We start from the raw sequence: 144,179 nt of genomic DNA, 5'->3' as shown, positions 1-144,179 counted from the left end.
AGAAACCTTCCTAGATGATCACTGTAACAGACTCGGTGCCCTGTTTGAGGGTCAGAAACTCATGGGCCAAACGTTCCCTCTCCACCGGGGGAACGTACTCATCTCGAAACATAGTGGTGAACCTCTCCCAGGTCACCGCAGCGTGCTCTGCAGAAGTGAAGTGTGCTGTCACAAACTTCCACAAGTCCTTCGCTCCCAAGCGAAGCTGGTTCAAAGCGAACCGTACCCTCAGGTGCTCCGGACATGAACATGTGTAGATGCACCACTCAATGTCAGAGATCCACCTCATCGCAGCTATCGGATCCTCAGTCCCATCAAACTCTGGTGGCTTCGTGTTGCTGAACTCCCGGTACAGCGACGAGTCACCCTCCTGTGGCCTCGCAGCAGCGACGGCTGCGGTGGCCGCAGCAACAGCAGCATCAGTAAGAGCAGCATATCGCTCGTCAAATGTCTCGATCAGGGTGGTCTTGATAGACCCAAACATCTCTGGTATCTCGGCTCTGATGGCAGCAACCACCTCCTCGTGAATCAATCTGCGGATCTCCTCATCGCTAACACTACTGCTCCCAGAAGTGTGGCGTGTCCCAACCATGATGTCTCTCTGAAATACAACACAAAAATATCAGAGACTCGCTCGAGTGCACACACACTCGATATCCCACTCCTACTTGACCCCTGGTATCCTAAGGATTCTTACTTGGGCTGCGCACTGATCCGGTGCCTTCGGTAGTACGGGCCCAATACTACCGTCCACACCGCATCAATATTCACCCCAAGTCCTCCTCCTAGGATCCCAAGTCCCAACTGTTCTACTCTCTCTATACGTAATCTACCCTCTAGCAGATCTCTCATAAGCTCCTCGCTGCTATCTATTCACTCTCAAGCACCTCCTAGCAACAAGATCCCTAGGCTAAGGCATCACAATCAGGCCACTCTAGTCCTAATAAGAATACCAAGCCTACTCTAGCATGCATATCATATCATAACATATCTCATAACTCATAATGTAAGGATATTTTGGGAAATCACCGTTCGGGCGCTGGTTGATCGTACACACTGCTCTGCTCTGCTCTTTCAAAAACTTTTTACTCTTGAAAAAATTTTGTGAATTTTTATTTTGAAAACCTCTCAAATCCTCAGTTTGAGTCCAGATATGCCTGAAGGTGCACTTGAATCCCTCAAACCAAGGCTCTGATACCAACTTGTAACACCCAAATTTTCAAATAATTTTTCTTATTTTATAAAACACCTTTTCATCCAAAATTGTTATAAAAACACCATTGTATCACATAGTCAAATCATAACATCACATCCCAAGATCATAATATAAAAACTTCTCGTGTGTGTACTGATCAAGCCGGCGCCTTCCCGCGATACTCACTGGTACCTGAAACACATAACACAACACTGTAAGCATAAATGCTTAGTGAGTTCCCCAAAATACCACACACAACACATATTAGCCACTCGAGGCTATAACTCTTTTTGACGCTCTGGTCAATGTGTCTCAGTGGGACCCTCCAGTCCCATAGCTCTGGGGGCCCTCTGGCCCTAACTCTGTGGACCTTCCGGTCCTAACTCTGTAAACTCTGTAACATGCATAGCATACATCACATAGAAATCACATCATGCAAAAGCATACAAAATACTCTGTCACATAACTCTAATTACCATCCAGGTAAAGTATAGTGAGAAGACTCACCTCGGGTAATTCGGTAAAGCTCGAACTCTGTAAAATCGGGTCTAGCCTCCGCCTAATCATATAAAATAAACACTCTAAATCAATACGTCTCTCAAGGCTAGACTATTCCTCCTCTTAGTACTCTCAGAAGGGTCAAAGACCATTTTACCCCCTCCATGGCTCAAAGACCCTAAAGTTGACCAAACCTTAAAAGTCAACAAAAGTCAACCCTCCGGGTTACGCTGCGCGTACCAAACATGTACGCTGGGCGTACCCGACGTCCTCACAGAAACGGGGTGCGAGACCCCTTACGTTGCGCGTACTGGAATTACGCCCCGTGTAACTCCCAATTTCAGTCCTTCAGCTCTTGAGGTCTTAAACAGTTAAGACTCACGTCCAACTTCTAGATCTGACCATTTCTAAGCCTCTTAATCCATAAAGTCGATGACTTTAAGCCTTTGTATGGCTGAACAAGTCACTAACACCCGAAATATTCCATTTCTAGCCCTAGAAAGCTCAAAACTCTAGCATGTCCTCATATCAACGACCAAGATGGAAACTTTATGGATCTAAAACACAAATATCACTGACAGGGGACAGATCTCGGACCATGGAGCACCTTACACTCATAAAGTCTCCACCTTTGGGACTTTTAACCCTAGAAATGGCCCATGCAACAACAAACCAAAAGAAGGGGAAAGTTTTGAACTTTATACCTCTAAAAGCAGCTCCTTCCTCTGTAGATCTCAGATCTAAACTTGCACTTCAAGCTCTAGCCTCCACAAGCTCCTCTCCTTCCTCTTCAGTAAAACCCCAAGGCACTTTTAGTTCCAAAATCACACACACTCACTAAGGACGATGGAAAGTTCTCTCTTAGGGTTTTACTCACTGCTATGGAGGCTGAGAAATGAGCCTTAATATCCAATATATAGTGCACAAGTCAGAAATTAGGGTTTGCATCTGGACACATTACGCCCAGCGTAACCCTGGGTACGCCCAGCGTACTCAGGCGAGTCCGCGTCCAAAATAAGTGCATGAGTACGCGCAGCGTACTCTTGAGTACGCCCATCGTACTCATTTGCTACCAATTTCCCTTAAGGGCTAAACTTGACACTTTGAATAAAAAGAAGGGTTAAATAGTTGTACCTGAATTTCGGGATGTTACAATTCTCCCCCACTAGAACCAGACTTCGCCCTCGAAGTCTCATGCTGCAAACAACTCCGGGTACTGCTCTCGCATCTCTGACTCTAGCTCCCAAGTCAACTCGGACCCTCTCCGATGTTGCCACTGGACCTGAACCAGAGGCACCTCCTTGTTCCTCAGAACCTTGATCTTCCGATCCATAATCGCGATTTGCCTCTCAGCATAATTCAGGCTCGCATCCACCTGAATATCCTCCAATGGTACCACTGCCGACTCGTCGGCTATGCACTTCCTCAGCTGAGACACGTGGAAGGTATCATGAATCTGGCTCAACTCCGCAGGTAGCTCCAATCGATATGCTACCCTGCCCACCCTCGCAATAACCCTGAACGGTCCAATGTACCGGGGCCCCAACTTGCCCCTTTTCCTGAATCGGATCACTCCTTTCCAAGGAGACACTTTCAGGAGTACAAAATCTCCAACCTGGAACTCGAGCTCGGATCGACGCCTATCCACGTAACTCTTCTAGCGACTCTGGGCCGTCATCAATCTCTGTCTAACCTGTCGTATCTGCTCTGTCGTCCGAAGCACTATCTCAGTGCTGCCCATCACTCGCTGCCCTACCTCTCCCCAACAAATGGGAGTCCGACACCTCCTCCCATACAATAACTCAAAGGGAGGCATACCAATGCGAGAATGGTGGCTGTTGTTATAAGAAAACTCAGCCAAAGGCAGATACGTGTCCCAACTCCCTCCGAAGTCCAACACACATGCTCGAAGCATGTCCTCGAGCGTCTGAATCGTCCGCTCACTCTGCCCGTCCGTCTGTGGGTGGTAAGCGGTACTGAAATGCAACCTAGTACCCAACTCCTCATGGAACTTCTTCCAGAACCTGGAAGTGAAGCGCACATCTCGATCTGACACAATCGAGATTGGTACGCCATGCCGCGATACCACCTCCCTCACATACACCTCTGCCAGCCTCTCTGCGAAAGAGCTCTCACTGATAGCAAGAAAATGAGCGCTCTTCGTCAGCCGGTCAACGATCACCCAAATTGCATCGACGCCTCTCGCAGTCCTCGGCAATTTGGTGATAAAATCCATGGAAATCTGTTCCCACTTCCACTGGGGAACCTCAAGTGGCTGCAACTTGCCATGCGGACACTGGTGCTCAGCCTTAACCCTGCGACAGGTCAAGCACCTCTCTACAAACCAAGCCACATCCCTCTTCATATAGGGCCACCAATAATCTCTTTTCAGGTCCAAATACATCTTAGTGGCCTCGGGATGGATTGAAAACTTCGATTTGTGCGCCTCTTCCATCAAAATAGTATGTGCCCCACCCTCAAATGGCACCCAAATCCGACCTTGGAAGGTCATAAGCCCCCGGTTATCGGCAATGAACTCTGATATCTGCCCAATCACCCGCTCTCGCTTGCGGTTCTCCGGTCTCATGGCCCCCACCTGGGCCTCCCGAATGGTGTCCAACACCGGAGTCATCACTGTCAACCTCATACAAACTTCTCGCAAAGGGGCACTCTCTGCCCTGCGACTCAAGGCATCGGCTACCACGTTAGCTTTGCCCGGGTGGTACAGGATCTCACACTCATAATCTTTTACCACGTCCAACCATCTCCTCTGACGCATGTTCAGGTTGGGCTGATCCATCAGATACTTCAAGCTCTTATGGTCCGTGTATATGGTACACCGAACCCCATACAAATAGTGACGCCAGATCTTGAGGGCGAACACCACAGCCCCCAACTCTAGATCGCGCATAGGATACCTCGTCTTATGAGGCTTCAGCTGCCTCGATGCGTATGCTATCACATGCCCTCTCTGCATAAGTAATGTACCCAATCCTGATATCGACGCGTCACAGTACACCACAAAATCCTCCACCCCTTCCGGGAGGGCTAACACCGGGGCTTCGCATAATCTCTGGCGAAGTGTCTCGAACGAGGTCTGCTGCTCTGGACCCCACGAAAAAGCAACACCCTTTCGGGTCAATCTGGTAAGAGGCACAACGATCTTGGAGAAATCCATGATAAATCTCCGATAATAGCCAGCCAATCCTAGGAAACTCCTGATCTTGGTGGGGGTTCTCGGCACCTCCCAACTCATCACAGCCTCGATCTTGGCCGGATCGACCAATATCCCATTCTGATTAACAAGATGTCCCAAGAACTGGACCTCTCGCAACTAGAAATTACACTTGGAGAATTTGGCATACAACCTCTCCGATCTCAAAACCCCTAGGATCTCCCTCAAATGCTCCTCATGCTGCTCTCTGGATCTCGAATACACCAATATATCGTCAATGAAGACGATCACCGAACGATCCAACATCGGCCTGCACACCCTGTTCATGAGATCCATGAACGCCGCCGGTGCATTGGTGAGCCCGAAAGGCATCACCACGAACTCGTAATGCCCGTAACGAGTCCTGAACGCTGTCTTCTGGATATCCTCATCACGCACCCTCATCTGATGATATCCAGACCTCAAATCAATCTTGGAGAACCAAGACGCTCCCTGTAACTGATCGAACAAATCGTCGATCCTCGGTAAGGGGTAACGGTTCTTGACCGTCAGTTTGTTCAACTCCCGGTAATCAATTCACATCTGGTGTGAACCATCCTTTTTCTTGACAAAAAGGATCGGCTCTCCCCACGACGAGCTACTCGGCCGTATAAACCCCTTCCCCAGCAGCTCCTGAAGCTGCGAGGATAACTCTTGCATCTCTAGAGGTGCAAGGCGGTAGGGCGCCTTGGCGATAGGCGCTGCCCCCGGAACCAAATCGATGCGGAACTCCACCTGCCTCTCGGGAGGCATACCCGGCAAGTACTCGGGGAAAACATCCGGGAACTCACGCACTATCGGGACCTCATCAAACGACCTCGGTCTCTCTGCACCAACCCTCGTATCTACCACATAAGCCACAAACCCACTACAGCCCTACTGTAGACTCTGCCTCGCCCTCACGGCTGAACAAAATGCTGACCCAGAACGGGTACCCTCGCCATAAACCGTAAGAACTCCCCCACTTGGGTCTCGTATCCTCACCAACTGTCGCTAGCAGTCGATCACAGCTCCAAAACGACTTAACCAATCCATGCCCACTATGACACACACGTCCCCCATTGCAATCGGGACCAGATCTATTGGGAACTCGACACCGAAGATCTCGAGTACACATCCTCGAATCACATCAGTAGCATACACCGCTCGCTCGTCAGCTATGGAAACTCATAGTGGTCGACTCAACGCCTCACGCTGGGTACTGATGTGCTGACTAAACGCTAGTGACACAAAAGACCGACTCGCACCCGAGTCAAATAACACCAAGGCAGGTACAAAACACACAAGAAATGTACCTACGCATATCACAATATAAGCATAACACCACAAACTCAAAATAAACAGAGGAAAGAATACATACCAGCTACAACATCGGGTGCTGCGCGGACCTCCTCCGCTGTTAACTGGAAGGCTCTCCCGCGAGCCTTCGGCGCCTCGGCCTTCACTGGCCGACTCTCTGTAGCTCGAACAGCAGCAGGGACAGATCCCTGAGAAGCTCCCTGAGCTGATCCTCGTAACTGCGGACACTCGGCCTTCCGGTGTCCGGTCTGGTTGCAGTGAAAACAAACTGTAAATCCCTTGGGGCAATCCTTGGCCATATGCCCCTCCTTGCCACACTTGTAGCAAGACCCTGCTCTGCATACCCCCTCATGTCTCTTGCCGCACTTGCCACAAGTGCGTCCCTTCTGGTTCCCTGATCTCGAATCGGCGGGCTTAGCCCGCTTGGCAGCCGGCTGGGACTGTGTCGGTCGCCCATCCCTTCCCTGAGACTCCGACTCCTCCCTAGCCTGAGTCTCTAGCTCAATCTCCCTCTTTCGGGCATTTGTCTGAAGCTCGGCAAATATCCCGTATGTCGAGTTCGCCACGAACTCGCGGATGTCTCTCCTCAAAATACTCAAATACCGACTCATACGTGCCTGCTCGGAAGACACGTGCTCAGGGCAGAACATCGCCCTCTCATGAAACATCCTGGTGATCACTGTAACAGACTCGGTGCCCTGTTTGAGGGTCAGAAACTCCTGGGCCAAACGTTCCCTCTCCACCGGGGGAACGTACTCATCTCGAAACATAGTGGTGAACCTCTCCCAGGTCACCGCAGCGTGCTCTGCAGAAGTGAAGTGTGTTGTCACAAACTTCCACCAGTCCTTCGCTCCCAAGCGAAGCTGGTTCAAAGCGAACCGTACCCTCAGGTGCTCCGGACATAAATATGTGTAGAAGCACCCCTCAATGTCAGAGATCCACCTCATCGCAACTATCGGATCCTGAGTTCCATCAAACTCTGGTGGCTTCGTGTTGCTGAACTCTCGGTACAGCAACGAGCCACCCCCCTGTGGCCTCGCAGCAGCGACGACTGCGGTGGCCGTAGCAACAACAGCATCAGTAAGAGCAGCATAGCGCTCGTCAAATGTCTCGATCAGGGTGGTCTTGATAGACCCAAACATCTCTGGTATCTTGGCTCTAATGGCAGCAGCCACCTCCTCGTGAATCAATCTGCGGATCTCCTCGTCGCTAACACTACTGCTCCCAGAAGTGTAGCGTGTCCCAACCATGATGTCTCTCTGAAATACAACATAAAAATATCAGAGACTCGCTCGAGTGTACACACACTCGATATCCCACTCCTACTTGACCCCTGGTATCCTAAGGATTCTTACTTGGGCTGCGCACTGATCCGGTGCCTTCGGTAGTACGGGCCCAATACTACCGTCCACACCGCATCAATATTCACCCCAAGTCCTCCTCCTAGGATCCCAAGTCCCAACTGCTCTACTCTCTCTATACATAATCTACCCTCTAGCAGATCTCTCATAAGCTCCTCGCTGCTATCTATTCACTCTCAAGCGCCTCCTAGCAGCAAGATCCCTAGGCTAAGGCATCACAATCAGGCCACTCTAGTCCTAATAAGAATACGTAGCCTACTCTAGCATGCATATCATATCATAACATATCTCATAACTCATAATGTAAGGGTATTTTGGGAAATCACCGTTCGGGCGCTGGTTGATCGTACACACTGCTCTACTCTGCTCTTTCAAAAACTTTTTACTCTTGAGAAAATTTTGTGAATTTTATTTTGAAAACCTCTCAAATCCTCAGTTTGAGTCCAGATATGCCCGAAGGTGCACCTGAATCCCTCAAACCAAGGCTCTGATACCAACTTGTAACACCCAAATTTTCAAATAATTTTTCTTATTTTATAAAACACATTTTCATCCATAATTGTTATAAAAACACCATTGTATCACATAGTCAAATCATAACATCACATCCCAAGATCATAATATAAAAACTTCTCGTGTGTGTACTGATCAAGCTGGCGCCTTCCCGCGATCCTCACTGGTACCTGAAACACATAACACAACACTGTAAGCATAAATGCTTAATGAGTTCCCCAAAATACCACACACAACACATATTAGCCACTCGAGGCTATAACTCTGTTTGACCTTCTGGTCAATGTGTCTCAGTGGGACCCTCCAGTCCCATAACTCTGGGGGCCCTCTGGCCCCAACTCTGTGGACCTTCCAGTCCTAACTCTGTAAACTCTGTAACATGCATAGCATACATCACATAGAAATCACATCATGCAAAAGCATACAAAATACTCTGTCACATAACTCTAATTACCACTCTAGGTAAAGTATAGTGAGAAGACTCACCTCGGGTAATTCGGTAAAGCTCGAACTCTGTAAAATCGGGTCTAGCCTCCGCCTAATCATATAAAATAAACACTCTAAATCAATACGTCTCTCAAGGCTAGACTATTCCTCCTCTTAGTACTCTCAGAAGGGTAAAAAGACCATTTTACCCCCTCCATGGCTCAAAGACCCTAAAGTTGACCAAACCCTAAAAGTCAACAAAAGTCAACCCTCCGGGTTACGCTGCGCGTACCAAACATGTACGCTGGGCGTACCCGGCGTCCTCACAGAAACGGGGTGCGCGACCCCTTACGCTGCGCGTACTGGAATTACGCCCCGCGTAACTCCCAGTTTCAGTCCTTCAGCTCTTGAGGTCTTAAACAGTTAAGACTCACGTCCAACTTCTAGATCTGACCATTTCTAAGCCTCTTAATCCATAAAGTCGATGACTTTAAGCCTTTGCATGGCTGAACAAGTCACTAACACCCGAAATATTCCATTTCTAGCCCTAGAAAGCTCAAAACTCTAGCATGTCCTCATATCAACGACCAAGATGGAAACTTTATGGATCTAAAACACAAATATCACTGAAAGGGGACATATCTCGGACCATGGAGCACCTTACACCAATAAAGTCTCCACCTTTGGGACTTTTAACCCTAGAAATGGCCCATGCAACAACAAACCAAAAGAAGGGGAAAGTTTTGAACTTTATACCTCTAAAAGCAGCTCCTTCCTCTGTAGATCTCATATCTAAACTTGCACTTCAAGCTCTAGCCTCCACAAGCTCCTCTCCTTCCTCTTCAGTAAAACCCCAAGGCACTTTTAGTTCCAAAATCACACACACTCACTAAGGACGATGGAAAGTTCTCTCTTAGGGTTTTACTCACTGCTATGGAGGCTGAGAAATGAGCCTTAACATCCAATATATAGTGCACAAGTCAGAAATTAGGGTTTGCATCTGGACACATTACGCCCAGCGTAACCCTGGGTACGCCCAGCGTAACCCTGGGTACGCCCAGCGTACTCAGGCGAGTCCACGTCCAAAATAAGCGCATGAGTACGCCCAGCGTACTCTTGAGTACGTCAAACGTACTCATTTGCTACCAATTTCCCTTCAGGGCTAAACTTGACACTTTGAATAAAAAGAAGGGTTAAATAGTTTACCTGAATTTCGGGATGTTACAATAACGTGTATACACTTATCATAACTTGTTATATGCTAAGAACACTTGATGATATACTAGAAAAACTCGATTTTATCATCTTCATAAAGGGTGTGCGGCCGCACACACCCTTGTTAGGTCCAAAAATGGCAATAAACTCCATAAAAGGCTAAGGCATGAAGTAAGAAACCTTCCTAGATGAGTCCTAAAGCCTTAAAATACCTTTTGGCACATTTCATAGGGAGTGTGCGGCCGCACACACATCCTGGCCGCACACCCTGGCCGCACACACATAAATGTTGTGCATTTCGACCATACACTCCCTTGCATAGCCATATAACCCTTATATACAATCATATATGGTTGTAACACTTAATTCTAAGTGTTTTTATGTCCCTAAGGCGTGTCCCTAACACTTTTAGTGGTTATATACATGGAATGTATTTATATATGTGTAATTATATGTTAAATAGGATTCGTTTGTGCTCAAGACTCCAATTGACACCCAACAATCCTATATCGATCTTTCATTCGAGTTACTCACTACAGGTGAGTTCATACCCCTTAATCAATCCTTTTAAATGATTTTAAATGCTTTCATGGGGGGGGGGGAATACAAGTAGAAAACAGGAAGTTATAGAATCAATCGCATGTGATTTATAACGGTGTTTTCAACCAACTGATTTTCACATACTTCAAAATGTGTTAAATGCAATGGTTTTCAGTTATTTTATACTTTGTTATCAAATAAACTACTTTTGAATCGTTTTGTAAACCGACATCAAGTCATTATTATTTATTGTTCAAAACTCTTAAATGTATTACAAAACCTCTTTCAACTTATTGATAAAAACCATATCTATACTGTTCGGTTGTACTGTTCGGCGAGTTTCCACGCCGTGATTATCCTAAGGCAAAAGGATACGATTTCAATGATTATATAATTTTCCCTATTACTTTTATTTTGTGACACATTCACATAAACGATGAGGTAGACTATATTTTTATAATAATAGTTGTACATGGGAAAAACCTTCATTGATACAGAAATGCAAACCTTCAAAGCATTCGGGTCTTGGTAGAAGACTACCTTTTATACTAGTAGGAAATATGGGATTTTCTAGGGTTTTCACACTTATACTAAATGTTTCATTAAACATTTGCAAGTCTTTCATAACAGCTTTACAAATCAATGATACTAAAATACTTATGAATTCACCAGCTTTATGCTGATCTACGCTTTCAAAATAACTTGTATTCTCAGGTCACCAGTAGACAGGTACGATGACCAGGTTTTGAGAAGACGGAGCACAGACAAGACTCGTCTTTTATTTTGATTACATATTTTGGTGTCTTATTACTATGAAAGAACACTCAAAGTCAGATGACAAGTCAGAAAAAAATCATTGTCATTATTATAAGTTTTTTATTTTTAAATAAATATATATAATAAAAAAATAGGCCATGTGCAGGTCCTCATTTTGTCCCCCCTCATCGCCACCCATGATATATTTGTTTAGGTGATGTTTCTTGAAAAATTTGGTTGTACTTTGTGGATCAATAGCTATATGCATGTAAAATACCGTAGGATATATAGAAGTAAGATCGTTTCGTAAGGCTAAAACTATATTAGAACACATATACAAAAATATTCTAATTTATGTCTTATCATTAACACCCCCCCCCCCCCAAAAAAAAAGTGAAAGGCATGTACTAGTCTTATCAGAGAGGTAATCTTGGTTTTGGGATTCATTTGAGATTGTTGAATATCTTCTACCTTCTTATTAAATTGAATCCTTTTCATAATACTATTTTTACTCTAAATTAGTACTGGGACTTATGAGAAAGGTAATCTTGGTTCAAACTTGTCACATCAGCAGAAAATTCAACCAATTTTTTATCCTTTACATAAGTAGCATTCCATTCTGTGGGAGATACCAAGGTTGACAACATGCTTAAGCAGCCCATAAAATAGTAGTTTCTTATAGACATAATGGAAGCAACAGATCCCATTAAAATTCTGCCACCTGTCTTGGAATTCTACATGCCAAATAGCAATGTAGTTTGTTTGAATTATCACCACAACATGGTACTTCTAAGAATACCAAAAAATCAACCATATGTCTTGAGTTTTACACCGAAAGCCATGTACTTTTAGTGTATCAACATATGAATCTAGTGATTGACACACCAAAAAGCAATGTACTGTGTTCAAATTATCATAATATCATCGTACTTCTAAGAACACGAGAAATCAGCCATATATCTTAAATTTTGCAATTTAAGCCATGTACTTTGAATCTAGGTTGTTAAAATCGCGATTATAATTTTAGGATTGTACGATTCTACGATCTGACCTAGGTAAATTGAACCGGATCATACTAGGATCGTTTTTCGGTAAGATCAAGGTAGAATCGGATCACGTTACTATTTTTTGTAAAAAATATAATATTTTCTCTTAGACTAACTACGTATAATACCCTTTTTGTATTGTTTATCGTTTGATGACGTATTAAATATATATTTTTTATGTTTTAAACTATTTATTGTTAACTGGATCGTTAATAGATTGATAAAAATATATCTTTATGTTTTGAAATACTTTTGGTAGGATCTTATGATCAGATCTGATCTTACGATTATGATCTTACAAATCTGAAAACGGTCCTCAATAAGATGTCAAACTTAACAACATTATTTCGACTGTATCTCCCAGTTAGCAACCCTAATACAAGTGAGTCAATATAGGTATGTTAAAATCATTGTTCTAAGCGGCTTGAGCCAAGCTGTTGAAAAAAGCACTCAAGGGGCGAGACATCTAGTCCCCTATTTCAGACATACACTATTTAACTTCTTCAAAATTATTACATGTGAGAGATTTGTTGAGCTAATTCAAGTTTATACCTAACAATGACAAACTTCTGACCTTCTCATCTATAATCAGTGCTCTACACGTATCAACGAAAACTTCGAAATTAAACCCTATTGTACTCTTAGACTTCACATTTTAACTATATAGATGTTTTTGTTTAATTTTATAATTACCTATCACAAAAGTATAGTTTTCATTTATAGCAGTACATATTATCAAATAAAGCCATTAGTGAAGATAATTAATTGAATTTTGGAATGTCACTTAGGAAATAAAATTGAAAGATCTTCAGAGAAATCCTAAATATCGGTAAAAACTTACATTCTGGTTATTTTCTCCCGGTTCAGCCTGTAGCAAATTAATTTAAGACTATTTTGTAAACTGATCAAACATATTGAGGCTTTTCTGCACCTTTATTTTTATTTTTATTATTTTATATTAAACGAAAATAAATAGTTTTTTTTTAATTTCATTATTATTAATATTATTAAATAAATACATATATAAATACATATTTATACAGATAAAACGTCATCATATGTAAAAATAAGTATAAATATAATAGATAAAAAATGTTTAAATAAAAAAACATTAATCATGTTTTTTAAGGTATATATATATATATATATATATATATATATATATATATATATATATATATATATATATATATATATTTTCATATGTATTTACATATTTTTATACATTGAAAATATTTTTAACGTTTTTTTTTTTCGTTTATACATTTTTACACATTTATTTAACAATAGTTGTAAATACGTTTAAATAAAAAAGGAATTTTAAAAACATTTTTATGCATGTATTTAATAATACAATAGAGAAACATATTTATTGTGTTCATTATTTATTAACTTCAAGTATTGTAACCTTCACATTATCATTAATACAAGTTGTCTTCTTCACACTTATGTTGTTCATCATTCATTAACTTCAAGTCTTGCAATTAAGTTTGATTAAGATACAACAAAGTTGTTTATTACTTGCTATATATTTATGCTAAAATTGTTGTTCTTACAATTTTCGTTTAACTGTTCTTCCTTCTATATGTTATTTATTGTTGAGTAGGTAAAGATTAACTATTTAACTTTTATTCTGCATATGTTTTATCATCATTCAGTTCATTTCTCAACAACATAAAAATATATTTAAATGAAAAAAGAACTTTAAAATTTTTTTAAGGTATAAAAATATATAAATATGTTTTGCATATGTATTATTATATTTATATGTATTTTTTACGTATAATTACATTTTTAAATGTATAAATATAAATTTAAAATATATTTATATATGCATTTGTTTAATAATATTAATTTGGGCTGTAAACGAACTGAACGTTCAGCGAAGTGTTCGACGGGAAGTTCGTTTATGTTCGTTAATTTAATAAATGAACGAACATGAACACAAATTTTCGTTCGTTTAGTTAAACGAACGAACATGAACAATGGTTTCGTTCGTTCGATTATGTTCGTGAACGTTCGTTTATGTTGTTCGTTTACGTTTGTTTATGTTTGTTTATATAAGTTCCTTTTATGTTCATATATGCTTAATTGTGTTTGATTACATTAATATATTATATGTTCATTTATGTTCATATATAGGGCTGTAAACGAACTGAATGTTCAGCGAACTGTTCATGAACCGTTCGGCGGAAAGTTCGTTTATTTAATAAACGAACGAACATGAACACAAATTAGCGCTCGTTTAGTTAAACAAACGAACATGAACAATGGTCTCGTTTGTTCAATTATGTTCGTGAACATTCGTTTATGTTGTTCGTTTACGTTCGTTTATGTTCGTTCATATAAGTTCATTTTATTTTCACATATTCCTAATTGTGTTTGATTACATTAGTGTATTATTTGTTCATATATCTTCAATTATGTTTTTTTTATCTTTGTTCATTTATGTTCGTTTGTTTATGTTCGTTTAGCATGTTCACGAACATAAACGAACAAACATGAACAATGTAATTTGTTAAACGAAAGAACATGAACAAAAAAACTTGTTCGTTTATTTGTTCGGCTAACTTAAATGAACGAACATGACCAAACCCCGTTCGGTTCGTTTACAGCCCTAATATTAATAATAACATATTGAAAAAAATACTATATTTATTTGAGTTTTCAATAAAATAATAAAAATAAAAGTAAAAGTAAAGAATAAAAGTATTTGCAGAAAAGTTTCAATATTTTGGACCAGTTTACGAAATACTCTCAAATTAATCTGTTATCAGAACCAGGAAAAATGGTCTATAACATCCCAAAAATCGAGGATAAAAATTTCATTTTTATTGATAATCAAAACACTATTTTAACTTTGTCCAAACATTGAAAAAACATTTCAAACAAAACAATTATCAGAGTTCATTCCCAAAGATCACATATTGCGGAAAACACAGTGCGTATGTGCTGCGATCGTCCCGAACTCTTTCATTTGAAAACTCGAGTACCTGAAACATAAACTGAAAACCGTAAGTACAAAGCTTAGCGAGTTCCCTAAATACCACATACCATAGATATCAATGAGCCATACATGCTATACATAACCGTGAGCCATACCTATCATTCATATACAATAATCAATAAGAGTGCTATGTGCCAACCATAGTCTTGCCATTATGCCACGAGCTGCCTCACGGTCTTCCTTTCCAGGCCGGGGGCCAAAACCTTGGGTCTTACAGGCAAGTGTCAGGAGCCACCTACTGGTCTTCGATGCAAGCATCACAAAGACAACTAGCATATAATCTACACTACATAACTAATAATTTCCAAATTTCAGACTCTGGTCTTGCATAAAGTGTGCCAGGAGTCGCCTCCTGGTCTTTCATACATAATGCCAAGGGCTAATCCCCCGGGTCTTCCTACAATACATAAATCAAATGGCCGGAATTGGTGCCTTCGACCCATAGAACAATGAGGAGACTGACCTCGAATTCAGAAGCTTACTGAAAGAAATCCCTAGCTGCTGCCCCGCCAGCTCCCCGAGCTATCAATACCAACAACACACCTAATTCCAAAAGATCCACAAAGGCCCAATAATGGCCCAATTTTCCAAATTGGGCCCAACCCATATGCGTCTTATCCTAAGCCCATAGTTTTCTTGATTATAAATCTGATTACCTCAACTACTCCTTAAAATAACTTGGTCAAAGGCTAAAGTCAAAAGTCAAAGTCAACAACCTGAGTTGACCCAACTTGCCGAGTTTATCCTTCAACTTGTGGTGTTTATCTAACAATCCGCAAAATTGGGAAAAGTCGAGCCAACTCGCCGAGTTTATCCATAAACTCGCCGAGTTCGCCAAAAACTCACATCTTAATACATTAAATCGACATTATTGACTCCAAGGACTCCACAACTCAGATCTCAACCAAGATGAGATCTAGAAAGGTAAAGTTTCCAACTTTACCCCTAGGAACCACCTAAATGGGGGGGGGGTCCAAACCCAAAACCCTAGACTCAAAAGAGTGAGGGCTTAACCATTAAGCACTTAGTCATCAAAGACAATACCCCAAAATGCATATCCGACCCCATAAGGATAGATAGCCATGTAAAGTTTCCATCTTTATGCTTAAGCATGACTAGAAGGAGCTCAAAAGCTCAAAAAGGGCTAAATGAAAGACTTAATGGTTGCATGAAGCCCTTAAACCCATAAAGTTGGCACCTTTATGCCAAAAGAGGTCATGAAGATCATAGATCTGAAAGAATAAACACTTGGGACTTCTACTTCCCCATCAACCACCCATCCGTGGCTAAAAGCATACAATCTAACCCAAGAAGAGATCTAAGCAAATATTACGCAAGGTTAGAACTTTATACCCGAAATGTGCTGAAAATGGAGCAAAGAATCAAGATCTGAAAGCTCCTACTTGAACCACCACCTTGCACCAAGCTTCTCTTCATTCAATGAGCTTCAAGCACACCAAAACACACCCACAATGAGCTCACAACACTCAAGGATGCTCTAGGGTTTCGAGATTAGGGTTAGAGGCTATGGAGGGTGGGAATGAGGCCAACACCTGGGACTTAAGGTGTTTAAATAGGGTGCAAGACCTTAAAATTAGGGTTTCTCAATCAGGGTATAACTCGTCGAGTTTCCTTCACCAACTCGCCGAGTTGGTCCATAAAAATGTGTGGCCCAAAATCCTCCAACACGTCGAGTTGCCCACCATCAACTCGACGAGTTGGTCCTTAGAAAAGGGGATTTATTCCATAACTGATCTTCTAAATTCCGGGTGTTACATGGTCAAAATGCAACGTTTTACCAGTTTTTAGGACTTTCTTGTAAAAAAGTAATTTGGAACTATTTCGTAAACTTGCCCAAAATATTAGTACTTTTATAGAGATTTATCAATAAAATTTTAGTATACCAACAAAAATATACAAAACCTTAATGTTGTCTTTACAAGATTAGTATAAGCACTATGTCGAGGTTGAAGTCAAGCATACTGCTTCTTTCATCCATTCGACTAACCGTTTTTCGATTTAAGTCCCATGACATATTGATTTTAACGTAGCATACCCATGCTTTACATGGGGAGAGGATCTTTTGTGATTGCAACTGGCACTGTGAATAATCAAAAGATGACACAAACATTGCTTATAGTTAGACAAACATTCAAAAGAAGAGGCAAACATTGCGTACAATGAAATACAAAACATAGACACGACGTAATGGTAGGTGTTTATGTGTTCCACATTTACATAAATTTCATTCCGATATGTGGCCGCTTCCATTGGCTTGTGGGCCGAACGAGTGCTCATAATATACAAGAATGTGGATACTATATTGATAGAAAACTTGTATTCTATTTAGGAATCCTTCACCTTTGGTTTCAGCCCCAAGTTAGGAAGTGTGTTGCTTGTGGTAATATCTCTATGAACATAATGTGCCTTTGTATGATCTTGAAATCTCCATGACAGTGACTTCTGACCGGTCTATTTTACATAATCCACACTAAATGGTTATGTATGACACACCTTTACTAATAGAGTGAAGGACCAAATAAGTCAAATGAAACTAACGAAAAGTCATCGTAGATCAAACCCGTGTAGATGGAGAAAAGCCCAATATTATCTCCATAATGTCTCTATGCTTCTGTAACATTTAAACAATTTATTATTGTAAAAATACATAAAAAATGCAAGTGCATTTCCATAATAGCGATGAATTTAAATCATTTTACCTAATAGCAACGTCCTTTCGTTTTTTACCGATAATAGCAATATCCAAAACTTATGGTCAAAATATTGAACATAGGTAAAAAAATGTTTTCTGCGGTTTTCAAGGTAAGCTTTTAACTACTAACAAATTGTAAACATACATGCATGCATCTCATCCAGAGATGATATTTTTTGATGAATTTAATGAGTTACATGTCTTTATTAAGTGCTTAATAGGTTCGAAATGAAGTGGAGACAAAAGTGAGAAATCAACATGTTGTGAAGTATGTCCAATGTTTTGTAAAAATCTTTAAAAATAGCTCAAAAATGATTTAAGGGCTAGGTCAGGGGCTAGAGTTTGTATGTATGTCTAATCTCAATTACCAAAATTTCATAATCCAATTCCCACTCAATGAATGGGAAAGTTACAATCTTTCAAAAATGGTCTGCACAGTTCACTGCTTGCATCAATCCACTTTTAAAATTCATGATCAATTCAATCAGACCCCAAATGAGGTGAATCCAAAGCCTAAAGTTGTGTATGGATATCTAATATCATGAATAAAAATTTGACAATCAGATTCTATTCCTAAATATAAGAGAAAGTGAAATAAAATCTACTAACAGCCCGCTAATTTCATTGAATGAATTAAGAAAATTATCAATATACCTTGTCCTACCAATTGACACCATTACAAGATCTAGTCCTTCTTAAAACCTACAAAAATAGAATACCATAATCACTAATTGAGGTAAAAAAATTTTAGCAATTAAAACTTACCAAGATATCGTTTATAACGTCTAAGTGAACCTGCATAAATGCACTGTCTCATTAAACTTTATAATTTATAAAATTAACATGTATAATGGCTACTGCTTATTACACTTACTATATAACACATTATCCCAACATTATATTACTCAAAACAAAATTCCATTACCATTCTTTGCAATTTTCCCTTTCCATTTAGTCCAAATAGTTGATACTTAAATTTATATTGTTCAAGTTACACGTTAAAGATAACCACAACTCTTTGAAGCCATTGGTGGTAAGCTACGATTTCTGGTGATAATTTTGATTCCATTCTGCCTTCTCTAGCTTCCTCATTGTACATTTCTTTCACCATTGACTTCCATAGACATACTCTTGCAATTATAAGTTTGTTTCAAACCTATCCATTGCACTTTCTATTAGTATAACTCAATCATCCAAATAGAAATCAAATTGGTGGAATTATCTGTGAAGTTGCAAGGGTGTAATATGGTTGAATTACTAAAGAGATTTTGAGCTTACCAGAGTGTTGTGAGTGGTGAACTACTCAACAGTTTCCCTATTACAACCAAAATGGTGGTGCCCAAAGCGATCATTGTCTCTAAGCGCTAATAATAAACAAAAGAAAATAAATCAAATACAGTGGAGCAGTTGATGATTAAACAAAAAAAACACAGTACATGCATATTTTCAGCAGCAAAGAGCGACAAACAAATATAAATAAAGCAGATTATAGTAGAGTGTGTGCAGCAGATTAGATAAATATAGAAGGTTGTTTTTTTGTTTTTGTTTTTGTTTTTTTTGTAAAACACCCCTATACCAAAAACACCAAGCTATAAACCACCACCCATCTTCACAAAAAACAAATCAATACCCAAAATATACTTGTTGTATCACCGGCTTCATCTCAACCAGCTGAACACCTCCATTCCAGCCACCTGCCGGAACCTCCTGGAAAGCAACCTTCACCCTATTGTAGCCTGTCATCGTGAACCTCGACCCACTTCCGACATCACCTCTAGTTGTGGTCATCGTCTGAAACTTCCAGCTTCACTGAAACTATCTTTTCGTTGTTCTCCTCCATTGCTACCTATAACCTATTACAACCCACACCCATTCAGGGAAGCTAGCAAAAGTAGGTTACAATAAACATGAAAAACAAAAGTGTATTGATATTTCTTGCATTTGGCCCTTAGAAAAAAAAATACATGCCCATCTGAGTCTTAAACCCAAAACCAGTTCCAATTACCCAGTTACATGCACATTTTACCCGGTCCGATTACTCGAAACTGAACCAAAACTATTTCCTATATAAGGGTGCGTTCTTGAGTCTTATAATCCTTCAATTTATGTTTCCGTTTACATTCCGGTGGAGTTCGGACCCACTTTCATCCTTACATTCAAGTTCAAGACCACAAGAAACCATGGACAGTAAGAACTTCATTTCCTCCTGCACAAAATGGCAAAAAGAATTAATATTTGAACTTCACTTCCTCTATTTCTATGAATACACTTAAATTTTCGGAAAAATATGCCCTTGAAAATCAAACTTCTCCATAACCAAACCCAAAGTATTCAAACAAACAAATTGTTAATTTCCACATAAGGTTCATTTTGCTAATAATGATCTTACCCATCAAAACAACAATCATTATTTACTTGGTTTATGCAAATGTTGTTTAACACAAATACTCGGAGTTAGACCATTATGAGTGGACATTTACCAATCCAGATTCATTACTTCATTACCGGGATCCAATTTGACTGACAAAAAACCATTGTACATTATCTATAAATTTTCAAGGTAAACGTTTTTCTTGGTCGTTTCACTTTCATCACCCGTATGAGCTAAAAAACTTGATTTCATATAAAATCATTGTTCTAATGACAACTTGACTTATTACCTCCGTGTTTCACTTTCATCATCTATAGGAGTTGTCATTTCATTGAACTGTTGGTCGACAGCTGGCACCATCTTTAGATGTATCTACCAAGAGAGATGTTAATAGGCATGCCAATGATGACAACAACAACATAACTTAAATTTAATACTAAATACAAATTAAATGTATATGTTCTTTTTGAATGTTATAATATTGAACTCACTTGTAGAAAATATTGTTATTATGATTTCAACAGTTTAAATACTTAATTAAAAAAAACACAACAAAAAACATCAAACACGCTCAAATTAAAAGATTCCCGTAGGTAATATATTATATCCACTAAAACCACCATGAACCAAAATACTAAGAAGGGGGCATATAAACACTTAAAAATACAACTTTCAAGGCCTGAGTATCAATTATTTTAACAAAAACATATTTAGACATCCAACCACCATCAACTGGTGTTAGATTTCACCATCCTACAATTACCTTTCAATTGCACATGGATACATGTGACAACCCGAATTTTTTTTTATCTTGGAAAGTCAATTCAATCAACCAGAAGTCAGACTAAATTCCATTGCCTTCTAGCATTGTTTAGGGTCATTCTAAGGAGTTCTAAGACTAGCACACTTAAGGATTGAGTGTTAGGAAGTGTTAGCTCGAGATCAGAAGGCTGCACCCGAACCAAAAAGCCAACCACATGGGGTTTACGGCCGTAAACTCTATTCACGGCCGTAAACACCCTCCTAGCCGTGAACTCTTTCTATAAGGATGATAACCCTTCATTTTTCATCATTTCTTACCATTTTCAAGTCAAGAACTTCCATTCTCTCTCAAGTATCATCAAGGATAACCTCCTTGATCTTCAAAAGTGTAAGTTATTCTCCCGTTGTTTCTTGATATCCTTCTTAATCTTGTGAAACCCTTTGATTTCATCCGTTAATTTATCACTTTTGGTCTAGATCTTCAAGATCATCATCTTTCACCAAGAACACCAAGAACACACACTTGTTCTTGGTGTCCGTGAACTCCCTAAAGCCTTCCAAAGGTGAGTATTTCTTTCATAAACTTGTTAACCACTAGAAACACTCAAAGCCTCATGAAACAAACACCCTTTAAGCTTGAACCAAGATCCAATTTGCACCATTTTGGAGAGTTTACGGCCATGCAATCACCCTTGGCCGTAAACCCTCCTCAAGATCTTCATTGGCCATAAACTCCCATGGTCGTGAACAGCATGGCCGTAAACTACCATGGCCGTAAACACCTTGGCCATAAACACCAAGTCCGTGAACACACTTGTATGGCCGTAAAACCCTTTAGTACAATCACATGTGATTGTAACACTTCATTCCAAGTATTTCCTAGTCCTTAAGGCTGTTTCCTTGCATGTTAGTTGTTATAAACACTAATTACATGCCTATATATGCCATTATATATTATTTAGGACTCGTTTGTGTCTCGGGAATTCATTCGTGGAACTTCTCATCCTTACGCAAACCTTCAATTGAATCACCCACATAAGGTGAGTTCATACCCCTATAATTAATCTTTTAAATGTTTTAAATGCTTTTAAGGGCGGGGGGGGGGGGGGGGGGGGAATACAAGTTGAACACAATGATGATTGTGTAAATGTTATTTGTGATAATCTACTCTTTTCAAATCATTTCAAAAAATCTTTTAAAGTTATGTTGCTTTGTCGTTTATAAAACTCTGTTTTTAAAGTACAATCATAACTCAGTAGATAATCTACTCTTTTCTACAAATTAGAAACAATTCAAGTAAACATACTAGTAGAGTATAATAGGTATAGTTTAGGGGTTCAGTTCATACTATCACTAGTACAGGGAGGAACATACTACAATGAGAAACAAGGAGGAACATACTATATACTAGAACAAGGAGGAATATACTATACAAATACAAGAATACTATAACAATAATGTGAAACCACTACTTCACGACTTAGCAATATACTTGTTAGGTCGCGTTTTGTAACCAGAGTCTCCTGGAGGGAGAGCTTGAGTTTGTGTATAGATTTATTCGAGATTGACACCCACACCTTGCTGCTAGCTACAGTGGGACTTGCAAGTCTACGGGTGACAAATATCACATCAGTTTTGGCGCCATTAGGTCGTCGTGTTAAAACACGTGTCGTATCAGTATGGTTATAACCACATCACATTTTAACCTTAATTAACAAACTGGTTTTAAGGTAGTTAGTGCTTCAGTAGTCATTTTTTTCAACATTACTGAATACTTTCATTATTACAAAGGACAAACAGAATAGTCGAGTCTTAGTACATTCAGTTAGAAGGGGGCCTATAATGCTAACTTTATGATTCCTCGGTAGATACATCAGGGATGTATATTAATCGGGTCCGGTAGACAATAGAATGTGTGCTTTCCGCTTCATTTCCTGTTCCTTGTTTGGTTGTGGGCTTAGAGCAGATTCACCCAGTCTACTATCTAATCGACCTTAGCTATATATATATATATATATATATATATATATATATATATATATATATATATATATATATATATATATATATATATTCCATATACACCAAGGTAATCATAAGGAGTACCAGGTATGGGTCAGGTCATAGTATACAAATTCAATACACCGTTTCCTAGTACAAAACATACTTTTCAGATAGAACATTGAGTAAACTAAAGTAGAAACTTATCAGTGAAAGGTTTAATCCATTTTATTAAACCAGTATAACTTAAAGGACCTTAGGTGGTTAATTCTATAATACCTTAGTTTATACATCATGGTTATATATAATTAATACCCGATAGGTAGTTCGATGTGTGCTTTCCGCCTTACTTCCTGTTCCTTATTTGGTTGTGGGTTTAGGGCAGATTTGCACAATTAACTATCCGTCCGATATTAGATTATATATAGCTAGTATAAACTAAGTGATTATAGAAGGAACTATTGTGGTTACCATTTTTACTAAAGGAAATAAGGGTTTTTCTTAAAGAATGTTTTCATCAAATATTAAGGAACTATTACAGTTAACTCCTTGAGTACCAAATGAATACACCAGGGTTATATACAACAAAGATCTAACAAACAATGGGATGTCTGTCTTCCGCCTCATTTCCTGTTCCTTGTTTGGTTGTGGGCTTAGGGCAGATGCACATAATCGATTGTTTGTTTACTCTGGGTTTTATATAACTTGTATCCATTTAGTACTCATAGAAGGGATTGTAGAGCCATTTTTACTTATCATTCATCACATCAGAAGATATAGGATTTCTGGAGTAACAGGCGGACTTTTCTAAAAAGAACTTTCAACTTACTTTACATCACTAAAATACCTATGAACTCACCAGCTTAAATGCTGATCTACACTTTCAAAATAACTTGTATTCTTAGGAAACTAGTAGATAGGTACGCGTGCTGGGAATTAGAAGATGGAGCATAGTAGCTTCATGTCTTGTTTTGTTATTTACTCTTGAAGTCAATCTTTTGTGAATCATACTCTGTAAACACCTTAATATTAATACAATGGTTGCTTGTTACTTTGATTACTATGATGCATGTGTTGTGATACTAAACATGACGTCCTCCGCCCCTGAATGTTTCTGCCATTCCGGTTTGGGGGTGTGACAATACAACTATAATTATTTTAGAACATGACATGTACACATGCATTCTCCATTTCTTTGTAAATATGGAAAACACATAAGCTTAAGAGAATAGTATTAACATATTTTATGTCTTATATAACAAACAGAACCTAAAAAAATTGATAAAGAGAAATAGGATCTACCTGGGTTCATTATGACCAAATACCTGATCCAAGTTGTCGCCGCATATACCAACATCGTCTGTCCACTTTCAACCTATCACAATCCTTATTTCATTAAATCATTGAATCTTATGTTAAGCAACTATTATCTCTAGCAATACATAAATCAAGATGAATGTCACCTAAAAGTATTACGGACCAGGACATATGAATGTTAAAAAGTTCCCACTCATAAACTAAAACAGGTAAAAACATTGCAGTTGGCAAAGACAATCTTATTCTTAAATCTTACTTGGTTCTTGCCAACCCCTGTCCTTCCTACTGCAAGGTATTCCAATGCTAAGGAGAAATATGCCAAACACAAAAGCTTGTCTTCAAGTATCTACAAAAGCTAACCAACATTAGCAAAAAAAATAAGACAATAGAATTGGTATGAAAAATTCACAGATAAAAAAACTTTATCAGAGGAGAACCTCATATGTCACCTGACCAAATTTTTCAGTCCCCATAATTAGATTTAGATTGAAGGTGTTTATAGTTGAGCAACATCAAGAAATCCAACTTCCTAGCAACTATGTTTCCCCAACACAATATCTTCAACAGATGAATAAAAGAAAAAAATGATGTTTACAAAGGAAACATCAAAACTGGAGGCAAAATCGCCAACTATTGTTCCATTTGTAGATTTCTTGTAACAAACTCGACATACCACTTAAAAAAACCAGAAATAGATTATCAAAAAATCAATAAATTATCTTACCAGGAAAATACCCGGCATCAGAGTCATCCAGATATGAAACATCTTCAAAAAGGGTCGAGATGAATAAAATTAACATAAAATCATAATCAGATAAAAAAAAAGTCAATTCTAGACTTGTACCAAGATATACATAAACAACTTCAAGATTAGTAAAATTAACCTAATACCAAATATAGATCTAGGTTTTTCGTTAGAATACAATGAATAGAAGTTAAAAAACTCACATTTCTTGTTGTTTCGATACTGGAGCCTTAAACGATGTTTACCCCTTCTTGTGTCTTTAAACTTGATATCCCTTCATTCAACAGAAAAACGCCAAGGGAAGGAGGGAGCTGAAATCTAAGAAGAAAAGAACACATTAAATACACAAAATCTTAGCAGATTGAATGGATTGCAATTTCAAGGAGATTGTGAGATCAAGAGGGGGAGGTAACGACGACGTCAAGATGGTGGTGGTAACAAATGCGTAAGAAGGGTTATGGTATGATGGTCATATAGGGATACCGGAGATGGAAGAGAGTAAGGAGAGAGATATAAGAGATGATGATGGTACGATGGTAGTTTGAGAAGAAGGCGAAGCAGCGTAGCGGACGGCGATGGTGGTAACGACAGCGTCAACATGAGGTAATTGTGATTTAGGGTTTCTCGATGAAGACGAATGACTTAGGGTGATTTAGGATTTTAATGAGTGATTGTTAGTCTAGGAATAAAAAGTATTGTTTAATTCCCAAAGAAATTCAGTAAATGATTCATGAGTAGCTGTATTGGATAATAAGTTGTACATGAGGCAGTAGGTATTGTACCTCTTAAATTTCAAGAAATATGCAATATGCTTAATAATATATATATATATATATATATATATATATATATATATATATATATATATATATATATATATATATATATATATAATAATATAGTAAAGATATATATATATATATATATATATAGAGAGAGAGAGAGATGGAAAGTATAACATATGTATGAGTTTTAATTAATTATCTTTTTGAAACGATACAATTACTAAACAAAAAAACATATTTAAAATATTTAATTAAATATTTTCGACATCACCCTATATAACATATGATCAATATATTAACGATTAAACCACAATATACAACGACTGTATTACAATAATACAAAAACGAAGAAAATATAAAAATGAATTAGTAAAAATGAAGAAAATATAAAGCTCTAATATAATAGCATATCTCCAAAAGTGGTCATAAGTGATGTGTTATGAGCATAACATCATTCCTATGGTGTTCATGCAACCCTAATTCCTTTGATCTAGGTTTTTCTAAGTAAACATACAACATTGAATACCAAAGAAATAAACCCTAATTGACTAGCATACAAATCTAAAACTGACATGTGATTAGGGTTAGAATCATTACCTTGATTGTTATGTAGCAATAACAATCACAATCCTTCTTGATCTTGACTCTTGAAAGCTTAGTGCCTAAAGTGTTGCACCTCTAATGGAGTCACAAACACTCAAGCAACAAGACGACTTTAGGAGAGGGAAGATTTTCAGCCCTTAGGGTCTCATAGAAGCATTGGCCGAAAATCCCTTAATCATGGGGTCTATTTATACTTGTGGCCGCTAGGGTTTTAGGTGGAAACGCTAATATGACTACTTAACCCTTAAGCAGCCCATGGACTCCTTCCTTAGAGCCCTTTGGACGAAATCTTATGGGCTTCCCCATAAATCTCGTCCACTCCACTCTATGGAGTCCATCAGCCCAACTAGAAACTAACAGTTAATTGCAATATCAGTCCCCTTTATTTAATCAGTCTCTTTTGATCACCAAATTAATACTAAATTAATTTCTGATCAATACTAATTAAATAATATGATTTCCAAATAATATATTAAACTTGTAATATATTAATAAAACCATTTTCAAGTACCAATTTATTATTCATATAATAAATTCTAGTCTCTCTCCTCTTGTCACCCTATCAAGTTGCATGAGTGAAGGCAACCCAAAAGGACCATGCTCATAATCGGGTCAAGTACATACCAAAATAGTTATGAGCTTAGACACCTAATCCAACAGTCTCCCACTTGGATAAGTCTAATAACTATTTTGCAAATACGACTTCAGAACCTGATCAGCAATCGTAGGTTTCAAAAGCTGCTGTCAACTCTGATCTTATCAGTAACGCGTCCTTTAGATAAGGGATCATATATTCCTCCATTCTAGATATCGTATGAATTGAGACATGGATTTAATCATACTCTTTGTTTATGTGTTGTTTCTCGATTTCCGATTACGACGACTGACAACAAACTACAATTGAGCACATCAACTTAGTCTCGGCTTGGCCAAGTGCTTAGGGATGTCATCACTAAATCATCGAGGGGCCCACATATATCTCTTTTTATCCCACTTTGGGTAAAAGGAACAGATAAACTTCGACTCAAATGCTCGCTTGTACCTACTTATCAAATCACACACAACAATACGTTTTATAACACCAAGTTACTGGTGCGTTTACATATTATCAATGTGTAAACGATTTGTAAATTACAACTTACATGTCTCAGTTTCAAGAATATAAGATATTATCGTCTCATTGATCACTCGTGATAAAATCCATGAAGTGATTCAAGTGAGCGTAGGTTTAATCCAATACTCAAATCTTACTTCAGGAGCACTCATGAACACTGCAACATACTTTTGCTATGTCTAAAACGCTTTAGACAATCTACAGTCAGATTCATGACAGTCTTCTTTCATGCCTACTTCCAAAGTATGATCGACTGTGGATGGTTTGAATAATCTTATTATGCGTGAAGTCAAAACATGCAAAGTGAAACACAAGAATAATACTAATCCTATATGGCCCCAAACTTTTGAGTATAAATAAAACACCTTTATTTAATCACCATATTGATTACTCATTATTCATTGTATAATGTTTCGGATAGTCAACTTTTTACTTGAATTATAACAACAGTTGTCCCATGCTCCAAGCATGCACACTCTGTTTTCCTATGGTCCATAGTTTGTGAAATAGATCAATTGAACACATTTCCAACGATACTCGTTTCACAACTCCTAATCCTCATCATTAGTGTAAGAATAACAAATTCTTGCCACTATTAGAATATGTTAGATTATAACATTTTATGCAACGATCCTTTCGTAATGTCACAACACCAAAGCCACCAAAACTTTGCCAATGATATTACAAAGTGCTCTATTGGAGATTTTTACAAGGCAATTCCATAGATATGAGGTCTCACATTCAAAGTACATTCCTTTGAACATCCTTCTTGCATAAAAGTTTCTTATCTAGACATAGATTCTTAACGTCCAACTCCGAATATGGAAACATTTTCATATTTTCCATATGACAACTCATTATTAATAGAATCATATCTAATCATAGTAATGTCATTACGGTCCATTCGTTACTATACTTCCAACTGACCACAAGTGACCAATCATTGGCGAACCTTAGATCGTACTTGACAGTTGTTTAATTATTTTTGTCAAATCTGGTTCTAGTCCTTTTTCCCTCTTAATGCCCTAGGCATTTGGAAAATTTAAAACGTTCGAATATTACAACATATGCAATCGATCCTATACCTGAAGCGTATGAGAGACGATTCATAATGAAAAACGTGATACTTTACCAGTTTCTTGCTATAATATTGCCATATATAGAATTCCTTTATGTTGAATCTTTTCAACATAACATCCATATATGTCCTTTGACTAAATTTGACTAAAATTTCTCGATCCAAGATTTTAGATTTTGAAACGAAGTATAACATTCTCTCCCTTAATTATTGAAAAACAATTTTTCAACCCCTACAACTTTGCAAAGTGAAACTTTTTGTTTTCTATAATTAATATTGCTAACTTGCAACACTTAAAATAATAATCATGCTCCCACTAACATGATGATTATATCCATACCATCATAACTTTTATGCTCCCACTAGCTTTGACACGTATTTAGAAAACAGTTGGACTTCTAGAAATCAATACTTATTGACTTCCAAAGTTTATATTTCTAATACGACATGCTTCGATAAGCCTTTATCTAAGCTTCTCAAACTCATACACCTTTCTTTATATAGCTCATATGTATGTCTAAACTAATTCAGAACTTATAGCAATAAGTCCTAAGTGTTTAGACTAATTGCCAAATCTCACAATTCGAACTATGAAGAGGGATGCTGTAATCATAATCGAATTTGAGAATGCAAATATCACAATTGCAATCTCCTTAAAATCTCTCTTAGTGAAAGCGTTTCCTCACAATCATTTTCATGAAACGGAGAGAAACCTTATGACACTTAGATTTTATGGGGTATGTGCTCTTATCCATGTGAATTTGTCATAACCTTAATCATAAGATAATGTTTGTGACAAATCCAAACTCTTATGGACAGAACTTGTTCATTCTTAATTTCTTGCCGTCAAGGGTCCCACCATTGCTTCCAAGTTATTTAGCAGCTCACTTATACTAGTCAATGCACTTTCATTGAACAAGGCGCTTGCCTTTATGCAGTCAATTGAGAACTCGCAGAACTCATATGCATAAGTAACTTTACTAGAATGGCATAGAAACAGAATTGTGTCAAAACGATAGGTTATAAACCTCAAGTCATGTGCTAGTGTCTAATAGTTTTACTCTTGATTAATTCAAGATCATTTAGGCTCCCACTGACCTCTTGACATATATGATTCTCTTGTCAAGAAACATTTCTTGACAAACAAATACTCAAGAGTTAGTGCGGATTCTTATCAAGACAAACACTACACACATTGGTCTTAGTTGGTCTTTGTCTTATCCAAGACATCACAACTTACCAATTTCAAACGTGCAAGAGTAAGAAAAACATTTTTCTACTCCACATCTGATGAGTGTGTTAAAACTTCTTAAGATGTGTCACTCAAGTCACAATCTTAGAGTATGACTCTAAGACTTGATTTTGTAACGAAGTATGACTCATCCTTTTGATTTAACCATTTCAACAATTTATGATTCCTCTTCTTAGCCATACTAGTGCACTAAGGTGTCCTTAGAGGATCAATTGTGATATGGTTTCATAATCAATAAGACGGTCATAAAACATGATACTAAAGTACTCTCTGATCTTTTCAGATTGCAGAAACTTTTATCTTTCTGCCTAACTGATTTTTCTTATCCGTTCTGCCATTCATTGAAACCTTTCAATGATTCAGAATTACACTTAATCTTGTAAGCATAACCACATTTACTAGACTTTTAGTAAATCATGACAAATAATCTTATTGTTATTTGTGGTGGACTCGACCAGTGCACAACATTACGTACCAGATCTCCTAGTCTTTCACTTGACTCACATACTTATGTGAACAAGGAATTAATCTTAATTTTCTAAGTACCAAGATTTCCATACATCACATGACTCAAATCATATGATTCCAAGCTTCTGTCCAGTTGAAACTTGGGCGATGAGAATCTTTCCTTATGTAGAAAATTACGAAACTACCATAAATAACATAACTAAGAATCACATCCACTTAATATTTCTTATTATAGAAACACACAAGCATCAATTTTCACAAATGACATTGCAAGGAGATATAAATAAGACAAAACTCAAATTTTATTTTATTTATAAAAGGTGCGGAAAACCTGTCTTTACAACGCAAATTCGAATGAAAACTATGCTATTACATATTCCTATGCAATCTATCATAACTCTAACCAGCGGCTCAAAAATCCGATCATCGAATCATGCGATCGAAATCCCTTTCTTCGCGATCAGACTCAGCTCACTTCTTCCTTTAAGCTTCCTTTCTTTTCTTCGATCCTACAAAATATCAAAATGTAATCTTATCACATCATTTATTAAGAATCTAAAATAAAAAACTTAATAGAGTTAGATAGTGGATTTTACCTAAAGCAGAGTCATACATCTTGACTCTCCCATCTCTTAGATCTCTCAGGTAGTGAGGGCAGCTTTCTAACCAATGCCCCCTGTTTTGGCAGTAGAAACATATGGATTCTTCTGGAATGATACACGGGACTATCTTAGACTCAGCCTTTCTCTTGCATAGAGAAAAATTTTCTGGACATCCAATGTTGGCATTTCCCATAGAAGGTTGGGTAATTGATTTACCAGACAAAGTTGCTCGACCAGTGCGCCAAATCATTGTTGATTCAGCAGCAATAAGCAAATAAGTCGAATCAATGAGGGTCACGCCGTGGTCCATCATATAGTACTCTCTAATGAACTCACTATATGATTCGGGAAGTGACTGAAGAACCAAGTCAACAGCCAACTTCCTTGAGACATCGACACCCAACATTCCCAATCTATCAATATGCAGCTTCATATCCAAGACATGAGCACATACAGACTTTCCATCTTCGTGTCTTTTTGCGAATAGGGTTTGAGTGACTTTGAACTTTTCAAGTCTTTGAACACGTGGGTTAGGGAGAATTGTTGGAGGAGGCGGAGGAAGTGAAGCATGATTTCCAGTTCCACAATCCAATCGTGGAACACCATCTTCAAGTGGAAAACTTTTTCCAACGGATTCAGGAAGACCATAATTGTTAGACTTTGACATCTACAAAACGGGTGAAATTCAAGTTATTTGATTGAGTCCTTAATAAAACACCGAAATGACATATTAAGGCTAGGAACCAACACAATATTCTACAACTTGGAAGAGGGATGCCGTAATCCAAATTGCAGAACATTTGAAGGTAGGTAAATGACGATTTACCAATTTCCACCATGAAAAACAAAAATTGAAAATTAGGTTTTAAATGAATTGAAACTCCTAGATCCTTTGAGATTCATTGAAGTTTTCAATGGCATGTTTAAATCTCGATTATGCCCTTCAAGTTTGTGAGTGGGATGCCGAGGATCACAAACAAGTTGTGGATACCCATGCAAATTAGCTTGGTACTCTCGATGTTACAAATCACCTAAACAATGTGCCGCTTAACCACACACGTTCCATTGATCTATGATAAACACCAAGCTACCCACTGCCATCCTTTATTGGTCTCATATTAGTGTGCCGGTTAACTACACACGCTCCACTAACGACCAACAAGGTGTAATGTGAAATTTCATGGATTAGCACCAACTCCACATTTTTCTTAAAGTAACTAAGATTTGGGAATTTATAAAAGTGTTTAGTTACTTCGTATTTCATTATACTTATAATGGAAGGTTGTGTCCTATCCTACCCGTTCGACTAACGACCCTCCACTAGTCAAGAGTGCGGTGGGTAAGAGTGGATACCCATTCAATCGCCATTTTATAGGCAATTTCCTTAAACACCCCTTATAGACCAGTTTCGTGAATGAGGCCTACTAACTGTAAGACTGACATTTACTTTTACATATATAATATTAAACTTTTAATTCTATATAGTATGAGGATGTATTTTACACTTTTAAAATACTATGTGGTTTAATCTATTAATAAATTAAAATTTTAATTAAATTAAGTTAAACCATATTATTATGGATTTATTAATTATCTCCTTTAATTAAACACTTAATTAATTTAATAAAACCATAAGGGTGTAATTTGAACTTTTCAAAATAATAGGGTTTTAGAATTTAATATTTCAAAATTAATACCTTTTAATTAAATTTTAAATTCCAAAACTTGAGGACAACTTTTGAAACTTTTCAAAACATTAGGGTTTAACTATTTAAATTTCAAAAACTAAAACTCTTAAGTTCAAATTTAAACTATAAAACCTAAAGGGTGCAATTTGAAACTTTTACAAATTACAAGGTTAAATATTTGACTAATAATAATCCTATATTATCCATATTTAAGAAAATCCATTAATTTTGATGAGGATAACCATTTCAAACATAAAAAATTGATTTTAGGCAATAAAAACGAGTTTTGGAAGCAATCCTCAACAAAATCTGGCCAGAAAATCGAAAAACCCGACAACAGACCCTTGGACTCGTCGAGTAGGACCTACTCGTCGAGTCCATAAATGGAATCGGCGAGTTTGCCAGTCAGAGAACAAAAATATCGATTTTCTTCAACTTGGCAATTCACTTTTGCATCTATTCACTAGAAAAACGACCTAGGCTCTGATACCACTGATGGGTTATGAGCATAACCTCATTCCTATGGTGTTCATTCAACCCTAATTGCTTTGATCTAGGTTTTTATAAGTAAACATACAACATTGAATACCAAAGCAATAAACCCTAATTGACTAGCATACAAATCTGAAACTGACATGTGATTAGGGTTAGAATCATTACCTTGATTGTTATGTAGCAATAACAATCACAATCCTTCTTGATCTTGACTCTTGAAAGCTTAGTGCCTCAAGTGTTGCACCTCTAATGGAGTCACAAGATGACTTTAGGAGAGGGAATATTTTCGGCCCTTAGGGTCTCTTAGAAGCTTTGGACGAAAATCCCTTAATCATGGGGTCTATTTATACTTGTGGCCGCTAGGGTTTTAGGTGGAAACCCTAATATGACTGCTTAAGCCTTAAGCAGCCCATGGACTCCTTCTTTAAAACCCTTTGGACGAAATCTTATGGGCTTCCCCAAAAATCTCGTCCACTGCACTCTATGGAGTCCATCATCCCAACTAGCAACTAACAGTTAATTGCAATATCAGTCACCTTTATTTAATCAGTCTCTTTTGATCAACAAATTAATACTAAATAACTTCTGATCAATACTAATTAAATAATATAATTTCCAAATAATATATTAAACATGTAATATATTAATAAAACCATTTTCGAGTACCAATTTATTATTAATATAATAAATTCTACTCTCTCTCCTCTTGTCATCCTATCAAGTTGCATGAGTAAAGGTAACCCAAAAGGACCATGCTCATAATCGGGTCAAGTACATACCACAATAGTTATGGGCTTAGACACCTAATCCAACAATAAGACCTTAACCCAACACAAAAACCTTTAAGTTTGTTTTCTTTCTGAAATTTGTATATGATTTCTATGCATGTCTTCCCAAAAGATTGGCCTTTTTATAGTAAACTTTTCACTGAATGCTAATTAAACATAATATAAGTTATAAAACGTTTGAGTGTTAAATCATAATTAAGAAAACTTTTGAGTTGCATTAGTTAAAAAAGGGGGTTTCAAATGAATGTGGTTTGAGAAAGTTAAAAAAGGGAGTTTCAAATGCATGAGATTCAAGAAAAAAATGCTACCTTTATAAGTATGTACTAGGCGAATGCCCGCTCGTTGCAGAGAAACACCTATATAGTTGAAGTCTTTATAAATATATGTTTTTTAAATATAGCAATAACGTTGTTGTTAACATTGATATAATAATTCGTATACTAAATTGATATAATATCTTGATTATTTTGAATTATATGATAATATATACATATATTATAACTGTATAATCTTAATCGTTTGAATGACTTCTATCCGCGAGTTACATATGAATAAATTTAAATATAATACATGGTTTCTGAAAACCTGCAAAAATCGAGAATATGATTTCTGTAATTTGTTTAACCATAGGAACGATTTCAGTAATTTGTACTTAATGTTATTTATAGTTGTTGTTATTGTTAATTAATTTTTTAAAATTTATTTGCTTAATGTTTTAATTTCTACCATTATAATTATTTAAAACATCAAACATTGTTTTTTGATTTTAAAGGTAACAATATAATCATTTATATAGACTTATTTTTAGCTATTGTTATTCTAAGTTATTTTAAGTTACTTATTTGAAATTTTTTAACGATTATAAAAATATCTTTAGGAAATAATTTAGTTAAATTGAGATTACAATTTACTTTTTGCATTGACCACTACAATTTATCACTTCTACTATTTACAAAATATTCTTTGGGTTTTTTAAGTAACTGAAATGTATATTTAAGTTGACATTATAATGTTATATTTAAATTAACAATTTAAGTATTTTGTCCAAACTATTCAAAAGTTGTAGCTTTAAACTGATAATGGTTAACATACAACAACATATTAAATCTAATAAATTAAGTATAATATGTTAAAAGTTAAAGACATAACTTTATAAGTAGAAGTAAATATATTATTTTAAAACTGAAATTTAGTACATTTATGATTACACTTTACGTTTAATATTTATTTAACCTTATTAACCAACTTATAATCATTATTAGAAAAATACTACAATTAATCACTTTTAACTATTTACAAAATATTATTTAGGTTGATTAAGTTCAAGTAAAATTTATATTTTAGTTGACCCTGTAATGTTATATTCAAATTAATAATTTAAATATTTTATACAAATTGTTCCAAAATTATATCTTTAAAGTGATAATGCTTTACATCCAACAATATATTAAAACTAATAAATTAAGTATAATATGTTAAAAGTTAAAAAAACATAACTTTATAAGTGCAAGTAAAGATATTATTCTAATATTGAAATTTAGTTTATATATGATTACACTTTAGGTTTAATATTTATTTAACCTTATTAACCAACTTATAATTATTATTACAAAGAAATTGAAAAATCATGGGAGTTTCAAATGAATGTGGTGAAAGGAAATAATGCATGTGAGTTTCAAATGAATGTGGTGAAAGGAAAAATGCTTCATTTATAATATAGTAATAGGTGAATGCCCGCGTGTTGCGCAACAACACCTATATACTTGAAATCTTTACAAATATATGTTTTTTTTAAATATAACAATAATGTTTTTGTTAAATTTTATATAATAATTTGTATACTAAATTGATATAATATATTTATTATTTTGAATTATATGATAATATGTATACATCTATTATAACTGCATAATCTTAACCGTTTAAATAACTTCTATCTGCGAGTTACTCATGAATAAAATTAAATATAATATATGGTTTAATGTTATTTATAGTTGTTGTTATTGTTAATTAATTTTTTAAAATTTATTTGTTTAGTGTTTTAATTTCTATTATTATAATTATTTAAAACATCAAACATTGTTTTTGATTTTAAAGGTAAAAATATAATCATTTATATAGAGTTATTTTTAACTATTGTTATTATAAGTTACTTTAAGCTACTTATTTGAAAACTTTTAACGATTATACAAATATATATAGAAAATATTTTAGTTAAATTAAGATTATAATTTAGTATTTGCATTTAGCACTACAATTTATCATTTGTAACTATTCACAAGATATTCATTGGGTTTTTTAAGTGGAACTGAAATTTATATTTAAGTTGACATTGTAATGTTATATTTAAATTAACAATTTAAACATTTTGTCCAAACTGTTCAAAAGTTGTAGCTCTAAATTGATAATGGTTACATACAACAACACATTAAATCTAATAAATTAAATATAATATGTTAAAAGTTAAAGACATAACTTTATAAGTAGAACTAAATATATTATTTTAGTATTGAAATTTAGTTTATTTATGATTAAACTTTAGGTTTGATATTTATTTAACCGTATTAACCAACTTATAATCATTATAGAAATACACTACAATTTATCAAATTTAACTATTTACAAAATATTCTTTGGATTGTTTAAGTTAAACTAAAAATTATATTTAAGTTTATCTTGTAATGTTATATTTCAATTTATAATTTAAGTATTTTATACAAATTGTTCAAAAGTTATAGTTTTAAAATGATAATGGTTTACATTCAACAATATATTAAAACTAATAAATTAAGTATAATATGTAAAAAGTTGAAAAACATAACTTTATACGTAGAAGTAAAAGATATTCTTTTAATATTGAAATTTAGTTTATATATGATTACACTTTAGGGTTGATATTTATTTAATCTTATTAACCAAGTTATAATCATTATTAGAAAGAATTTGAAAAGTCACAGGAGTTTCAAATGAATGTGGTGAAAGGAAAAATACATGGGAGTTTCAAATGAATGTGGTGAAAGGAAAAATGCTTCCTTTATAATATAGTATGATGATATGATGATATGATGATATGAATTATTTAATTAAAATAATAACTTTTAACAAACTTTAATTTATTATTTATATATGAAAAACCAATGTTAGTAGCAAAACAAAACATATAGTTACCCTGTTCGTTTTATGAACAACCATGGTTTTATGTCATTGGTTATTTCTACTATAAATTGATATTTTCATAAACTGTTTTAAGTTGTGTAAATTTTATATCAAACATATTAAGTTGTGTAGATTGTATAAAAATGCATGCTAATATCTAATATAACGAATAACAAATATTATGGAAAAAACTACAACTTTTAATTATATAAAACCTCTACAACATCTACTATAACATTTATATCAACGAAACTTATTAAACCCTTATAAATCATACAAAAATATATAGAAATCAACATACATTTGGTATACATAAACATTATTATCCCCTAAAACAAATCGTGTTGTAATAATCATTGATGCGATAAAACTCATTTTTTCGACACTTCATATTTAAAATCACAAATCTCTTCAAACACATGATTTGTTCTATCACAATTTACTTGTATACTACTAATATAGTTATAATGTGTATAGATAAGAGGAAAATAAAAAGACATTACATATTAATAACCATATGTTAAAAACTCTTGAATGTGTAAATATTTAAATAATAACATGCATAAGTCTAACCTTTATATACAATTATAATAGCTCAAAATAATAATAAAAATATGCTATAAATGTGATGTTACAAATGTGTTTATATATATATATATATATATATATATATATATATATATATATACACACACACACACACACACACACAAATATTTTAGTCACCAATAACTTAGATAACCCATTTTCACGAAGTCTTCCTTAGTTATTTTGCTTCTTGTCTTAATCTTTTTGGAAAAGAGAAAGAAATCCATCTTAAGTTATTTTCCAAACATAATGAAATAGTCTTCAGTTATTGTGCTCGGATTTGTTCATCATCGGTTAGTTGTCATACAATGAAGAAAATCATCTTCCGCTTACTTTTTTCATATATAATACAATATTACCTGTAAAAGAAAAATCATGTTAAAACATTAAATAAAACAAATCAATGTTTTTGTTCGAAAGACGAACATGCATAATATAAAAATAGACCTTGAAAAAAAAATTGTTTTCTTCGCATAAATCATTTTGTTTGAAGCTTTCAATCTACCATACAATCACCCAAAAATTATAAATCCTACCCAAATAATCTACCAATGTGAACTATATATATACCAAGATTAATCAATTAGTGTCATAAATACCATTAAGTATAAAACTCCTAAATGCTAATTAAAAATCATTATTACAAAGAAGTATGAAAAGACATAAGTTTCAAATCAACGTAGTGCTTAGAAAAATGCCTCTATTATAAGATACTAGGCGAATGCCCTCGCGTTGCGCAGAAACACCTATGTAGTTGAAGTCTTTACAAATATATGTTTTCTTTTTTAAATATAACAATAACGTTGTTGTTAAATTTGATATAATAATTTTTATACTAAATTGATATAATATATTGATTATTTTGAATTATATGATAATATATACATCTATTATAACTTCATAATCTCAATTGTTTGAATGACTTTTACCCGCGAGTTACACATAAATAAAATTAAATATAATATATGGTTTAATGTTATTTATAGTTGTTGTTATTTTTAATTAATTTTTTAAAATTTATTTGCTTAATGTTTTAATTTCTATCATTATAATTATTTAAAACATCAAACATTATTTATTGATTTCAAAGGTAACAATATAATCATTTATATAGAGATATTTTTAACTATTGTTATTGTAAGTTATTTTAAGCTATTTATTTGAAAACTTTTAATGATTATAAAAATACATTTAGGAAATATTTTAGTTAAATTGAGATTACAATTTAGTTTTTTGTATTTATCACTATAATTTATCACTTTTAACTATTTACAAAATATTCTTTGGTTTTTTTAGTGGAACTGAAATTTATATTTAAGTTGACATTGTAATGCGCATAAACACCTATATAGTTGAAGTCTTTACAAACATATGTTTTTTTAAAATATAACAATAACGTTGTTGTTAAATTTGATATAATAATTCGTATACTAAATTGATATAATATATTGATTATTTTGAATTATACGATAATATACACATCTATTATAACTTTATAATCTCAATCGTTTAAATGACTTCTACCCGCGAGTTACACATGAATAAAATTAAATATAATTTATGGTTTAATATTATTTATAGTTGTTGTTATTGTTAACTAATTTTTTTTAAAATTTATTTGTTTAATGTTTTAATTTCTATCATTATAATTATTTAAAACATCATTTTTTTTATTTTAAAAGTAACAATATAATCATTTATATAGAGTTATTTTTAAATATTGTTATTGTAAGTTGTTTTAAGCTACTTATTTGGAAACTTTTAACGATTATAAAAATACATTTACGAAATATTTTAGTTAAATTGAGATTACAATTTAGTTTTTGCATTTATCACTATAATTTATCACTTTTAACTATTTACAAAATATTCTTTGGTTTTTTTAGAGGAACTAGTATTTATATTTAAGTTGACATTTTAATGTTATATTTATGTTCACAATTTAAGTATTTTGTCAAAACTGTTCAAAACTTGTAGCTTTAAACTGATAATAGTTTACATTTAACATCATATTAAATGTAATAAATTAAGTATAATATGTTAAAAGTTAAAGACATAGCTTTATAAGTAGAAGTAAATATATTATTTTAAAATTGAAATTTAGTTTATTTATGATTACACTTTAGGTGTGGTATTTATTTTACCTTATTAACCAACTTATAATTTTTATTAGAAAGACACTACAGTTTATCACTTTTAACTGTTTACAAAATATTCTTTGGGGTGTTTTATTTAAACTAAAATTTATATTTAAGTTGACCCTGCAATGTTATATTTAAATGATAACGGTTTACATCCAACAATATATTAAAACTATTAAATTAAGTACAATATGTTATAAGTTAAAAAACATAACTTTATTAGTAGAAGTAAAGATATTATTTTAAAATTTAGTTTATATATGATTACATTTTAGGTTTGATATTTATTTATCCTATTAACCAAATTATAATTATTATTAGAAAGAAATTGAAAAGTCATGGAAGTTTCAAATGAATGTGGTAAAAGGAAAAATAGGTGGGGGTTTTAATTGAATGTGGTGCAAGGAAAAATGCTTCCTTTATAAGTATATAATGGTGATAATGATGATAATGATATGAGGTGTTGAACTTATAGAGTGTGTGATTTTCTTGGAATGAGATTATGTGTGATTAATTACTTTGAAGGTGAAAGGGTGCGGAGGTTTCAAATGCATAAGGTGTTGGCGATTGGTGCGCCGAGAATCCTCTTCCTTAATTTGTACCTAAAAAATTAAGGTGAATAGGAATATAAAATAGATATTACTAAGCATTAATATAAATAATTAAAAAGGGTTTGTGGATCTCCTACCACCGGTCAACATACTTCTTTAGTGGTATCGATTTCTATGTGAAATTGAAGTAGTCATTATATGTACACCTTGTTTTCTAATTACATAAACAAATATGAGTAACCAAACATAAAAATGTTATCTTTATATAGGAAAAAAATATTTTAGTTAACTAACAAATTAAATAATATAAGTTTAAGAGTTTGAAGTCTCAAAACATTAATATTTTTGTTAATCAATCAATTAAGTAACACATGTTGAAATTTTTATAATCATTATTAAAAAGCATTTGAAATATTAGATTTTAAAGGAATTTTGGTTGAAGTGTTTTGACCTCTATTATAATATATATATATATATATATATATATATATATATATATATATATATATATATATATATATATATATATATATATATATATATAGAGAGAGAGAGAGAGAGATGGAAAGTATAACATATGTATGAGTTTTAATTGATATTCTTTTTGAAACGGTATAATTACAAAACAAAAAATCATATTTAAAATATATAATTAAATATTTTCGACATCACCCTATGTAACATATGATCAATATATTAACGATTAAACCACAATATACAACGACTGTATTACAATAATCCAAAAACGAAGAAAATATAAAAACGAATTAGTATAACAAACTTACAAATTAAAAGCTCAAATATAATAGCATATCTCCAAAAGTGGTCATAAGAGCTCAACCCAACACAAAAACCTTTAAGTTTGTTTTCTTTCTAAATTTTGTATATGATTTCTATGCATGTCTTCCCAAAAGATTGACATTTTTATAGTAAACTTTTCACTAAATGGTAATTAAACATAATATAAGTTATAAAACTTTTGAGTGTTAAATCATAATTAAGAAAACTTTTGAATTGCATTAGTTAAAAAAGGAGGTTTTAAATGAATGTGGTTTGAGAAAGTTAAAAAAGGGGGTTTCAAATGCATGAAATTCAAGAAAAAATTCTATCTTTATAAGTAGGTATTGTATATATATATATATATATATATATATATATATATATATATATATATATATATAAATTTTGGGTTTTATTATACACTTTTATGATTTTATGAGGGGTGTATTTTAAACAAATTAAAATAATATGATTTAATTTAATTATCTGTAATTTTCTTTTAATTTATTAATTTCTAAATCATAATCCATATCTTCAAATCAATTAGGCATATTTATCTTCTAATTTTAATTAATCAGATTTAAACAAATTTAGAAAATAAATAAAACTAAAGATTAACCCTAAATTTAAAAATATTTCTTAAATCCTGAAATCGCACAAAACTTGGTAGGGCGCGTCGTGTTTTGCGATAATAAATTTATTTTGCAAAATTTTTCCAATTTTAAATCTTGTGCATATAAGTATGTTGACGGATCATAAAAGCTCAACCCGGACATGGCTCATATAAGTATATGTGCCGTCTTTTTGAACCCTAAGCCATATTAGTCATAAAAAGTTCAATCCACATAACCACTTTAATTATCATGGTTCATGGTTTTGTGGGTCATATTTGGATCTATGGGTCGTAATAAGGTTCGTGGGGTCAGAATTCAGTGCATTGGTCATGGAAAAAATGTCTAAATATCATACGTTTACTTATTAGTCACTACTCTCTCATTTATTTAATAAATAGTTTTTAATCTAATAAAATAATATTTTTCTATTTGGACACTATTAATATTAAGTTAATTAAATAGGTTTGAAAGCATTTTTTTGTTAACTTTTAAAACTAAAAGCACCAACCTTTCTTCCTTTTGGGTTAAAAGTGTCATTTTTAGGTATTTGTAGGACTACTATTGTCATTTTCAGATTCTTACATGGAGTTCTCCTAAGTGATAGGATTAAGGTCATATTTTCAGCCAACCTTTATTATATTCGTCCTTCATTTCTTTCTTTAACAACCCCATTAGCTAGGCTGATCCCAAGCTCAATAATAGAACGAAAAATGTGTGCTGACTTGTGGTGAAAAAGAAGTAGAGTGGGAGGGGGAGAATTTCAGTCGATTGTGATCGAGAAAAGGAAGGCTGAAGAGGAGTGATCAATGTGGAGGAAGAGAGAATTGATGGGTGGTGTAATTCCTATCAGAGTAAGTTGTTGAGCAATCTTTTTTCTCTTTTTTTCTTCTTTAGTTCGAAGTCTCATTGTCCGCACCATGAACCACCATGGGCACCACCAACTGACCAACACTTTCCACCATGTAATGGTGGTAGTGGGTGATGGCTCTCCAACCTCATTTGGCTTAATGGTGGAGAAAACCTAAACCCCAATTGTGTTTTCTCTTGTTAGCATTATACTTTTGTTTTTCCTTATAAATTATTGTACTTTGTGTCATGGTTTAAAGTTGGAAGTGTCTTTTTGACTCAATTAATTTTAACTACTAGTAAGAGCTTAATTTCCATCTTGGAAGTCATTTGAATGACTAAAAGTGTATGTTTGTCTGCTTAGAAGAAGAATGAATGAAACCAAGCTCATCATGGAAGAGTGATGCACTTTGGATCTAGGACTTATTCTTCATTTGCAACCCTTCAAAGGTATAAAGCTTGTAACTTTATCTTTCTGTCATGTAGATCTAGAAATAAGTGTTTTAGTGATACCTTTTGGTCCCAAATGTCTTATCTTGAGCATTACATGTTCTTGACGATTTGATTTGTCCTTTCAAACCCTAGGAGGGGTCCTAAGTCATAAAAATGAAGTCCCAACGGTTAGTTTTTCTCTATGCATCTTTTAGAAGGTCTTAATGGATTAAGACCTTGAGTTAAGCACTTAATGGGCATGAAAGTCATAAAGTTTCCAACTTTATGACTCTAGTGTGTATTTAAGCCTTGGATCTGAAATATGGACGTAAGTGCTTAAGCCATTAAGCACTTACTGAGTTTTGAATTTTGCAAGAGTGCGCCCTGCGTACGAGGTCAATTACCCCGATGGTGGTCAACCTGTGAGGCTTCGTTTACGCCCAATGTACTTCAGGAGTACGCCCCGTGTACGCACCCTGAGTTGAATCGGTTGGGTTGACTCAGCTGGGTTGACTCACTTGACTTAGTGGGTTTGACCAGTTGACTTTGACGTTGGCCAAGTTTGACCTTGAGGATATTTTGGGTATTTCGGTATTTTGATGGAAATTGGTCATTGGTGGGATTAGGTGCCGGTTAGAGAGCTGAGATTCGGAGTCGAGAACTCATGAGCTTCTGTTCAGTTTGTGAGGTGAGTTTTCCTCACTGTACTTGCTGGTCGAAGGCATCAAGGCCGACCCTTGGGATTTGATATCATGTTATGTATGCTATCATGATGTAGTGATCTGTTAGATCGGTATCATGGTATATAGGATGTTGCTATGCTTAGTGATCAGTTGATCTGTTTGTTGTCTGTTGGCTGATTATATGTTTATATATTATGTATATATGCACATATTTTGTTGGTGGTTGAGGCTTTACTACTTTGTGCGTGAGCCAACAGACCGGGGCAATTCCAACCCGATGGTTGAGTGGGCCTGAGGGTATTCCATCCCAAGAATGATAGGACCCGTTATTTATTGGCATTCCAAGCCGATGGTTGATGGGCCTGGGGTATTCCAACCCGCTGGTTGACTGGACCCATAGTCTATTGGCATTCGAACCCGACGGTTGAGGGGCTTAGGGTATTCGAACCCGATGGTTGATTGGACCCGACATGCTGTTATTGTATATGTTATTTGTTTGGGTGTTGGTAATTTGGGGATCTCACTAAGCCTTGGCTTACAGTTTGGAGTCTTGTTTCAGGTACTTTAGATGACCGCGGGAAGGCGAAGGCGTGACTACACACATCCTCATGTTTTGACTTATGATATTGGGAAACTTTGATGTTGAAATGTTTTTGAAAACTATGTCTGTAAACAATTTGTTAATTGGGTTGGTTTTAAAAAGTTTAATTTTATCATGATTTTATGGATGTTACAAGTTGGTATCAGAGCCTTGGTTAGAGTGAATTGGAGGAACACTCGTGTGAATCCTGTCTTAAACTAAGGAGAAATATTTTTAAAAATGATTTTCAAATTGTTTACAAAATAATCAAAGTGGATGCAATGTGTGCGATCAGCCGGAGCCAGTAAGTAGACCCCAAATTACCACACTGTTGTTTGATCTTGTGATATGTTAGAACAACATGCTAGTGGTAGGGTAGGGATCTTCAGGAATTACATAATAGAATTGCTTGATTGTATGATGCCTTATAGCCAAGGGTTCGTCCTTATATTAAATTGACATCATTAATGTAGTTGCTTAGTGTATGCATCATAGTTATACATAACTAAGATTCTATAGCCTGATAATGTTTGGTTTGGCCTTATTTTCCGTTCTTGTCTAATTAAGCGCTTAGGGTAGAATTAGATATTCGACTATCTATAGGGTCCGGTGTTATGTATGATTAGCATACACGAGTGCTGTAGGGTTGGTGGAAGTTTCATGGATGTGTTGTGTGGGGTCAGCCAACCAGTTTTGTGATGCGTAGCCTTCCTCTAAGGGAGAGAGGATTGAGTGTATGCGTCTTCTAGTGTGTATTTTTAGGATTGTTGTGATGATCCTTGAGACAAATATGGTTATGTGTGGAAGGTAGTATGGGCCCGTACTACTGAAAGCACAGGACCCGTACGTGTAACAGGGAAGTCACAACCGCTAGGGCTTTGTTGGGAGTTGGTTCCCCTGGTTTGATATGCGTGTTATCCGATATCTCCCTGGTCTATTTTCATTATGGTTATGACTAGACGATTTGAGGTAGGATCCGGATCGGGATCGGGAACTGACAGCCATGGTAGGCCACCTGTATCTGAGGACAGGATTAGGGAGATCCTTCAGGAGGAGGTTGTTGCTCACTTTCAAGCATAGTTGCCAGAGATGTTCAAGTCTATTAAGACCGCCATGGTGGAGTATTTTGATGAGCGGTATGCGACTTTGTCTGAGCCTGCTACTGCTGCAGCCACCGCAACCATTGCCACTACTGGGGTTGGTGCTGGGAGAATCTTCCAGTATCGGGTCTTCGACAATATGAAGCCCTATACTTTCAACGGACCTCACGATCTGCTCATATCCATGAGGTGGTTGTCTGACATTAAGGGGTGTTTCTTCACTTGCTCTTGCCCGACTGACTAGAAGGTCAAGTGCGCTCTGAACCTTTTGAGGTTTCGGAGCAAAGGATTGGTGGAGACTTGTTACCAGCTCGTATTCTCTTGAGAAGATGATTGCAGTGACTTGGGAGCAGTTCTCGGAGATGTTACGTTCTAGATATGTTCTGCTGGTGGAGCGTGAGAGGTTGGCCAAGGAGTATTTGGACTTGAGATAAGGGATGGAGTCGGTGACGGAGATTACCAGGATGTTCACAAAGAGGGCCATGTTTTGACCTGAGATAACAGATGACCTGTTGTTTGAGCATGCTCAAGAAGGATATCAGATAGTTTGTATCCACAGAGCGTTATCGTTCATTGCTGGAGTTGCAGGAGGTCGCCAGAGAACGTGATATTGAGATGGAGCTCCAAACGGAGGACCAGAGACCGGCCGACTGTGTCGAAATGATTCAGGTCCGCTGATAGTAGATTTAGGAGTTAGAGCGGCTGCACATATGGGAAGTGTGACAAGGTTCATGATGGAGCTTGTCGATCTTCTATGGGATGCCACAAATGTGGCAAGTAGGGTCACATTACAGGGACTGCTGGCAGCAGGCTCCAACTTCTGGCATCAGACTTTGTTATCATTATGATCAAGTGGGCCATATGAATGCCTAATGCCCCTTGCTTGTTCCTAGGTCGACGTAGGCCCCAGAGCCGACTAATTTGAGGATCACGGATGGGAGTTAGGGCAGGGTGGAGCCCCTGAGGGATCGAGGTCATGCTTTTTAGCTAACTGCCGAGGTTGGCAGAGTAGCTCCAGATGTTGTTACTGGTATATTTCTATTTATTATTCTTTTGATTATGTTTTATGTTATTCATATATATATATATATATATATATATATATATATATATATATATATATATATATATATATATATATATATATATATATATATATATATATATATATATATATATATATATATATATATATATATATATATGCCCCTAATAGGTACGTTCCTAATGAACTCTTTTCCTGCTCTTGTGTTGTTTGAATCTGGTGCGAGTCGTTCTTTTGTGTCTCAATCATTCAGTAGGGTGTTTGATATGCCTATTGGGGAGTTAGAGTGTAACATCCAGAGTTCAGGTATACCTCGTAACCCTTGGTCTTTGAGTGGTTGTCCCTTTTAGTCCCTTTATGAGATAAGGTGGTGAATGAGTATGCGGGGCGTATGTGAGTGTACGCTCAACGTACTCATATGTGTGCAATTGACGCGGAAGCCACCTAGTACGCTGGGCGTACTAGAGGGTACGTTGGGCGTACTAGGCCAATAGTGAAAACCCTAATTTAGGGTGAGTCCCCTATATAAAGGATATGATGGCCTCATTTCTGGCCACCATTCTCAGACAACAAACCCTAAGTGTGCCCTAACCCTCATTTTAGAGCTTGTGAGTGCATTTGAGAGCCCTTGAGAGTTCTTGTGTGTTCTTGAAGAGAAGAGAAAGCTTTGGAGAAGAATGAGTGGGAGTCCAGGCTCTTAGATCTGAGCATATTTGAGTTGGGAGCTTCATATAGAGGTATAAAGCTTCAAACTTTCCCACTCTTTTGTTATGTGCATCATAGTAGATTATTTTAGGGTTTTTCCCAAAAAGGTGGAGACTTTATGAGATCTTGAGCTCCAGAGACTAGGACCCACCCACTTTGAGTGTATTAGTGGTGTAATATCATAAAAATCCAATCTTGGTCGTTGGAATCAAGCCATGCATGAGTTATGAGCTTGTTGAGATAATAGAGTGCGTATTTTGTGTGTTTGTGACCATTTCAGCCATGCAAAGGCTTAAAGTCACTGACTTTATGGGTTAAGAGCTATTAGGGAGTCCAGATCTGTAATATGAGCCAAGGTCTTAACTGGTTAAGACCAAAAGAGTGAGAATGGTGAAACTGGAGTGTACGTTGGGCGTAATTCCAGTACACGTAGCGTAGGGGTAGCGCATCCCCGATGCCTGTATGCAAGCTGAGTACGCCCAACGTACAGAGCTGGTACGCGCAGCATACTCCCTGCCGTTGACTTTTGGTTGACTTTTAGGGTTTGGTCAATTTGTGGACATTTATGGCCATTGAGGGGTAAAATGATCTTTTGCCCTTCTATGAGTTTAGTGTAGCCTCTTGAGAGCCGTGATTAATTAGGGATAATTGTCGTGTATGTTAGGCGGAGGCTAGACCAGTGATTTAAGTTCGAGATTTGCCGATTTCTTGCAAGGTGAGTCTTCTCACTATACTTACCATTATTGGTACCTTCGTGTGATTGAGATGATATTTGTTCTTGCCCGTGTATCTTAATATTCTGCATTATATCTTTGTGATTTATGCTGAGTATTGTTATTATGAGTTTACTGAGTTGGGACTGGAGGGTCCCACTAAGACACATTGACTGGAGGTACTTATTGAGTTATAGCCTAGAGTGGCTAATGAGATGTGTGTGGTATTTTATGGAACTCACTAAGTTTCGTGCTTACCGTGTTATGTGTTATGTGTTTCACGTACTTCCGATGATCGCGGGAAGGCCCCAGCTTGATTGTACACACACTCGCATTGGAAATATGTTTGGAGGATCCTGGTTTTTGTGATAAATAACTTTTGATGAATAAAATGTGTTAATGTTGATACTTGAGATTTTTGGGAAATGTGACATGTGTTTGAAAATGAAAATTTTGGGTTTGAAAATTTTCGGTGTTACAGGTTGGTATCAGAACCTTGGTTTGAGGGATTCGGATGCACCTCCGGGTGTGTTTGGACTTAAACTGAGGATTTGAGAAAATTTTTCAAAAGAAGTGATTTTTTCTAAAATGAGAAAGAGCTTTAAGAGAAAACGAGTTGGAGCGGTGTGTACAATCAGCTATAGCCCGAACAGTGATTTCCCAAAAGACCCTTACTTTTGTAACGACCCAAAAATCAAGTGTAAAAATTTCATTTTTCATATAGTCAAAACATAGATATCATGTATTCCACACATCCAAAACATCGTTAATTAAAACATTTATCAGAGTTCATCCCAAAATCATTCAATGCGGAAAATGTGGGTGTGTGTACTGCGATCAATCCGAGCCCTTCCTTTCCAAACTGGTGATACCTAAAACAATAAACAAAACTGTAAGCACGAAGCTTAGTGAGTTTCCCAGAGTATACCCCACAATCCACATAACCACATAATCCATATTATCTATAAAAGCTACATAAACCATATCAATCACGTATCCATATCAATCACATAGCCATACATATCAACGTATACGGATGCTGTGGGCTTGTCCCCAGGGTCTTACTCCAGGATGCCATGGGCTCTCCACATGGTCTTACACCTAAGTGCCATGGGCTCTCCCATGGTCTTTGATAGGAAAGCCATGGGCTCTCCACATGGTCTTACATACGAGTGCCATGGGCTCTCCCATGGTCTTCCATGAAAATATCACAAAGACAACTAACATACCACGTAATCACTAGCATACAATATATATATGCATGTCAGTAGTGAATCTACAATACACACTACAACATAGTAGGAAAGCCATGGGCTCTCCACATCATCTTACATCCAGGTGCCATGGGCTCTCCCATGGTCTTCCATACAAGCATAACACATATACCACTAACATACTTCTTAGCACATAACCAACTATCATGCCAAATAATACAACTTCAGCTAGGTACCACATATCATAAAATGGGCCGGCCTTGGTGCCTTAGATCCATTGGTATGGTGAGGAGACTCACCTGACACTGCTGAAGTCCCGCAGATAAAACTCTAGCTGCTGGATGACAGATTCCCAAACTGTCAATATCAAACAATACCGAATTAATAATTGGGTTCCAAGCCTAGGGTCCAAATCACACTCCAAAGGCCTAATAGACAAGTAATGGGCCAAAGCCCAACATATGACCCAATTTTCCAAATTGGGCCCAAACCTCTTCAAGGACTTACTTTAAGGCCCAACCAATTATTCTAGTCCAAACAATTGGTATTCTGACGGCCCAATAGTTAATAATCTTGAAGACCTAATTATGGCCCACCTATGGCCCAATTTTCCAAATTGGGCCCAAGCCTCTCTAATGGGTCTTATCCTAAAGCACAATAATTTCCTTAGTCCATACGTATGTTCGCAATTGGCCCACCAAGGCCCGCATCAGCTTAGTCCAATAAATGGCCCAATAAGAATCCAAACCCAATTAGGGGTTTTCACAAAAAATGATGATTAGGGTTAAGTGTTCTCACTTAACCCATTAAGGACTTAACCCATTGTGTCCATTATTCCATTAATCCATCATATAATGGAATCAACATAGGTCATAACTTCAGTCCCCTGGTCCACACGTGTGTCACACCCCAAACCGGAACGACGGAAACGTTCGAGGGTGGATGACGTCATATGTAGTATCACAACAATTGCATCATAGTAATCATAGTAAACACAACCATTACATTGAATATATATATGAAAAAGGTGTTTACATCTGTTTGTTTCATATTTATATACATTGAAAAGTAGTAAAAGAAAGACGAGAATTTATACGCGCCGTCTTCTCAAAAGTCTGTCGAGGTACCTGTCTATTGATTCCCTGAGAACACAAGCAGTTTTGAAAGAGTATCAACATAAAGCTGGTGAGTTCAGAAGTGATGTTTTTGTAACGAAAACTTGTTGATAACTCTGTAAAAATGTTCTCATGTTTCCAAGAAAATCCAATATTTTCTTTAGTAAGGTGTGGTGATATCAGTTCCATCTATGACCACTTAGTTCAAGCTAGCCACGTATAAACCAATATTGAACAGACAGTTGATTATGTGGATCTGCCCTAACCCCACAACCAAACAAGGAAGAGGAAATGAGGCGGAAACCACACATTCCACAGTCTATCGAATATTCCCCATACGTAGCCCTGATGCCTGAACTCAGGAATTATAGAATTAACTATGAATGTTTATTTCTGTATCCTGTTGTAGTATAGGAAAACGTTAGTTTGTATGTCTGGTTACTTTCAATCATAGTATGCATGTATTCTTATACAAAAACCTTTGTATGGTATGTTCTGTTTGAAAACCCTGGCTACGACCAGTATGTATAGTATGTTATGTTTGGAAAACCCTGGCTACCACCAGTATGTATAGTAGTTTCATTACTTAAAATAAAGCTAATGAAGAATGAAATTCCGTAAACAAATGGTTAGTTTATACTATTATGAGTCGTATAACCATGCTTGATATGACCTAGTGACCTTTACGACGTTCTTAAAGTGTCGGTTAAATGACATTTTTCACCCCAGGCATGCCTGCCTAACTGTAGCTAGCAGTTCAGGTGTGGGATTGTCAGTCCCGAATAGATCTATTCACAAATATCACACTCCCACTCCAGGAGACTCTGGTTATACTATGATAGGATTTAACCTGTACTCCGAAGGGTACAATTGAAGTGTTGTCTCACAATCCTGTATTAACTAGTTTACGTGTGGTTCTGTATCGTTCTCTTGTATTTGAATCTGTTGTATACTGTCTAAGGTAATAATTATACTTAAATAATTATTAAATGTTGTACTCTTGCAGAAATGTATATAATAAACTAAATCTGTCATTGTTTATATGTTTACCCATGTATGTAATCTGAATCGGTAAAGGCTGTGTAATGAATTCCCCAAACTATACCCATTATAGGCTGCTTGAAATGTTATGTACTTGGTTTGTGAATTGTTCTGAAAATCATGCAATTAGGTTTCCAAGATAAAAGTGTCCCCTATGCTCAACATAGTACAAAAGGGATAAAATATCTAAATATTTTATGGAAATCGTTTGACTATATCAATTGCATAAGCGTAGGGGTATGAACTCACTGTTAGTTGTGTACAAGCGGCGAATCAATGAACTGGAATGAAGACCCTCGAGTTGTTGTATGTGACGCTTAACGGAACCCTAACAACAATTAAATACATATATGTATCTAAATTAGCGATTTCGTTAGATAAAGTGTTAGAAAAACACTTGTTTTCGGTTAAGGAATGTTACCGGGACTTGATTGAGTCGAGGAAAGTGAGTTTTCAGTCTAGTGTACGGCCGTGAATGGGGTTTACGGTCGTGAACAGGGTGTACGGCCGTGAACAGGTTCTTGAATGGTGTATGGCCTTTGAAGGTGTATGGCCATGAATGAGTGTACGGTCAACAAACTTGAAGGTATACGGCCGTACACTAAGGAACAAGAGTGCTGGAATCGATGAAAAACGTGTCCTAGGTGCTCCAAAACGAACTCGCAATGGTGTTTTTCGAAGTTTTACGGAAGAATAAAGGTGCTTTAAGGGTGTACGGTCAAGAGTCTAGAGAGGGAAGTAGAGAGTGTTCATCCAGAAAAGTGTAAATGAGGGGTAGGGTCTCGTATTTATAGGGGTTTTCATTGGTCGGTGGTGGGGTCCTCCCGACATTGGCCGTAACGAGTGTACGTCCGTACATGGGTGTATGGCCTTGAACTCAAGTCAGGTCGTGAACTCGGTCTTGTTCGAAGGAATTCCCGGAATTTCGCGTGGTTTTGGTTCAAACTCGAATATAGAACTCAAAATATATAAAACTACATGATTTTCTAAACCAAGAAGTTTGACGGAAACTTAATAAAAATTCAAATTCAACTTTTATTAACGGAAATTAGATAACGGATACGGAAAAAAGATTCGGGTTGTCACATCATCCCCCCGTTAGAGGGAACTTCATCCCGAAATTCAGACACATAATATAAATCACGGACTCAGAAATAGATTAGGGTACTTCTGTTTCATTGAATCTTCGCGCTCCCAAGTGAATTCAGGTCGCCGCTTGGCATTCCGGCGAACCTTCACTATCGGAATGCGGCTTTGTTTTGTTCGTTTGACTTCCGGATCCATGATTTCTACGGGTTCTTCCACGAAGTGTAATCTCTCGTCTAGATCGATCTCATCGAGAGGAATCGCAAGTGTCTCATCGGACAGACACTTCTTTAGGTTCGACACGTGGAAGACGGGATGTACGTTGCTAAGTTCTCGGGGTAAACGAAGTTTGTATGCTACGGGACCGATCCTAGCAAGGATCTCGAATGGTCCAATGTATCTTGGATTCAGCTTTCCACGCTTTCTGAAGCGTATCATGCCTTTCCAGGGTGAGACCTTCAATAGAACACGGTCACCAACCTGGAACTCTAAGGGTTTTCGTCTCTTATCGGCATAGCTCTTTTGTCTATCTCTTGAAGCCTTTAGTCGTTCTCGGATTTGTATGATCTTTTTGGTAGTCTCTCCGATGATCTCTGGGCCTATGAGAGTGCTGACAGGGACTTGACCCTTGACTAACTGCGTTTCACCCACCTCAGCCCAACACAGAGGGGATCTGCAGTTACGACCATAGACGGCTTCGAACGGCGCAACCTTGATGCTGGTATGGTAGCTGTTGTTGTAGGAAAATTCGACTAAGGGTAGATGAGTGTCCCACGACATGCCAAAGTCGATGACGCAGGCTCTCAACATATCCTCCAATGTTTAAATGGTCCTCTCACTCTGCCCGTCTGTTTGAGGATGATATGCTGTGCTCACATTCAGCTTAGTTCCAAGAGCCTTCTATAGTGACTGCCAAAATCTCGAGGTGAATCTGCTATCTCGATCGGAGATAATGGACACAGGCGCACCATGCAGACGAACTATCTCTTAGATGTAGATTCGTGTAAGTCTCTCCATTTTGAAGTTTTCTTTGATTGGCAGGAAGTGGGCGGATTTAGTCAGTCGGTTGACAATTACCCAGATGGCGTTGTGCCCACTCGGAGACTTGGGCAACTTAGTGATGAAATCCATTCTAATCCTTTCCCACTTCCACTCAGGTATTTCTTGTTGCTGTAGAAGACCTGAGGGCTTTTGATATCCAACCTTCACCTTGGCGCAAGTCAAACACTTGCCCACGAAGGTAGCGATCCCTGCTTTCATGTTCGGCCACCAATATAGTTGCTTGAGATCCAGATACATCATATCTGAACCTGGGTGAACGGAGTACTTAGTTCTGTGAGCTTCGTTCATGATAATCTCCCTGTAACCACCGTACCTCGGGGTCCAGATCCGGTTCATGAAATAGTAAACTTCGTTTCCTTTGACCTCTATGTTCTTTTCCATTCCTCTTAAGGCTTCGTCCGTCACGTTCTTTGGTTTTAAGGCTTGCAGCTGAGCCTCTCTGATTTGAGCGGATAGATGGGAATGGATGGTCATTGTCAGTGCCTTCACTATACGACCTGAATACTCTTTTCGGCTGAGGGCATCTGCTACCACATTGGCCTTGCCGGGATGATAGCGTATTTCACACTTGTAATCGATGGGTAGCTCTACCAATCGCCGCTGTCTCATGTTCAACTCTTTCTGATCAAAGATATGTTATAGGCTCTTATGGTCGGTGAAGACAGTGCACTTGGTTCCGTAGAGATAATGTCTCCATATCTTTAATGTAAAGACCACTGCTCCCAACTCTAGGTCGTGAGTTGTGTAATTGACCTCGTGCGTTTTCAGCTGTCTCGAGGCATAGGCAATAACCTTTCCTCGCTGCATAAGCACACAACCTAGGCCCTAACTGGATGCATCACAGTAGACAACGAAGTCCTCCGTCCCTTCGGGCAGAGACAAGATAGGTGAGCTGCATAGGGCCTGCTTCAATGTTTGAAATGCAGTGTCTTGATTTTCTCCCCAACTAAAGGTTACCCCTTTCTATGTCAGGGTGGTTAAAGGCTTTGCAATTTTGGAGAAATTCTGGATAAATCTGCGATAATAGCCAGCGAGACCCAAGAATTGACGGATTTCTGTGGGTGTCTTCGGTGCTGACCAATTCTCAATCACTTTGATCTTGGAAGGGTCTATGTGTATGCCTTCCTCGCTAACCACGTGACCAAGGAAAGTTACTTTTGGGATCCAGAATTTGCACTTTGAAAACTTTGCATAATGTTTCTCCGCCTTTAGCATTTCTAACACTAGTCTCAAGTGTTGTGTATGATCTTCCTTGCTCTGAGAGTAGACAAGTATATCATCGATGAACACGATTACAAACTTGTCTAGGAACGGGCGACACACCCGATTCATCAGATCTATGAAAACCGTTGGTGCGTTGGTTAGACCAAAGGGCATAACTACAAACTCGTAGTGTCCATAACGACTTCAGAATGCTGTCTTAGGAACATCATTCCCATGAACTCGCAACTGATGGTACCCTGATCTTAGGTCTATTTTTGAGAAATAAATGGCTCCCTGAAGTTGATCGAAGAGGTCGTCGATTCTGGGTAAGGGATAACGGTTCTTGATGGTAAGCTTGTTCAGTTCTCGATAATCAATGCACATCCGAAAGGATCCATCCTTCTTTCTCACGAATAAGATCGGGGCTCCCCAAGGTGAGGAACTTGGCCTTATGAATCCTTTGTTGAGCAACTCATTGAGTTGGCTGGATAGCTCTTGCATTTCTGCCGGCGCTAGACGATATGGGGATTTAGCTACGGGAGTAGCTTCGGGGATTAAGTCGATATGAAACTCGACTTGGCACTCGGGAGGGATTCGTGGAAGATCTTTGGGAAAAACATCAGGAAAGTTGTAGACTTCAGGGATGCTCTCGAGGTCCTTCACTTCCTGATTTTTGTTAACGACATGAGCTAGGAATGCATGGCACTCCTTTCGCAGATATTTCTGGGCCCTGATGCATGAAATGATACGAAGGTTCGAGCTGAGTTTATCACCGTAAACTATGAGAGCTTCTCCTGAGGGCAGATTGAGACGAATGGCTTTTTTATAACAAAGGATATCGGCACGATTGGAGCCCAACGAATCCATACCAATGATGACATCGAAGCTTTTTATGGAAACTGGCATAAGATTGATGGGGAAAGAATGGTCATTTAAGGTAAGGGTACAACCTATGAATATGTCGCTAGTGCTCTCTTTCTTTCCGTTAGCCATCTCGACGGTAAATTTTTCGGTTAAGGGTTGGGATTTACACTTGAGTCGCTGTTTAAATGCATGACTAACAAAACTTCTCTCTGCACCAGAATCGAAAATAATACATGCATAAGAGTTGTCGAGAAGGAACGTACCTGTAACAACGGTGGGATCAGCAACTGCCTCTTCCTCGCCCATCGCTAACACTCTCCCTGTGTTGCCAACTATTGTTGGCTTGGGGCAATTCCTTTTGAAGTGCACAACCTCCCCACAGCCATAACAGGCTTGACCAGCACCCGCTCCGGGAGCCTGATTGGTTGGTTGGACTGGTGCCTTGCAGAATCGAGCTGTATGTCCCTTCTTACCACAGCTGTTACACAACATATCCCGGCGCTGTCCATGATGATGGAAGTTGCACTTGTTGCACTTTGGAAGAGCACCAGCATATCCACTGGTAGGCGCTTGGGTTGTTGGAACATCAGCAGGAGTAGTAGCAGCGTGGACCGCCACTGTTTGTTGTTTCTTGGAGGACTCCTGCGAAGACTGGCCCTTACGCTTGTTCCATAATTTCTTTTTCCCACCACTCTCCTTCGATGGTTCGGGAGCAACTGTTACTTTATCCAGATCAACCCCGTGATCTATCAGGGTCTGCGCCAGACACTTGGCGCTGTCAAAAGTGGTAGGCTTAGCAGCCAAGACATTTCCTTGAGTTGGGGGCTTCGATCCCCAAATGTATCTTTCTATCTTTTTGCTCTCCGGGGTGACCATTCCCGGACATAGAAGAGCCAGATCGCAGAATCTAGCTGTGTAGGCAGCAATGTCGGAACCCTTCATCTTCAGGTTCCAGAGCTCGTGCTATAACTTCTGCATCTCGCCCCTTGGGTAGTACTCATCAAGCATTAGTTCTTTTAGGCTTTCCCAACCCATAACATTCGCTACCGGTAGGGTTAGGGATTTGACTCGACCATTCCACCAGGTCAGTGCTCTGTCGGTGAAGGTGCAGGCGGCGAACTTCACCTTGTTTGCCTCGGAACACGCGCAAATCTCAAAAATGGATTCGATCTTCTTGAACCATCGAGTTAGGGCAATGACTCCTCCATTGCCTTCGAAGGATTTGTTTTCGCGTTCATGAAATCCTTATAGGAACACTCCCTTTGATGTCCCTGATCGCCGAGGTTCTGGGGATGAGTACCACCTCCGAATCCGCTAGCCCCACCCTGGTTTATCTACGCTATTACTGCAGTCACGGTGGCTGTAACTGGTGCCTAGAACATGACAGGATCGAACTGAGGAGGTGGTGGCGGCGGAGGGTCGTTGTTCTTCCTGATGGGTTTCTTTCTGGGAGGCAACAATTACAGACCCTAGCGGGTCCATTAATACATCTTTTACTGATAATGCTGCCCAGAAGCTAATTGGAGCCACCTCCAAAAGTTTTTTGATAACAAATAGATCAATAGAAAGATGCTACCTTTAATTATCACAGATTGCAGAGGATTGTTAAAAAAACATGTCTATTCAAATGCCAAAATCCTCAACCTCTGAAAATATGAGAATAATAATTGTTGACAAGGCAGACATTATTGGTCTGAATGAAATAGCAATTCCAACAACTTAAAAACCAGCTATTAAATCCAATAATGTCGACATTGATCATACATTTGGAACAGTTTCACTCTCATAACATAGGTTACATGCCTCAAAAAACCTCTTTTTTCAAACCATAGGTATTATCATACTTTTTCTATATATAACAAAAAAAAAATGGTCTTTTTGGATGTGCAGATAAATCTTCAGTTCCAAAAGGTTGAAAACGGGGTCGGAAATCACCATAAATGTTATTGTTTTCTACAACATCGTTATAGGCAAAAGCTCTTTGTGTATACTACTAAAAACAATAGACATAATAGTTATGGTTTGTAATCACTAGTTAATAGACATAACGACATCTATGTTTTGTATTAGCTCTTTTACTAATCCACGTCTACATAAACTTACATCCTTCGTACATCTTTTCTATTTTTCCAAAAAACCATGGTTTATCAGTACTTTTACAAGAAAAATCAATGCACACTCCATCTCTTTATATCATGGGAAATCACAAATATATGGTATCTAAAAGACTAAAGAAGAAATGTATATGTGGTTAGGAAAAGAAGCAATTTAAATAGAAGAGTTGGTTTTAATCATATTCTAATATAACTATTGAAGAACAAATAAATTAGAAGATGTTTACAAGCTAGAAACAGGATAAATTAGTCATTAAATTGGCGTTAGGTTTATAATAAGGTCATTAAAATTACTGATGATAAATTACAATAAAAACCACAATTTTTAATCAAATAAGTCTTTTAATAATGCATATTTAAATAAGCTCAACTCTATAAAATAAAAAAACATATATAATGAAAAAAAATTCTAAGATAAGTATTGAGGAACAAATAAATTAAAAGATGTTTACAAGCTAGAAACATGATAAATCAGTCATTAAATTGGCGTTAGCTTTATAATAAGGTGATGAAATTACTGATGATATATTACAATAAAAACCATAATTTTTAATCAAATTACTGTTTTAATAATGCATATTTACATAAGATCACACTCTATAAAAAAAACATATATAGTGAAAATAAAATTATTACAAAAATTAATAACCAAATCCAAATGGCAAAAGATTACATGGAAGTTAATATCTACATATCCATATGTAACATTAAAACCATATACACATCCATCCAAATGAAAAAAAATATTATATTATTATAAGCTAGTCCTCTTAAATAGGTATAGCATTGCCACAAATTCACACCTTAAGCATACACGTCATAAGATTAACCTCAATACATTGCAACCACCTACAAAAGAACAACAAACATTCACATTAATCGAACATAAAATCTATCCCTTTATGATCCTAGTCCTCTTAAATAGGTATAGCATTGCCACTAAATTCCCACCTTAACTATACACATCATGAGACCAACCTCAATACTTTGCCACCACTTACCAAACAACAGTAGACATTCACATAAATTGATTATATAACACCCTTACTCCATATACACACATATCAAAATACATACTACAATAGAAAAATATGAAAGACATCCAGGTTCGACAGATTTTGCAAGAACTAATTAGCCATCTACGAGAAGTTGGAGACATGATGGAAGCGGTTCAGGTAACGATCAAGGAAGGAGTGAAAATACATAAAGATTTCAACAATGGTATCCCCATAGAAGAAGACGACACCAACTACAACATTACTAAAGAAGTTGTCGGAGATGCAAAAATGGAGAACATGTCCATGCAAGATAACACATCGTTTATGCTAGCGACAATTCATAAGCAAATTGGGAAACATAAACAAGTGATGAAGAACTTCACAGAGGATTAACTTTTTATGTATGGCCATCTTTTGAATACCTATTATGTTGTCCCTTTTATCTATGTAGTCAATTTCATTAATTATGTTCGCATATACCATGAAATAAATAAAAATAGTTGTATCAAATAATATCTACAACTGTTTTTGGTGAAATGTTGTCTATATTAATAGTTTCTAAATAAAGTTTACCTTCACTTCTCATAAGTATAGTTCTTATATAGACGTGACCTTCAAAACCATGAAGTCTCCATATTAAAGTCCTCCCAACCACTAAATCAAACTTGAGGATCTTAAACATCGAAAATTGGAATAAACATAAATACGGTATAAATGCTATTAGTTCTCATCCAACCTACCGGATAAAATTAATCAGCTATGAAAGACAACGACCCTTTATTCCAAAACCTCACACCAATATAAAAATAACTCCTAACACAGAAAATGAAAAGTACAAATGTTGAAACGATGCTCCAGACGTTGGTCACCCGCTTGTGCAAAAGGATTACAACACTGGAGGCAGCCATGACCAACATTGAAGAAGACGTGACCATGACAGATGAATGTGACACCAGTTGGATTAGGTGTCTTATCCCATAACTATAATTGGTGTGTACTTGATTTGATAGTAGCATGGTCCTTTTGGCGTGCCTTCACCTTAACAACTTGACAGGATGACTTTTGGAATAATAAATTGATTTATTAATGTATTATGAAAAAAATATATTAATTAGAAATCATGTTATTTAATTAGTATTTAATCATAAATTAATTTGGAATTAATTTTGGGATTAAATGAACTGATTAAAGGAACAGGGGCAGTTTTGCAAATCATTGATAGTTGTGAAACTGGGCTACTGGACTCCTTAAAATGGATTGGACGAAAATTATAGGAGGCCTATGAGATTTTCGTCCAAGGCTCCTTAATGAGGGTCCATGGTCCGCTTAAGCCTGAAGCAGGAAATTAGGGTTTCCTCTAGAAAACCGTAGCATCCTACAGTTATATAAAGACCCCACGCCTTGTGATTTTCGAAAAATGTTGGTGTTAAGAAAACCTTAGCCGACATTCTTAGGGCATTCCTCCTCTCTCCTTTCATCATCTTGCTAGTGGTGTTTGTGAATCATTACAGGTGCAACATTTGAGGCACTAAGCTTTCAATAGTTAAGGATCTTCAAAGTTTCTTTTTATTGCTACATAGCAAGTGAGGTAAACTTCTAAACCTAATATATGTTGATTTTGAAATTATATATGCTAGATCTAGGGTTTATTTATTTGGTATTCAATTACATGTTCAACTAGAGAAAAACTTAGATCCAAAGCAATTAGGGTTGCATAATCACATAGGTTGTTGTTATGCTCAAAACCCCTCAGTGGTATCAAAGCCTAGGATGTTTTTTAGTTGAATTTGATGCGTATGTGAATTGTCTAAAGGAGGAGGAAGCAAATTCGTCAATATGTTCATTGAACTCGATGAGTTCCTCATGGGACTCGACGATTTGGTCCTACTTGACGAGTTCACTTGCCTGAAATCGACGAGTAGACTCGTCATATCCCTGGTTTTTCGATATTCATATCTTGATTTGATTAGGATAATTGCCTTAATTCGATTTTATTGCTTAAGATTGAATTTTCTGAAAAGGTTATGATATATCCTTATCAAGGTAATTGATTTGGTCAAATTTTAAGATAAAGACAAAATAATTTGATTAATTAAATTATTTAAAATTTGATCTAGTACTTGTGAATAGTTTTAAAAATACACCATTTAGTTTCGGAGTTTACAATTTAATTAAAAGTTTAATTTTGAAATCTTAAATTCTAGAACCCTAGTATTTTAAAAGGTTTAAAGTACACCCTTATGGATGTTGTTAATACTTTAATTAAATGTTTAATTAAAAGATAATTAATCAATCCATAAAAGGGTTTAAATTTAATCAAATTAAAAGTTTAATTTATTAAAAGATTAAACCCCTAGTATTTTAAAAGTTTAAAACACACCCTTATACTATTATAGAATTAAAAGTTTAATATATATATATATATATATATATATATATATATATATATATATATATATATATATATATATATATATATATATATATATATATATGTATGTATGTATGTATGTATGTATGTATGTATAAGAAAAGTCACTCTTACCGTTAGTAGGCCTCATTCACGAAGCTTGTCTATAAGGGGTGATTAAGGAAGCGGGCTGTAAAATGACCGCCATTGGGTATCCATTCTTACCCACCGCACTCTTGACTATTGGAGGGTCCTTAGCTGAACGGGTAGGATAGGACACTAAACTCTCATTAGAAGTATAATGACATAAAGTAACTAAACTTTTTTCTAAAATCTCATTCTTAGTTACTTTAGGAAAAATGTAAATTTGATGCTAACCCATGAAATTACACATTGCACCTTATTGGTCATTAGTGGAGCGTGTGTGGTTGACCAAGACACTAATATGTGACTGATATTGTTGGCAATGGGTGTCTCCTAAATTATCGTTGACTTGATGGAGCACATGTGGTTAACCGGCACGTTAACGTCAAGTGATAAATGACATTGAGATACCAAGTTAATTTACATGGTTATTCACATCTCGTTTGTGATCCTCGACATCCCAGTCACAAAGTGAGAGCATAATCGAGATTAAACATGTCATTCAATTTTTAATGAATTTCAAAAGATCTAGGAGTTTCATTGAATTGAAACTGGTAAATGTTTACCCAACTAAAATAGATTCGAATTTGATTACGGCATCCCACTTCAGAATTCAAATCGAAAATATGGATACTAGCCTTAATTTAAAATTTTGAGTTAATAATTAAGGATTATATAAATCAATTGACTTGAATTCTTTTCTCCCTTTATAGATGTCAAGTTCAGACAAATACGGTCTTCCTGGAAATGTTTTTCCTTCTCTTTCTGAAGATGAGCTTCCACAAGTTGATCAAGGTGAAAGAATCTTCCCTTCTTCAAATGGTGTAACTGGAAATCATACTTCTCTAACTCTTCATTCATCACCTCCAGTGATTCTCCCCGACCCACATTTTCGTCAAATTGAAAAGTTCAAGGTTACTCAGGACTTGTTGGCATGCAAACACATAGATGGAAATTTCGTATGTGCACATGTTTATAACATGAAGTCTCACATTGACAGATTGAGAATGTTGGGTTTCGTTTTCGCAAAGGACTACTATTTGACTGACAACGACATGACCCTTATTGATCTGACATATTTGCTAATTGTTGCTGAAGTAGAAATGCTAAAGTGCAATGGTCAAGCAAATATGTTTGAATGATCAACCTCCCAAGTTTCCATGGACCTTAACAATGGCAACATTGGTAGTCCAGAAAAGGTTTCTCTTCCTAATGGAAAGGGATCGGCCAAAGTCAAACTGTTTGACCATATGGTAAAAAGAAAGGCCAATTCTGAGATAGTCCCATGTGCCATTCCCAAAGAGTCCATATGCTTCTATTGCCAATTGAAGGGGCATTAGATGCGAAACTGCCAAAATTACCTGAAAGATCTTAGAGATAGTGAAGTCAAGTTGTATGAATCCACTTCAGGTACATCCACTATCTAACTCCAATAAGTTTCTATTCATAGATTCTTATTACATGATGTGATGATCACATTTTGATGTTTTGTAGGATTTAAGAGAAAGAAGGAAGCTTGAGAAGAGTGAGCTGAATTTGATCGTGAGAGATGGATTTTGATCGCATGGTTCGAGGATCAGATTTTTGAACTGCTGCTTAGGAGTTTTGATAGAGTAATAGATTGCTTAGTAAATATGTCTAGAAACATAGTTTTCATATGTTTGCATTGTAAGGATTAATTTTTCCGCATTTTATTAATAAAGTTAGTTTTTGGTTTTAAGTTATTTATTTTATATTTCCTTGCAATGGCATTTATGAAAATTGGTGGTTATATTTCTATTATTAGCAATGTTAAGTATGGATTGATTCTTGATTATATCGTTTGTGGTTATGTCTTAATCAACCAAGTGAAATAGGCATTCTCATCACCCAAGGCTCGGTTGGATAGAAACTTGGACTCATACAATTCGAATTATGTGATGTATGAGAATCTCGATCTTTGGAAAATTAAGACTAGTTCGTTGATCACATGTTTATTTGAGTCAAAGTGAAGGGCTAATGTATCTAGTACACATTGATGTGGACTATTTGGATCCACCGCAAAAGATAAGAAATCATTTCGTCATGATTTGTTGAAAGTTCAGTAAACATGATTATACTTATAAGATTAAGTGTAATTCAGATTCTTTGAAAAGTTTCAAAGAGTGGCAGAACGAATGAGAAGAATCTATTAGGCAGAATGATAAAGGTTTCTCCAATATGAAAGGTAAGAAGAGTACCGTAGTATCACGTTTTATGATCATCTTAATGATTATGGAACTATGTCACAATTGATCCTCTAAGTACGTCTTAGTGAAATTATTTTTGACTAAGAAGAGGAATTGATAATTGTTGGAATAGTTTAATCAAGCGATGAATCATACTTTGTTTCCAAATCTGTTGGATTAGTGTCTAAGATCGTAACTATATTTGGTATGTACTTGACCCGATAGTAGCATGGTCCTTTTGGGTTGCCTTCACCAAAGCAACTTAACTGGATGAAATATGGAGAAAGAGGTTAATTATGATTTATTAATATATTATAGGAATAATATATTAAAAGAGAAATCATATTATTTAATTAATATTGTTCGAGAATTAATTTAGAATTAATTTTGTGGTCAAAAGAGATTAATAAAATTAAGGGGACTGATACTGTAATTATAATATAGTTACAAAGTTGGGCTTATGATCCCTAAAGAAGGGATGGACGAATTCTATGGGGAAGCCTACATAGAAATCGTCAATAGGGGACTTCTGGAAGGATTATGTGGACTGCTTAAGGCCTAAGCAATCAGATTAGGGTTTTGACTGAAACCCTAGCAGCTCAACTATATAAGGAACCCTTGGGACTCCTATTTTCGGCCACTTAAACCCTAAGAAGAGTACCAACCGATTTTTGTGATCCCTAGCATCTCTCCAATATTCTTCCATTGCTCTAAGTATTTGTGATCTATTAGAGGCATCACATTTGAGGTGCTAAGTTGTCAAAAGTTGAAGATCAAGCTAGCTACAATTGAAAGGTAAGATTCTAAATTTGTTTTGAATACAAAATTCGATTTATGCATGCTAGATTAGGGTTATAGCTTTGGATGATTATTTCATGTACTATTAGAGAAAACCTAGATCCAAAGCTTTACGGTTGCATCTACACCATAGGATTGATGTAATGCTCAAAACTCATCAGTGGTATCAGAGCCTAGGTCATTTTTCAATTGTATTTGATGTTATGCTTAATTTCTCAAAGCTGAAAATTTTCTTTTTTTTATTCTGCCTGATTCCTCGATGTAGAATAGCCTTCCACGACATGGAATGGGATCTGAAGAAAATTTTCAGGATTTTGGCTAAGATTGGATTTGGATGATTAGCATAAATTGTTTTTCTAATAAAAAATTTGTTTTATCTTTTATAGTAATGCATATCTTAATCCAATTAGAAGATAATTGTCAAACTATTAGATAATTATTAGTTTATATGATAAAGATAATTATTTGTATTATTTGATGTGAAATATCTTGCCATAAATTGAATTAGGTCAAATTTAGATAATGACAAATTATTTAATTAATTAAATTATATTTTAATTTGATCCAGAAGGTATTGAAAAGTTTTAAAACTTGCCCTCAAGTTTTGGAATTTAAATTTTAATTAAAAGGTTTTAATTTTGAAATATTTAAATTCTAAACCCTAGAGTTTTAAAAGTTTAAAATTCAACCCTTATACTATTATTATAATATTAAAAGATTAATAATTATATATATGTATAAGACGAGTCAATCTTACCGTTACTATGCCTCATTCACGAAGCTGGTCTATAAGGGGTGTTTAAGGAAGCGGCCTATAAAATGACCGCCATTGGGTATCCATTCTTACCCACCGCACTCTTGACTAGTTGAGGGTCGTTAGCCGAACGGGTAGGATAGGACAAACTAATTCCTCATTAATAAATATAATGATTTATAAAGTAACAAAAATGGTTTCATAAATTCCCAATCTTAGTTACGTTAGGAAAAATGTGAAAATGATGCTATTCCATGAAATTGCACTTTGCACCTTCTCAAGTCGTTAGTGGAGTGTGTGTGGTTAACCGGCACACTAATTTAGGACTAGAAAGGGTGGCAAAGGGTAGCTCGCTGTTTATCATAGATTAATGGAGCGTGTGTGGTTAACCAGGACATTGATTTGGGTGATAAATGACATCGAGAGTACCAAGCACATTTTGGATGGTTATTCACACCTTGTTTGTGATCCTCGTATTGTTGGATAAGGTGTCTAAGTCCATAACTATTTCTGGTATGTACTTGACACGGTTGGCATGGTCTATTTGGGTTGCATGACATCATGATAATTGGATAGACAAAATGAGAAGAAGGATACTTATGATTTGTTAATATATTATAAGTTATAATATATTAATATGAAATCATATTATTTAAATAGTATTGATCAAGAATTAATTTGGAATTAATTTTGTGATCAAAAAGAGACTAATTAAATATATGGCGATTGATTGTGTAAATCATCCATTCTTATATAGTGGGCTAATGATCCCTGGTTTATTGGATTGGACTAAAACCCATAGGGTGCTCCATGGATGCTCTATGGAGGTTAAAACCCATGGATTATGGAGGAAATGAAAAGTCATGTCAACTAGGGTTTACATGTGTAACCCTACTTGTGACACACTATATAAAGACCCCACAGGCTAGCAAAATCTACACTAAGACAAGAACAAGGAGGGCTAGCTGATTTTGAGTGATAGTGTACTTCTCTCAAGTTATTCCAAGAGATGTGGTGCTGTGTGAAACATTTGAGGCATCACATTTGGGGTGCTAGACTCACAAAGTTCTTAAGGAATCCAAGCAACAAGAAAGGTATGTTATTCTACTAGCTTTTGTGTTTCAAGTTCCCCATGCCATACTAGTTAGGATAAGAACCTTGGAAAAATCAAATTTGCATGTATCTTAGTAAAACATAGATTCAAGGTTTCTAGGGTTGCATGTACACCATAGGAGTGTTAGAATGCTCAAAATCCATCAGTGGTATCAGAGCCTAGGTTTGTTTTCTTGATAATTGATGCAAAATGCTAGAAAAAATCGATTTTTCTGTTCACTATGCAGTGGACTCGCCGAGTCCATGGGGGGGGAGGGACTCGACGAGTCCAAGTGAAAATGCATCCTACTCGTCGAGTAGGTTCTTGCACTCGACGAGTAGGAGCCTCTGTGTGCAGAATTTCGAGTTTTGCTGCTGGAAATGGACTAGAATCATTACCCTAAACTGTTTTGGACTTGTAAAACCTGTTTTTGGTGTGGTAATGATTATGCTAATCCATTTTCAATGGTTATTATCAAAATCTCAAGTTTTATATGTGCTTATATGACTCTTGAAATTGTTGATATGAATATTCATACACTTATGAGTTTGGTAGATCATAGGAATTATTTGCAAATTGTTTGTTAGTTTAATTCTTGATCTAAATGTGTTAATGGAGTCCATAATTTGTCCTCAAGTTAAGGATTACCAAAAGTCTTTTCTTTTAAAGTCCATTAAATAACACAAAGGTTACATAAAATGAATAGTCTTCATTTTAATAAACCATTATCTCATAAGTTATGAAGTTGAAAAGTTTTGAATAGTTACAAAACTTGCCCTCAAGTTTTGGAACATCTAAACTCACTTTAGAAAACTACCCCTAGAATTTTAAAGGTTAAAATTCAACCCTTATACTTTATAGTATGATAAGTTAATAACATATATATATATATATATATATATATATATATATATATATATATATATATATATATATATATATATATATATATATATATATATGATCAAGTCGTTTTACCGTTAGTAGGCCTCATTCACGAAGTCGGTCTATAAGGGGGGTATAAGATTGTTGCCTATAAAATGGCAGCTTAATGGGTGTCCACTCTCACCCACCGCTTCCTTGACTGGTGGAGGGTCGTTAGCCGAACGGGTAGGACAATGACTTTAATTCTCATTAAAAGTATAATGATTATTATAAAGTAACTAAATGTTTTATAAATTCCCAATCTTAGTTACTTTTGGAAAATGTGAATATGGTGCTAACCCATGAAATTACACTTTTCACCTTGCTTAAGTCGTTAGTGGAGCGTGTGTAGTTAACCGGCACACTAACTTGGATTTAACAAGGTTGGCAAAGGGTGGCTTAAGGTTTATCATAGATCAGTGGAGCGCGTGTGGTTAACCGGCACATCGATTACACTACAAGAAAAATGCGATTTTGCAACGAAGGAATCCATTGCTAAAAGCTGAAATTCCGTTGCAAATGACGATTAGCGACGGATTGCAACGACCTATTTCCATCCCTAAAAACGTCGTAGCGAGGGTTTGCAACGGAAAAGATAATTCCGTCACAAATTTGACAACGGAATGAAATCTGTCGTAAGTGGTATTCTGTCGTGTATTCCGTAGTAGGATTCCATCGCACAATCCGTGGTAGTTATTCCATCACAAATTATGTGGTGGTGATTCCCTAGCAAATTCCGTGGCGGTGATTCCCTAGCAAATTCTGTGGTAATGAATCCATAGCAAATTATGTGGTGGTGATTCCCTAGCAAATTCCGTGGTGGTCATTCCCTAGTAAATTCCATGGTGGTCATTCCCTAGTACATTCCGTGGTGGTGATTCTATAGCAAATTTCGTGGTGTTGAATCCCTAGCGAATTCCGTTTGATGATCTCCTAGCAAATTCTGTGGTCATGAATCCCTAGCAAATTCCGTTTGATCACTTCCTAGCAAATTCCGTGGTCATGAATCCCTAGCAATTTTAGTGGTGTATATATTATATACCATATTCAATATGGACCAATGGATAATTGATTTATAAATTATATCCAAATAATTTTGTAGTAATATATGAAAAACAAAAAAAAAAACAAAAAATCATAACCATCATATCATAAAATAACAAAATAATTTTTTATTACATGGAAAAAAGAAAGTTGCTACTCTAAAATACATAATCTTCAATAAACATATATCAACCTACTACTCTTGTTGTTTTGTAATGCCATTAATAAGATCCAATGTCGTTTAAAGTTATTTTTCAAGATGCCGGACCCTTGCTTTATTTTCCTCTATTGGGCGTTCATCATTTCTTTAAGCTCTTCGTTTTGCTGTTTTTGTTTAGCAACAAGCTCCCTCATTTCTTCTATTTCATCATTTTTTTCTGGAATGTAAGTTACATCAGTTTTACCATTCCTATTAGGAACCGCCTTTGCAAAAGAGCCTAATCCATAAAGTCTTCTTTTTTTATCATGACCACCTACAACAACATAAAATAGCTTGTCCTCCTCAAATTCAACACCTTCAGCTTCCAACTCTTCCCGTTTTTCTGTATAGGCCGCCTACAAAATAAAAATATTATAAGTTAAAAGATATCAAATTTAGGAATGATATTATGGAGTAGCTACAATATAAAAGTTAATTTAAACTGAAATGAATATTAAATGAATTTGTCTATCTTTTTCATTTGTAAAAGTGACTCCATCATGATTCTTAGTGTGTGTATACAGGAACAATTCACTATGGGGTGGCTCATGTCCTAATTTCCTCTTTTGAAAAAATACCATATAAAAATTCAAATATACAGATAAACATATGCAAACATTGATACGATGTACCATTTAAAAAATTACCAAATCAGAAGCTATCTTCAAATGACATGCGGATCCAGCGTTATGTGTAGGTTTTGCTACTCCATCAGCCACACCGTTTCGCCTATTTTTCTTGTTCAGCTCAGATTTTAGCTTGTATTCTTCTGTATTCCATTTTAATTACCAGGAGTTCCAGACTTCCTGTGGAATATGAGTTGGTTTAAAGCCATGTTTGTTTCTTTTTGGGCTCCTCATGTTGAAGAGATATTGACCATAACTTTGTGCCTCTTTCGTTGCCCAAGCTTGCCTCACCAGCGAGTCTATTGTCTCATCCCGACAATATTTTTTCTACACATTAACAATATAAACATAAGTTGAAGTGTAAATGTTTACCAAACAATAATTTATCACTTATAGTGTCACACCCCAATACCGAGAACGGCGGAATACGTTCTGGGGTGGAGGACGTCATGTACAGTATCATAACAATGCATAATAGTAAAGACAAGCAATCACATCCATTGCATTAATATAATAATTGTAATACAAGCATGTTCTGTACAGTTTTAAGACACCAAAAGTATAATCAAAATAAAAGAGGAGTCTCGTAGGTGCTCCATCTTCTCAAAAGCTGCATCTGTACCTGTCTACGGATGACCTAAGAATACAAGTTATTTTGAAAGCGAGTATGAGCATAAAGCTGGTGAGTTCATAAGTATTTAGTGTCGTTGCTTGTATAAAAATGAACATATCAATGTAGTATAATAATTTATCTCAATGTAGGAAAATAGTATGCTCCCTAGAAAACCCTATGTTTTCCAGTAAAAGTAGTCTTCTACCAAGACCCGGTTATTTGTATGTTTGATCCCTTAAAATGTAAAAGTGTTCCCAGTGAAACTATCAGTATGAAAATATAGTTTTAAACTCTGTTCATGTAAAGTACTTGGGAAAGTAGTGTTTTACCCCAGCAGTATCACTGCCGGCTAATGTAATAAAAATGCAGACTCCAGGTGATATTAAATGTACAATACACCTCGGGAAGTCTGTTTTGCCTTTAATTCTTAATGTAATAATTAAAGGTCGGAATGTGAACTCGTATGTAACCATGCTGATTGACGATCGAATCCCTGATGACCCTCCGAGTCATATGTAGAAATGTGACATTTTGTCACCCCTGGGCCTAGTCGGCTCGGACTGTAGCTAGCAGTCGGGATGTGGGAGTGTCTGTCCCGTATAGATCTATACAGATAATGCCCGCTCTCCCTCCGGGAGACTGTGGTTACACGGTGATAGCACAGTGAAGTGTCGTATCGAGAAGTAGTATGTCACATTCTATTTTAGTATATGTTCTTGAATATTATATAATGTACTTTCTGGTATGATGTATAGAGTGTTCTCTTGTATAGTATATAGTATTCTCTTTGTATAGTATTTAACATGTATTGACTCATGACTGTACTGACTCTGGTAGGTACCAATGTAATAGTAGTAATGAGTAGAAAATCCTTAACTATACCTATTATAGTTAAATAGTAATGTTGGTTGCATACCTTTGGTACACAAAGGTACTGAACTGAAGTGAAGACTTTTATATCCAACACAAACATATATGATATATAACTAAGAATTCAACGACAGTCGGACAAATAACAAAATACCCTAAGTCCACAACCAAACAAGGAAGAGGAAATAAGTTGAGCTATCAGTCCTAAGTCCTTGAAGTCTTACTTATATAAATATATTGGTGTAGATATGGTTTGGAAAATAAAGGAAGTTTAAAAGAGTTTGGAAATAGTTTTATAACAATTTAACATGAAAAGGAGTTTGATAAACATTTTGAAGCAGTTTTGTTGGCAAAGCAGCTAGAAATATAGAAAATCCATTTGGTTGCAAGTTATAAATCACGTGTGATTGATACTATAACTTGTTTGATTCAACTTGTATTCCCCCCCATAAAAGCAATTAAAAACATTTAAAAGGTTGATTAAGGGGTATGAACTCACCTGTAGTGAGTGGATTTGATGGAAGTGTCGGGTAGGATGCTAGGTGTCAAGTGAGGACTTGAACACACACACGGACCCTATGTAATATGTAGTGATACATAAGTGTATCTAATTAGTTAATTAATCACTAATTAAGTAAGTAAAGACACTCTAATGCATGAAAACACTTTGTTTCAAGTGCTAGGAGTGCTAAGGGTTGCTTCTAAGGAGTGTATGACCTCACTATGGAGTTTACACTTCCAATGATCACCCTATACGTGTTTACAGTTGATGGACCACTCCCCCCATGATTTTACGGCCGTAAACTCATGGGAATGGTGCATTTGGGTGTTTCAAGGTCTCATGTTTCACAAAGAAGTGTCTTAGGGTTGAATCAAAGGCTTAGGAAGTGGTTAGGGCTTGAAATGGCACTCCCTTGGAGTTTACGGTCCTTGGACCACTCCTTGGGAGTTTACGGTCGTAAACCCTAGAGTTTACGGCCGTAAACCCTTGGCCACTTCATTCTTTTCGTGTTTTTTGGTTCTTAGTTCATGCATGCAAGTTCTTAGCCTCTTATCCAAGCATTAGAAGGTGTTAGGGGCATCAAAACACCCTTTGGGGGTGTTTACGGTTTTGGGAGATCCCCAAACTGTAAACACATGCTCTTGGGGATTTTTGGTGTTCATTCCATGGATTTGCAAGCACACTAAGCAAATAACTAGTTAGGAAGAGTATACTTACTTATAGGAAGCTTGTAAGAGTGTTTAGGACCCAAGAACACTAGTGTGTGTTCTTGGTGTTTTGAAGAATGCTTGAAGATCTATGTAAAAACCAAGAATCCATGGATGAAATGATGTATAAACACTAGATTAAGTGTTGTATGAACGAATTTAGGAAGGAAAACTTACACTTTTGGCGGATTTGGAAGAATGGACTTATGATACTTGAGAGAAAAAGCCTTGTGTTCTTGGGGTGGGAAGTGGAGAATGAGGAAAAGATGTGTAAACTCATGCTATATGCATGAGTCTTGGGAAAATGGTGTTTACGGCCCAAACACCACTTGTTTGGCCGTAAACACCTAACTAAGGTGTTTATTGTTTTGTTTGCTACACATCGCTAATAACGTCACTTCCTTTTATTTAATCGTTTGACGAAAATAAAATAAAACACCCAAACGGAGTTAAATCCGGCTAAAAATGTACTGAAATGTTTTTGAATATTATATGAAGTTTTTAACTGTAGAATTTATACAAATGAAAATTTCGGGTTGTTACATCATCCCCCCGTTAGAGGGAATTTCGTCCCGAAATTTGAGTTCAACAGCTAAGTTATTACGACATAACTAAGCAAAGAGGTGAGGATATTTAAGTTTCATTTGATCCTCGCGCTCCCATGTGAATTCCGGTCCTCGTTTGGCGTTCCAGCGAACCTTCACAATCGGGATGCGGCTTTGTTTCGTTCGTTTGACCTCTCGGTCCATAATCTGCACAGGTTCTTCCACAAAGTTGAGGCTCTCGTTGATCTCGATCTTGTCGAGTGGGATTACAAGAGTCTCGTCGGATAGGCACTTTTTCAAGTTCGAGACGCGGAAGGTAGGATGTACGTTACTAAGCTCGCGGGGTAGATTGAGTTTGTAAGCTACGGGGCCGATTCTAGCGAGAATCTCGAAAAGCCCTATGTATCTTGGATTCAGCTTTCCACGCTTTCCGAAGCGTATCAAGCTTTTCCAGGGTGAGACTTTCAAAAGGACTCGGTCTCCCACCTGGAACTCCAAAGGTTTCCTTTGTTTATCTGTGTAGCTTTTCTGTCGGTCTCTAGAGGCTTTCAATCGTTCACGAATCTGAACGATCTTCTCTGTCATTTCCTGAACGATTTCCGGACCCGTGAGAGTGCTGTCAGGAACTCGTCCTTTAGCTAACTGGGTGTCACCCACCTCAACCCAACACAGTGGGGATCTGCACTTTCGGCCGTAGAGGGCTTCGAATGGAGCAGCTTTGATGCTCGTGTGATAACTGTTGTTATAAGAGAATTCGGCGAGAGGTAAGTGGGTATCCCACGCCTTCCCAAAGTCGATCACACAGGCTCGCAGCATGTCCTCCAAGGTTTGGATGGTTCTCTCACTTTGTCCGTCGGTCTGCGGATGGTAGGCTGTACTCATGTCCAGCCTCGTTCCTAAGGAGCTTTGTAATGACTGCCAGAACCTCGAAGTGAATCTACTATCTCTATCTGAGATAATAGATATAGGAACACCATGCAGTCGTACGATTTCCCTAATGTAGGTTCTCGTGAGCTTCTCCATTTTGTCGGTTTCTTTGATGGGTAGGAAGTGTGCGGACTTGGTCAATCTATCGACGATGACCCATATGGTATCAAGTCCACCCGTTGTCTTGGGTAGCTTGGTTATGAAGTCCATAGTGATCCTCTCCCACTTCCACTCAGGTATCTCCGGTTGTTGGAGTAGTCCTGATGGTTTCTGGTATTCGACCTTGACCTTGGCGCAAGTAAGGCATTTACTCACGAAGGTAGCAATCTCTGCTTTCATGTTAGGCCACCAGTATGACTTCTTGAGATCCAGATACATCTTATCTGAACCTGGGTGGACGGAATATCGAGTATTGTGCGCTTCCCTCATGACTAAGTCTCTGAAACCACCGTGCTTCGGTGTCCAGATCCGGTCCATGAGATATAAGGCTCTGTCACCCTTGGCTTCCAGGTTCTTATCCATTCCTCGTAGGGATTCTTCCGCTACATTTTCAGGTTTCAAAGCTTTGAGCTGAGCCTCCTTAATTTGTGCGGATAGATGCGAATGGATAGTCATTGTTAGTGACTTGACTCTTCGACCAGAATATTCTTTCCGACTTAGGGCGTCTGCTACTACGTTGGCTTTACCCAGATGATAGCGAATTTCGCATTCGTAGTCATTGAGTAGCTCGACCCACCGTCGTTGTCTCATGTTGCGCTCTTTCTGGTTGAAGATGTGTTGGAGGCTTTTGTGGTCGGTGTAGATGGTGCTCTTCATACCATACAGATAGTATCTCAAGATTTTTAGGGCGAACACAACTGCTCCTAATTCGAGGTCGTGCGTGGTGTAGTTGACCTCGTGTGTCTTCAGCTGTCTTGAGGCGTAGGCGATGACCTTACCTCGTTGCATCAGAACACAGCCGAGCCCTTGGTTGGATGCGTCGCAGTATACCACGAAGTCTTCTATCCCTTCGGGGAGGGATAATATCGGTGTGGTGCATAAGGCTCGTTTCAGGGTTTGGAATGCCTTCTCTTGTTTCTCTTCCCAGTCAAAGGCCACCCCTTTCTGGGTCAATGTTGTAAGGGGTTTCGCGATTCGAGAGAAGTTCTGTATGAACCTGCGGTAGTAGCCAGCGAGGCCTAGAAATTGGCACATTTCTGTAGGCGTCCTCGGTGCTGACCAGTTCTCAATAGCTTTAATCTTGGATGGGTCTACGTGGATTCCTTCTTCGCTAACCACGTGTCCTAAGAATTCGACTCTTCGGATCCAAAACTCGCACTTAGAGAACTTCGCGTACAGCTTCTCCGCTCGTAGGCTTTCCAGGACTTGTCGTAAATGATTGCTATGTTCTTCCTTACTTCGAGAGTAGATAAGTTTGTCATCAATGAAGACGATGACGAACTGATCCAAGTAAGGAGGGCATACCCTATTCATTAAGTCCATGAATACTGCGGGCGCATTGGTCAGTCCGAATGGCATCACTACGAACTCGTAGTGTCTGTATCGGGTTCGGAAGGCTGTTTTCGGAACATCCTCCTCGAGCACTCGTAACTGGTGATACCCGGACCTCATATCAATCTTGGGAAAGTAACTCGCCCCTTGCAGTTGGTCAAATAAATCGTCTATGCGAGGAAGAGGGTAACGATTCTTGATCGTCAGCTTGTTGAGTTCTCTGTAATCGATGCACATACGGAACGATCCGTCTTTCTTCTTCACGAACAAGACCGGTGCTTATGAAGCCCTTGCTGAGCAGTTCGTTAAGTTGACCGGACAGTTCTTGCATCTCAGCAGGCGCTAGACGATAAGGCGATTTGGCTACCGGGGTAGCTCCTGGAATTAAGTCGATTCGGAACTCGACTTGACGTTGCGGAGGTAAGCCCGGTAGTTCTTCCGGAAAGACATCGGGGAAGTCGGATACTACGGGGAAGTCTTTTAGGTCTTTTGTTTTCTGGCTCGTATCGACGACGTGTGCAAGGAATGCACGATATTCCTTACGCAAGTACTTTTGGGCTTGAATACTTGAGATGATACGAAGGCTCATACTGGGTTTGTCTCCGAGATCAACAAGGGTTCGTTATTCGGTAGATCCAGGCGGACTGCTTTTTCGAAGCACAGAATGTCGGCATGATAAAGACTCAGCCAGTCCATGCCTACCATGACGTCGAAACTCCGGATAGTTACTGGTATGAGGTCGATTGGAAAAGAATGATTATCTAGTGTGAGGGAACAACCTATGTAAATCTCGTTAGAACTTTCTGTCTTTCCGTTAGCCATTTCTACGACGAAGGTTTCTTTTAGTGGTTGTGGTGATTGTTTAAGTAAGTGTTTGAATTTTTGGTTAACGAAGCTTCTTTCTGCCCCACTATCGAATAGGATACAAGCATAAGAGTTATCGAGAAGGAACGTACCCGTGACTACAGTGGGGTCTGCCACGGCCTCATTGTGGCCAATAGCAAGTAGTCTTCCAGCTCCTCCCGCGTTTCCAGCTTTCGGACAGTTTCTTTTGAAATGTCCTGTCTCGCCGCACCCGTAGCAGGCCTGGCTTACTCCTGCACTAGGGACCTGGGAGATAGGTTTGGCTGCAGTTCTGCAAAACCGGACAGTATGGCCCTTCCGGTCGCAATTGGTGCAGTGTAATTCCCGGCAGGGGCCGTTGTGATGGAAAGAGCACTTATCGCACTTGGGTAAGTTCCCTGCGTATGTTTTGGCCGGTACAGGGGCAGCTGGAGTAGTGGCAGCATGGACAGCCACCGTCTGTTGGTTCTTGGAAGAGGATCGATTTGATTTGCCCCTCCTTCGGTCCTCACGCTTCCTTTTGTTGTCAGTTGCGTGGGTTGGTGTTGTGGTAGTGGTTGTTGGAAGAGAAGGAACTTCATGATCAATCAGCCTTTGGGCCAATTCCTTGGCACTATCAAAGGTCGCAAGGTGTGATGCTAGAACATTCCGTCGATACGGGGGTACCAGACCCCAGACGTATCGTTCGATTTTCTTGCTTTCGGTGGGCACCATGTTAGGACATAGAGCCACTAGGTCACAGAACCTGGTTGTATAAGCCACTATGTCGGAACCCTGCATTTTGAGGTTCCATAGTTCCTCCTCGAGCTTTTGAATTTCGCCCCTTGGGCAGTACTCCCTTGTCATAAGGTCCTTCAGTGTGTCCCAGCCCATGACGTTAGCAGTTACCAGGGAGAGTGATTTGACATGGCCATTCCACCATGTCAGTGTTCTTTGGGTGAAGGTGCAAGTAGCAAATTTTATCTTGCTTCCCTCGGGGCACGAGCACATTTCGAAGATTGCTTCGGTTCTTTCGATCCATTGGGATAGTGCAAGGACCCCTCTGGTTCCATTGAAGTACGTAGGTTTGAAGTTGATGAAATCTTTATATGTACACTCCCGTGTACGCGGATAGATTTCGCCTTGGCTAGAGTTAGTGCCAGTCCCCATTCCACTAACACCACCAGAATTGACTTGCACCATGGCGGCGGTCACAGCTACGGTCACAACTGCTTGAAACATCACTGGGTCGAACTGCGGTGGGGGAGGTGGTGGTGGAGTTTGATTCACAGGCGTGCGTCTGGTCGGACGCTTGCGGGGAGGCATCTTTTACTGAAAATTTTAAAGATGATGACAACAGTGAGAATCAATTGTAAGTATGATGAGAGTGTTTCATGGACTAAATCGCCATAGCCCAACTGTCAGATAGAGTTATAACGAATAGAGTAAAAAAACATAAGAGTATAGACTTTCCCATAGAGTAGTCAACTGCTAATGTTACTGGTATTAATGATGTAAAATGAGTTCGGGAAAAATGACCTAACAATAGGTCTTACATCAAACCATAAGGGAAAATGTTGGCAGTTTAGAAGCCTAGTTAGAGTATTTTCAAAGTTAGGAATGTTTACAGACACGTGCTCTACCGAGCCTAGAAACGAAAAGGCTATTCCTTAATCAAAAGAGAAGGATGAGTTGACATCTCCTACTGGCGACAGGTATCCCTTGGGCGAACCCTAAGGTCAGCCAGGTGGCGTACAACTTCCTGAAGATGTCGCTCATGCGCCCTCTGACGCACTCGGAGTTCCATGACTTCAGCTCGAGATGCAGCTAGTTGTTGCTGCAGAGCCTCATTGGTCCTCCTAGTCCTATCCATAGCTTCTTCGAGTTGGCGGATACGGACAACGTTAAGGTTAGAGTTGGCGTCAATTTCCACAACTCTGCCGATGGCTGCATGACTTTGTTCGACGTTCCTAGCAATCCTACGGACCATGATGGGCAAGACTCGGTCAGCTGAACCTCCCTCGCTTATGTTGTAAAAGCTTCGATCTCCGTTGAAAGGTAAAGGCTGACCCTGTTCATCACTCCATCGATTCAAGGTTGTTGCCCACATGGGAGTGGGACCTTGAAATGTCGGAAGGGGGTTGGGGTTTGGAGCTACTGGGGGTAGGTTGTTGACTTCTGGTTCGGAGTCGGAGCCATCTGAAAAGCCTTCTGCGAGGTGATCATCCAAAGGGATTGGGTGATCATTTTCTGGCTCTTCATCAAGCCATCCTCCAATGCCTTGGTTTGGATAGTACGGATCGCTAGGGAGATGAAAGTCAGCCATGCTATCTACGCGAGAAATGGGGAAAGAATAGTTAATAGGCGTACTAATCTAAGATACTTATAAGATGATCGTTATTAGTCGACCCAATACTTGCATAATGCATACCAATTACATGTAACCGAGACAGGATAGACCTTCGAATAAGTGACCCTAACTCTAAATCCACAACCAAACAAGGAACATGAAGTAAAGCAAAGATCACAGATTCTAAGTCTATAGCGTCTTAGTCACATGTAACCGTAGAGTATCCACTTAGCAACTATTGCCCTACTAGTAACGACCCTTTTTGTTCTCACATATGTAATTCATAAAAATGCAGAATACTCCTATAGTATTCTTGTTCCAATGTTCTTGTAGTAGTGTTGGTAAGTTTTTAGACTTGTTGCAACACCACAACCATTCTTAGGCACATGCTAGTCACTCCTAGGAAAATGTAGTTGATCAGGCTACATCCACCCAGATTTGACTATATGTCTCTAAGCCTAATTGTGTTGTTCAACAATCTTAATACTTTTGTTATGTTCTAGTATGATACTGACCCTTTGTATGGATGGATGTATATATATACTTAGTTAAATATTTTATTATTTAAAAGTATATATTCTTGGTCAGAGTGTTTTAATCCCGAATGTGTTTATAGTTCGTATATCTTTTATGGGTTGATATACTTGATTCACTATAAACAATGCTCTGATACCAATCTGTCACACCCCAAAACCGAGAACGGCGGAATACTTTCTGGGGTGGAGGACGTCATGTAGAGTATCATAACAATGCATAATAGTAAAGACAAGCAATCACATCCATTGCATTAATATAATAATTGTAATACAAGCGTGTTCTGTACACTTTTAAGACACCAAAAGTATAATCAAAATAAAAGAGGAGTCTCGTACGTGCTCCATCTTCTCAAAAGCTGCATCTGTACCTGTCTACGGATGACCTGAGAATACAAGTTATTTTGAAAGTGAGTATCAGCATAAAGCTGGTGAGTTCATAAGTATTTAGTGTCGTTGCTTGTATAAAAATGAACATATCAATGTAGTATAATAATTTATCTCAATGTAGGAAAATAGTATGCTCCCTAGAAAACCCTATGTTTTCCAGTAAAAGTAGTCTTCTACCAAGACCCGGTTATTTGTATGTTTGATCCTTTAAAATGTAAAAGTGTTCCCAGTGAAACTATCAGTATGAAAATATAGTTTTAAACTCTGTTCATGTAAAGTACTTGGGAAAGTAGTGTTTTACCCCAGCAGTATCACTGCCGGCTAATGTAATAAAAATGCAGACTCCAGGTGATATTAAATGTACAATACACCTCGGGAAGTCTGTTTTGCCTTTAATTCTTAATGTAATAATTAAAGGTCGGAATGTGAACTCGTATGTAACCATGTTGATTGACGATCGAATCCCTGATGACCCTCCGAGTCATATGTAGAAATGTGACATTTTGTCACCCCTGGGCCTAGTCGGCTCGGACTGTAGCTAGCAGTCGGGATGTGGGAGTGTCTGTCCCGTATAGATCTATACACATAATGCCCGCTCTCCCTCCGGGAGACTCTGGTTACACGGTGATAGCACAGTGAAGTGTCGTATCGAGAAGTAGTATGTCACATTCTATTTTAGTATATGCTCTTGAATATCGTATAATGTACTTTCTGGTATGATGTATAGAGTGTTCTCTTGTATAGTATATAGTATTCTCTTTGTATAGTATTTAACATGTATTGACTCATGATTGTACTGACTCTGGTAGATACCAATGTAATAGTAGTAATGAGTAGAAAATCCTTAACTATACCTATTATAGTTAAGTAGTAATGTTGGTTGCATACCTTTGGTACACAAAGGTACTGAACTGAAGTGAAGACTTTTATATCCAACACAAACATATATGATATATAACTAAGAATTCAACGACAGTCGGACAAATAACAAAATACCCTAAGTCCACAACCAAACAAGGAACATGAAATAAGGTGAGCTATCAGTCCTAAGTCCTTCAAGTCTTACTTATATAAATATATTGGTGTAGATATGGTTTGGAAAATAAAGGAAGTTTAAAAGAGTTTGGAAATAGTTTTATAACAATTTAACATGAAAAGGAGTTTGATAAACATTTTGAAGCAGTTTTGTTGGCAAAGCAGCTAAAAATATAGAAAATCCATTTGGTTGCAAGTTATAAATCACGTGTGATTGATACTATAACTTGTTTGATTCAACTTGTATTCCCCCCCATAAAAGCATTTAAAAACATTTAAAAGGTTGATTAAGGGGTATGAACTGATGTATAAACAATAGATTAAGTGTTGTATGAAGAATGCTTGAAGATCTATGTAAAAACCAAGAATCCATGGATGAAATGATGTATAAACAATAGATTAAGTGTTGTATGAACGAATTTAGGAAGGAAACCTTACAGTTTTGGCGGATTTGGAAGAATAGACTTATGATACTTGAGAGAAAAAGCCTTGTATTCTTGGGGTGAGAAGTGGAGAATGAGGAAAAGATGTGTAAACTCATGCTATATGCATGAGTCTTGGGAAAATGGTGTTTACGGCCCAAACACCACTTTTTTGTCCGTAAACACCTAAGTAAGGTGTTTATTGTTTTCTTTGCTACACATCACTAATAACGTCACTTCCTTTTATTTAATCGTTTGACGAAAATAAAATAAAACACCCAAACGGACTTAAATCCGGCTAAAAGTGTACTGAAATGTTTTTGAATATTATATGAAGTTTTTAACTGTAGAATTTATACAAATGAAAATTTCGGGTTGTCACATATAGTTACCTGAAACTCCTCCCAATATAATTCGCGCATTTCTTTGCTTACTTGTGCCCAAGCGTACCCTTCTGGATCTACTCTTTGTTTAAAGGACTGACTAATAAAGTGTGCACAAGGGCCTGGTAGCATTAGCCTGCAAGTAATCATGTGATGTGTTAAGTTATGAATTGATATGTAGGTGTAAACCAAAATTTAATACATAAAAAAAGTTGTAATTAAGATTTGAATTGGTAACTCACATATTTTTCCAAAAATGAAGATTAAGACGTCCATATGGTCCACAATCATCAGAGGAATTGTTTTAACCTTCTACACTTTCCACTACAAATCCATTCATGGGTTTTTGTGTTGGTGATGGGGTAGATTCTGGGATATGTGTTGTTGATATGGTATATTCTGGGGTAGGTGTTGGGATAGATGTATATGTTGAGGATGTGGTAGTTCCTTTACGTAAGGAGGGTGTGGTAGTTATTGTAGTTGTGGAGGATGGTAGTGTAGATGCAGGTTTTGAGGTTGTGGTAGTAGATATAGGTGTTGATGATGTGGTAGTGGGTGTTGGTGTTGAGGATGGTTTAGATGATGTAGGTTCTGAAGTTTTGGTTATTGATGTTCGTGTTGACGATTGTATTTTTCCAGTTTCTGAAGTTTTAAATGTTTTTTCTAAGGAGGTTGTGGATGTTGTAAGTCATGCCGAGGAAGTGGTAGTCATGGGTGATGTTAATGATATAGGTTTAGGGGTTTTGTTGGTAGATGTTATAGGTGCTTTGGATGTGGTTGCGTTTCATAACTTGTGGTGCAATGAATTTAGTTGGCTTCACACTGGATGCTCCTTTTGCTTTCGAGGTCAACATCTTTCTGACACAAACAATAAAAATAAATTATATATGAAGGCATTACTTTGCATGCAAACTATTGAATACAATCAAAACCAATTTACATGAAGATGATCAGAGAACAAAAAACGATCGATCATCACGACAATAGTAAATTAAATAAAAATAAATTTTAGATGAGTGACAACCTATATCGCCAAAGTCACTGCACAAACGTATAATGAACAAAGATTTTGATCAATTAGCTGCCAGAGATGATGATTACAGAAATTGTAAACCCTATTTCTAATCGGTAAACTTACACTAATATGCAACATAAACGTGTGTAGATTGGAAGGAAACGAATTCTGAAATACTTTGAACCTACGCTAATAAAAAATTCGAACTGTGCTAATTACCGCTAAATATTTAGTAATTCAAATTTATTTAAAGTAGTTACAGATCGATAGATAGGGTATATACATATAAATAACGTCAAGAAAGAACATATACTAACAATGTGTTCATAGTATAAATTTAACTTAAAATTATATACGAGGACTAAACATTAATAAACTATACATCTTTATGCTTTTCTATTTAAACCGAAATTTATATACAAAAGACGTACGGGTCATGTCAATATATATGGTAGTGGCTTATGGTGTCCATGGATGACATATGGGCCATTAGTCAACATGGTAGTGGCTTATTGTGTCTATGGATGACATATGGTTGATTGGTCCACATGGTAATGGCTAATGGTGTCAATGGTTCACATATGGATGACATATGGGCCATTGGTCAACATGGTAGTGGGTTATGGTGTCCATAGATGACATATGAGCCATTAGTCGACATGGTAGTGGCTTATTGTGTCCATGGATGACATATGGGCCATTGGTCGACATGGTAGTGGCTTATGGTGTCCATGTATGACGACATATGGGCCATTGGTTCACATGGTAGTGGCTTATTGTGTCCATGGATGATATATGGGCCATTGGTCAACATGGTAGTGGCTTATTGTGTCCATTGACGACATATGGTTGATTGGTCCACATGCTAATGGCTTATGGTGTCCATGGTTGACATATAGTTGATTGGTCCACATGGTAATGGCTTATGGTGTCCATGATTGACATATGGTTGATTGGTCCACATGGTAATGGCTTATCGTGTCCATGGTTGACATATGGGCCATTGGTCAACACGGTAATGGCTTATGGTATCCATGTATGACATATAGGCCATTGGTCCACATGGTTGTGGCTTATTGTGTCCATGGATGACATATGGGCCATTAGTCGACATGGTAGTGGCTTATGGTGTCCATGGATGACATATGGCCATTGGTCGACATGGTAGTGGCTTATTGTGTCCATGTATGACATATGGGTCATTGGTCAACATGGTAGTGGCTTATTATGTCCATGGATGACATATGGGCCATTGGTCCACATGGTAATGGCTTATGGTGTTCATGGATGACATATGGTTGATTGAACCACGTGGTAATGGCTTATGGTGTCCAGGGTTGACATATGGTTATTTGGTCCACATGGTAATGGCTTATGGTGTCCATGGATGACATATGGGCCATTGGTCGACGTGGTTGTGGCTTATTGTGTCCATGTATGACATATGGGCCATTGGTCAACATGGTAGTGGCTTATTGTGTCCATGGATGACATATGGCCCATTGGTCCACATGGTAATGGCTCATGGTTTCCATGTATGTCATATGGTTGATTAGTCCACATGGTAATGGCTTATGGTGTCCATGGTTGACATATGGTTGATTGGTCCACATGGTAATGGATTATGGTGTCCATGGATGACATATGGGCCATTGGTCGACATGGTAGTGGCTTATGGTGTCCATGTATGACATATGGGCCATTGGTCCACATGGTAGTGGCTTATTGTGTCCATGGATGACATATGGGCCATTGGTTGACATGGTAGTGGCTTATGGTGTCCATGGATGACATATGGGCCATTGGTCGACGTGGTAGTCGCTTGTTGTGTCCATGTATGACATATGGGCCATTGGTCAACGTGGTAGTGGCTTATTGTGTCCATGGATGACATATGGGCCATTGGTCCATATGGTAATGGCTTATGGAGTCCATGGATGATATATGGTTGATTGGTCCACATGCTAATGGCTTATGGTGTCCATGGTTGACATATGGTTCATTGGTCCACATGGTAATGACTGATGGTGTCCATGGATGACATATGTGCCATTGATCGACATGGTAGTGTCTTATGGTGTCCATGTATGATATATGGGCAATTGGTGCACATGGTCGTGGCTTATGGTGTCGATGGATGACATATGGGCCATTGGTCGACATGGTAGTGGCTTATTGTGTCCATGTATGACATATGTGCCAATGGTCAACATGGTAGTGGCTTAATGTGTCCATGGATGACTATGGCCTATTGGTCCACATGGTAATGGCTTATGGTGTCCATGGATGACATATGGTTGATTGGTCCACATGGTAATGGCTTATGGTGTCCATGGTTGACATATGGTTGATTGGTCCACATGGTAATGGCTTATGGTGTCCACGGATGACATATGGGCCATTGGTCGACATGGTAGTGGCTTATGGTGTCCATGTATGACATATGGCCCATTGGTCCACATGGCAGTGGCTTTATTGTCTCCATGGATGACATATGGGCCATTAGTCGACATGGTAGTGGCTTATGGTGTCCATGTATGATATATGGGCAATTGGTCGACATGGTAGTGGCTTAATGTGTCTATGGATGACATATAGGCCATTGGTCCACATAGTAATGGCTTATGGTGTCCATGGATGATGATGAGAATAAATCTCAGATCGACTAGATCTTTTACAGGAAAAATATGAAGATCAAACAAAACAAACACAATAATAATATGAACACAATATGGAATCAACGTTATGCTTATGATTCAAATATAGTCACGCCTCAGCAGAGCTCGATGAAGAACTTCCACTATAGAGGCGAGCTAGGGTTTACAAAAACTCAATGAGAAAAATAATGAAAGCGTCAAACACAAAGACTGCATGCATGCAGCTTAAATACTAAACCCTAGAATAAAACATGCACGGTTGGACATACCCAAACCGGCAACCAAAACTAGGCTAAGGACTGAGACCATGACGCCACACTATAAGCCTAACAATCTCTCCCTTTGCGTCAAATGAGGCGAGAGATCATTTCCTTTGAGTAGGCTTCATAGTCTTGACAACCTTAAACAGCCGAGGGATGATTGCAAGAAGTGTCTGCCGAAATTGAATGTACCATCTCAGTATATCAGTAAACATCTTCTTGTCGGCTGTTGTATTCTGACTACACCTCTGAATAATCTCCAAAATGTGCTCCAAGCAAGCAGTTGAGAAGAGGTGTTTGTCAACAAGAGCGAATAGGCATTTCTGACCTTCGCCCCTGATAAACATCACTGTGTGATACTTTGAGTCAATTTTGCCCTTGACCATTGTATTGACATCGCCTGCTCTGCCCATTGTTTTGATCGTGGTTCGCTTGTGAATGGCAGAGGCAATTTCTTGGTCCATTTTCGCTACTTCGTGAATGTAGCATACAAGCATTCGCTTGACATGGTCAATGATCGGCTGATACTCCTGTGGATTTGACAGCAAGATATTGTTGAGGAGTATCCAGTCGTGGGGATTGAGGTTCGGTAGATCAGCAAGAGTGAAGTTGTGAACCGAGCCTTCAGAGCCTCGAGTAACTTTGAATTTGACGTTAACAAATTTCCCAGCTGAATAAGGCTTCAGCACCTTGACAGTAGTGATTTTCTTTAAGCTCCATGTCAGGTACTGTGGCTGAGCAAATTCCAAATAAAATTCCAACAGATCCCGATCTACCTTCGGGTCCGGAGAAGGAATAGGAACAGTGGAGTTGAATCAATGGAAGACAAATGCCTTTCGAGTGATTGGCATATCAAACTGAGCGTCCTTCGAGTTTTCAAGGCCGAACGACATTACAGGTTCGAGCCAATGAGTACTCGGTTTATCAATTGCTTCTCTCTGGAGCGAAGTGATGGTCCATTCAGGAAAGAGCGACTTCTTTTTCTCCAAGAGCTCCTTTTCCTTCTGCTTCTTTTCAAGCTCTACCGATTCCCTCATAAGCTTTTCTTCAAGCTCCTTATCAGTCAGTTTTTTTTTCTGAAAAGGGTTAGTGGGATCTGCCCTGAAAGTATCTTCAATATCATCATCATCATCAATTTCATCATCTTCTCCAATTTTCTTTTTCTTTTTATCCCTTTTTCTGACCGAAGCTACATTAACCTTCGGTGCAGCAGTTGATGTGGGTTCGGGAGTAGGTTGAGTTTTTGCTACCTTCTCTCCCCCTTGTTTCGGCTGGACACCAGTCACCAAAACACCCTCAATACGACTAAGGATGTCCAATGCAGGCTTGAGTTTGTCAGCCAAATGCCTTCGGATGGTAATGATTATGATGGGATCATGGTCTTCAAGGAGGTGAAGTAAAATGGAGTGAACATCGCCAGCAGAGCTTCGTATAACCTCCCTCTCAGATTTCAAATCATTGAGTTCAGCTGTGGCAGTGCGAAGCTTGAGGTTCTGCATCTTCAGCTGAGAGGTTCTTTTGTCGAGCTCATCCATGATACGATTTTCGACAGCCAGTTCGGCTTCCAGCTGAGTCAGACGGTCCTTGACATTACCATGAAGTTTTTCATTAGCAGCTTCAATGGCCTGTCGAGCGGCTTCAAGATTAGACCGTTCGGTTTCAAGAGAGCGTTGGAGATTATCGACAGAAGCATTCACTGTCTGAGCATTCTTTTGAGCAACAGCTTGTAAAGAGTCTAGGAATAACTGAGCCTCAGAAATTAGTTTTTCGACTTTTGCGGTCGCATCTTTGCATTCTTTCGTTGAGGCCTCAACAGCAAGCGAGGCCTTCTGACATTGGGAACTGGAGGCATCAATGGCCTTTGCTGCGGCAGAGAGAGATGCATCGTGCTCTTTGACAATAGAAGAGAATAACGACTTCAGAGCAGCATCGGAGTAAGCACCAGTGGATGAAGAGGAAAGAAGCTAATCAAGTTTGTCAGTAACAGCCTTTAAATGGCGCTTGGTAACAGGTGCATCATCGTCTTCATCACTTTGTACATGGTAAGGACTGAAATAAGTGGAATCAAATTCCAAGTCCTCACCGCCTAGAACTAGGGTGGTGTCAGTAGATGGGGTAGGTGATAAGGGTTTGGTAGTGGTAGGAGGTTCGGTTGTTACTGGTGGTTCGGTTGTAACAGGTGGTTCGGTTGTAACAGGTGGGGTGGGAGTTGTAGAATGAGCCCCTATAGTAGTGGTGGTAGTGGTAGTGTCTGTGAAGATTGGAGCAGGGATGGGAACAATGGTTGATGGTTGAGAGGTAGGGATAGGAAATATTGGAGGGATGGATATTGGGATGGTAACGGGTGGAGGAGAAGGAGGTTGGGAGCGAACGGGAATTTCTGGGGTAGGCGAGCGAGGCGGGGTATCACCACGACCCGAAGCCTCATCATCAGAGCTTTCGCTTTCAGAATCTGAAGGAGGAGCAGATTTGTGTTTAGGAGGAACATACTCTGTATCTGAATCGCTTGAAGATTGGAGTATGAGTCTCCGAGCGGGCTTCTTCTGCTTCTTCGGTTGAGACTGTGATGGAGCAGCTTTGTCTGACTTTCGCTTCTTAGGGGTTTGACCCTTGGTTGGTTTAGCGACATTCCCTTCTTTCTGGGTTGCGGTTCGCTTTCCCTTCTTTGCTGGCTTATCAGCCTCTTCAATGGAGCGAACCATGGCTGGCGTGAGCTCCCTTGGACCCGAAGAAGTAATCTCCCTGTATTGTTGTAGAACATTGCTTGCTGCAGACACACAGGCAAGCATGGTGTCAGGGATGGATCCAATGAAGGAGTACTTGGTGGGATCAGTGACGATTATCTTGGTGGTATGAAAGGTGGCGATGGAGGAGAGAAGAGAGTCCGCCATGATTGGAACGTGGAGACGATCCATAGCCCATTTGGTGATGATGGACCAGAACCTCCCACAGGAGATCTCAGAGTGTCTTGAAGAAGAAACCAAGCTTTGAACCAGTTGTTGCCAGATGATGGTTCCATAATCCAAATCTATCCCGTGATATAGACCATAAAGCACAGTCATAAATGACTTGCTTGCTCCATCTGAGCCGACGCTAGGTTCTGATAGTCCTTTGAAGAGAAGAGTAAAAAGGCCGTTCCATTGAGGAGGAAGGCAAGACTTCTTGAATTTGGTAACTGTGGTTAGGGTTTCTGTGTACCCCATTTGGTAGAACATGGAGAACAGTTGACCAGTAGTAATCGAGTCAGGGTTTACCAGAGTAGGTTCGTGAGCAAGACCAATTAGGGCACAAAAGCGATTCTTAGAGATGGAGGTCTTCTCGTTGTGAATATCAAAGTGAATCCTTTCAGCAACCTTGTCATAATAAGTGGTTGAATAGATGTGTGAGAGACAAGACATGGGAACAATTTCAACTTTTGACAGAGCGTCGACAAGAGGCGAGTATTTGAGACACTCGACGACATACAACATGTAGGGTTCATAGATGAAAGGAGTGAGATCGATGATCAGGTTTTGTTGAGGTTTGATGGTGACGAGGGTTTGGTGAACAGATGTGTCGTGAACTGAAGAGGAGTCTGCCATTGTTGAAGCTTTGAGAAGAAGAAGATGAACAGTAAGAGAAATTGCCGGTTTTCTTTGAGAGAGTATGTAAGTGATAAAAGGGTAAAGTGGAGCGTGCCTGATCCTTTTATACGTACTAGTAAGAGAGAGAAAAATCCGGCTGATGTCTTGGATTTATTTGAAACCGTGCCTGATGTTACGGAGTGAACAGTTGTCATACCCGATGATGACGCAGGAAAGAGAAAGGATGTTTCCTTTTTTCACGCCATTCCATAAAAAGTGCTTTTTCAAATCGTCAAAACGATTGGATAACTGCTGAGTCAGCCTTACTCTATCCCAAACATCACCCCATATTTCACATGAATCGTCATTGCCTTTTAACGTTATCGAGCATTGAAATACTTTTAGAGACGAAGCTGTAACAATTAGGTTATCATGAATAGAACCAGATTTTGGAAAATCAAAGATTTTCGTGCACAGAGTGTGAAAGATAAGGAAATGAAGCAAACTTTCTGTGGGTATTTGTGATGTCTTGTTGAGACATAAAGCGACTGATTCTGGGCACGAATCTCTTCCTTCAAAGTCAAGAGAGACTTCAAAGTGCTTGTGGTGTTTCCCATTAAATAACGATCAAGTACTTGTTAAGAAGTATTGAAAGGCATCTTTTGAATCAAGGCTATAAAGGGTGGCTTTCGCTTCAATTCATGATTTCGATACTTGATATAAGACTGAAACTGAACGAAGTACTTGTGAGATCAATGTGATCTGTTGAACAAGTAGGTAGGGAAGATATGTATTGACTGTTGGATAGGTGAGAAATCCCAAAAAAAAATTAACTGGATCCTTGGGGAAGAAAAGTTCTTGGTAATAGAAATTTTCAGAAGAATCACTCAAAATAAAAAGAGATTTCATTTAAAATTTGTAACATAGTGATCATGTACCATCAATTCATTAATGGTGTTGAATGGTGGGTTTCACTTAGTACATAGTGACACGAAACTAAGATCATTAACACAGATTTTTGTATAACCATAAACCTCAGTGGTAAATTCTGAGAGTCTCAAGGGTTATATTGGTGAGATGAAGTGTGATTAAGAAAAATGATAGAGGTGGTATGAGAAACAAATGTACCTCTGCTATAAAAGAAGGACTAAGCAGAAAACTCTAAGCTCAATATGAGTAGAGTAAGGTAGCTCATGATTAGAGTGAATATAGCAGCCTAGCTTGGGAAAACATGATTTGTATGTATCATGTTATGAAGGCTTCACTCAAAATCTGTCGAGGCTTTAGTCAACATGCAACAGCATGCTTCTAGGGACACGTAGAATGTGTATAGAAAAGAAAATATACCTTCTGGATCTTCATCATCGAGAGTAACACTTATGCAAAAGAAATCATTAGATTAAAACGAAAAATATTTTTGTATTTTGTGAAAATTGTTCAATTGAACGAAAAAGAGAAATATTTTTGGATTTTATGAATATAAAAAGAAGTATTTAAAAGAATGTACAAAGGAATACAGTCAAAAAGCCTTGATAAGAAAAAGAAGCGAACAAGTTCAGAAGGACCGAACCCGAAATAGACCGAACGCTCGGTTCATTTCGGTTCTTGGTCAAGCTTCACCCGAAATAGACCGAACGTTCGGTTCATTTCGGTTCGCTCTATTTCGCTTCTTACCTTTATTGGAGCGAAGGCGATTTTGGTACTGATTCTGTTTCCATCATTCCTAGGCCTTGCAAAATCTTGTTGAAGCTTGCTTCAGGTAAAGCCTTAGTGAATATATCTGCCAGTTGATCAGTTGTCCTTACGAAATGAATTTCCACGTTGCCATCTTCCACGTGATCTTTGATAAAGTGATACCTCAGTGCTATATGTTTAGTCTTCGAGTGTCGCACTTGGTTGTGGCAAATCCTAATTGCACTTTCAGAGTCGCAATATAGTGGGATTTTCTTCATGTTCAGCCCGTAATCTCTAAGCTGACTTTGTATCCATACGACCTAAGATGTGCATGAGGCAGCAGCGATGTATTCAGCTTCTGCCGTGGAGAGAGAAACACATGTTTGTTTCTTTGATTGCCAGCTAACCAATTTACCATCGAGAAATTGGCATCCTCCAGTGGTACTTTTTCGATCCAATCCACAGCCACCTAAGTCAGCATCTGAGAACGCGTGGACAAAGAATCCTGAGTCAGCATATGAGGTTCGCGTGGGTTAGCTTGGAATCAGGCACAATAACAAATTGAGAACATGATGTCGGGTCTGCTGGCTGTGAGATACATTAGTGACCCAATCATTTGACGATAAAGTGTCATGTCAGCGGCTGGCTTCTCCAACGAAGGTGTAAGCTTTGTCCCAAAAGCCATTGGAACTTTAACTTTGGAGTCTCCCATCAAGCCAAACTTAGCAAGCAATGTCTTTGTATATGCCTCTTGATTGATAAAAATGCCTTCGGGTCCCTGTCTAATATTTAAGCCAAGGAAAAAGTTAATTGGACCCATTGAGCTCATCTCAAATTTAGTTTCCATCAACTTCCTGAATTCAGCTGTTAAGCTAGGATTCGTGGAGCCGAAGATGATGTCATCAACATAAATTTGGACTATCATAAGGTGGTTACCCTCTCTCTTACGAAAGAAGGTTGGGTCAACCGAACCTTGTTTGAATTTTAACATTTTTAAGAATCGAGTGAGAGTTTCATACCATTCTCTGGGAGCCTGCTTTAGGCCATATACCGCTTTGTCAAGTATGTAACAGTGATCTGGATACTTCTCGTTCACGAAGCCTGGCGGTTGCTCAACATACACAGTTTCTTCAAGTTCTCCGTTGAGAAAGGCACATTTGACGTCCATCTGATAGACTTAAAAGTTTTTGTGTGCAACATAGGCAAGAAAGATACGAACAGAATCTAATCTTGCAACAGGAGCGAATGTCTCTTCATAATCAATACCTTATTCCTGACAGTAGACTTTCACAACCAACCGAGCTTTGTTACGAATCACGTTCCCCTCCTTATCCAACTTATTTCTGAATACCCATTTGAGACCGACAACCGAAGCATCCTTTAGAGTTGGAATAAGGCGCCATACTTTGTTTCTTTTAAACTCATTCAACTCATCTTGCGTGGCTTGAACCCAGTCAGAATGATGAAGTGCTGAATTAATAGTCTTTGGTTCAACTTTGGAAACAAAGGAGTTGAACATGCAAAACTCTACTTGAGAGAAGAGAGCATCTTGTTTCGCTTTGATCTGTGATCGAGTTAACACCTTTTCTGAAGATTCCCCAATGATTTGACTTTGTGGATGATCTTTGGTCCATTTAATAAGAGGTGGGTAATTTGGATCACAAGAGGGATCTAGTTCTGCATTGATTTCTTCTTCCAATTCTGATAGTATATCATCATCATTGACATTTGTGTTCTCCCCCTCGAATGATGACACCTGTTCAGTATCGGGATTAGAATGTCCTCCTTCGTTTGGACTTTCAGAAGAGCTTGATGATTGTGACGTTGAATTCTCCCCCTGGAATGAAGAACCTTGATCGTGTTGTAGAGACGGACCCTCCCCCTGGATAGAAGGACGGTCATTCGAAGGTTCGCTTATGTCTGGCCTCTCGGTTGCTTTAGGTTGATCAGCAGCCATCTTTTGAGCAGCATCGTTGATGATTTGCTTTAGACTATCAACCTTGTTGTCTTTCGCCTTTGATTCAGAATCAATTGCCGTTTGAGGCTCATAAAAAAGAAGCATATATTGCTCGAAAAGATTTGAAATAGAAGCTGTAACTTCACTGGTCTTTGGAAAGATTTCCTGCATTGAACCTTCGGTTGTCTTCATCTTCTTAACATAGCTATCGTCAAAAGTGACATAGTATGTTTCTTCAATCTTCTTAGAGCGCTTGTATAGAACTCTATATGCCTTAGAATTCATGGAGTAACCTAAGAATATTCCTTCATCAGCCTTAGCAGCAAACTTGTTTCGATTCTCTTTAGAGTTGAAGACGAAGCATCTTGAACCAAACACATGGAAGAATTTCACATTCGGTTTGCGATTGTTCAAGATCTTGTAATGAGTGATAGAGAATCGCTTGTTTAGATATGATCTGTTCTGAGTATAACAAGCAGCATCAATTGCATCAGCCCAGATATATAAAGGCAAGGATGCGAAGCATAACATCGTTCGAGCTGCTTCACACAGAGATCGGTTTCGCCTTTCAACGATTCCATTCTGCTGTGGAGTATATGGGGCTGAGAAATTATGAGTCGTTCCCTTCTCAGCAAGAAAATTTTCAAAATCTTTGTTCTTGAATTCCAAGCCGTTGTCACTTCTTACGTTACGAACAACTTTCCTCAGTTGAATTTCTACCTGCTTTATGAAGAGCTTGAGCTTTGGAGTAGCCTCAGATTTTTGCTTCAGGAAAAACACCCATGTGAACCGAGAGAAATCGTCCACTATAACCAGAATATACTTGTTTCCACCAATGCTTTCAATGGAAGAGGGACCACACAGATCGATATGTAACAGCTCCAACGGTTCTATCACCTTTGTGTTGATAATAGAAGGATGACTTTGTCTACTCTGCTTTCCCATTTCACAGGCTGCGCATAGATGTTCTTTGTCGAATTTGAGAACTGGAAGACCTCGAACATGATCTCCTAAAACCAGCTTATTGATATCCTTGAAATTAAGATGAGAGAGTCTTCGATGCCATAACCAGCTTTCATCTTAGTGAGCCTTCGTAAGTAAGCAAACTGCTGGTTTACCTCGAATTGGATTGAGGTTTAAAGGGTACATTTCCCCCTTTCGCTTCGATTTCAGCAGAATGTTATTGGACTTCTTCTCGACTATTTCTGAGCCTTCATTATCAAACGATACCTTCAATCCAGTTCCAACTACCAGCTGAGATACGCTGATAAGGTTGTGTTGGAGCCCTTCAACATATGCGACCTTTCTTATCGAGAAATCACCATTCGTAATCATTCCATAGCCTTTGATAGTTCCATATGAGTTGTTGCCGTACTTCACAATTCCACCATCCTTGAGAGACCGAAACTCCCTCAGTTCTTCCTTCCTTCCTGTCATGTGACGCGAGCAGCCACTATCAATATACCATTCTTCGTCAAACTGCTCGTCACGGATAACCTGCAAAATATTAAGCAGATTTAGGAACCCAAAGTTTCTTGAGTCCATGTGAGCCTTTTACAGGATAGGGAATAGTAAGAGAGATATCAACCAAATAAGTACGTTTAATCAAAGCTGTTTCATCTTTTCTTTTTATAGTGAAAATTTTAATTTTGTTTGACTTTGATTCAGTAGGCGTAGGATTTGAGGTGTTGACGTCTGCATTCTTTTGGATCTCTTTTGGACGTCTGCCATCTTCTGGAAATAGCTTTCCTTTCCCCTTTAAATCTTGTGAAGGAGAGGAGTTGGGTTTAGAAGTGACATTGGATCTTCTGTTCGTCTGATTGAACTTGTAGGGTTGAGGACCGAAACCGCTCTTTCGGTTGCTATCGGTTTGAGAACCGAAACTGCTCTTTCGGTTGATGTTGTTCTGAGGACCGAAACTCTCCTTTCGGTTCCTTTCAGTCGAGGGACCGAAACTACCCTTTCGGTTCCTTTCAGTCGAGGGACCGAAGCTACCCTTTCGGTTCCTTTCAGTCGAGAGACCGAAACTACCCTTTCGGTTCCTTTCATTTGAGGGACCGAAACTATCCTTTCGGTTCCTTGATTCCTCTTGTGACTTATGCTTCCTTTCGTTCCTGACATAGTGAGGATTTTGTGATCTCCAAAACTGTTTTCTTTCTGAGAGATTCTTCTTGTATCTCAGATTTCGTTGGTGTTTTCGATCTGCCACCTGTTTTGGATTTTTGTGGATGTTATCCTTTTTCTTTGAAGTACGAGCATAGTTGTCGCTCTTTGTTGAAGATGTTTCACTGGTAGTTTGCACCGATTCGCCCAATGATGTCTTGGTTCCACTTGTGCTTGGCACATCATATCTTGTAGGCTCATTTAGTGGTTCTGGCACGTATCTACCTTTCACTCTCCATGAGGTCTTCTAAGATAGACCTTTTGTCTCTTCAGCGTTGTCTATTGGTGCTGACCAGAAGAACTCATCACATCCAGCTGCATTATCTTCTTCCACCATAGCTGTCAGTTCTGCGGTTTGTTGTGGAGTGACTCCTGGAACTGTGTAAACTTGATTTGGAGTGGTTTGTACCTTTTGATACACAACAACTTTTTCTTTGAGAATTTTGGTCTTGTCTGTTGATGAGCGAGCGAACTCAACCGTATTTTCAGAAATCAGATTTTTGCGTGTTTCAGGTTCGCTCTTGACAAGTTCTGAACAGTCCACCAAATCCTCTACAGAGATTTCACTCAAATCATCATCCTCATTAAGTTCAGATGCATTTTCAACATCAATTTTATTTTCTGAACTTAATTTGGCATTCAATGAGTCAAATTTCTGTACGGTTTCGGTTCTTAACTTCAATCTATCATTCTCATCTAACAGATTTTTGAGCATGTCCTTATGGTCTTTGGACTTTATGTAGGACTCAATTTTGTCAAGACCAATTTTGTATGCAGGTGAGACCTCATCAGAAGATACAACGTTTTCACAGTTGTAAGCTTCGGCATCGACTTCATCCTCCTTTAACTCAAGGAAGGGTAAAATCATGCGATGTATCTTCTTTCCTATTTCACAATCGAGATGCAACTGAGTGATATTAAAATAAAGTCTTTTAGCAATCAAACAAAAAACATTTCGTTGTTTTAAAAGTTTAAGATTGTCTCGTTGTAAATAAATCGATTCATCCTTAGACCTAATCAACTCTTTCTCCTTCTGCTCAATCCACATCCTCCTTTCCTCACTCTTCGACGATATCCTGCTAATTTGATCAGTCAGGTTAGAGTTTGTGACACGGGTTTGGGTAAGACTGCTACTTATACTTGAAAATTTAGATTTTAAGTTATTCAATTCTTTTTCATAGTTAGTAACATGTATATTTAGAGAAGCAAGAATATTTTGTACCTTCTTGATCAACTCATCACATTCGTTGATCTGTACACTAACAGGTTTCGCAGCAAAACACCTGTCCTCTCGTTCTTTCTCGCCTTCTATCCCACCATCAGTTGTATATCCTCTCATCTGACATACACCTTCGGTCACCATTAAACACCTTCCTGCAGCAGGTTCTTCTTTCACCAGCATCGCCTTGCCATGAGTGGGTTTTCTTACTTCTTCATCCTCTGAATCCGTAGACCACACTTCTACTCCACCGAATTCATCATTGTTACCTGTATCCTGTACAATCAAAGAATTCATGGTTTTATTGTTAGCTGCTGATTTTCCTTTCTTGATCTCCTCCAATAGTCTCAGGAGGCTCGCTTCCTCATCATCTTCATCTATCTTTTCTGCCTTTTTCTTCAGCATACAATCCTTGGCGAAGTGATTCTTGCCTCCACAATAATGGCAATCAAATCCTGAGTCACCAACAATCTTCGCCTCTTTCTTGGATTCTTCTGACTTCGAACCTAACTTCGGTTCCTCCTTAATCTTTTCAGCGCTGTAACTTCCCTGCCAATTTCGGTTCTTGTTGGCTGGGAACTTTCTTTTAATGAACTTTCTAGGATTGGACACTATCAGGGCATACTCTTCACCGGTTAGATCGTAGTCGGCAAGATCCAATTCCTCTTCTTCTTCAACAGAACTTTTCCCTTTAGAAACAAGGGCTAACGAACCCAAACTAGAAACCACATTCGTTTCCTTAGACAGATCACTTTCATGGGATTTCAAAATTCCCACCAATTTCGCCAGAGAATACGATTTAAACTGTTCATGTGCTTTAACAGTGGATACGACAGCCATCCATTCAGGTCTTAGACCGTTCATGAATGTAACCTTCTGTTCAATAATCTTCCTTTCGATCCCATGCTTTATCATCTTACTTAAGAGTTGATTAAAGCGATCAAAAGCCTGAACCAGTTTCTCTTCGGGTTTCTGTTTGAAATCACCAAATCCAGAAAGCAAAAGAGTTTGAATCAAATGTTCCAGATCTTCATCAGTGGAATACAATTCTTTTAGCCTGTCCCATATCTCTTTAGCAGTAGCGCAAAAACTCACCAAACGGAACGTATCTGACTGCAAAGCAAACCTAATCATCCTCAAGGCCTTGATGTTGCATTGAAACTTTTCCTTCTCGTCTTGAGGAATATCTTTTACATCATTCACAAGCTGATAGTACTCCTTCTGAGTTTTGACAATCTTTGAGGTGCTTGAGTGAGCGAAAGGGCCAACAGTGATAGCTTCCCAGATCAAGTACCCATTATCTTCCGGTCCAATCACATAATCTTCAAAGTGATACGTCCAAACTTCATAATCTTGAGTATACAAGATTGGAATCCTTGTTGTTGAACCAATGCTGTTAGAGATGTTGATTGGATTGGTTTGAGAATCATCCATGGACATTGTGACGTCGTTTGATCGATTACCTGTTTTAAGATCAGACATGTAATTTTATCAATTAGAGTAAGATTGGCGATTAATGAGATACGTCAATATGGAATGACGGCTCAATTAATATCAATAAATGCGGAATAAAACCCTAATAACTTCTTCGACAGAAGAGATGTGTATGAATTACACAGTCTCCTGCTCTGATGCCAATTGATTAGAATAAATCTTAGATCGATTAGATCTTTTACAGGAAAAATATGAAGATCAAACAAAACAAACACAATAATAATATGAACACAGTATGGAATGAACGTTATGCTTATGATTCAAATATAGTCACGCCTCAGCAGAGCTCGATGAAGAACTTCCACTGTAGAGGCGAGCTAGGGTTTACAAAAACTCAATGACAAAAATAATGAAAGCGTCAAACACAAAGACTGCATGCATGCGGCTTAAATACTAAACCCTAGAATAAAACATGCACGGTTGGACAGACCCAAACCAGCAACCAAAACTGGGCTAAGGACCGAGCCCATGATGCAACACTATAAGCCCAACAGATGACATATGGTTTATTGGTCCACATGGTAATGGCTTATGGTGTCCATGGTTGACATATGGTTGATTGGTCCACATGGTAATGGCTTATGGTGTCCATGGATGACATATGGCCCATTAGTCGACATGGTAGTGGCTTATGGTGTCCATGTATGACATATGGGCCATTGGTCCACATGGTAGTGGCTTATGGTGTCCATGGATGACATATGGGTCATTGGTCGACATGGTAGTGGCTTATGGTGTCCATGGATGACATATAGGCCATTGGTCGACATGGTAGTGGCTTATTGTGTCGATGGATGACATATGGTTGATTGGTCCACATGCTAATGGCTTATGGTGTCCATGGTTGACATATGGTTGATTGGTCCACATGGTAATGGTTTATGGTGTCCATGGTTGATTGGTCCATGGTTGACATATGGTTGATTGGTCCACGTGATAATGGCTTATGGTGTCCATGGGTAGTGGCTTATGGTGTATATGATATACCCATGGATGACATATGGGCTGCAATATTATTGAGCATAATTTTATGGTTTTTCAATTTAAAGAAATGGAAGTTAATATAGTTTAGCTAGCAAGCGCATTTTACTTCTTACCCGAAGTTGCAGGTTCGAATCCTACTTATGTCAATAATTTTATTTAAATTCGTTTCTCTAAATGTAATTAATATTTTTATTTAACGTCATCTTTTTTATTTTAAACTGTTCAATTTAATTACAAAAATGCACATAGGTATTGACAAAAATACCCTAACCATTTATGTAGTAAGCTTTTCACATTCAAGGGCAATTATGTCAATTCGTAGTCTAAACACTTAGGCGCCATAATTTGTAGTCAGAGTCGTCCCGTCGTTTCAGTTTATCGGCGATAGATCTTCTACAATCCATTACCAACACTCAAAATTCCCGAACGTTGATCAATAAACCCTAAAATCGTTGTTGCTACATAATTTGTATTACACTCCACGCAGATCAACATAATGGCAGCGAGTTGTTCTTCAGAAAGAATGCAAACAAGGCAACAAGTAACAAGGATCACTGCTTTGCCATCGCACTTGATCGAAAAAATAGTAACTACGGTTGGGGGAAACTCACCAATCGATGCTTTTAAGTGCCTGATAGTGTAAGTATGATGTGGATTACTTCTATTAAACTTGTTTACATACTTAATTTATTGTTTAATATATTAATTTTGTGTTGATTTGTGAATTATATATGTATGGTTGCAAACTCTTTAGGGATTCTGTAACATCAGACACATTATATAAAAGCATAGACACAAGTCGAATAAGGTTTCGTCCATTACGTGTTCACCAGTATGAAGTCACAAGGAAATGCAGAAAGTTGAACAACCCACACGTACTCTTCAGCGATGGAATGGTACACTTTTTTTAAGCAATCCGATAATTGCGAATTCAATTAGTTTTCTACATTTGTATTTTTAAAATTGTATGATTACTTATTGTATGTCAGGCGAAGTATTTTAGGATAGGGGAAAAATAGTAGGGAAAAAGTTGCTAAAAAATGCAGCCGATCAGGGGCAGTTGGATGCGATTTTCATTCTGGGAATGATGTTGATGGCCGAAAGCATTGAAAGGAAGCAAGAAGCTCTGATCATGTTAAATAAAGCCTACGTTAATACTGGAAGAAGTTGGAATCTAAGAGATACCTATAACAAGGTTCATAACCACTTGGTAAGGAGAACAAAGGAGATAAAGTTCCATGGCTTACATAGAAGTTGTGCAGAGCATCCTTCTGTGGGCAGTTATTACACAACTTTTATGAGTCAATACAGGTGGTTATTGAATTGTGATATTTGTTTGTGGGATGCGTGTTTCGTTAGGTTTGCTTTGATGTTTGACATTAGTTTCGAATATATATATATATATATATATATATATATATATATATATATATATATATATATATATATATATATATATATATAATAGTTGTTTGGTTCACACAATTAGTGATGCATATTGTAAGTGTATTTTGATGTAATGTGAATACACACTTTTAACTTTATTAAATGTTACTATATATATATATATATATATATATATATATATATATATATATATATATATATATATATATATATATATATATATATATATATGTTATTTTGTCTTTGTCATTTTACTATCCAAAAGTCCCCTGTGACCTATAATAGGTGATATTGTTTTAATAATGTGTTTTGACTGAAATACCCTTACTAATAAAATATATGGATTGATTTCTAGAGCACTTTGGTCTATTTGCAATCTCTACAGTGAAGACGTCATTTTTGCTATGGAAATAAAAATAAGTGTTTAATCAAGTCGTTATTAATAAGGAAAATACCGTATACAAAATTTATATTTTAAGTAGCTATATATATATATATATATATATATATATATATATATATATATATATATATATTACGAATGTTATTTAAAATTAACATTACCCGTATACTACATGGGTTTTAACCTGGTATTGAATAATATCGACCCAATAATTTGACCTAGTATCCATCCAACACATTGAAATCAAGGGTTGTCGAATGTTCCCTAATCGATACACACTTTGTTTGCATATGTGTTCTGCAAGTGTCGATCTCAATTATACCATTCTACTAAGGTAAAATATTGTGTTATTTAAAATTATAAGTTACTTTAAATATTAAATACAATGAACAATCAAAGTAGAAAGTGGATTTATGAAAGAAAAGATAATCGTAGTTGTGTATCCCGTGTTTTCGTACATGGAGTGAACAATTTTATAGATTTTGCTACCAGTCAACATAGGTTCATGGACCAAGATAAAATCAAATGCCCATGCATCAGATGTCGTAACGTACCATATACAGAAGTTGATACTGTTAAGCATCATTTGTACAAGTTTGGTTTTGTTGAGGAATATTGGTTTTGGGATAAACATGGCGAAACATCAATTGATGATGTCAATACGTTTTTTGGGGTGGATGATTCAAACACCAATTTTAGTGAAGGTGCATGTTCTTATAGAGAAATGGTCATAGATGCAATGGCTCCTGATTTAAATAATAGTAATCCTGAAGAGGAGCAAAATGATCTAGATAAAAAATTCTTTGATAGGCTAGATGTAGCCGATAAATAATTGTGGCCTGAATGTAGAAAAGTGACACAACTATCTGCTGTAGCTAGACTGTTGAATATAAAATCAGAGTATCACATACCTGAGCAAAGTTATGATGCTATCTGCTAATTGATAAATGATGTGTTATCGGAGGAGAATAATATGGTAGGTAATTTATACGAGAGTAGAAAGTTAATACAAGCAATAGGTTTTCTTGTGGAGATGATTGACTGTTGCAGATCTGGATGTATGATATATTGGAGGCAAGACAAAGATCATTATCAGTGCAAATTCTGCAATGCAGATAGGTACAAACAGTCAAAAAATTTGGCCAGATGTTCTCGCATATCCTTCAAGAAAATGCATTACTTTCCTTTGACTCCAAGGTTGAAGAGACTGTATGCTTCACAAGCCACAGCCGCTTCCATGCAATGGCACTCCGAGAATCATGGACATGATGCTGGAGTAATGTGTCATCCATCCGTTTCAGAAGCTTAGAAGCACTTTGACAAAAGCCATCCTTCATTTGCAGCAGAAGTATGTAACGTAAGATTAGGCGTAAGTACAGATGGGTTTGCACCACATGGAGCATTTGGAAAACAATATTCATCTTGGCCTAATATTATAACACCTTATAATTGGCCACCTTCTATGTGCATGAAAGAGCCTTACATGTTTATGACCACACTTGTGCCAGGTCCGTCAAACCCTAAGCATAAAATAGATGTATTTTTGCAACCAGTTGTTGCAGAGTTGGAGAAATTATGGGAAGAAGGCGTAGTAACATATGATATATCTTTAAAACAAAATTTCCATCAAAGAGCAGCTTTGATGTGGACAATAAAAGATTTTCCAGCATATACAATGTTGTCCTGATGGTCTACAGTAGGTAAGCTAGCATGTCCACATTGTGGGAAACATACACAAGCATTCAGACTAAAGAATGGTAATAAGATGTCATGGTTTGACTGCCATAGAAGATTTCTACAGGTAAATCACCCATATAGAAAGGATAAAAATAAGTTCACGAAGAATCGTGAAGTGATAGAAGGTCCTCCTCCAAGTAAGAATGGTGAACAAACTTTAAGGGAGATTGAACAATTAAGTTTGGTAAAAGTGACTGAACTAAATGCTGATGATGTAAACAAAAGATGTGGCGATCATGGTTGGAAAAAGAAAAGCACATTTTGGGATTTACCATATTAGAAAACAAACCTCATAAGACATAATTTTGATGTTATGCATATTGTTAAAAAAGTATTTGAAAACTTTTTTTACACTGTAATGGATGTCAAAGGGAAGACGAAGGACAATGTAGCAGCCAGAAGAGATCTGAAGCTCTATTGTAGGAAGAGAAAAGGAGTCGAAGATAATGAAAGAGCATACTACACTCTAGACAAGAATCAAAAGAAAGCCATATGCCAATGGGTGGAGAAATTGCGTTTCCCCGATGGTTATGTTTCTAATTTGGGGAGGTGTGTTGATTTAACAGGGTGTAGACTGTTCGGAATGAAAAGCCATGATTGTCATGTTTTTATGCAAAGATTGATGCCAATTGCATTTCGTGAGATGTTTCCAAGACAAGTGTGGGAAGCATTAACAGAGTTGAGTATTTTCTTCAAAACATTAACGACAACATCAATCACAACAAAAGACATGGAAAGGATTGAAACCAAGATCCCAATAATATTATGTAAATTAGAGATCATCTTTGTCCCTGGTATTTTTAACTCCATGGAACATTTACCAGTACATTTGCCATACGAAGCGAAGATAGCCGGTCCTGTCCAATATCGATGGATGTATCCATTTGAAAGGTTTGTATGGTACATCATATTGTATGTTGCTATTTTTGTAAGCTAATTTAAATAATCTTCACTATAGGTATCTAAATCAGTTGAAAACAGATGTGAAAAATAAAGCTCGAGTGGAAGGGTCCGTTGTTAACGCGTACTTGCTATGTAAAGCATCTATATTTTGCACTCATTATTTCGAGACTGGTGTCCCCACACGTAATAGAAAGTTGTCTCGAAATGATGATGGAGGAGGAGATGAGAAAGTGGATGCTAACAACGACATGTTAGATATATTTTCATATCCTGGGCGTCATTATGGAAGATTCACAAATAGAATGATGTCTGATGAGGAAGTGCATGCTTCCCAAACTTACATACTCCTTAACGAAGATATGATCAAGCATAACATCAGGTTCGTACGTAACATATCCATCACTTTTAATTATAATAATCATTTGTTGTGTAATTGATATGATCGAATAACATTTACATGCATGATTTTGTTTATTACATTCATAGTAACTTTAAAATGTTATTGAAATGGTGATACAAAATATTTGAAGAACATTTGAATGAACTTATGGTGGATATGGATGAACATGTCCTTGCAGCTGAAGTTGAGAAGAACTTTGCATTATGGTTTGAAAACTATGTGGGTGTTATTTTTGCATTTTTTAAAATTTATTATTTTTTGTTATGGTTATAATTAACTCTAATTAAGTGTTTTACCATTATTCATATAGGCACGTAAGATCCCGATAAAAAACAAGTCTATATCTGACCTATCCAAAATGCCATTCAAAAAAGTGAAGTTATATAGTGTATACTTTGTCAATGGTTACAAGTTTCACACAGAAGCTCATAGTCTGAACAAATCAACAACCAATATCGGATTGTGTGTTAGTAGCCAAGGAGGTGATTATTATGGTAATGTAGAGGAAATTTTAGAAGTCGAGTACCCTGGTTACCCAATTAAAACCACGGTTTTGTTTAAATGTCATTGGTACGATCCAACACCTAACATAGGAGTTAAGGTTCACAAACAATATAACTTGGTCGAGATAAACGTCAAAAGAAAATACAACAAGTTCGAGCCTTTTGTTTTAGCCATGCAAGCCACTCAAGTGTGTTACATTCCTTACCCAAGTTCGAAAACAAACAACTCGGACTGGTGGGTTGTATTTAAAGTTAAACCTTGTGGTTGGACCGATGAAAATCATCCTCAGAAAGACGTTGCTTTCCAAGAAGATGAAGTTAAATAAAATGAAATCATTATACCAAGTCTATTTGATATAGACAATTATGATGATGATCACGAAATGTCAAGCAACGGTTCAGATAATGAAAATAATATTGATGAAGAAGGTGAAATTCATGAGGACGACAATGATGGTATTCCTGACAGCGAGGGTAGTTATGAGTATAGTACATCGAGCAATGAAGAAGAAGAGGATGAAGAAGAGGAGGAGGAAGAAGATAATGACTAGATGTTTTTGTGTTTAATGTTTTTTGAGATGAAGTTAATTTGTAAGTTGGTTTAATATCAATAGATAAATGTAAACTAGGAAGAAAGCTCGGGCTTCGCCCCGGGATGTTTTTTTGTGTTTTTTATGTCAAAATGTAAAACTATTGACTGTAAAGCCCAAGAGTGTCAAAGTGGCTACAAAATTCTACAAAAAACCTAAATGTTTTTAGTGTATATTGTGCCAAATGTATAATTTTTTATAATAAGGACCAATAGTGTTAAACTGGCTAAAAAATTGTGGCAAAAATCTAAAGTTTTTTTGTGTTTTTTTACCAAAATGTAAAAGTTTTGTTTCCAAGGGCCAAAAGTGTCAAAGTTACCAAAATTCCACTGTTACCTATAAAAGGTTATAATATTTGAATAAAGTGTTTTGACATAAATATCCTTAGTATTCACATATTTGAAATGATTTCAAGGGCACTTTGGTCTTTTTGCATTCTGAAGCGCTGAGGCGCCATCATACCTCTGACGTCCGACCGGCGTTATCACTTCTTCAACCATTCATAATGTCTCAACTATTCCGGACGATAAATTTTCATAGAAACACTAAAACCCCCAAATCGTCGAAGGGTAATCGTTCTTAAAATCGATTTTTTCCGATAATAGACACTCATGTACACCTCATAACCAGATCATCATAAAGTAAGTATTTTTTTCCATACCCTGTTACACTGTTTTTCATAGTTACGCTTATTTTTTAAAAAGAAATTGAAGTCAACTACTCGAATGTCTATTTTGTTAGTAGAATGTTGATTACTAGAAGTCGCCGTTCGTTAGATGATCTCCCAATAGACATTTTGAGTCGGATATTTGTAGTATTAGGGTCAGAATCTGTGAAAGACATCGTCTCTGCAAGACTTTGGTAATTCTCAATAAACATCAACTAATGAATGTATATTTGATGAAATACAACTTTCTTTATTTGCTATTTACTGTGTACTTAAATTTTTGAAGTTCAAAGAAGATGTATGAAGCGGGGGGGTGATCCTCAAGTGTTCAGAACATCATGCATTGACATGATTGAAGGAATGGGTCCCAAAAATCTGAATGCTGATTCATTTATACACACATGTGCATTGCATAATAACATTAAAGCCATGGTCAGACAATGAATTGTATGTGTAATTTCATTAATTATATGTAATCTATACAATTTATTAATATTTTGTGTCATTGATGTTATATATTGATATTGTTATTCTGTTAACAGGAAGAGTGCTTCTATTATGGCCATTTTGATTTAGGATTGTCTTTGTTGAGACAAGCAGCAAATGAAGATCATCTTGAGGCAATTTATTTGCTTGGAATGATCTACATTTCAAGAGTGTGTCATCAATGTGATGAAGGTATGTATATATGGTATATATGTAAATTAAATTATATATATAGTTAATTAAAGGCATGTTTGTAGTTTGGGGTTAGTATTTAGTTGTGTTGTGTTTTATAATATTTTCTGTTGTATTGAAAAGGATACATTGGATTAAGTGATAGATATTTTAATGTGTAGGTTTACAATTACTTGATACCTATTTTGGTTGGGCAGTTCCGGATGATGGGGAGTATGCGGGTGTTGTTGATAGTGCCAAAGAGTTGTTGCGGGCTGTTGATGTTGTTCATAGACTTACAACGAATAACATCACATTCCAATGTGAAGACCCACGACATTTTGTTAAAGGTGCATTTGCAATAGGCCATGAAGAGGATGAGGATCGACAAAGATATTGCATGGTTTGTTGTTGGTATGTAGAGTATGGTAGGTTTTGTTCATTTCTTAAAAATATTAATGGTTGATAATAGATTGGACAATGAATATTATTGTTCTTATTGTATTGTATATGAAGTTGTATAGTACTACTATAATTTTATTTTGGTTTTGTGTTTACATCATTCTGTTAAAAGGGCATTTTAGTCATTTTTTCTTGCTATGTTGTTTGAGTAAGATGAAGTATACGTAAAACCCATGTTATTTCTGCGATGAAGTATACTTAATGTAATTAAAAATAAGTTTGTAATGAATTTGTTATTAAGGAAAATAATCTACATAGATTATATACTTTAACATGCCCGGTTAATGTAACTAAAAATAAGTTTGTAATGAATTCGTTGTTAATTATTCATTATATACTATGATTTCAAGAAATTATACACAACTTGATTAGCACAACTGGCTTAACCGCGCCCTTTTCTAGCATAAGCTTAAGTTCGAGTCCACTTGCCAGCAATATCTACTTTATAATTCATTTTTACATTTTTTAGCCATTAGTTTATGCCACATATTACCAATTCAAAAACATTTCATTCAAACCAATAAATGTCATTACAAATTAGCTACGCGTTTTGTTTCATAGAAAAACAAGCAAACAAAATCATACTCCATAGCAGAATTCCCTAGCAAATACCTACGAATGGTACTTCCATAACAATTCAACTATGGATTTGGTTTCCGTCACAAACTCTGTTGCATAGTAACCACGATTTTGAATTCCAGTACAATGGAAAATGATTTGGTAACAAATGTCATTAGAAAATTGCTATGAATTTTTGTTCCATAGAACTATCGGTAGCATAATACCAACGTATATGGACTCAGTAGCAGTTTCCCTAGCAACTCCCACTCTCGCTACCAGAAATAAAATCCGTACACAATGTGGTAGCAACATTGCTGTGGAACGACATTCCATATCATGATCCATTGCAGATTAACAACAAAAATACGTTCCATAGCGATCTTCCTTAGCAAAATCGTGTTTTTCTTGTAGTGTTAGGTGATAAACATTATGAGTACCAAGTTAATTTGCATGGTTATTCACTCCTTGTTTTGTGATCCTCGGCATCCCAGTCACAAAACTTGAAGGGCACAATCGAGATTGAAACATGCCATTGAAAAGTTCAATGAATCTCAAAAGAATCTAGGAGTTTCAAAACAAATTAAAACCTAATAATACATTTCGTTTTCATGGTGTAAATTGGTGAATCGTCATTCACCTACCTTCAAATATTTTATAGCTTGGATTATGGCATCCTTCTTCTAAGTTATAAAATATTTTGTTGGGTCCTAGCCTTTATATTACATTTGGGTGTCTTATTAAGGACTATCTATATAGCTAATCTAAACTTGTATTTCTTCCTTTTCAGATGTCTACTAACAATGCTGCTTCTGGCTCAAACCCTACCGGCTCCTTCTCTCTCATAAACCTCTGTGGGAGAGTCATCTTTGATGGGACTAATTTCAATGATTGGATTAGGAACACAAGGATGGTCACTCGCTATGAGGACAAGGAATATGTCCTCGACAAGGAGCTGAAGGAACTTGATGAGTCTTCTGCTACTCCAGAGGGGATCGCTGACTTCAGGACTCATGAGAGAGATGCCACTAAAGTGGCATGTATCATGCTGGCCACGATGACAGCCGAGCTCCAAAAGTCCTATGAGTACTTTTATCCTTTTAAGATGCACCAGGATCTGATGGAAAGATACCATCAGAGTGCTCGTCAAGAGCGATATGAAATAATATCCTCCATGATAACAACCCGAATGAAGGATGGTGAACCCATCACGGGGCACATGCAGAAAATGCAAAGGTTTGTGGACCGTCTGATGAAGTTGAATGTGAACTTCCCCGAGGAGTTGGCAATTCACATCATATTTCACTCCTTACCTTCTTGTTATGATCAATTCCGAATGACCTATCATAAGAACAAGGAGGAGGTCACATTCAGCAAACTTCAAGGACTTTTGAAGACCGCAGAAAGTGGTCATAAAGGTAAATCGGTTGTTACCACTCCTACTCCTACCACCACACCTGTTCTGGCCATCGGGCAAGGTAAAGGGAAGAAGAGGAAGAGCCTTTCGAAGGGTACCAATGGAAAGTCTCTTGATGGCTCCTCTTCAAGTAGAACCAAAGGTGGTTCTATCACTCCTTCTGCCAACCCTAAAGAAGCTGAATGCTTCTATTGCCATGAAAAGGCGCACTGGAAGTGAAACTGCCCAAAGTACTTGCAAGATGCTAAGGATGGGAAAGTGAAACCCAACCATGCAGGTATTTACACTATATTGTCTAATAACTCACCATATTCTAATTCTTGGGTCCTTGATACACGTCGTGGTATTCACATATGTTCTGATTTGCAGGGACTAAGAAGAAGTGAGAATGTGGAGCATGGGATGATAAACTTGATCATGGGGAATAGGAAAGCTTCACCCGTCACCAAGATTTGAGTTTATTCTTTGTTGCTAAGTAGTGGGTTAAGATTAGACTTGAATAAATGTTGTTACTCGTCAGATATGGCGATAAATATTATTTCCTTTCACGGTTTGTACAAGAAAGGATTTACTTTTTTCATTTGATAATGAATGTGTTGGTATTAATGCTTTTTATAATGATGTACTTTATTTTAAAGCATTACCTTGTGATGGTGTATATGAAACTGTGTCGGTTGTAGACAACCTAGGAAATAATGTGTTGTGTATTGATTCTTCCACTAGCTTGGATAAAGCATCATATGGCATTGTCGTCTTGGACATGTAAGCAAGAAACGCATAGGCCAACTACAAAAGGATGGAATCTTGGAGTCATTTGACCTAAAGTCGGATGATAGTTGTGAATCTTGTCTACTTGGGAAAATGACAAAGTCACCCTTCACTAGTACTTGTGCTATGGGTGAGGGTTTGTTGGATCTCATACATGCTGATGTATGTGGACCCTTCAAAACCGCCACAAGGGATGCTAACCGCTTCTATGTGAGTTTTACTGATGATTATAGTAGATATGGATATGTCTACTTAATCAAGCATAAGTCAGAAACCTTTGAAAAGTTCAAAGAGTTTAAACAGGAAGTGGAGAATCAGCTGGGCAGGTACATTAAGATGCTTTGATCCGATCGAGGTGGTGAGTATCTTAGTACAGAGTTCCTTGACTATCTTAAGGGATGTGGGATTGTGTCACAATTGACACCACCCAGAACACCACAGCTTAATGGTGTGGCTGAGAGGCGTAATCGAACCTTGTTGGACATGGTTCGTTCCATGATGAGTCGAGCTTCGCTACCAATTTCATTTTAGGGGTATGCCTTAGAGACTGCCACCCATATCCTTAATCTAGTCCCTACCAAAAAGGTTGCCAAAACACCTCACGAGATGTGGACAGGGAAAGTTCCCAGTTTAGACCACATCAAGATTTGGGGTTGTGAGGCTTTCGTGAGGCGCGGGACTCACGATATGCTCGAACCTCGGAGTGAGCGGTGTATCTTCATCGGCTACCCACAGTGATAATGTGGTCTTTGTGGCAAGGATAGGAGTCTTTCGCGAGAGAGAGAGTTCATAAGCCAAGGAAACAGTGGGAGGCAAATTGACCTTGAAGAAATTGAAGAGTCAAGTGGTGAAGGAACCTCAAACCCTTGCAATCAACCTGAGGAGGAAACTCCTGTTGATCCAACTGACGAGTCTGTACCTCTGAGGCGTTCCACGAAAGTTAGGGATGCACCTATCAATGATAGGACACTAGTAATTTTGGATGAACCTAACAGCTACACGGAAGCCATACCAGGCCCCGAGTCTGCTAAATGGAAAGAGGTTGTGGACAGCGAGATACAGTCCATGTATGACAATCAAGTTTGGAACTTAGTTCACAATGTACCAGGCCGTAAGACAGTCGGGTGCAAATGGATCTTCAAGAAGATGACCGACATGGATGGGAATGTACACACTTATAAGGCACAACTGGTTGCAAAGGGCTTTTCTCAAAATTCGGGAGTTGATTATGATGAGACCTTTTCACCAGTAGTGAAGATTAAGTCTATCAGGCTTATTCTAGCCATTGTTGCATTTCATGATTGTGAAATATGGCGAATGGATGTCAAAACTGCTTTCCTTAATGGAAAGTTGGCTGCGGATGTTTGCATGAGTCAGCCATAGGGTTTTGTCAGCATAGAGTACCCTAATAGAGTGTGTAAGCTTGAGAAATCCATCTATGGATTGAAACAAGCACCTCGCAGATGGAATCTTTATTTTAGTGAGAAAGTCAAAGAGTTTGGTTTTTCGAGGAGCGAAGATGAGTCCTGTGTATATGTCAAGGCTAGTTGGAGTATAGTTAGATTTTTGGTATTGTATGTGGATCACATACTACTCATAGGAAATGACATCCCAACTCTGCAGGAGGTGAAGTCCTGGCTTGGGAAGTGTTTCGCTATGAAGGAGCTTGGAGAAGCTGCTTATATCCTAGGGATAAGGATTTTGAGAGACAGGAGTAAGAGATTAGTTGGACTTAGTCAAAGTACCTATTTGGATAAGGTGCTGAATAGGTTCAGCATGCAGGATTCCAAGAAAGGAGAGTTACCGATCCATAGTAACGCCAAATTGAGTAAAACTCAGAGCCCAAGTACAGAGGCTGAGGTAGCTGAGTTGAGTCGAGTACCATATGCTTCCGCTGTAGGCTCAATCATGTATGCTATGACTTTTACTCGTCATGATGTGCCCTTTGCTTTGAGCATGGTCAGCAGATATCAGGGGAACCCTGGCAAGGGTCACTGGACTGCGGTAAAGAACATTCTCAAGTACCTGCGGAGGACTAAGGACTGGGTCCTTACCCTCGGTGGGAGTGATGACTTGAGAGTAGTAGGGTATAGTGATGCTAGCTTCCAGACTGATATGGATAATTTCCGCTCTCATTCAGGCTGGGTCTTTACCTTAAATGGAGGAGCCATTACTTCTAAAAGTTCCAAGCAAGAGATAGTGGCTGATTCAACTTGCGAATCAGAGTACATAGCAGCAAGCGAGGCAGCGAAGGAGGCGATATGGCTGAAGAACTTCATTGGAGACCTTGGAGTTGTACCAACTAGAAAGAAGCCTATGGATATTTTCTGTGATAGTGAAAGTGTAGCTGCCTTAGCCAAGGAACCAAGGGATCACGGGAGATCCAGGCACATCGACAGAAAATACCATTTCATTAGACATCGAATAGAAGAAGGACTCCTCGTGGAAAAGAGGGTATCGTCGGATGAGATCCCAGCTGATCCCCTCATGAAGGGACTGAGTAGGGTTAAGCATCTTCAGCATGCGAAGCACAATGGGCTAAAGGATGATATTAGTTTTAGAAATTAGTTAGCTTTTGAAATTTGTAAATTGTAATTGACATTTGATGATAAATAAAATTTGTTATTTATTTATAAGTAAAGTGTTACTATCTTCTGTCAATCGTTTACTATCATTTCAATTTTTTAATGTTTTGACTTCCATAATAATTATGTTGTGGTATATCATATTATTCAAACCATCTACAGTCAATCATACTTTGGAAGTAGGTAATGAGGCAAGACTGTCATGAAGGGTCTGTAGTTTGTCTGGGACAAAGGGACTGCATTGTTCATGAGTATTCCTGGAATGGGGATTCGAGTATTGGATTCAACCCATGCTCACTTATATCACTTCATGGAATTTATCTCGAGTGATCGTGAGACGGTAATATCATATAAGTCTTCAAACCTAGAGATATGAGTTGTTGACTGTGAGTTGGTTATACATTGATTGTATGAAACCGCATTGGTAACTCAATGTTATAAAACGTGCCTTTGTGTATGATTCAACAAGTAGTAGAACAAGCATATGAGTCGTAGTTTATCTGTTCCTTTTAGTCGTTGGAGGATTAAAAGCGATATTTGCACCCCTTAATGATTTTGTTTTGACCTATGTACTGGGCCCGGTCAGAAATAAATTGAGGTGTTCGATTTAGTTCTATGTCAAACAAATCGGAAATCGGGAAACAAACTGCTGGACAATAAGTACGACATTTTTCCATGTATTTGTCCGACTGATATCTTGAGAGCAGAGGACTATATGATCACTTATCTTAAATGGTAGGTCATCTTAGTTCCGCAAGACTTTGAAAGAGCTACGATTACTGATCGGTTCCTGAAGTCATCCTTGCAGTTATAGTTATTAGACTTATCCCAGTGGGAGACTGTTGGATAAGGTGTCTAAGTCCATAACTATTTCTAGTATGTACTTGACCCGGTTGGCATGGTCCATTTGGGTTACATGGCATCATGATAATTGGATAGACAAAATGAGAAGAAGGACACTTATGATTTGTTAATATATTATAAGTTATAATATATTAATATGAAATCATATTATTTAATTAGTATTGATCAATAATTAATTTGGAATTAATTTTGTGATAAAAAGCAGACTAATTAAATATATGGGGATTGATTGTGTAAATCATCCATTCTTATATAGTGGGCTAATGATCCATGGTTTATTGGATTGGGCTAAAACCCATAGGGTGCTCCATGGATGCTCCATGGAGGTTAAAACCCATGGATCATGGAGGAAATGAAAAGCCATGTCAATTAGGGTTTACATGTGTAACCCTACTTGTGACACACTAAATAAAGACCCCATAGGCTAGCAAAATCGGCACTAAGACAATAATAAGGAGGGCTAGCCGATTTTGAGTGATAATGTGCTTCTCTCAAGTTATTCCAAGATTTGTGGTGTGGTGTGAAACATTTGAGGCATCACATTTGGGGTGCTAGGCTCACAAAGTTCTTAAGGAATCCAAGCAACAAGAAAGGTATGTTATTCTACTAGCTTTTATATTTCAAGTTCCCCATGCCATGCTAGTTAGGATAAGAACCTTGGAAAAATCAAATTTGCATGTATCTTAGTAAAACATAGATCCAAGGTTTCTAGGGTTGCATGTACACCATAGGAGTGTTAGAATGCTCAAAACCCATCAGGTATCTCAGTCACATACTTGAAGGGCATAATCGAGATTTAAACATGCCATTGAAAAGTTCAATGAATCTCAAAAGAATCTAGGAATTTCAATTCATTTAAAACTTATGATTTTTCATTTTTCATGGTGGAAATTGGTAAATCATCATTTACCTACCTTCAAATTATTTGCAATTAGATTACGACATCCCTTTTCTGAATTGTAAATAATTGTTATGGGTCCTAGCCCTAATATTTCATTTGGGTGTTAAATTGGGGATTCATATCTAATCTAAACTTTGACTCTTTTTTTTTCAGATGTCTACCTCAAAAAACAACGCTTCTGGCTCCAACCCTTCTGGCTCTTTCTCACTCATGAACTTGTGTGGGAGGGTGGTCCGTGATGGATCCAATTTTAACGATTGGATTTGCAACATTCGCATGGTCTCCCGCTACGAGGACAAAGAGTATGTTCTCGACAAGTAGCTGAAGGATATTGACCACAAAACTGCTACTCCTGAGCAAATCTCTCAATATAATGCTCATGAGAGGGACGCGGCAAAGGTGTCGTGTATCATGCTCGCAACCATGACTGTCGAAGACTACTATCCTTACGAGATGCACCAAGACTTGATGGAAAGGTACCATCAAAGTGCTAGGTAGGAAAGCTACAAGATTATGACCTCCATGATTACTACAAAGATGAAGGATGGAGAGTCCATCACGACCCACTTACAAAAGATGTAGAGATTTGTGGACCGCTTGCTGAAGTTGAATTTCAACATCGACGAAGAGTTGGCCATAGATATTATTCTACACTCTTTGCCTCCTTGTTATGAGCAGTTTCGTATGACTTATCATATGAACAAGGAATAGGTCACTCTAAGCAAGCTCCAAGGCCTTCTATGAAATGCTGAGAGTAGTTTGAAAGGCAAATCTGTTGCATTTACTCCTACTGATGCTGCCCCTGTCTTGGCAATTGGACAAGGGAAAGGGAAGAAGAGGAAGACTCCTTCTAACAATCGAAAGGGAAAGTCCCATGATGGATCCTCTTCTAGTGGGACCAAAGGTGGTCCTGCTGCTCCCTCTTCCAATCCGAAGGATGAAGAGTGCTTCCACTGTCACCACAAAGGGCATTGGAAACGAAGCTGCCCGAGGTATCAGCAAGACATCAAGGATGGGAAGATAAAGCCCACCTTCGCAGGTATTTACAGCATTCAATCTAACAACTCATCACATGCTATTTCTGGAGTCCTTGATACAAGATGTGGTTATCACATTTGTTCTGATTTGCAGGGTCTAAGAAGAAGTAGTGATATGGAGCATGGGAGGATGAACTTGATCATGGGGAATAGGAAAGCGTCGCCTGTCACAAAGATTGGAGTTTATTCTTTAGTGCTTAGTAGTGGGTTAGGTTTAGAGTTGAATAATTGTTGCTACTCATCAGAAGTGACACGAAAAATTATTTCTGTTCATGGTTTGTATAAACAAGGTTTTAGATTTTTGTTTAATAAGGAAATTGGTTCTATTAATGCTTTCTTGAATCGTACTTTCTATTTTTAAGCATTGCCTTGTAATGGTATATATGAAATTGTGATGGTTGTAGACAACTTAGGAAATAATGTGTTGCATATCGATTCGTCCAATGGTTTGGACAAAGCATTCTTGTGGCACTGTCGTCTTGGACATGTCAACAAGAAGCGCATAGCCCAACTCAAAAAGGATAGAGTCTTGGAGTCATTTGACCTTAGGTCCGATGACACGTGTGAATCTTGTTTGCTTGGAAAGATGACCAAGTCACCTTTCACTGATACCTTTGAAAGGGGTGAGGGTTTATTGGATCTCATACATACGGATGTATGTGGGCCTTTTTGTGACAACCCGAAATTTCAATCTTGTACAAACCATTCAATCCAATCAAAGTTAGACTCGTTTCTACTAACTTTAGCGCTAATTAGAGTCTGTTTGAGTATTTTGGGCTTAGTACATCAAAGGAATAAGTGAATGGAAGTGCCATTAGGGGTTGTAAACCATCAACCTTGCCATAAACGCTCAAAAGAGGAGTTTACGGCCAAGGTCATGGGTTTACGGCCGTAAACACAGGCTGGCCGTAAACTCGCTCATATATATTCAACCCTTAGTCATTTTTCAGCCATTCTTCACTTCTCCAAGCCTAGAACTCGAATTCTCTCTCAAGGATCTTGAAGTTTTTGCTCCAAATCTTCAAAACGGTAAGTGAATCCTTCCATAAACAAGTTAGTACATCTTTTCTCCTTGATTCACCCTTGATTTCACCCATGAAATCTCTTCTTTTGGGTAGATCTTCAAGTGTTCTTTATTTCACCAAGAACACCAAGAACACACACTAGTGTTTTGGGCTCTAACCACTCTTTCGAGCTTCTACTATGTAAGTACACTATCCCTAGCTTGTTATATACTAGAAACACTCTTTGAACACCAAGAAATCGTGCCAAGAAAAAAGTTTACGGCCAAGGCAATCTCCCTTGGCCGTAAACCCTAATGTTGTGTCCATATGGTCCCTAACTCCTTCCTAAGGCTTGGTATTTAGTCTAGAACCCTTCCTGGAAACTTGTAGGACCTTAAACACACAAGAAGGAAGCTTGAAAACATGAGTTTACGGCCGTAAACACCATGGGCCGTAAACCCATGGGCCGTAAACTCATGGGCTTTACCATTTGGGCTGTAAACTCCAATAAGAGGCCCAACAACCCTTAGGTGCAACCCTATGTGCTTCTAACACTTGAAGCAAGGTGTTTTCCATGTCCTAGGGTGTCCTTACTTGCTTAATTAGTTGTCTAAACACTAATTAGATACATATATGTGTCTTGGTATGTTAAATAGGATCCGTGTGTGCTCAAGTCTTCACTTGACACTCAGCATCCCAACCAGCACTCCAATCCCAACCACTCACTGCAGGTGAGTTCATACCCCTTAATCAACCTTTGAAATGATTTTAAATGCTTTTATGGGGGGGAATACAAGTTGAAACATTCTAGTCATGGTTTTAATCACATGTGATTAATGACTAGAACAAACAGAAAGATTTACTATTACTTTCAAGATTTCTATCAAACTTATGGATTTCAAGCACTTCAAAACCTTTTACTAAACTCTTTTAGAAGTTAAAACTGTTTTCAAACTCTTTTAAACTTACATTATTGTCAAACTCATATCTATACTAATATATTTATATAAGTAAGATTTGAAGGACTTAGGACTGATAGCTCACCTTATTTCCTGTTCCTTGTTTGGTTGTGGACTTAGGGTATCCTGTTATTTGTCTGAATGTCATTGAAACCTTAGTTATATATCGTATATATGTGTTTGGATATAAAAGCTTTCACTTCAGTTCAATACCTTTGAGTAGCAGAGCATACAACCAACATTACTATTTAACTATAATAGGTATAGTTAAGGTTTTACTACTTACTACTACTATTACAACGACACATACAAGAGTTAGTAGAGTTATGAGTCATTCACACTATACAAGAAAACACACTATACATTATACAAGGGAACACACTATACACTATACAAGAGAATATACTATATACTAGTACAGAGAAAACATCACTACACTATAACATACAATACAAACAATTGAATACTATAAATAGAATGTGACATACTACTTTTCGATACGACACTTCATTGTGGTATCACCTTGTAACCAGAGTCTCCTGGAGGGAGAGCAGGCATTGTGTGTATAGATCTATACGGGACAGACACTCCCACACCCCGACTGCTAGCTACAGTCCCAGCCGATAAGGCCAAGGGGTGACAGAATGTCACCATACTACATATGACACCGGAGGGTCATCAGTTATTCAGTCGTCGATCAGCATGGTTACATACGAGTTCACATTCAAACCTTTAATTAACCAATTAAGAATTAAAGGCCAAACAGACTCTCTGAGGCGTATTGTTCATTTAATACCACCTGGAGTCTGCATTTCATTTCTCTAGACTTTTCAAGGCGTATCGTTCATTTGATACCACCTGGAGTCTACATTTTATTACTTTAGACTCCCCGAGGTGTACGGTACAATTAGTACTACCTGGAGTCTGTGTTTCTTCACTTTATAACCAGCAGTGTCTCTGCTGAGGTAAAACACTATTTTCCTATTACATTTACTTGTGACCTTGTCACATACACATTTAAGTAAACTATACATTCGTAATGATAGTTTCACTAGAGAAAATTCTTACACTACAAATGAACAAAACATACAAGCAGTCGGGTCTTGGTAGAAGACTACATTTCAGTAGAAAATATAGGAATTTCTAGAGAGTTCAACTATTTACAAACATTACAACCAGTTACGAATATTTATACTACGTTGTTACAAACATTTTCATACCAGCAAAGACACTAAGTACTTATAAACTTAACAGTGCTATGCTGATAAACTCTTTTCAAAATAACTTGTATTCTCAGGTCATCAGTAGGCAGGTACCGATGAAGATTTTGAGAAGATGGAGCACATACAAAACCCATCTTTTATTTTGATCATTCATTTTTGGTGTCTTACATACTATACAGAACACGCTTGTATTAAAATTATTTTGTTAATTCAATGGATGTTGTTGCTTATTTACTATTATGCGTTGTTATGATACTGTACATGACGTCCTCCACCCCAGAACGTTTCCGCCGTTCCGGTTTTGGGGTGTGACACTTTATATCCACCATAAGGGATGCGAACCGCTTCTATCTGACTTTTACCGATGATTATATCATATATGGGTATATCTACTTAATCAAGCACATGACAGAAACCTCTGAAAAAGTTCAAAGAGTTTAAGCAAGAAGTGGAGAATCAGTTGGGCAGGAAGATAAAGATGCTCTGATCCGATCGAGGTGGACAATATCTTAGTATCGAGTTCCACGACTATCTCAAGGAATGTGGAATTGTTTAGCAATTGACGCCACCAATGACACTACAGTTGAATGTTGTGGCTGAGAGGCGCAATCGAACCTTGTTGGACATGGTTCATTCCATGATGAGTCGAGCTTCATTACCTATCTCATTATTTGGGTATGCCTTAGAGACTGCCGCCCATATCCTTAATTTAGTCCCAACTAAGAAGGTTGCCAAAACACCTCACGAGATGTGGACAGAGAAGGTTCCCTCGTTGGCACATATCAAGGTTTGAGGTTGGGAGGCTTTCGTAAGACGAGAGACTCACGACAAGCTTGAACCTCGTACTAAGCGATGTATTTTCATCGGCTACCACCAGAAGTCCTTTGGATATCTCTTCTATAGACCGAGTGACATTGTTGTCTTCATTGCGAGGAGAAGGGTTTTCCAAGAGAGATAGAACTCATATGCCAAGAGGATAGTGGGAGGCAAATTGATCTTGAAGAGCTTCAAGAATCAAACAATGAAGGAACCTCTAACACTGGCACTCAACCCGAGGAGGAAACTCTTGTTGAACCGATTGACAAGTCATTACCTCTTATACGTTCTAGTAGAGTTAGTGTTCCACCCGTATTATATGGTTTCCATATAGCTGCTGAGGATGATACGTTTATTAGTGATAGTACGCTAATAAATATGGGTGAACCTAACAACTAAAAGGAAGCCATGCCAGGCCCGGAGTCTGCGAAGTGCAAAGATGCTATGGACAGCGAGATTCAGTACATGTATGACAATCACGTTTGGAACTTGGTTGACAATACACCAGGTCATAAGACAGTCAGGCGCAAATGGATCTTCAAGAAGAAGACCGACATGGATGGGAAGGTACACACATATAATGCGTGATTGGTTGCAAAGGGATTTACTCAAACTCTCGGAGTTGACTATGATGAGAGCTTCTCACCAGTAAAGAAGATTAAATCTACAAGGGTTATGCTAGCCATAGTTGTGTTTCATGATTATGAAATATGGCAGATGGATGTCAAAACCGCTTTCCAAAATGTAAAGTTGGCTAAGGATGTTTACATGAGTCAACCAGAGGGTTTTGTCGATGCGAAGCACCCTAATAGAGTGTGTAAGCTTGAGAAATCCATCTATGCATTAAAACAAGCGTCTCGCAGATGGAATCTTTGTTTCGATGAGAAAGTCAAAGAGTTTGGTTTTTCGAGAAGCAAGGATGAGTCCAGTGTATATGTCAAAGCCAGTGGGAGTATAGTTAGCTTTCTCGTATTGTATGTGGATGACATACTGCTCATAGGAAACGATGTCCCAACCTTGCTGGAGGTTAAGTCCTGGCTTGGGAAGTGCTTCGCTATGAAGGACCTCGGAGAAGCTGCTTATATTCTACGGATAAGGATATTGAGAAATAGGTGTAAAAGATTAATAGGACTTAGTCAAAGTACTTACTTGGATAAAGTGTTAAAACATTTTAGCATGGAGAATTCCAAGAAAGGAGAATTACCGATACAGAGCAATACCAAGTTGAATAAGACTCAAAGTCCGAGTACCGAAGCTGAGATAGCAGAAATGAGCGGAGTACCTTACGCTTCCGCTGTTGGCTCCATCATGTATGCTATGACGTGTACTCGCCCTGATGTGGCCTTCTGTGACAACCCGAAATTTTCATTTGTACAAACTCCACAGTCAAGCACTACAAATAATAGTCAAATTCATTTTTTTGAAATTTTTAGCCGGTCTTAAGTCCGTTTGGGTGTTTTATTTTAATTTTCGTCAAACGAACAAATAAATGGAAGTATCTTTTAGGAGTGTTGTGTAGCAAACAATCAAACAACACCTTAGCTAGGTGTTTACGGCCAAACATGAGGAGTTTGGGCCGTAAAATCATTTTTACCAAGAACTCATGCATATAGCATGAGTTTACCCATTATTCCCTCACTTCTCACTTCCTAACTCAAGAACACCCACCATTCTCTCTCAACTATCATAAGATCACCTTCCAAATCGTCCAAAAATGTAAGTTTTTCTTCACTTGTTTTGTTGTTATAACACCTTATCTAGTGTTTATACATCATTTCATCCATGAATTCTTCATTTCTACTTAGATCTTCAAGAGTTCTTCAAAACACCAAGAACACCAAGAACACACACTAGTGTTCTTGGCCCTTAAACACTCTTACAAGATTCCTATAAGTAAGTACACTCCTCCTAACTAGTTACTTGCTTAGAATACTTGCTAAATCATTGAAGAACATCAAAAACCCTCAAGAACACTTGTGGTTACGGTCAAGGGATATCCATGAACCGTAAACACCATCAAGTGGTGTTTAAGTGCCCCTAACACCTTCTAAGGCTTGGATATTGGACTAGAACCTTGCATGCATGAGCTAGAAACCCCAAATCACGAAATGGTTGGAGTAACCATGAGTTTACGGCCGTAAACTCATGGTTTTACGACCGTAAACTCAAGGGTTTACGACCGTAAACTCCCAAGGGGTGGTCCAAGGACCGTAAACTCCAAAGATGGGCCATTTTGTGCCCTAGACCCTTCCTAAGCCTTTGATTCAAACCTAGAACACTTCCTTGAGGGGTATAAGACCTTAAATCACACAATGGTACCATTTACCATGAGTTTACGGCCGTAAACTCATGGGGGAAATGACCAAAAACCGTAAACACATGTAGGGTTACCAAATGAGGAGTAAACTCCAATGTGAGGCCATACTCTCCTTAGATACAACCCTTTAGCACTCCTAGCACTTGAAACAAAGTGTTCCCATGTATTAGGATGTCTTTACTTGATTAATTAGTTGTTAAATGACTAATTAGATACATTTATGTATCACTACATGTTACATAGGATCCGTGTGTGTGTTCAAGTCCTCACTTGACACCTAGCATCCTACCCGACACTTCCATCCAAACCACTCACTGCAGGTGAGTTCATACCCCTTAATTAACCTTTTAAATGATTTTAAATGCTTTTATACAAGTTGATAAATTCTAGTTATTGCTTTAATCACATGTGATTTATAACTAGAATAAACAGAAAGATTTATTACTACTTTCAAATTGCTATCAAACTTATGGATTTTCAAGCTTTCAAACCTTTTTATTAAACTCTTTTGATGCTAAAACTGTTTCAAACTCTTTTGTATTTGTAATATTTTCAAATCCATATCTACACTAGTATATTTATATAAGTAAGACTTGAAGGACTTAGGACTGATAGCTCACCTTACTTCCTGTTCCTTGTTTGGTTGTGGGCTTAGGGTATCATGTTATCTGTCTGAATGTCGTTGAATTCTTAGTTATATATTCTATATATATGTGTTGGATATAAAAGCTTTCACTTCGATTCAGTACCTTTGTGTAACAAAGGCATTCAAACAATCTTACTATTTAACTATTATAGGTATAGTTAAGAGATTACTACTCACTACTACTATTACAACGACCCATACAAGAGTCAATACATTTATGAGCCACTACAGAAGTACTACAATGAGTAACAGAACATACTATACACTGTACAAGAGAACATACTATACACTATACAAGAGAACATACTATACACTATACAAACATTAAATACTAAAACAGAATGTGACATACTACTTCTCGATACGACACTTCATTGTGCTATCACCGTGTAACCAGAGTCTCCTGGAGGGAGAGCGGGCATTATGTGTATAGATCTATATGGGACACACACTCCCACATCCCGACTGCTAGCTACAGTCCGAGCCGACCAGGCCCAGGGGTGACAAAATGTCACCATACTACGTGTGACCTGGAGGGTCATCAGTTATTCAGCCGTCGATCAGCATGGTTACATACGAGTTCACATTCAAACCTTAAATTAACTAAATAAGGACTTAAGGCAAAAATAGACTTTTCGAGGCGTATTGTTCATTCAGTACCACCTGGAGTCTACATATTTCTACTTTGGACTTTTTGAGGCGTATTGTTCATTCAGTACCACCTGGAGTCTACATATTTCTACATTTAGACTTTTCGAGGCGCGCTGTGCATTCAGTACCACCTGGAGTCTGTATTTCATTACTTTGTGACTTTGTCACATACTCGTTTAAGAAAACTATATTTTATACTAATAGTTTTCACTGGGGAAAACCCCTATATTTACAAAAGGACAATTATACAAACACTCGGGTCTTAGTAGAAGACTACCTTTTTACTGGAAAACATAGGGCTTTCTAGGGAGTATACTATTTACAAACATTTGAAATCGATTACTACACTACATTGTTACTAACATTTTTATACAAGAAATGACACTAAATAATTATGAACTCACCAGCTTTATGCTGATACTCGCTTTCAAAATAACTTGTATTCTCAGGTCATCAGTAGACAGGTACAAATGGAGCTTTTGAGAAGATGGAGCATACAAGACCCATCTTTTATTTTGATTATTCTTTTGGCGTCTTACAAATTATACAGAACACGTTTGTATTACAATTATTATATTAATGCAATGGATGTTGTTGCTTGTCTTTACTATTATGCATTGTTGTGATACTGTACATGACGTCCTCCACTCCAGAACGTTTCCGCCGTTCTTGGTTTTGGGGTGTGACAGATTGGTATCAGAGCACTGTTTATAGTGAATCAATTATATCAACCCATAAAATATATACGAACTATAAACACATCGGGATTAAAACACTCTGACCAAGAATATATACTTTTAAATAATAAAATGTTTAACTAAGTATATATATACATTTATTCATACCAGGGTTAGTATCATACTACAACAGAACAAAAGTATTATGATTGTTGGACATCACAATTAGGTTTAGAGACATATAGTCAAACCTAAGGGTATATAGCCTGATCAACTATATTTTCTGAGGAGTGACTAGCATGTGCCTAAGAATGATTGTCATGTTGCAACAAGTCTAAAAACTTACCAACACTACCACAACGAGAACATTAGAACAGAATACCATTGGGGTATTCTGCATTACTGTAGATTACATATGTGAGAACTAAAAAGGTCGTTACTAGTAGGGCAATAGTTGCTAAGTGGATACTCTAAGGTTACATGCGACTAAGGCGCTATAGACTCAGAATCTGTGATCTTTGCTTTACTTCCTGTTCCTTGTTTGGTTGTGGATTTAGAGTTAGGGTCACCTATTCGAAGGTCTATCCTGTTTTGGTTGCATGTAATTGGTATGCACTATGCAAGTATTGAGTCAACTAATGACGATCATCTTATAAGTATCTTAGGTTAGTACGTCTATTAACTATCCCTTCTCTTTTCTCGCATAGATACCATGGCTGACTGAAGGGTTTGCCCAAAGGGTGCCCGTCGCCAGTGGAAGATTATCTGCTCATCCTCTCTCTCTTCTTAAAAGAATAGCCTTCCTCTTCAGTATCTCTGTTTCACTTATCTTTAAACATTCCTAACCTTGAAAGTACTCTAACTAGACTACTAAACTGCCAACATTTTCCTTTATGGTTTGATGTAAGACCTACTGTTAGGTCACTTTTCCTGAATTCATTTTACATCATTAATACCAGTAATATTGGCAGTTGTCTAATCTATGAGAAAGTCTGTTCTTTTGAATTTCCCTACTCTATTGTTATGACTCTATCTGATATTTGGACTATGGCGATTTAGTCCATGGAACCCACTCATCATACTCACAATCGATTCTTACTATTATCATCATCTCTATCAATTTTCAGTAAAAGATGCCACCTCGTCCTCGTCCGACCAGGGGCAGACCTACTAATCAAACTCCACCACCACCACCCCCTCCGTAGTTCGATGCGGTGATGTTTTAGGCAGTTGTGACCGCCGCCATGGCCCAAGTAAACTCTGGTGGCGTTAGTGGAACGGGTACTGACACAAACTCTAGCCATGGTGAAATCCATCCACGTGCACGAGAGTGCACCTATAAATATTTCATCAACTGCAAACCTACATACTTCAACGGAACCGGAGGGATCCTTGCGTTGTCCCAATGGATCGAGAGAACGGAAGAAATCTTCGAGATGTGCTCATGCCCTGAAGGAAGCAAGATAAAGTTTGCTGCCTGCACTTTCCTCGAAAGGGCCCTGACGTGGTGGAATGGCCATGTCAAATCACTCTCACTGGTAACAGCCAACGTCATGGGCTGGGACACACTGAAGGACCTTATGACAAGGGAGTACTGCCCGAGGGGCGAAATTCAGAAGCTCGAGGAGGAACTCTGGAACCTCAAAATGCAGGGTTCCGACATAGTGGCTTATACAGCCAGGTTCTGCGACCTGGTGGCTCTATGTCCTAACATGGTCCCCATCGAAAACAAAAAGATCGAAAGATACATCTGGGGTCTGGTACCCCCGTATTGGGGGAACGTTCTAGCTTCAAACCCTGCGACCTTTGATAGTGCCAAGGAATTGGCCCAAAGGCTAATTGATCATGAAGATCCTTCTACTCCATCAACAACTACAACCACTACCACAACACCAACCAACGCAACCGACAACAAAAGGAAGCGTGGGGATCGAAGGAAGGGCAAATCACATCAATCCGCTTCCAAGAATTAACAGACAATGGCTGTCCATCCTGCCACTACTCCTGCTGCCCCTGTACCAGCCAAAACATATGCTGGGAACCTACCCAAGTGCACTAAGTGCTCTTTCCATCACAACGACCCCGGCCGGGAAATACACTGCACCAATTGCGACCGGAAGGGCCATATCGTCCGGTTTTGCAGAGCACCTCCCAAGCCTATCACCCAGGTCCCTAGTGCAGGAGTAAGTCAGGCCTGCTACAGGTGCGGCGAGACAGGACATTTCAAAAGACACTGTCCGAAAGCTGGGAACGCGGGAGGAGCAGGAAAACTACTTGCTATTGGCCACAATGAGGCCGGGGCAGACCCCACGGTAGTCACGGGTACGTTCCTTCTCGATAACTCTTATGCTTGTATCCTATTCGATAGTGGGGCAGAAAGAAGCTTCGTAAACCAAAAATTCAAACACCTACTTAAACAATCACCGCAAAAACTAAAAGAAACCTTCGTCGTACAAATGGCTAACGGCAAGACAGAGAGTTCTCACGAGATTTACTTAGGTTGTTCCCTCATGCTAGATAATCATTTGTTCCCAATCGACCTCATACCAGTAGCTATCCAGAGTTTCGACGACATCATAGGCATGGACTGGCTGAGTCTTTATCGTGCCGACATTCTGTGCTTCGAAAAAGTAGTCCGCCTGAATCTACCGAATAACGAAACCTTGTTGATCTACGGAGACAAACCCAGTACAAGCCTTCGTATCATCTCAAGTATTCAAGCCCAAAAGTACTTGCGTAAGGAATATCGTGCATTCCTGGCGCATGTTGTAGATACGAGCCAGAAAAGAAAAGACCTAAAAGACCTCCCCATAGTACGCGACTTCCCAGACGTTTTTCCGGAAGAACTCCCAGGATTACCCCCGCAACATCAAGTCGAGTTCCGAATCGACTTAATTCTAGGAGCGACCCCCGTAGCCAAATCGCCCTATCGTGTAGCACCTGCTGAGATGCAAGAACTGTCCGGTCAACTTAACGAACTACTCAGCAAGGGCTTTATAAGACCAAGCTTCTCACCCTGGGGAGCACCAGTCTTGTTCGTAAAGAAGAAAGACGGATCGTTCCGTATGTGCATCGATTACAGGGAACTCAACAAGCTTACAGTCAAGAATCGTTACCCTCTTCCTCGCATAGACGATTTATTTGACCAACTGCAAGGGGCAAGCTATCTAAGATCCGGGTATCACCAGTTACGAGTGCTTGAGGAGGATGTTCCGAAGACAGCCTTCCGAACTCGTTACGGACACTATGAGTTCGTAGTGATGCCATTCGGACAGACCAATACGCCCGCAGTATTCAAGGACTTAATGAATAGAGTATGCCGTCCTTACTTGGATCAGTTCGTCATCGTCTTCATTGATGATATACTTATCTACTCTCGAAGTAAGGAGGAGCATAGCGATCATTTACGACAAGTCCTAGGAACCTTACGATCAGAGAGACTTTATGCGAAGTTCTCTAAATACGAATTTTGGATCCGAAGAGTCGAATTCTTAGGACACGTGGTTAGCAAAGAGGGAATCCACGTGGACCCTTCCAAAATTAAAGCCATCGAGAACTGGTCAGCACCAAAGACGTCTACAGAAATTCGTCAATTTCTAGGCCTCGCTGGCTACTACCGCAGGTTCATTCAAAACTTCTCTCGAATCGCGAAACCTCTTACGACATTGACCCAGAAAGGCGTGGCCTTTGACTGGGAAGAGAAGCAAGAGAAGGCATTCCAAACGCTGAAGCGAGCCTTGTGCACCACACCGATACTGTCCCTCCCCGAAGGAACAGAAGACTTTATGGTCTATTGCGATGCGTCAAACCAAGGGCTCGGCTCTGTTCTGATGCAACGAGGTAAGGTAATCGCCTACGCCTCAAGACAGCTGAAGACACACGAGGTTGTTGGGTTTTTGAGCATTCTAACACTCCTAAGTGTACATCCATGTAAACCCTAATCCCCATGACCTTTCATTTACATAGGATCCATGGGTTAAAAGCTCCATGGACCATCCATGAAAGCTTAGCCCAACCTAAATGAACTTGGCCTGTTCCATATATATAAGAGTCCATATTTAATTAGTTCTTTTTGATCACTTAATTAATTCTAAATTAATTCTTGATCAATACTAATTAAATAATATGATTCCATATTAATATATTAGAACTTATAATATATTAATATAAATCATAAATATACTATTCTCAAAAGACTATCCATATAAATTGTACCGGTGAAGTGCAACCCAAATGGACCATGCCGGGTCGGGTCAAGTACATACCAAATATAGTTATGGACTTAGACATTAATCCAACAGTCTCCCACTTGGATAAGTCTAAAACAATTATTGACTATGACTTCAAAACCTAACTGGCAATCGTAGCTCTTAAAGCCGCTGTCGAACTCTGACCTTGTCAATGACTTGTCCATTAGATAAGGGATCATATATTCCTCCATTCTAGATATCATATGGACTGAGACATGGATTATAATCATTCTCTCTGTCCATTTGTTGTTTCCCGATTTTCGATTTATGATGACTGACTGATTGAACAAATCAAATCAGTCCTGGCTTGGCCAAGCACTCACATGTGTCATCGCTAAATCATCGAGGGGCCCACAGATATCGCTTTTATCCCGAAGGTAAAAGGAATGGATTAACTTCGACTCATATGGCTTGTTCTACTACTTGTTGAATCGTACACAAAGGCACGTTTTATAACATCGAGTTACCAATGCGTTTTCGTGCAATCAATGTATAACCAACTCATAGTAACAACTCATATCTCTAGGTTTTAAGAATATAAGATATTATCGTCTCATGATCACTCATGATAAAATCCATGAAGTGATTCAAATGAGCGCGGGTTGAATCCAATACTCAGAACTTATGAGCACTCATGAGTGTTGTAGCACCACTTTGTTCACCAACTTGGACCTCTACAAACCAACCCATGACATTCTTGATTCATATCTACTTCCAACATATGACCGACTGTGGATGGTTTGAATAACTTAATCATTCAGGAAGAACGACTTAGTTATTCTGGAAGTCAAAACATGCAAAGTGAAACACAAGAATAAATGAATCAAATATGGTATCAAACCCTATGAATATAAATAAACACTTTTATTTATCACCATACTGATTACTCATTATTCATTGTTTCGGTTTTATCAACTTTATACTTGAATTAAAAACACTAGTTGTCCCATGCTCCAAGCATGTACACTATGTTTTTCTTAAACAATAGCTTTGCCATACACCAAGTATGCACTCTATGTTTGTCTATGATCCTTACTTTGTGAAATAAAACAATTGAACATAATTTCAATGATTCTAATTTCACACTCCCAAATCCTTATCGAAAAATGTGAGAATTTCAAATTCCTATCATTTATCGAAATCTGTTTAGATTTTAAACTTATATGCACTGACCCTCCTGTAATGAATATGTACAAAGTCACAAAGACTTGTCAACAGTCATTATAAGGTATTCCAAAGGAGATCAACTCCATGGAAACTAAGTCTCATATTCAAAGTACATTGCTTTGGACATGCTTCTTGCATTAAGTTTTCTAATCTTACACAGATAACTTCCACCTATGGAGACAACTCCATATTCTCATTTTGACTATCACTTCTGAATAAGAGATGCCTCTTTTGAGAATATGTCAATATGGTCCTTCCAAAATTAGCACTATACTTCCAACTGTCCCTGAGCAACCAATCTTTGGTAAACCTCAGATTGTCCTCGACAATTGCTTAATCATTTTAGTCATATCCAATTCTAGACCTTTTCCCTTCTTAATGCCTCTGGGCATTTGGAAAAATTTAGAAATGACAAATATTATAGCACATGCAATCGATCCTGTACCCAAAGCAAATGGTACACGATTCATGATGTCTCACATAAAGACATGATTCTAGACCAGTCTTTTGCTACAATATTCTTATTTGCCATGTTTTCAAAATTTGACTATGAAGAGGGATGCCGTAATCATAATCGAATTTTGAGAACGCAATATATAGAATTTCCTTAAGTTGAACCAATCCAACATGAAATTCATATATATATTCTTGACTAAAGATGATTAAGGTCTCAATCTAAGCCTTTAGAACTGAAATGAAGTATATCCTCTCCCTTAATTATAGCAAAACAACTTTTTCAATCCCTGCAGCCTCACGAATTGAAACTTTTGTTTTCTATAATTAACATTGCTAACTTGCAACACTAACAATAATTATCATGCTCCCACTAATATGATGATGATTAGCATAACACTTATGCTCCCACTAGCTTTGACATGTACTCAGAAATCAGCTGGACTTCTAGAAATCAATACTTTATTGACTTTCTTACCAAAGTTCAGATTTCTGATACGAGATGCTTTGATAAAACTTTATCAAAATCATACACCTTTCCTTAGATAGCATGCATGTGTGTCTAAACAATTTCAGAACTATGAAAAGGGATGTCATAATCATAGTCTCAATTGTTTAGACCTTTTGCCATCTGCTTCAAATCTACTAGGTGGAAGTGTTTCCTCACCATCATTTTCATGAATCGGAGAGAAACCTTATGAACCTTAGATTTTATGGTGTATGTGTTCTTATCCATGTGAATCGTCAAAACCATAGTCACAAGACAAGGATAATGACAAATCCAAACTCATATGGACTGAACTTATGCAATCTTAACTTCTTGCCACCTGGCAGTACAGGGCTTGCCATTGCTTCCAAGTTGTTATGCAACCAATTGAGAACTTTCAGAACTCCTATGCAAAGCCAAATTTAACTGGAATGGGCACAGAATATGTCAACACGATAGGTTGTAAACCTCAAGTCGTGTGCTAGTGAAGAACCTCAGATTTTATTCTTGATTAGTTCTTGAAATTCTTTTTAGGATCTTTAAGACTCCCACTATCCTCTTGACATATAAGACTATCTTGCCAAATATTCAAGAGATAGTGCGGATTCTTTATCAAGACAAACAGTTCACACAATTGGCCTTAGTTAGTCTTTGTTTTATCCAAAACATCACAACTTACCAATTTCAAATGTACAAGAGTAGGACACTTTTACTCTTACATTTGACAAGTGTTTTAAACCTTTCTTTAAGATATATCACTCAAGTTACAATCTTGGAGTATGACTCTATGAATTGTTTTGGAACGAAGTATGACTCATCTTCCTGATCTAACCATTTCAACAATTCATGACTCCTCTTCTTAGTCATAAGAATGCACTAAGATGACCTTTAGAGGACTAATTGTGATATGATTTCTAAATCATTAAGATGATCACAAACATGATACTAAAGTACTCTCCCATCTTTTCAGATTTTAGAAATTTTATCTTTCTGCCTAATTTGATTCTTCCCATTCGTTCTTCCATACATTGAGACTTTTCCAATGTTTCAGAATTATACTTAAACTTGTAAGTATAACCATATTTACTAAACTTTAGTAAATCAAATAGTCTTAACGAGCTTTGTGGTGGACATGACCAGTGCACAAGAATGTGTACTCGATCCCTTTAGTCCTTCACTTGACTCACACATCCATGTGAACAAGTAATTAGTCTTGATTTTCCAATGCTTGAAAGTTCTCATTCATCATACTATTCAACTTGCATGATTCCAAGTTTCGGTCCAATTGAAACTTGGGCGATGAGGAACTTTCCTGATTTGGTAAATTTAGACATTACCACAAATGAAAGAATCAAATCCATTTTCCAATATTGCTGTCAGTGGAATCATATAAGCAACAATTTTCCACAAATGCCATTGTAAGGATACTTCAAATAAATAAAATTAAACAATTTTCTTTTATTTTAAAACTTTGCGGAAAAACTTATCCTTACAATCCATATGAAAACCTTGTTGTTATATATTCCTTAGCAATATATCATAACTCCTTAAGCAACTACTCAAAATTCTGATGCGATCGAAATCCACCTACGCGATCAGAATCAGCATATACTTCCTTTAAGATTTCTCTCTATTCTTTGATTCTTAAAACATCAACATGTGACCCAGTCACATCATGTAATGAGGATCTCATAATAGAACTTAACAGAGTTAGATAATGGGCTCTACCAGATGTAGAGTCAAACTTATTGACTTTAACATCCTTAGGTAAATTTGGCAGCTTTGCAATCAACGCCCCTTCCTTTGGCAAAATAAACATATGGACCCTTTGGTAATGGAACTATCTCAGACTTAACCTTTCTCTTTACCATTTGGTCAACCGGGTTGACTATGGCCAATCCCTTTCCATTGGGAAGAGAATGCTTTTTCTGGATTTTCAGTGTCACCATTATCACTGTCCATAAAGTTTTTGGGAAGTTGATCTTCTAATTAAATTTGCTTTACTATCGTTCCAAATCATTGTTGATTCAGCAGCACCAAGCAAATAGATATGATCATTAAGGTTCATGTCATAGTCTGTTTCATAGTAGTCCCAAAGGAACTCACTATGTGACTTAGAAAGTGATTGAACATCCAACTTTCTCAAGACTTTGACACCCAACTCTCCCGGCTTGTCAATATGTGACTTCATCTCTAAGATGTGATCACACATAGACCTTGCTTGCCATTAGGGCTTGAGCGACCTTGAACTTGTGGGTTAGGGAGAATAATTGGAGAAGGTGGAGGAAGTGAAGTTCCAAGAGATTTGGGAGGATCATAGATGTCTGAACCAGACATCTTTTGGGAGATATTCAAGATAGTTGATCTAAAGTCCTTAATATAACACCCAATATGAAATATTAAGGCTAGGACCCAACAAACTATTTTATAACTTGGAAGAGGGATGTCGTAATCCAAGCTATAAAATATTTGAAGGTAGGTGAATGACGATTCACCAATTTCCACCAAGATAAACGAAATGTATTATTAGGTTTTAATTGGTTTTGAAACTCCTAGATTCTTTTGAGATTCATTGAACTTTTCAAAGGCATGTTTCAATCTCGAGTGTGCCCTTCAGGTTTTGTGACTGGGATGCCGAGGATCACAAAACAAGGTGTGAATAACCATGCAAATATACTTGGTACCCTTAATATTTACCCCTCAATCGATGTGTCGGTTAACCACACACGCTCCACCGATACTATGATAAACATTAAGTTACCCTTTTCCTACCTTGTTAAATCAAGCTAGTGTGCCGGTTAACCACACACGCTCCACTAACTGACTTAAGCAAAGTGCAAAGTGTAATTTCATGGGTTAGCACCAAATTCACATTTTCCTAAGTAACTAAGATTGGGTATTAATAAGAGTTTAGTTACTTAGTATTTATCATTAATACTTTTAATGAAGGGAGAATTATAGTCCTTGTCCTACCCGTTTGGCTATCGACCCTCCACCGGTCAATGAAGCGGTGGGTGAGAGTGGACAACCATTAAACTGCCATTTTATAGGCAGTAACCTTATACCCCCCTTATAGACCGGCTTCGTGAATGAGGCCTACTAATGGTAAGACGACTTTACTCTTATACATATATATAAATATTATTAACTTATAATATTATAAAGTATAATGGTTGGATTTTAACTTTTAAAATTCTAAGGGCTTAACTTGGAATTAAAGTATTCATAAGTGAAAACTTTACAAATTCCAAAACTTGAGGGCAAGTTTTTGAAACTATTCAAACTTTTCATTTCATAACTTATGAGTTTAATGGTTCCTTAAAATGAAGACTCTTCATTTTTTACGTAACCTCTTATTCTTTAATAACACTTTTAAAGAAGTGACTCTTACATAATACTATTTAATGAAAAAGACTCTTCATTTTTTATGTAACCTATGGCACTTTTATGAGTTTTAAGATTCATAAATGTGACCTTTTATGTAACTTGAGGACAAGTTACAAAAACACATTTTATGAACTACCTCTAGATTAATTAGGATTGAAAAAACCTAAAACACAATTTTTTTTCATTAATCTAAACTAACTCATAAATCAAGGAAACATAAAACTTTTGGTAATCCATAACTTATGGAGTTAAATGCTTGTTTTATGATGAAACTTTTCATGTTCCATAACTTAAGAATAAGTTATGAAATTCTTTAAAACATTAACACCAAATTTTGTAACTCCATAAAAACTTTGAATCAATTTTTTTTTAAAACCTTTTCATATCCATAACTTATGGAGGTTTCAAAAAAAGAACTCTTTAGATCAAACTTTTAAAACTAATAAAATAATCATATCATTTTATATTTTACTAAATTTGACCAAATTCAACTCATATAGCAAATGATTCAAATTTTACAAACAATTAGTTTTTCACAAAAACAAGTAATTATCTTAAAATTTGACAAACGTCATATTTTTTTCTTCCTTTTTTTCAACTTTGAAAATAAAACATTTGCATGAATATAACATAAAACAACCCATGGCTCTGATACCACTGTTGGGTTTTTGAGCATTCTAACACTCCTAAGTGTACATGCAACCCTAAATACCTTGGATCTATGTTTTCTCTATTATACATGCAAATATGAATATTCCAACGTTTCATCCTAACTAGCATATTATAAAGCACCTATACTACAAAGTTATAGTTAGATGACATACCTTTTGATGTAGCTTGATGTCTTCAAGCTTTAAGAGCTTAGCCCCAATAGTGTGGAAGCCTCTAATGGAATCACAAATCACCAAAACACCTTGGAAGAACTTGAGAGAATATGTATGCACACTAAAATCGGCCCACTCCTATTTTCACACACTTGTGCCAATTTTGTGAGCCAAGGACCCCTTTATATATTATGGAGGATTAGGGTTACATCCATGTAAACCCTAATACCCATGACCTTTCATTTACATAGGATCCATGGGTTAAAAGCTCCATGGACCATCCATGAAAGCTTAGCCCAACCTAAATGAACTTGGCCCATTCCATATATATAAGAGTCCATATTTAATTAGTTCTTTTTGATCACTTAACTAATTCTAAATTAATTCTTGATCAATACTAATTAAATAATATGATTCCATATTAATATATTAGAACTTATAATATATTAATATAAATTATAAATATACTATTCTCAAAAGACTATCCATATAAATTGTGCCGGTGAAGTGCAACCCAATTGGACCATGCCGGGTCGGGTCAAGTACATACCAAATATAGTTATGGACTTAGACATTAATCCAACAGAGGTCAACTACACCACACACGATCTCGAACTAGGGGCAGTTGTGTTTGCCCTAGAGATCTGGAGACACTACCTGTATGGTACAAAGAGCACCATCTTTACAGACCACAAAAGCCTGCAGCACATATTCAACCAGAAGGAGCTCAATATGAGACAACGACGGTGGGTAGAGCTACTCAATGATTACGAATGTGAAATTCGTTATCATCCGGGTAAAGCAAACGTGGTAGCAGACGCCCTAAGTCGGAAAGAATATTCTGGTCGAAGAGTCAAGTCATTGACCATGACTATCCATTTGCATCTATCCGCACAAATTAAGGAGGCTCGAAGCTTTGAAACCTGAAAATGTAGCGGGAGAATCCCTGCGATGAATGGATAAGAACTTGAAAGCCAAGGGTGACGGAACCTTATATCTCATGGACCGGATCTGGACACCAAAACACGGTGGCTTCAGAGACCTGGTCATGAAGGAAGCACACAACACTCGATATTCCGTCCACCCGGGTTCAGATAAGATGTATCTGGATCTCAAAAAGTCATACTGGTGGCCTAACATGAAAGCTGAGATTGCTACCTTCGTGAGTAAATGCCTTACTTTCACTAAGGTCAAGGTCGAATACCAGAAACCGTCAGGTCTACTCCAGCAACCGGAGATACCTGAATGGAAGTGGGAGCGGATCAATATGGACTTCATAACCAAGCTACCCAAGGCAACGGGTGGACTTGATACCATTTGGGTCATCGTCGACAGATTGACCAAGTCCGCACACTTCCTACCCATCAAAGAAACCGACAAAATGGAGAAGCTCAAGAGAACCTACATTAGGGAGATCGTACGACTACATGGTGTTCCTATGTCAATTATCTCCGATAGAGATAGTAGATTCACTTCGAGGTTCTGGCAATCACTACAAAGCTCTTTAGGAACGAGGCTAGACATGAGTACAGCCTACCATCCTTAGACCGACGGACAAAGTGAGAGAACTATCCAAACCTTGGAAGATATGCTGCGAGCCTATGTGATCGACTTTGGGAAGACATGGGATACCCACTTACCCCTCGTCGAATTCTCATACAACAACAGTTATCACACGAGCATCAAGGCTGCTCCATTTGAAGCCCTCTATGGCCGAAAGTGCAGATCTCCTCTGTGCTGGGATGAGGTGGGTGACACCCAGTTAGCTAAAGGACAAATTCCTAACAGCACTCTCACGGGTCCGGAGATCATTTGGGAAACAACAGAGAAGATCGTTTAGATTCGTGAACGATTAAAAGCCTCTAGAGACCAACAGAAAAGATACGCAGACAAACGAAGGAAACCTTTGGAGTTCCAGGTGGGAGACCGAGTCCTTTTGAAAGTCTCACCCTGGAAGGGCTTGATACGCTTCGGAAAGCGTGGAAAGCTAAATCCAAGATACATAGGACCTTTTGAGATTCTCGCTAGAATCGGCCCCGTAGCTTACAAACTCAATCTACCCCGCGAACTCAGTAATGTACATCCTACCTTCCACGTCTCGAACTTGAAAAAGTGCCTATCCGACGAGACTTTTGTAATCCCACTCGACGAGATCGAGATCAACGAGAGCCTCAACTTCGTGGAAGAACCTGTAGAGATCACGGACCGAGAGGTAAAACGAATGAAACAAAGCCGCATCCGAATCGTGAAGGTTCGCTGGAACGCCAAGCGAAGACTGGAATTCACATGGGAGCGCGAGGATCAAATGAAACTTAAATATCCTCATCTTTTTACTTAGTTATTTGTAATAACTTAGTTGCATGAACTCTAATTTCAGGACGAAATTCCCTCTAACGGGGGGATGATGTGACAACCCGAAATTTTCATTTGTACAAACTCTACAGTCAAGCACTACAAATAATAGCCAAATTCATTTTTTTGAAATTTTTAGCCGGTCTTAAGTCCGTTTGGGTGTTTTATTTTAATTTTCGTGAATCGAACAAATAAATGGAAGTATCTTTTAGGAGTGTTGTGTAGCAAACAATCAAACAACACCTTAGCTAGGTGTTTACGGCCAAACATGAGGAGTTTGGGCCGTAAACTCCTTTTTACCAAGAACTCATGCATATAGCATGAGTTTACCGATTATTCCCTCACTTCTCACTTCCTAACTCAAGAACACCCACCATTCTCTCTCAACTATCATAAGATCACCTTCCAAATCTTCCAAAAATGTAAGTTTTTCTTCACTTGTTTTGTTGTTATAACACCTTATCTAGTGTTTATACATCATTTCATCCATGAATTCTTCATTTCTACTTAGATCTTCAAGTGTTCTTCAAAACACCAAGAACACACACTAGTGTTCTTGGCCCTTAAACACTCTTACAAGCTTCCTATAAGTAAGTACACTCCTCCTAACTAGTTACTTGCTTAGAATACTTGCTAAATCATTGAAGAACATCAAAAACCCTCAAGAACACTTGTGTTTACGGTCAAGGAATATCCTTGAACCGTAAACACCATCAAGTGGTGTTTAAGTGCCCCTAACACCTTCTAAGGCTTGGATATTGGACTAGAACCTTGCATGCATGAGCTAGAAACCCCAAATCACGAAATGGTTGGAGTAACCATGAGTTTACGGCCGTAAACTCATGGTTTTACGACCGTAAACTCAAGGGTTTACTACCGTAAACTCCCAAGGGGTGGTCCAAGGACCGTAAACTCCAAAGATGGGCCATTTTGTGCCCTAGACCCTTCCTAAGCCTTTGATTCAAACCTAGAACACTTCCTCGAGGGGTATAAGACCTTAAATCACACAATGGTACCATTTACCATGAGTTTACGGCTGTAAACTCATGGGGGAAATGACCAAAAACCGTAAACACATGTAGGGTTACCAAATGAGGAGTAAACTCCAATGTGAGGCCATACTCTCCTTAGATACAACCCTTTAGCACTCCTAGCACTTGAAACTAAGCGTTCCCATGCATTAGGATGTCTTTACTTGATTAATTAGTTGTTAAATGACTAATTAGATACATTTATGTATCACTACATGTTACATAGGATCCGTGTGTGTGTTCAAGTCCTCACTTGACACCTAGCATGCTACCCGGCACTTCCATCCAAACCACTCACTGCAGGTGAGTTCATACCCCTTAATTAACCTTTTAAATGATTTTAAATGCTTTTATGGGGGGGAATACAAGTTGATCAATTCTAGTTATTGCTTTAATCACATGTGATTTATAACTAGAATAAATAGAAAGATTTACTACTACTTTCAAATTGCTATCAAACTTATGGATTTTCAACCTTTCAAACCTTTTTATTAAACTCTTTTGATGCTAAAACTGTTTCAAACTCTTTTGTATTTGCAATATTTTCAAATCCATATCTACACCAGTATATTTATATAAGTAAGACTTGAAGGACTTAGGACTGATAGCTCACCTTACTTCCTGTTCCTTGTTTGGTTGTGGGCTTAGGGTATCCTGTTATCTGTCCGAATGTCGTTGAATTCTTAGTTATATATTCTATATATATATGTGTTTGATATAAAAGCTTTCACTTCGATTCAGTACCTTTGTGTAACAAAGGCATCCAAACAATCTTACTATTTAACTATTATAGGTATAGTTAAGGGATTACTACTCACTACTACTATTACAACGACTCATACAAGAGTCAATACATTTATGAGCCACTACAAAAGTACTACATTGAGTAACAGAACATACTATACACTATACAAGAGAACATACTATACACTATACAAGAGAACATACTATACACTATACAAACATTAAATACTAAAACAGAATGTGACATACTACTTATCGATACGACACTTCATTGTGCTATCACCGTGTAACCAGAGTCTCCTGGAGGGAGAGCGGGCATTATGTGTATAGATCTGTATGGGACAGACACTCCCACATCCCGACTGCTAGCTACAGTCCGAGCCGACCAGGCCTAGGGGTGACAAAATTTCACCATACTACGTGTGACCTGGAGGGTCATCAGTTATTCAGCCGTCGATCAGCATGGTTACATACGAGTTCACATTCAAACCTTAAATTAACTAAATAAGGACTTAAGGCAAAAATAGACTTTTCGAGGCGTATTGTTCATTCAGTACCACCTGGAGTCTACATATTTCTACTTTGGACTTTTCGAGGTGTATTGTTCATTCAGTACCACCTGGAGTCTACATATTTCTACATTTAGACTTTTCGAGGCGCGCTGTGCATTCAGTAGCACCTGGAGTCTGTATTTCATTACTTTGTGACTTTGTCAGATACTCGTTTAAGTAAACTATATTTTATACTAATAGTTTTCACTGGGGAAAACCCCTATATTTACAAAAGGACAATTATACAAACACTCGGGTCTTAGTAGAAGACTACCTTTTTACTGGAAAACATAGGGCTTTCTAGGGAGTATACTATTTATAAACATTTGAAATCGATTACTACACTACATTGTTACTAACATTTTTATACAAGAAATGACACTAAATACTTATGAACTCACCAGTTTTATGCTGATACTCGCTTTCAAAATAACTTGTATTGTCAGGTCATCAGTAGACAGGTACAAATGGAGCTTTTGAGAAGATGGAGCATACAAGACCCATCTTTTATTTTGATTATACTTTTGGTGTCTTACAAATTATACAGAACACGCTTGTATTACAATTATTATATTAATGCAATGGATGTTGTTGCTTGTCTTTACTATTATGCATTGTTGTGATACTGTACATGACGTCCTCCACCCCAGAACGTTTCCGCCGTTCTTGGTTTTGAGGTGTGACACCTTCGCTTTGAGCATGGTCAGTAGATATCAAGGGAATCCTGGTAGAGCTCATTGGACTGCGGTAAAGAACATTCTTAAGTACCTGCGGAGGACTAAGGATTGGTTTCGTATCCTCGGTGGGAGTGATGACTTGAGAGTGCGAGGGTATAGTGACGCTAGTTTCAGAACGATCGAGAAAATTTCCGCTCTCAGTCGGGTTGGGCCTTTACCCTGAATAGAGGAGCGGTGACTTGGAAAAGTTCCAAGCAGGAGACCGTAGCTGATTCAACGTGCAAATCAGAGTACATAGTGTCACACCCCCGAACCAGACGGCGGAAACGTCCGAGGGCTCGTGTGACTACCAATTGAATAATCATCACAATGAATATACATGAATCATAACACGATCATCACCAACATTACATAACACAACTAGCATTGTTCACATCAAGTACATTGTTAAAATATATATGTTCAAATTGTTAAAAGTACGATAAGTGCTATTACATAAAACGAAACCATACACACTTGCATATCTTCCCGCTTAACGATTACCTGAGAATACAAGTTATTTTGAAAACGGTCAACATATATAATGTTGGTGAGTTCATAAGTATATTTGAGTAAAAGTCTTTGTATCTTTCATAAAAACCCAGAAAATCCGATATTTTCTGTAAAACGTTTTGAAAATGATGCGAAAATCGAGTATAAATGCAAGTGTGAATTGAATCGTTAAAAACTTGTATGAGTGTATTTTAGGTTCACTCTATTTTGAATAAATGAAAATTTTATATGATTAATCTTCCCAGAAAATCCGATATTTTCTGTTTTCTAACATTGTTTAGATTTTTGTCTCGTTAGTTAAGTCGTTTTGCATAGACACAATTAAAGAATTTATCTTCAAAAGGTTATCTTTTGGTATTGAATCCCTATTTGAGTCGTTATAACCATGCATGATATGGACTAGGTCGCCCGTCTTGGTATTTTTCCAAATGTCGGTCTTGCTAAGGATGTTGTCGCCCTAGACTGGCCTAGTCTAGCTGTAGCGAACAGCTAAGGCGTGGGGGGTCACCCCGTATAGATCTATACACAAACTCCCGCTTTCCTACCAAGAAGCTCTGATTATAACTACAGGCTACAATTGTACACTCAGAGGTGCCAACCGACATGTCTCACTAGATTCTTAACCCCTTTTTGTTCTATGTTTAACGTTTACGTATATGTAGTCTGTTTTTTTATTCGAAAGGTAAATATAAAAGTATTCGAAATTTAATGATTTCGCAAAGGTATAGTTACGGTCATATTAACATGTGAAATTTCCATTACAAGCCCTATTAGCATGTAGTTGGACCACAAAGGCCCAATAACATGTAAGAGGGTAATTTAGGCCCAATAGGCATGTAAATGGGCCACAAAAGCCCAATAACATGTAATCCAATACCTTGGGCCCAAATTAACATGTAAATGGGTCGCAAGACCCAATAAACACATCATGGAAAGCATTGGGTTCAATATACACTTAATTGGGCCCTTAGGGTCCAATGGCCAAGTACCGTGTATATTAGGCCCAATAAATAGTTATTGCTGTATTTCGTTCGTTTTGTTTTATTCCGTTGTTTGTTTTGACTTGAAGTTCAATAGATGGTTGATAAAAATCCTCTTTTTGTAAAAACGACATTTTTGGCCAACAATTCTCAAATTATTAAATTAGGCCCAAAGTTTTGTAAAAATGACACTTTAGTCCATAATTTATAAAAGTTTGCAATGTTGTCCCAAATATCTATAAATTTACGGTTTTAACCCAAAATGTTATATTTTCACATTTAAAACCCTGTTTCGCAGAAAAATACATTTTCAGCCCCTTATTGGTAAGAGTTTACACTTTCGGCCCAATTTTGGAAAACTTTATATTTTTGGTCCAAGTTGAAAATAATTGATATTTTCACCTCTAAATTTGGTTTATTTACATTTAGGACTCAAACTTTGGCCAAATAACATTTTTAAACCTTAAATCTTCATTTTTTCGCAAATTGGGCCCAAAGGTCGTGAGGCCCAAAAGTTTGGCCCAATAAACATAAAATTTCATTTTTGACCCTTTTAAAAGCATGTTTAGCATAAAAATACCTTTTATTACATGTAGGACCTGTTTGGCCCTTTTAAAAACAGAATTTTCACTTTTTACCCTTATCTTTTGTTTTCTTGACAATTTTGACCATTAACAAGGTTTTTGTTGAATTCTTTTGCATCTTAAACATGTGTTTACTTTTGGCTTGATAATATGATGTATATAGTGTTGTAGTTTTTAGATCTTTGCTACATCATACTTAAAATTTCGAGATTCACTAAGATCTAACATATTTTCACCAAATAAACTAAGAATTCACACAAAACATGCAGATAACACAAGGTTTGGGCCAAGAAGAAATGATGGAGTAGTTTGGGCCCATTAACTTTAGCTAGGATATTTGGATCCTAAACATAAGGTTTTTCGGCCCATTGGGCTCTTGGAAGCATTCACGGCCCAATTAGAGTAAAAGAATGTGTTTATGGCTCACTAAGGTTAGTTGGATTAGTTATGGCCCAATAAGGCCCATTAGGGTTAGAATGGATCATTCTAGACCCAAATGGTCCAAAATGTTTTAGATTTATGAATTGGGTCCAATTAGGATCCAATTATGGCTTCTAAGTACATTGAAGTTGAATTTGGGTGCTTATTGGTCCATTGGGCCCAATAAGGAACTCCTAGTCCAATATGGGCTTACATCATGGATCTTAGGGCTTCAGACTCTTTGATGAATATGAATGCTGAATCTAAATGTGCATTGAGTGAGATTTACTTAGAATATAAAGTTTACAATAGTTGAATGGTTACACAGGAATAGAATTTCCTAGCTAAAATGCTAGTTGTGAAACATAGCAGCGAGCAAAGCGTCGAAGGAGGCAATATGGCTAAAGAACTTCATCGGAGACCTTGCAGTGGTACCTTCCATAAATGAGCCTATGTATATTTTCTGTGATAATGAAGGTGTGGTCCCCATAACCAAGGAACCGCGGGATCATGGTAGTGTTGGGTTTTGAGCATTCTAACACTTCCTAAGTGTACATGCAACCCTATTAAACCTTGGATCTATGTTTGTCTAAGATACATGCAAAATATTATTTTCCAAGGTTTATAACCTATCTAGGATGGAATGGGGTACTTTTAACCATAAAAGAACTAGATGAATTACATACCTTCTGTTGATTGTTGATTCCTTGGAGTTTGAGAGCCAAGCACCAATAATGTGAATGCCTCAAATGGAAATCACAAATCACCACAAACTTGGAAAATGTATGAGAGAGTATACTAACTCTTGATTTTGGCCACCACACTTACACACACCTTAGAGTGTTTTTCATGCAACATAAGCTTGTTTATATAGTGTACATGGTTAGGGTGAAACCCTAATAACCCATGTCTTTTCCTCTTCCAAAGATCCATGGGTAAAAGCTCCATGGATCATCCATGGACTTCCATATAAGCTTGGCCCATTCCCAAATGAGTGTTAGCCCACACCATATAAATATAATAGCCCATGATTTAATTAGTCTTCCTTTTAATCACTAAATTAATTCATAATTAATTCAAGATTAAAACTAATTAAGTAACATGACTTTATAGTAATATATTATAACTTATAATATATTAATAAATCGTAAGTATACAACTCTCATAAAATTATTCATAACTAGTTTGGGTGAAGTGCAACCCAAATGGACCATGCCGGGTCGGGTCAAGTATATACCAAATAAGTTATGGACTTAGACATCTTATCCAACAGACTCCCACTTGGATAAGTCTAATAACTGTATTTGCCTATATTACTTCAGGAACCAACCGGCAATCGTAGCTCTCGAAAACTCTTGTGAACTATGAAGCGCCATTTTAGATAAGTGATCATATAATCCTCTGCTCTCATGATATTAGCCGGACAAATACATGGAACAATGTCTTACTTATTGTCTAGCAGTTGTTTCTCGATTTCCGATTTGTTTGACAAAGAACTTAACTGAACACATCAATTTAGTTCTGACCGGGCCCGGTACATGGGTCAACACAAAATCATCGAGGGGCCCAGATATCGCTTCTATTTCTAGAAGGAACAGATAAACTTCGACTCATATGCTTGTTCTACTACTTATTGAATTGCACACAAAGGCACGTTTTATAACATCAAGTTACTGATGCATTTACGTGCAATCAATGCACAACCAACTCATAGGTAACAACTCATATCTCTAGGTTTGAAGACTTATATGATATTACCGTCTCACGATCACTCGAGATAAATTCCATGAAGTGATACAAGTAAGCGTGGGTTTATTCCAATACTCATAACTTATGAGTACTCATGAATGTTGTAGCAACCATTTCTATGGCTAAACACCTTTAGTCATCTACAATCCCAATTCATGACAGTCTTGATTCATACCTACTTCCGACATATGACCGACTGTGGAGAGTTTGAATAAATTAATTTTTCTGGAAGTCAAAACATGCAAAGGCTATCTAATTTTACTCATAAATAAATCACAAATTTTATTCATCATCAAACGTCGATTACATTTTACAAGTTTCAGAAAAGGCTATCTAATCTGTAAAACTAATATCGTCCCTCAGCCCGATGCGCCTCGCATGCTGTAAATGCTTCACCCTCGTCAGTCCCTTCGTAAGGGGATCCGCAGGGTTCTCATCTGACGATACCCTCTTTGCCACGAGGAGTCCCTCTTCTATCTTGTGTCTTATGAAGTGATATTTTCTGTCAATGTGTCGGGATCTGCCATGATCTCTTGGTTCCTTGGCTAAGGCAACCGCACTATTGCTATCACAGAAAATCTCCATAGGCTCCTTAATAGCTGGTACAACTCCAAGGTCTCCGACGAAGTTCCTCAGCCATATCGCCTCCTTTCCCGCTTCACTCGCTGCTATGTACTCTGATTCACAAGTCGAATCAGCTACAGTCTCCTGTTTGGAACGCTTCCAAGTGATTGCCCCTCCATTTAAGGTAAAGACCCAGCCCGACTGAGAGCGGAAGTTATCCCTATCAGTCTGAAAGCTAGCATCACTATACCCTACTACTCTCAAGTCATCACTCCCACCAAGGGTAAGGATCCAATCCTTAGTACTCCGCAGGTACTTGAGAATATTCTTTACCGCAGTCCAATGAGCCTTGCCAGGGTTCCCCTGATATCTGCTGACCATGCTCAAAGCGAAGGTCACATCAGGACGGGTACAAGTCATAGAATACATGATCGAACCAACAGCGGAAGCATAAGGTAATCGACTCATCTCAGCTATCTCATCTTCTGTACTCGGGCTCTGAGCCTTGCTCAGTTTGGCATTGCTTTGGATCGGTAATTCTCCTTTCTTGGAATTCTGCATGTTGAACCTTTTCAACACCTTATCCAAGTAGATACTCTGACTAAGTCCAATTAGTCTTTTACTCCTTTCTCTTAATATCCTTATCCCTAGGATATAGGTAGCTTCTCCAAGGTCCTTCATAGCAAAGCACTTCCCAAGCCAGGACTTAACCTCCTGCAAGGTTGGGATGTCATTTCCTATGAGTAGTATGTCATCCACATACAGTACCAAAAAACTAACTATACTCCCACTAGCTCTGACATACACGCAGGACTCATCTTCACTTCTTGAGAAACCAAACTCTTTGACCTTCTCATCGAAACAAAGATTCCAGCTTCGAGATGCTTGTTTCAATCCATAAATAGATTTCTCAAGCTTGCACACTCTATTGGGGTACTCTGCACTGACAAAACCTTCTGGCTGATTCATGTAAACATCCTCAACCAACTTTCCGTTAAGGAAAGCGGTTTTGACATCCATTTGCCATATTTCATAATCATGAAATGCAGCAATGGCTAGCATAACCCTAATAGACTTAATCTTTGCTACTGGTGAAAAGGTTTCATCATAATCAATACCCTGAGTCTGAGTAAACCCCTTCGCAACCAGTCGAGCCTTATAAGTGCTCACCTTCCCATCCATGTCGGTCTTCTTCTCGAAGATCCATTTGCACCCGACTGTCTTACGGCCTGGTACATTGTCAACCAAGTTCCAAACTTGATTGTCATACATGGACTGTATCTCGCTGTTCATAGCCTCCTTCCATTTAGCAGACTCTGGGCCTGCCATAGCTTCCTTAACACTGTTAGGTTCATCCAGATTTACCAGTGTACTGTCACTGATAAATGTATCACCTTCCGTAGTAATATGAAATCCATAATAAAACTCAGGTGTGTTCCTAACCCTTGTGGAACGCCTCGGAAGTATAGACTCGTCAGCTGGATCAACAGGAATTTCCTCCTCAAGTTGATTGCTAGTGTCTGAGGTTCCTTCACCAATTGAGTCTTGAATTTCTTCAAGGTCAATTTGCCTCCCACTGTCTCCTTGGCTTATAAATTCTCTCTCTCGAAAGACCCCTCTCCTAGCCACAAAGACCACATTCTCATTGGGTCTGTAGAAGAGGTAACCAAAGGATTTTTGTGGGTAGCCGATGAAAATACACCTTTCACTTCGAGGTTCGAGCTTGTCATGAGTCTCGCGCCTCACGAAAGCCTCGCAACCCCAAATCTTGATGTGGTCCAAATTGGGAACTTTCCCAGTCCACATCTCATGAGGTGTTTTGGCAACCTTCTTTGTAGGGACTAGATTAAAGATGTGGGCGGCAGTCTCTAAGGCATACCCCCAAAAAGAGATTGGTAGCGAAGCTCGACTCATCATAGAGCGAACCATGTCCAACAAAGTTCGATTGCGCCTCTCAGCTACACCATTCAGCTGTGGTGTCCTGGGAGGTGTCAATT

At 37.7% G+C, this 144,179-nt stretch overlaps 1 protein-coding gene across 1 annotated transcript; it reads right to left on the bottom strand.

Annotated features, from left to right (window-relative positions):
* Window positions 1-90,708: 90,708 nt before the first annotated feature.
* LOC145130745 (uncharacterized) lies at window positions 90,709-91,569 on the bottom strand. Its single transcript, XM_079065518.1, has one exon. It carries the CDS (start codon window positions 91,567-91,569, stop codon window positions 90,709-90,711), a length of 861 nt encoding a protein of 286 aa, XP_078921644.1.
* Window positions 91,570-144,179: the final 52,610 nt, after the last annotated feature.

The sequence above is a fragment of the Lactuca virosa genome, chromosome 1 (genome assembly GCF_052849685.1).
Source record: "Lactuca virosa cultivar CGN04683 chromosome 1, Lactuca_virosa_CGN04683_v6, whole genome shotgun sequence".
Lineage (NCBI taxonomy): Eukaryota > Viridiplantae > Streptophyta > Magnoliopsida > Asterales > Asteraceae > Lactuca > Lactuca virosa.
The sequence above is the reverse complement of the archived record's forward strand: the minus strand, read 5'-3'. Positions and strand labels throughout refer to the sequence as shown.

What these genes read in the sequence shown, in the direction of transcription:
- LOC145130745 (XM_079065518.1), bottom strand. Translation starts at nt 91,569, where the DNA reads ATGCAGGAAATCTTTCCAAAGACCAGTGAAGTTACAGCTTCTATTTCA.